Raw genomic sequence first — 117,219 nt, 5'->3', positions numbered from 1 at the left:
CCCTGAGGTGTCCAGTAGTGAATGATATAGTTGTACGTTATCACCGTATTAGCTTGGTTGGCACATAATTCACTACTTTTCCTTTATAAGCTTTAGCATCATTCCTGTTAGGTTGCAAGTTCCTTAAGGATCTCTGCCCACTGTATGGCATAACGATAAATCTTTGCCACCTTGACATAAAGAATGCTTGAGTCTGTGAATTCATTCCAGATGATCCTGTCCTGTGCTTTGAGGGGTCTCTAAACCTCTCAGACCTCAGCATTCCCACCTTCTACCTGAAGGCTTCTGGATCCTCCTTTAATGCCACTGTCTTCTTCCTGTCAGCTCCAATTTCTCCCGTAATTAATTTGTTGGTTTATAGTTGTTTGCACATTGTCTCCCCCCCCCCCATTAAACAGTAAGCCCCTTAACAGCAGGGACTGTCTTTTAGCATCCTCAGCATTAGCACAGTACCTAGTATATAGTCTGGTATGTGCTTATTACATGTTTATTAATTGACTGTGCTGGGAACAGTAATCAATCTATACTCTACTATCCCTCAAAAGGATGAGTTCTTCGATTGTTTGTACAACAGACTTTACTCACCATTCTGAAACTTCCCCGACCCAAATGATGCTCTCTGGGCCACCACTTCCCTGTGAATGTTGTGTTCCCTTAGAATGGAGGAACCAAGATGGCAGAGTAGCGGGAGGCCTCACAGCCAGTGTTCCTCACTTCCCCCAAGCAGAACTAGAAAATGTGCCAGATCTAATGCGGATGCAGAAATCCAAGAAAAAAAGTCACAGTGAGTTGTTTTACCAGCCCAATTTGGTCTAGGGAGACAGACAGAAAGGGGTCTGGCCGGAAGCGCTCCAGTCTTATGGACCAGGGTGAGAGGAGGTCAGAGCCACTCCTTAGTGGCAGGACAGGAGCAGGTGACAATGCTACCTAGTTCCAGGTCACAGATCAAGGTGGATGGAGGAGGGGACCTGTATGCCAGCAGGGCTGGCATTCTGGGATGAGGAACAGTAGAGGGCCTCAGTGTATTTAGAGAGAAACAACAACAAAAAAATTAATTTTTTTTTAAAAAAAAGTGGCAGCTCAGTGGTGCAGTGGATAGAGCACTGGCCCTGAAGTCAGGAGGACCTGAGTTCAAATCCTGCCTCAGACCAAACACTTGACACTAGCTGTGTGACCCTGGGCAAGTCACTTAACCCCAATTGCCTAAAAATTAGAGAGAAGCAAGTTCAGGCAGCAGCAGCAGCAGCACTGGTATAGCTCAGGATCTCAGTTCTAGCTTTTAGCCCAGCCCGCAGAAGAATAACCAGGGCGGGAATCTCATACTGAGGAGGAGCCTATAATTCTGTCACTCTGAACTCACCGAGCTTTCCAGCTAGCTGTTAGGAGCTGATTCCAGCAGCATCTGCTATTGCTCAGACCCCAGCTCAGATTGGGGGTAGGCTGGGCTGGGCTGAGGAGCGCAGCCATTAGATTTTGCTTTGGATTAGACCACTTTGGAAGCACTGAAAGCTTGTGGGTTTCCAGCTTGAATTGTCCCTGAGATCCTGGAATAACACAACATTCAGTACCCTAAGAAAGCAGCAACAGGGCCAGTTCAGATGTTCCCTCTAGAAGTGCATAGAGTCTGGCCCTAACACAGGCCTGAAGCCAGGAAATAGGCTAGAAAAATTAAAAAAAAAAAAGGATCCCACTATAAAAAGCTGTTATGGTGAAAGGGATGCTGTTGCAAAGGCAGAAGAAGAGAATGACTCCAAAACATCTCCAAGCAAAGCTTCAAGAAAAACACAACCTGAGTACAAATTTAAGTAGAATTCCTGGAAAAAGAATCATGGGTAGGCCAAGCTAATACAATAAAAATGACAATTCTACCTAAATTAATTTACTTATTCGGTGCTATACCAATCAAACTACTAAAAAATTATTTTATAGAGCTAGAAAAAACAATAACAAAATTCATCTGGAAGAACAAAAGGTCAGAATATCAAGGGAACAAATGAAAAGAAATACAAGGGAAGGCAGCCTAGCTGTACTAGATCTTAAATTGTATTATAAAGCAGCAATCATCAAAACTGTTTGGTACTGGCTAAGATATAGAGTGGTGCAGTGGATAGGGCTCTGGCCTTGGAGTCAGGAGGACGTGAGTTCAAATCCAGTCTCATAGACATGACATGTACTAACTGTGTGACCCTGGGCAAGTCACTTAACCCCTATTGCCTCACCAAAAAAAAAAAAGAAAAAAGAAATAGATTGGTGGATCAGTGGAATAGATTAGGTATGTAAGACACAACAGTCAGTGACTACAGTAATCTATTATTTGATAAATCCAAAGACTCCAGCTTCTGGGATAAGAAATCACTACTTAACAAAAACTGCTGGGAAAACTGGAAAATACTATGGCAGAAACTAGGTATAGACCAACATCTTACTCCCTATACCAAGATAAAGTCAAAATGGGTACATGATTTAGATATAAAGACTGATATTATAAGCAAACTAGAAGAGCAAGGAATAGTTCACCTATCAGATCTATGGAGAAGGAAAGAATTTATGACCAAACGAGATAGAGAACATTATGAAATGCAAAATGGATGACTTTGATTACATTAAATTGAAAAGCTTTTGCACAAAGCCAATGCAACCAAGATTAGGAGGGAAGCAGAAAGCTGGGAAACAATTTTTATAACCAGGGCCTCTGATAAAGGCCTCATTTCTAAAATACATAGAGAACTGAGTTGAATTTATAAGAATACAAGTCATTCCCCAATTGATAAATGGTCAAAGGATATGACTAGGCAGTTTTCAGAGGAAGAAATTAAAGCTATCTATAATCATATGAAAAAATGCTGTAAATCACTATTGATTAGCAAAATGCAAGTCAAAACAACTCTGAGGTACCACCTCACACCTATCAGGTTGGCCAACATAACAAAACAGGTAAATGATAAATGTTGGAGAAGATGTGGGAAAATTGGAACACTAATGCATTGTTGGTGGAGTTGTGAAATGATCCAACCATTTTGGAGAACAATTTGAAACTATGCCCAAAGGGCTATAAAATTGTGCATACCCTTTGACCCAGTAATAGCACTTCCAGGGCTGTATCCCAAAGAGATCATAAAAACGGGAAAAGGACCCAAAAAAGGACAAAAATATTCATAGCAGCTCTTTCTGTGGTGGCCAAGAATTGGACATTGAGAGGATGCCCATCCATTGGGGAATGGCTGAGCAAGTTGTGGTATATGAATGTAATGGAATACTATTGTACTATAAGAAATGATGAACAGGCTGACTTCAGAAAAACCTGGAAAGACCTATATGGACTGATGCTGAGTGAAGTGAGCAGAATCAGGGGAACATTTGTACACAGTAGCAGCCACGTTGTGTGATGACTTGACTCTTCACAGCAATGCAAGGATCTAAGACAACTCCAAAAGGCTCATGATGGAAACTGTTATCCACCTCCAGAGAAAGATCTTAGGAGTCTGAATGCAGATGGAAGCAGACCACTTGGTCCCCTTTTCTTTTGTTGTTTTGTTTTGTTTCTTCTTTCTTGTGGTTCCTCCCATTAGCTCTAATTCTTCTATACATCATGACTAATGTGAATATATGCTTAATATGAATGTATAAGTAGAGCCTATATCAGATTGCATGCTGTCTTGGGGAGGGGGGAAGAAAGGGAGGAGGAGAAAATTTAAAACTCAAAAGCTTATGGAAGTGAATGTGGAAAACTAAAAATAAGTAAATAATTTTTTAAAAAGCAGGAAAAAAAAAGGAAAAACACAGCCTGGGTACAAATTCAACTAGAATTCCTGGAAAAGATGAAGCAAGAGTCTTTTTATTTTAAAGAGTTAAAAACATTTTTTAACAAATGAAATGAGAGCTATGGAGGAAAGAATTGAAAAGGGAATTAACAGCTTGGTAAAAGAGTCACTAAATCTGCCCAGGCATCAAACTCCCTGAAAATTAGAATGGACCAAATCGAGTTAATTAAAGATGTATGTATTTGTATATATGTGTACATATGTGTACATATGTATGCATGCATGTACAAAATGTCCAGAGGATGTATGTATGTATGTATATATGTATAAAATGTCCAGAAGGAGAGCGTACTTACAGCTGGCAGATTTGGGCAAAGCTAAGGTGTGCATAGACATCACCCCCACATCCTTGGGTGCAGTAGAAAGAGCTGGGAGAACCTGACTTAGAAGGCCAGCGCTGCCACCTACTGGCTGTATGTCCTGGGTAAGCCAGTCTTCACCCTGGATCTCAGTTTCTTTGTCTGTAAAATGAAAGGTTTGTATCAGATAATTTTGAGACCCCTTTTAGCTCCATACATTATAGAAGAGTGGTGTAATGAGGTTGGAAGTATCATTATTAGCATTTAGCAAATGAGGAAACTGAGTCCCAGGGAAGTATGGTGAATAGAATGGATAGAATGCTGGGACTGGAGTCAGGAAGACCTGAGTTCACATCTGGCTTCAGACACTAGCCAAGTCACTTAACTGCTGTTTGCCTCAGTTTCCTCATTTGCAAAGTGGGGATAAAAGCACTCACCTGGCAGGGTTTTTGTAAGGGTCAAATGAGATAATTTTAAAGGGCCTAGCACATAGCAATTGCTATAGAAACGTTAGCTAGTATTTATAAATGGCGGAACCTGAATCTGAATCAGACTTGATGACTTGTAGGGCTCCTTTAAACTCTAAATCTAATATTGGAGGCCAGATCTCGCTTGTTTCAGGTGCAAGAATAGCAGTTTTGGAATTGGAAGGGACTGCTGGGGTCCTCTAGTCCAGGGCTTCTCCAACTTTTCCTGCTCACGTCCGGTTTTGGTTTCAGCAGGGTTGGGTGGGGTTGGGTAGCCAGAGGGCACGCACAGTGCAAAGTTCGCTTGCTTTGTGTTCAGAACCAGTGCTGCAGTGAAGACAGGCAGGGGCTGACAGAAACACCTTGGATTCATCACGTGTTTGATTTTTAATTAATTCTTGGTTATTGTGTGTTCAGAAACCTTTTACTGTTGCCAAATTTTTGACCCGCAGTTTAAGAAGTGCTGAATTCTAGTCTAATCCATATATGATCATCTACAAGTAGTCAGACAGCTTTTCCTGGAAGACCTCCAGTGATGGGGAGCTCACTAGCTCTAGAGGCGGCCCATTCCACAGTGGATGCCTCAAGCCGAACTCAGGAAGTCTTTCTTTACGCAGAAGTCTGATTCTTTAACGCCTCCCTCCTGTTGTTCCTAGTTTTGACCGCTAGAGGGCATTTCAGGCGTGTCTAACTCATTAGGACCCCATCTGGGATCTTGGCAAAGATACCCAGAGTGGTTTGCCGTTTCCTTCTCCAGCTCATTTTACAGATGAGGAAACTGAGGCAAAGGGGGAAGTGACTTGCCTGGGGTCACCCAGCTGGTAAGTGTCTGAGGCCAGATTTGAGCTCAGGAAGATGAAGTCTTTCTGACTCCAGGCCCAGCACGCTATCCACTGCACTACCTACCCACCTTGAGGTCTGAGTAGAACTAGACTAATCCTTCTTCTACAGCTCCTCAGATTCTTGAAGATAGCTATCATGACCTCCCCCCCACCAAATTCCCCCTTCTCCAGGACAAACACTCCCAGTTTCTTCAACAGCTCTTCCTATCGCCCTTCCTATGTTGGTTACCTTCTCGGTGAATGCTTGCCCCCTGATTGGCATCCTTCTTCAACACTGGCACCCGGAGCCGAACACATTACTCCAGCTGAGGTCTCACCAGGGGCTCTTTTGGAGGCTTCAAAAACCTTTTTTCATTGTGTTGATAGCTTCTATTTTTACATCACTCATATTTCCCACTGTATCTCCCCACCCCCTTCCAGAGAACCAAAGAATGAAAGAAGAGGAAGAAAACCAGATTCAAGGAAACTAATCAAAGAAAGAGTGAAGAGCGCTAGGTACAGAACTACTCAGAGCAGCACTAGAAGTGGCCCTGATGGGCCACACGGATGCCTCAGGACATCAAGGGCCATTCCTGTGCAGTAAGAGATGATGAATGTGAGGAATGTGGACAAAACTCAGGAGCCTAGGCTCCTAGGAGTGCATGTAGAGATGCAGTGCACAGCAACAAGAAAAGAAATACAGAATGACCGCAGTAATGCAAAGGAAAACACCACTGCTGGGCTTCTGAACTCCGACCAATGCAGTCGCCACTCACAGCTTCAGAGGACTGGGGTTGAGCATTATTCCTACCTCTCAGGATAGAGGTGGTGGACTGTGGGTGCAGAGTGAGATATCAGAGAGACTGATGTGCTGGTGCGTAATTTATTTAGATTGTTCCCATTGCAGGGAAAGGCATTTGGGAGGTAAATTAGTGCACTAAGTAAACTCAGCCCCTGAGAGGCCCATGGAGAGGATGAGACAAGAGAGGACGGGGTGTGTCCTCCTGAATTCTGGAGCCAGGTTGCAGTTATGGCTGGCGTGACCCAATCCCTGTATGTCGCTTAGCGTTGTAGTATCAGACACCAGGGGGCGCCAAGAGGCCCAGGTCGATCTGATTGGACTCAATGAATCGAAGGAACCCTTTGTCCAACCAGCTGATTTTCATGGGTTGGGGGAACACGGGGTCCACCAGGCTTGTGCCTGATGCAAAGAGGCACAGCCAGCTGAGCACTGGAGCCCTGGCCTTCTGACTCCCAGGTCTCACGATATGGCTCCAGGGCCCAGCCCCAGATGGATTGCAGACTGTGTTCCAGCTAAACTGATCCACCTGATGTCCCGATAGTCACTGTTCCGTCTCCGGCCTCCACACCTTTGCAAAGGCTGTCCCTCAAAAGAGGGAGTTCTCGCCACCCAAGTTCTGTCAAAGGCTTAACATCAGAATCGGGATCCTAGTGGCTCCTGGGTTTTTAGGATTCAGAGCTGGAAAGGGCTTTAGGGGCCATTCAGTCCAAGCCCCTCATTTTATGTAGGAAGAAGCTGAGGCCAGGAAAGGCTACTTGGCAAGACTCCCAGCAGGGCCTGCGTTCAGGTCCAGCCTCCAAACCCGGGGTCTTTCTGCTGCGCCGCCTTGCCTGCTTGGCTCCCAGTGGCACACGGGGGCTATTCGTCACTTGCTCTCACTGCCCGACTGACCCCGCTCCCTTCTCAGGGGCATCCCTCTCCGGCAGCGTCTCTGGCGCCATGTTTCCCAAGGAGTTCCCCCTTGCAGCCCACTCCCACCCATTGCATGCCATTGGTGTCACTCATCACACTTCTGCCTTCATCATGTATGTGTTCTGGGTAGACTGAGGCAACCCTTTCTTTCATCTCCATGCTCCAAGGTCCTTTAAATGGGAGACTCCACAAGTCTCCGCCATCCGCACCAGCATCATCAGGTTAGACTGGCCCTAGAATTTCACCCAGGTCCCACCTTCTACAGGAGGCCTTTCCCAATCCCTTTGTATTTTGATGCCTTCCCTCTGGTGACTATCTCCAGTTTATCCGGTATAGAATCTTGCTTGAACATATATTGTTTGCATGTTGTCTCCCTGGTCAGATTATAAACTCCTCCAGGGCAGGGATTGTTTTTTGTCTTTTGGTATCCCCAGTGCCTAGCACATATTAGGTGCTTAATAAACGCTCATTGACTCACTGAGAAGTTAAGTGACTTGCCCAGAGTCACACAACTAGTAAGTAGCTGGGGCTGGATTTGAACTCAGGTCTTTCTGACTCTCGGCCCAGAGCTCTCTCTACCCACTGTGCCACAGAAAAGCATCTGCCAGCTTTCTGATGGGGGCCCAACCCCCATCAGATTATTACCTGTTTTAGAAAGAAGAACTCCGCATTGGTCCAAGCCCACAGAACTGGTCCATCCGAATATGTCATGGACAGACAGACTCTACTCGGATAGTGAGATGGAAGAGGAGAAGACTACAGCAAGTCGGCTTGGACGGTAGCTGAGAGAGGGCCTCCCGGTGTTTGTGGGGGTCCCTGGCAGGCAAGAGTCCTCCTCTCAGAAGGCCTAGTAGCCAGGCAGGGCCCTGGATGGCCAACTTCTCTGTGCTTCAGTCTGGTCCATTTGGCCCTTCATGCCTTTCTCCCTAGCGAAAGGGGAATGGACATCTTGCAAAGGTAGTGGCGCTGACTCTAGTGGCCTTGGGAGGTGCAAGATGGAATGAGTAGAGCCCCGAACTTGGGGTCAGAAGGTGTGGGGAGGCCCTTCACCATGCTGGTTACCCTCCTTTGGACACTCCAGCTTGTCAACATCCTCCCTAAAATATAGCCCCCCAGATCTGAGTCTGCCTCTCAACGTGGTCTGACCGCGGCAGAGCTGTGGGACAATCCCCTCTAGTGCTGACACAGATGTCTCTCCTAACAGGGCCCGTGGTCACTGGTCATTGTTTTCAGTCATGTCTGACTCTTGGTGACCCCATTGGGGGTTTTCTTGTTAGAGATACAGGAGTGGTTCCATTTCCTTCTCCAGCTCATTTGACAGATGAGGAAACAGGTAAACACGGTGAAAGTGGCTTGCCCAGGGTCACAGAGCTAGTAAGTATCTGAGGCTGGATTTGAATTCAGGAAGAGGAGTCTTCCTGATTCCAGGCTAAGTGTTCTATCCACTGAGCTTGTGGTCCACTAAAACCTTCATATCTTTTTCAAACTGCTGTCCAGTCTTCCTCACCTTTTGACTTGTGAAGTTGATTTCTGAGTCCAAGCTAAGACAATCATATTTATCCTTATTGAATATCATCTTTTTAAATTAGACCCAGCATTTTCGCTGGCCAGGATCTGTCTGGACCATTGCCCCAGGGTGAGCTCTCCTTCCTGAATTTGGATCATCTGCGCCTTTGAGAAGCCTGTCCTCTCGGCCTCTACCAAGCCACTGTTAAAAATGGCTTGCCATCCCTCCCATGATCCCCCTTCTGTTGACAAGAGGAAAGAAAGTCATTTCCCAGGTCGGGTCAAAATAAGACCCTAGTAAAAAATCACAGGGCCCTAGGGGGCGCCACAGTGCACAGAGAGCCAGGCCTGGAGTCAGGAAGACTCCACTTCCCGAGTTCAAATCCAGCCTCAGACACTTACTAGTAAGCTTGAGCAAGTCACTTAATGGTTTGCCTCAGTTTCCTCATCTGTCAAATGAGCTGGAGAAGGAAATGGAACCACTCCAGTATCTTTGCCAAGAAAACCCCAAATGGGGTCATAGAGATTTCACTGAACAACAAAAATCACAACTCAGCCTCCACCCAGGTACAGGCCTCGCTGCTAAGAGCTGGGCAGCCCTGATTGGTCTGGACTATGTCAGAGAAGGTAGGAAGAGGGAAGCTGACCAGAAAGAGCGGCCCCACCACTGCCAAGCATGCTGTCTCTGGTCCACTCTCCGAAATACGGAAACGATCCTCTATGGACTGTCCATGCTGAGGGTCTCAGGTACTCTTAGCTGGGGGGGGGGTGTATGTGTGGGGGGCAGAGGGCACAACTGATAATAGAGGGGCAGTGAGGGGGGTCTAAGTCCATGATGAAAAGTGCAAAGGAATATTCATTCTTCCTCTTCCCATTTTGGGAATCCTGTCCCATCTGCAGACTTTTAAAGTAAGCTGGGGGGCTCCTCCAAACATAAATGTGAAACTTGGGGGGACCTGGGAACAGAAAACCTGGCACATGAGGTCTGTCTAGTTTGCCTCACCATCCCAAGGGCCTTCAGTCACTCAGAGACTCAGTGGCCCTTCTGGAGTGGGGACCCCACTGGAGTGACCCATCTGCGGCAAAGGCGCTCCATCCTGGCACTTTCCCCGCTCAGTACAAATGGTGTTCAAACCCGCACAGAGAAAACATGTCAACACAGTGGCTCTGGCCAAGGAGTGGGTGAACGCGGCGATGTGGGCCAGCCCCTAGGCAGCCAGGCCTGACTAAGCTCTAAGCCAGGGAGGCACCACTTAAGGGTGGTTGAGGTCAGTGCAAGGGTTGTTTGGAACTAGATCTGGATTCGAATCCCATGACCCCGGGCTGGTCCCCTCCTCTCTTCGGGCCAGTTTCCTTCTCTGTAAAAGGAGGGGGCTGGACGAGAGGGCCTCAGGTGCCCTTTAGCTTGAGCGCTAGGACCCTCGAAGGGAGCAGGCGTTGGGCATTAGGATACATGCCTTCGGGTAGACTTGACTTCTTTTTAAAGGCCTCCTGGCCTGACTTTCCAGTCACTTGTAAACAGGCTTTTGGCAGGTAAAGCATCACCCAGATTCATGTATTGCCCACAAAAGCATGGCAGAATTGAACTGCACACAAGATGTGGTGTAAAAGCTGTGTGACCGAAGAGGTGGTGGCCAGGGGGTGGGAACCAAAGCTGGGTCCCCACAAAATGTGAAGGCTCTGGTTGGGTAGGGCCTCCGGGAGGGTCTTATGGGAGGCTATGCAAGATGAAGCATATCTCAGCCTCCAAAGAATTCCTGCTGCTACCGGGTCAGCTTGCAGTTAGGGTCTGCCTAAGACCAGCTTCAGGAGGGTTCCTTCCTTCGGGCAGGGAGCCTCCTCTCAGCCCAAGCCCTCTCCCCGCATCCTCTCATCTCCAGGGCTGCCCTTGTCTGCAAGGCCTGGGGCTCCTGAGGAAAGCCAGAATCCACTGTTGTCCTGGCAACTGCCATCCACTTGAGGGTTAGGGGGCACAAAAGGGGACGGCAGCTGTTATCAGGGGCTCAGCAGGATCCCACAGAGGAACCAGCAGCCCAACTGGAGGGAACAGGCGTTGCATGACAAGGGGGACAGGAAACGGAGGAAACCACCCAAAGAGAGGCTGAGGATTTGGGGAAGCCTGCCTGCTTCGAGGCCAACACAAGAAGTCACCAGGAATATAATGCTGGGAGGGACCTTTGAGCCCAAGGAGCCAGAGAGGGCTACTGGCTTGCCGTGGTCACAAGGGTCGTAAGGAGGTTCAGATCCATGAGTTCTGAGTTCAAATCCAGGGGCTTTTGCACTGTATCCCAGCTCCCAGTCTGCGCTCTGCCATCTGACTTTTATTACTCATTTCCTATATTCAGGAACATTTATTAAATGCCTGCTGCATTCAAGGCTATGCTAGGGGGGAAATAAAGAGAAATAAGACATGATCCCTGCTCTCACAGAGCATAGTTCCATACTAATTTGCTCATTGAGCGTCTGCAGAGAGTTGAGAGGCAGGCAGAGCTGGGGAGTTAGGCGACAGTTCAGTTTGTCACTGGAAAAGCTGGCTGGGAGTCCTCGTTCTGACAAGTCAAGTAAACCCGCCCCTCAGTTTCCTCATTTGTAAAATGAGGGAGGTAAGCTAGACAACTTCTAAATGCTCTGACTAGAAATGGCTTACAGGCATTTTGCCTGTATCGGCTGCCCATTCGGCCAGCTCCTTGGTATCTAGCATTTTGCTGGCCAGTTATGAAATCCAAGTTGGTTAGTGTCAAAGCAGACCTGAGATGGGGAGAAACGGAAGGAGGTTGAGGCAGAAGAGGCTGTCACCAATCCAGCATGGTTTATTGCAATCGCAGCTCACCCTAAGTCAAGAGAGGGGGCAAGGGGAAGGGGCTGACACCACCCCCATATTGCCTGCAAGGTCCTTCCCAGGGGGTAAGCAGAGTCTAGAGTGTGGGTATCCTCCCACCCCCACCCAGAGCTGGGTGGATTCCCACAGTCCTTTCCTGAGCCTTCTCTGTCCTGCAACTCATGCAAGAATGTATGTCCAGGTTATTCCTGCTCTGGCTGAGGGAAGGAAGAACTGGGTTGAGCCTCCATCTCCAACTATGAAAAGTCTGCCAGTGGGGGTATCTGAGAACAGAGCTGAGGCAGTCTCAGCAAGAATGGGTTGCTTTCCTGACCCCTGTTTGTCCCGAGGAGTGCAAAGAGCTTTCCTGCGGTCTCTCTCATAACTTCCTTCTTCCCATGGGACAAAATGGGGGGAGCTGAGGTACAAGAGTGAGAAGTGATCTGCCCTACAATCACAGAAGTGAAGGCTTGGTGTGTAACAAATGCAGGCATCCTTGGCCATATGTGGGCTCACCCCAAGCCTGATGTCCTCGAGCCATCCTGCCCCGCCCAAGGGAGCCTATGTGGGGATCTCCACTCTGTCCAGGTCTTGGTGCTGGTCCATGATCTGTAGCACGTCATCCAGTATGGAAGGCCCCAGGTCCACATGGAGGGAAAGGAGGGAGCTGGCTTGGGACAGGAATGGTTCCTCACCTTGCTCAGGCATGAAGCCGTTCTGGGGAGAGTCAGTCTCTGGAGTCCTCCAGACCTCCAAGACCTCATCCTCCTGGGGGGTTGGCAGTGATGTCTCCAGGTGCAGGCGGGGTGGCTTGGGGGGGGCTTGAGCTGAGGGCAGGGTGAGGGCCTGGGGCCCACCAATGACTGGGAGGGAGATGGCATTCTTGAGGAGAGGGGAATACCCATCAGAGAGCCCTCGGGGCTCCCGCCCACAGACTGTGGTGGTCCGGGCAAACGGGAAGGGGATGTTGAAGGTGCTATCTTCCTCCTCCTCGGGCCCCTCACCCGCTGTGCCAGGTAGCAGGTGGAACTTGCCCTGTAGGAAGGAGATGTCGCCAAACATGTCTCCCTCGCCACCATTGCCAATGTGGATGGTGTGACGGAAGTCGCCCAGGGGCGGGCTAATCATGTCTGATGACAGCAGGTCCCGCAGTTTCTCCTTCTTCCCTTTGCGGTTGCCCCGCTTCAGGTAGATGGGCACCTTGGCGGACATATCACCATACCATCCACAAAGGGCTCAGTAGAGCAAGGACTGGCTCCCACGACAGGCTAGATCTCGACTGGAGGGGGCGGCCCTCAAGCCTCCCCACCCCTTGTGGATCCACCAATGGGAGCTGGACCAGAAGTCAGCGAGCGCTGACCTGAACCAGTTGGTCGAGAAGTCAGCAAGAGGACAAGTTAGAAATGAGAGTCTTTTCCCCGAAAGGGCTGGGGGTGGAGCAGCAGCCCGTGTCCTTCCAGGCTGGCGTGAGGAGGCGGTTCTCTGCCTGGCTCCCTCAGTGGATTCTTCGGGATCCACAGGGCTGAAGTCGCCACCTCTGGAAGAGAAGAACAAGTGAGTGTGGGCCACAGTGGGGAGCTGTCCCCACCATTTCATGTGTCTTGTCCTGGACCCCATGAGAAGCCATCCTGTTCATTCCAGTGAGAGTAAGTGCCTCTGGTTTTCCAGCAGCTAAAGGGAGGGACCTCAGATCCTAGAACACGGAAATGTCAGAATCAGGAGGAAGACAACTTAGAACCCCAGGCCTGAAGGAACTTAGAACAATCCAGACAACTTGAGGGAGCATAGAGACTGTTGGAGGCAAATCTTAGGGATTCAGCATCACTCCTTCATTTTAGAGGAGGAAACTGAGATCCAAAGAGAAGGGACTTGTTTGAGATAACCCAGCAGGCCCGTGGCAGAGGCTGCCGGCAGCCTGGCTTCTTGACTCCCAGCTCCTTCTCAACCAGGCCACGCTCCTTCCACCACGTTACCTCCTCTGCCCTGGGTATAAGCCACGCACGATGGCACTTCTGTATGGTCTGTAGTTTTGTCTGCTCACCTAGATTAGGAGCTCCCAGAGGGCTGGCTAGCCCCCCCAGGGGGAGCCCACCTAAGCCTCCTAGCACCTTGCTCCCCAAAGCCCTCATGAGCATGGGATCCCAGGAAAGATCAGATATGCTCATTGATAAGGTGCACGTGACTGAGCAGACTTACCCTGTGGGGACTGCGTGTGGAACAGTGGAAATTATAGGGGAGTCAGAGCCAGATGGGCCAGGCCCTGCCCCCACAGCTGTCAGGCCCTGAAATCCTGGCACTGAGCCAGGTCCCATCCTTCCTCCCTCCTGCCCCCTTCAGCAGCCTGGCCTGTAAGGTTCACCCCAAACCTTCACTGTGCCATGCCCAGCCCCTTTAGCCCTAGGGCTCAGGTCTTAGGATCTATTCCGCCCCCCCCCATCTCAGTGGAGAGGTTATCAGACTGTTCCCAGAGATCCAGGGTTTCCACAACAAACTAAGCCCCTGGGTGGGCAGAACTGCTTGCCAGACCGCTGCCTCATTCTGAGCCAGATGTGTCCACCCATTTCCAGATGTGGGGCTGAACAGGGAAAGGGTGGGGTGTTGACCAGTTCCTCCCAGTTGTCCTGTGGGTGTAAACCCTGAGGCAGGCCTCTGTCATCTGGATCACACCTGATGAGGGCAGGAGGCCTGTGGAAACCAAGCCACCAGGCTCTAAGGGAGGACCAAGTGGTGGTGAGGAAGGAGCCTGGATGTGGAGACAGAGGACCTGGGCCCCCTCCCTTACTCTGAGTGACCCTGGGAAGCCTCTTGGCCTTTAGGGGCTTTCCTAGGGGGTTAGACCAGCTATCCCCTCAAGTCGGGCCTGTTTCTTCTCCATTCTTGTCTGTTACCCCAAAGCTTTATGAATGAAGGTTTAACATCAACCTGCCCTCCTTACAATGGAACAATTTCTGGTGGGAAAAGTGTGCTGAACTGGAGACCTGAGGCTAACTTCTGGCTGTGCCCAACTCATCACCTGAGAGGCCTAGGAGAAGCCAGTCTGAAGCTCCCTGACCTCAGCTTGCTGTTCTACCAAACTGGACTCATGGCCAAGGTCCCTTCTGGCTCTGGCCCTCGGACTGGTGAAGATGACCCCCATTGGGGCATTACAGTATGATTGGGTGGAACCTCTGACTGAGGTCATGGAATACAACTCCCTCAAGTTACAGAGGGGGAAACTGAAGCTTAGTAACCCAGTGCCAAGCTGCCTTCCCATGAATTTTCTCTCTCTCTCTCTCTCTCTCTCTCTCTCTCTCTCTCTCTCTCTCTCACACACACACACACACACACACACACACTCACTCACTCACTCTTAACTTCTAACTCTTCAGAATCCAGGGATTTTTCAGGATGAGAATTTACCCGGAGCAGCTAACTTAGGAAGGCCACTAGATGGCGCCATGCGCCCCTTTCACGGAGAGGTCCGGGAATGGGGCGAGAATTCTGGAGTCCCGGTCCTTGTGGGGTTCCACCCGTGGGCGGGAGGAGGGAATAGAAGATAGGGGTGTCATGGAGAAGAGACTGCCTGGCGCTGGGGCTGAGAGTTCGAGCTTGCCTTCTGTTTGCCTGTGCCTTTTTTTTTTTTAATGGGGAAGGGGGCTATGAGATCCCCACTGCAGGGGCCAGACCCCGGCACTTCACCAGCTACGCCTTGGCAGAGGAGGGACGCCCCTGCCACCTGAGCTTCCCGGAGGGTTCGGGTGTCCAGTACAAAGGAAAATGAAGGCGCCCCAGCTCAAGGCTTCCTCCTGAGACTGGCGCACCAAGGGCCGTCTATTCCTCTCTCTTCGGACCCCCTCCCGGCCCCCAAGCAGGGCGCTGCCAGCCCAGCCCAGCCCAGCCCTGCCCAGCCGGGATCTGTTTCAGGGCATGGCTAAAGATAGGTGCACACCTCAGCCCTTTTCTAAAAATACGGGGCGCGCTCCCCTCCCTCCGGGGCCGACGGAGAGCGGTGAGGGAGGGGCTGCCTCAGCCCAGCCGGGGGCCAGGGACCCGGGATCAGGAGTGGTAGCTGAGTGAGGGCAGGGGGGCTGCAGGAGGGTGCGCTCAGCTGGAGGGCTGGCCCCAAGGCTGGGAGTAGGCCTTGGAAATCCCCAAACGGAGAAGGGGAAAGACTGCCCGGGAGGGATAAGGGAGGCTCCGGGAAGGAGAGTTAGGGGAGCCCTAAAGTGCAGGATGAGGGACGGAAAACGCTGAAGGAGGCAGGAGGATCTGGGGGAGGGGGCCCAATCCTCCCCACCCATCGAACAACCCCTCCTCCTCCCTCCGTGATTTGGGCTGGGCCGGGACCCCCTCCAGCCAGGGAAATTCCGCAGCCTGGCGTGGGGACCTCGCGGTGCCGCCCTCCAGGACACCCGCCCCGCTTCAGTCCTCTCTTACCCTGGGGACTTACGGTGAGGTGCTCGCAGCCAAGTTGGGTAGTCCTGGTCCAGGTCTGGATCGGCGTAGGACGGGCGGCGACCGCCGCAGCGAAGACCCTCAGCAGCTGGGACCGAACTGTTCCCAGGCCCCGGGCCAGCAGCTCCGCCTCCGCGGGCCCCGCCCCAGGTCCCCGACGAGCCAATGGCCGCCCTGGCTCTGGCCCGGCCCGGCCAGGCCCGGCCCGAGCCGGCTCCGCCCCGCCCCTCCAGCTGCTGCTTCCGACTGTCCTCCGCCTGGGCCATAGAGGTGGGGTGGGGAGACGGAGGTGGGGTGAGGAGGGAGGGAAAGGAGAGAGTGGGGAGGAAAGAGTGTGGGGAGGAAGGGGAAGGACCCGGGGGATCCACCCTAGCTCGTGCCCAGCCCGGGGCTCTGCCTTGAAGGATGCCTGGGGACCGTCGGGCTGGGGAGCTCAGATCTCTTTTGCTCCTCAGTCAGTCAGTCAGTCCCAAAGGAATCTTGCTCCTGGAACACCTAGTAAGTGCCCGCAGGTTGTCAGGCTAGGGACTTGGGGGCACAAGTAATCCTTGCCCTCGGTGAGTTTATATTCCGACAAGGGGAAGCCCAGGAAGCTCTAGGTTGGAGGAATCGGTCCCAGACCTCATGTCTCGAGTCTATGCAGGTCCACCCCGCCCCTACGAGGCCACTTGGAGGCTTAGGCCATTAATTGCTTGGAGAAGTGGGGTCCAGAAGGTCAAAGCTATTTTGCTAATAACTGCCGAAAGGTTTACGTTCCAACGTAAGTTTTGCTACCTGTGAGCCACATACAGGTTCTTTAATTATTGAAAGGAGTTCTCCATTTTTAAGAGTGTAAATGGGATCCCGAAACCAAACAGTTTGAGAACACCAGAGTTCTGACTAATAGTGATGCGTAAGGGACTTGCCCAAAGTCACACAGCGGAGCCAGTGTGAATCAGATGCGGAACTTGGACCCAGGTCTTCCTGGTTTTGTCCACACTGGTTCTCGTTCCACTAGCCACGTGGCCTACTGTATATACATAAATACACATATTGCATGTACATAAATAGATACAAAATGTAGGGTCAAAACGGTACTACAAGATTCTCTGGGGGGAGGATGTTGGAGCCCCCCCCTCCCCCGGCTATCCACTCAGGTCATCCCAACTACTGACCTTTGTCTCCCCACCTGGACCATGTCTGAAGCCCAAGACCTGGGGCCCCACTCCCTGGGGAAGTTAATCCACACATCTCTGCTGCTTCAGCTGAAGAGCCCACCTGAGTAAATTCTTTAGGGAGAATATTTTAACCCACTTCTGGCTGATCTCAGACAGCAGACCATGTAACAACTTCCACACATCCAAAAGTCAGGCAAAGCCATCTTCTCTTCTTCCCTCTGCCCCTCCCCTTCCCTAAATGGCCTATTTGTAAAGCACTTAACACCTGCCTGACACATAGTAGGTGTCAAACGCTTATCCCTTTCCCTGTCCTTATCACCTCACTCCCAAGTATCTTAGCTTTCTTGCTGGAATGGAAGCTTCTTGGGGACAGACACTGTTTCTTTTCTAAACTTTGTATCCCAAGAATGTAGCCCAGTGCCTAAAACACAGAAAGCAGTTGATAAAGGTTTCTTCCATTCCTTCTTGTAGAAGGTGACATTTAATCTGAGCTTTGAAAGAAAATAGTACCTAAGTATTAAGGTACTTAGTTTTAGTACTTTCCTCCACATCAACCAGTGAAATGGGTTAGCATTATTATCTCCATTTTACAGATAAGGAGACTGAGGTGTAGAGACTGAAAGCTATTAGAGCTCGTCAAGATTTGGCTAGGGGACTGGGAGGCTGGGTTAAAGAAAGGAGGGGAATTTTGAGGTCCCTGGATCTGACTTAAGGGGAGATAGGATTCTTGTGCCCAGGGCCCTTACTTGAAAGTGATTGCTAATAATTGCCCTTTGTACACATGGCACTCTGAAATTCTGTGAGTCTAAGGATTGAATGTATCCTTTCTGGGGGAGTCAAGATAAAGCCTATTTTAAATCAGGTAAATATGTGACAATTCATATTGGCATAAAGCCTAAATTAGGGGCAGCTAGATGGAGCAGTGGGTAGAGTGCCAGTCCTGGAGTCAGGAGGACCTGAGTTCAATTTTTACCTCATACATTGACTAGCTGTATGACCCTGGGCGAGTGGCTTAACCCTAATTGCCTCCCAAAACAAACAAACAAAACCCACATCAGAACCCAAGTATAAATTAAAAGCTAATTGTTAGTTTCAAGTAAGCAAGGGGAAGGGCAAAAGTCATTCCTTTTTCTTCCTTAGGGAGTTTATTTTAGGTGAAAGGCTTTAAATTCAATCACAATTGTTCTAAGCTCCAGTTAGGAAAATTCCCAATATCTAGCAGAGCTTAAGCTTTCTACCCAACCGTGCCTTTATTTTTCTCCCTTTTGGGGTTGAAGCAAAATTCAATTTATTGGAAATGTTTTGGTAACCAAACAGTGGACAGCAGATTATATTATAGTATCTATGGCCAGACCAGCATCTAAAGAGGGGCTTGGAGCTTCCCTCCACCCGTGTCCTCCTCTCCCAAGATAGCAGTAGAACCAATGACATTCCCTCATATCTCCCGTCTTCTCAGAACTCAGTCCTCTCTTTGCTTCCAAGCTCATTCTTCATTCCACCCCTTCCCCACCCCACCCTCATTAACATGCAAATGTGAGATATGCTGAGATAAAAGCTCTCCCTTTTACACAGATTGTTTAGGGTGGAATCCAGCCTCTCACATAAAAATTTTGATTGATTCAAGGAGGTATGTGGATGCTGTTACTCAGTTCTGATGTTCAGATTTAGTCAAACAGTGTCCTTCTCTAGTCAAAGCTCCAGATTTTGCATTTGAATTGTTTTCCACAGCATCCTCACACAACTTTACGGCCTTTTTGTGTGTGGGGGGGTGGGGGGTGGGGGAGAATGGGGAGGTGGAAGGGAAAGAGAACCAAGGGATAGGGTTGACTCCTTCCCCCTCCAAAATGAGAAGAAAACAGAAGGCCAGAAGGAATCATGGACAGGCAGGAGAGCTTTGAAAATTACACGTTGAATTTATTATGCACTTTAAAAAGAAAAACAAACTCTACATAACAGATTTGCAGTTTATTGTGCAAGCTTCTGTTGTACAGTATGTACGGAAACACTAATTTTTATTTGGTGTTTACTAAGTTCAGAATTTTTTTTTTAAATGAAGTGAAAAAACCCCTACTTTGTCATTTTTCATTTGCCATGTTTCGGTATATAGTCAGGTCAAAAAACATGAATTAAGTGCCTACTGTGTGCCAAACATTGTGCAAAACCAGTCACTGCCTCTGAGGAGTTCAAAGTCTAGTGGGGGAAGCAACATGCAAACATATGGAGAATAATTAATGTATGTGTTTCTATACATGCATGTTGCTTCCTCCATTGCTTCCATTGTAAGCTCCTTGAGGCCAGAGACTGATTGTTTCAGTGTTTGCTTTCCCCACTGCAGAGCACAATGCCTGGTTGATGATTGATGGATTCCATCCACTGGTAGAACTCAAGTGCTGGAACCTTCCTCCAGGGAGTTTGTTCTATAACTCCTTTGTAACAGTCCGAGAGAGTTGCCTAAGGACACTGAAGAGTGAAGTGACTTGCCCCAGGACACACACACCAGAATTCGAACTCAGGTCTTCCAGACTCTCGGGGCTAGCTCTATCCTGAGTTCAAATCTGCCTCACTTATTAGCTATGGCCAAGACACTTAAACCTGTTTGCCTCAGTTTCCTCATCTACTTCCCAGGGGCTGTTGTGAGGCAAAGGTGAAATATTTGTAAAGGTATGGTTTGCTTTGCAAACTATAAATGCCTTGTGTAAATGCTAGTTAATATTGTTATTATCATCATAAGCTACAGTAGGGTGCTGTCCTTTCCATAACTAGTGTAACCCATTTTCTTTTGTTCCTCTCCCCCTTCGGAGCATTTTAAATTTATTTTTCACTCTTTCACATCTTTTGTTTTTAACATCACCTTTTTTCCCCTAAATAAATCTCTCCCCACCGCCTGCCCAGAGAACTTTCCCTCGTAACAAAAAATATAAAAGAGAAACCAAAAATCAGTTCAGCAAACTAAAAGCCACTCACCGCATCAAGTAATGAGATCGATAGTATATGTAGTGTTCCGCATCTGCAGTTCTTTTTACTCAGGTAAACAAGAGAGGGATCTCCCTCTAAGGCCAATCTTGGTCCTTATTTTGACACAGCATTCCATGTTGTTATTTCCTTGGACATTGTTGCAATCATTATGTATGTTATTTTCTTGTCCACCTACTTCACCTTGCCTCGGTTCGTATAAGTCATTCCTTGCTGCCCTGAATTCTTTGTTGTTATTGTTGGTTTTTAAGATGCATACTGTTCCATTACATACTAGAATCCACAGCATCAAAGTCAGCTACAGCACTGATGGTAAATTCTTCAACTTGAAAAGGCTACAAGCCAAGACCAAAGTGGAGGGAGAGATGGTGCATGACTTTTTGTTAGCAGATGATTGCACATTCAATACAGCCTCTGAAGCTGAGATGCAACAAAGTATGGATGGATTCTCCTCTGCTTGTGCTAGTTTTGGCTTGACAATTAACACCAAGAAAACACAGGTGCTCCATCAGCCAGCATTGTACCATCCATACATGGAATCATTGGTTACAGCAAATGGAGAAATTTTGAGTGCTGTGGATAAGTTCACTTACCTTGGCACTATGCTTTCCAGGATGGACACACTATGAATTACCAGAGCTAGTTCGGTGTTTGGGAGGCTCTGAAGGAAAGCATGGGAGAGAAGAGGTATTAGACTGCCTACCAAACTGAAGGTTTACAGAGCCCTTGTGCTCTCAAGGTCTCTCTGAAGAACTTTGAAATTGATTGTGTGACATGGGAGACACTGGCACAGCACCACATGTCCGCATGGTGTGTCCTCATCAGGGAAGGTGCTCTATGAGCAAAGCAGAATTGGAATAGCTCCAAAGAAACTTGAGATGTACAGACTTAGAGAATCCACCTCAAACGTTCATATGGACTTTTTGTGCCCGACCTGTGGTAGAGCATTGGGAGCTCACGCTGGTCTGATCAGCCACAATCAGACACACTGTAACTTGACTCTAACAGCCATGTCATTTTGGTCCTCTTCAAGAAATGAAGGACAACCGTAAGGATCCATTTTTTGTTTGTTTGTTTGTTTGTTTAGGCAGTTGGGGTTAAGTGACTTGCTCAGGGTCACACAGCTAGTAAAGTGTCAAGTGTTTGGTCTGAGGCTGGATTTGAACTCAGGTCCTCCTGACTAAAGTGCTCTATCCACTGCACCACCTAGCTGAGGATCCGTTTTTACAAAGCCTTGCCTTCCATTCAATTTCCCAGGACACGGTGGCTTTGTCTCACAGTCGAGTTCTGTCCTTTGCCCTCCACAATCTGACATGGCCCTACCTTTCCAGCCTTTCCTCTCCAAGAACACTTTGCCCTTCCCACACCCACTCCAAACAAGCTGTGCATTTGTTTTCCTCTGCCCCCACCCTTCCTCCTTGGACCTTGCCTTAGTCCTGTGTTTGCACCCTGATGCATTTCTTATATCCTACTTTGTCTTATCCCTAGTTCTTTGAGTTTGTGTCTTCTCCTAGTGGCCTCTCCCTGGCCCATAGCAAGGAGGAGGAGGAGGAGACCCAGAATCCTTTTCTAGGGGTGAGGACTTGGCTGTTCCTCAGCAGAGCTGAACTTGCCCTAAAATCCCAGGCCTTGTGATTCGAGAGGAAGCTGACAATTCAGCCCAGGAACTAGACAGTCACGGCTTCCAGGATGTGACAGTGTCGGTCTGCTGTTTGCCTGCTCCCAGGAGGCTCATTCGGGAAGTTGAGGGGCCTGGAGCTCAGCTACGAGTCCTCCCTTCTGGTACAGAGAGTGGGGGAAGGGTCTTGCTCACCAAGCCCCTATGCTCACCCAAGCTCAGGTCGTAGGGGCTGACTGACTCACTGGCCAGGGAGCACCTACTTTAATAAAGATGCCCTTCCTAGAGCTCTTTCATTTAACCCTTATTACTTATTAAGTAATTTAATCGAATGAATTTCATCTAAGGAGGCTCAGAGAGGTGTGACTTGTCCACGGTCAAGTTAGTGATCGTCAGAGGTGGGAACTGAACTGAGGTCTTCCTGACTCCAACTAATCCTACCAAGTAGGAAGTACAGCTAAGCTTATCCCCTTTTTACAGCTGGGAAAACTGAGAGTCAGAGAGGGGAAGTGACTTGCCCAGGTTCACACAGTAAGTATCTGAGGTAGCATTTGAACCTATGTCCTCCTGATTCCAACTCCATTACTTTTAGTTACTTTGCCTTCCTTACTATGCCTTAGTGAGGTAGGAAATACAGGTACACATCCCCATTTTACAGATTAGGAAACTGAGGCTGGGAGGAGTGCTATTTGCCTGACGTCACATAGTTTATTAAAAGTCAGAGCTGGGATTTGAACCGAGATCACCTGGTTGCTTTTGAGGGCATCTTTCTGAGAGACCTTACTGCCCCCACCTCTTGTCCAATTTTCTCTGTTGTAGCCTCAGTCTCAGAGGCATTTCCTTGGGGTTTCCTGACACAAGGGAATCTGGGAGATGATGCTCCACAGGAGCGAGGGAGCGGCTGCCGGTGGGCCTGAGGCGGCCCCTGGGCTGTCCAAGCTCTGGGGGCCTTGGCCCTCTAGCTGGGGAGCTGTCTCTCACTCCAGGCTGGCCCTGCCTCACCCAGCTGTCTGCCACAAGGGGCTGGGACCTGAGCTCTTCCTTCCTCTCAGCGATTCTTGCTTCCCCTACAGAGTGTATCAGTTGTCATCAGGACTTGAGGTGGGTCAGGAAACAGAAGGGGTGGACAGGCCAGCTTCCTCTCACCTGCAGGATCTGGCCCAGAATCAGGTGGAGGTGCCAGGCCAGCTCAAAGCTGGCATCCATTCCCTGTCCTTTTGAGGTGGCTCAGCCCTTCCCCCGGGGGCCTGCTGCACACTCTGTCGCAGGGGAATGGGGCAAAGAGTCCTTGTACTGGGAGGCAGAGGTTAGAGAGCCTCTGCCACTGACCCTACGTGAGACTCTGGGCACAGCTGCCCTCTTCGGGCCTCAGTCTTCTGATTGGTGAAATGGTGGGAGTGTACCAGATAAGCTCTCTGCTCTTTTTCAGCGCTAAATCTGAACAGCAGCCCAGTGGAGCCAGACACAGAGCACTGAATCCCTGGGACCTCGGATCACTTGCCCTGCAGGATTTTTGATTTCTTCCCATCTCCAAGTCCCTGATCCCATGATCTCAGAATCCCAAGATCATCAGACTGAGAAGGGGGCAGTGACTGTGCATGCAGTCTGACACACAGTAAGGCCTTTACAAATCCACGAGGACAATGCTAATCTGTGAGTCTGGGCCTGGGTCAGAGTGGAAGCCCCAGGGCAGATGGGGCTTAGGCTACACCTTCAGGAAGGGGGGGCTGGCCACTCTGGGGATGCTCACCCTTTCAACCCTGTCCAGAAGCTTGATTCCAGGCCCTTTCCTTGGCCTCTCTGCCCCCTGGCTCCTGTCCCTGCCATTCTGCTGGGGTGAGGCTCAAAAATCATTCACCCTTACTAGCTGTGTGACCCTGGGCAAGTCACTTAACCCCAATTGCCAAAAAAAAAAAAGTCATTCACCCTAGGAATCCCAAGGTCTAGCTAGGTATGGGGGAAAGGAAAGGAAATTGATGGGGAATACAGCAATGAGGGGTCACGGATGGGGACAACAGAGACCCTGGGAAGGTCCGTCCAGGCTTACCACTCCTCCCAGGGTCTGAGAGGAGCACAGGAGATAGGGCAGGGACTCCTGGGTTCCTGCTCCAGCCCCACTTTGGCATGCAGGGCCACCGTGTCCTGAAATAACCCCCAGAAAGCAGAATGATTTCTTCTTCCTTGGGTTGTTTCTTATTTCCTTTCCCCAGCCCCCTGCCAGCTTCCAGCCCTGACTGCTTCCCCATCTCTTCCTTCCCCTTTATACAAGGTCAGGCGTGCAGACTCTGGCCCCCAGCAAAGGCTGGGCAAGCTTGTAAACAGCTTCCGAGGCCAAATAACAGGACCCCTTCAGCCTCCAGTGTTTCCTTGTGAACAAACAGGATGAGGACGGCTCGGAGGGGAGACGTTCCCCCAAATCCAAGGGCTCCCGCCCCGCAGCACCACCTGCTTCTTAGACATCTGGAATAGGCTGTCCCCGGAGGCATCGCCAGCTCCACGCGTCCAAACCTCCTCAGGCTTATTACCTCCGCCCCCAGCCCTGCCCCTTTCAGAATTTCCTAATTTTTATCACGGGCCGCCTTGGAGGCATCCCGGGCCCCCCAAGTCACCGCCTTCTCGTCTCTCCATTTACCACGCCTCCTCCGTCTGCCTGCGTCTTTTCCCTCGGACCCCAGGCCAGACCTCACCCTCTCTCGGGGATTACTGATCATTCGTCTCCGCTTTCTTCTTTCCAGCCCATCCTCCACACAGCTGACAAAGAGGGAGGCTCTGCTGCTCCAGAAGCTTTCGGGGTTCCGCCTTCTGCTTCTGGGAGGCAAACGCCTCAGTCTGACATCGAAAGCCTTCCTGTCCATCGTTCGAGGCTGATTTTAACATTACTCCTCCTCACTCTACCTTCCGCCAGAGCCGCCTGCTTTCCATTCTTCTGTTCTTGACTGATGTTTCCCCTCCTTCCTCTGGGGAATATTGTCCCTCCTCACCTTAAGGGCCACCTCCTCCAGGAGGCCCATTCTGATTTCCTCAATTCCTAGGACCCTCTCACTTCCATTCCCCTATATTGCTGTTTAATCGATTTTTTCAGTTGTGTCTTACTCTTTGTGACCCCACTGGGGTTTTCTTGGCAAAGTTACTGGAGTGGTTTGCCATTTCCTTCTCCGGCTCATTTTACAGATGAGGAAACTAAGGCAAACAAGAATAAGTGACTTGCCGAGGGTGGGGGGGTGGGGGGGGTATCACACAACTAAGAAGTGTCCTGAGGCTGGATTTGAACTCAGGTCTTCCTGACTCCAGGCTTGGAGCTCTATCCACTGCACCACCCAGTTGCCCAGCTACAGCTGTCCCTGGGTTAGTTCGTATTTACTTTATTGTTTTGATTTGACTTATTTGTATACAGACTGGCCTCCGAGTAGACTGTGAGCTCCTTGCGGGCAGGAATGGTAGGTTTGGGGTGTTTTGCGTGGCTTGTTTTTCACTCTATCCCTGGCCCCTAACGCTGGGTTTAATACAGAATAGGTGATTAATAAATGCTTGTCGGCTGAGTGAAAGCTTGAATGAAATCCCCTTTTTGTCCAGGAGCTCCAGGTGGAAGGGCTTGAAGCTGCAGGACTTTCCAGTGAGTGAAAGTGTTGTCCGGGGCTAGAAGAGCTGAGCCAGCCTGCCCTCCTTAGGGAATGAGCCAGAGGTTTTCTGTGTCTGGATCACAGACCCAGGAAGATCTGAGTTCAGGGCCTGCCTTGCACACAGGGCAAGAACGGTGATGTGAGCCGAGACAAGTCTCCAAGCATCTCAGTGCCCCAGGTGAATTGTCAGGACAATGCAAAGCAGTTGCAGATTCTCCTTCTTAGCATAAAAGCACATGTCCAGGCTACCAGAGAATTCTGGCTTCACTTTCCAAATCAATTCTGCCAAAAATGTTCTGCCAGGAACTCTGGGGGATAAAAAAACAACAACAAAGTGGGGGAACCAGTCCTTACCGCCAAGGAGCTTATATTCTAATGGGGCAATCAACATATAAATAATTAGGTGCCTACAAGATGTCTACAGAGTGGTTGGACAGGGAGCCTCCAGCGGTGAAGGCCCTGGAGGGTGGGCAGAGAAGGCCAGGAAAGGTATTCTTCAGAAGGGGTGGTGTTTCATTAGAGCCATCCACACTGGGAAAGCCAAGCAGATGAAGAATGCCTATTGTTCTAACTATGTGGCCTTTGTTGCATCAGTGGAGGAATCTGAGACAGATGTGGCCAATGGCCAATGAGCTGGGACCTGAATAGAACAGTCAGTCAACAAGCCTGTCTTAAGGGTTTAAGTATGTGCCAGGCACTGTGCTGAATGCTGGAGCCCAGGAGCAGAGGAGCCAGAGGGCAGGCTGGATGGCCTTTGGGGATGGCCTTAAGTAGTTTTAATCACCCCAGGCTTCCTCTTGAAACAAGGGCCCAACTTGTTAAGAATGGTACTCCATGGATAATGGCATATGGCCACCAGCCATGGAATGCTGTATTCCGGGAAGAATGGAAGTTGTAAATTGTCCAAGGGGCAATGGAGAGGCCCGAGGAGGGCAGGCTCAAACTGTGGGACGTCACCAAGCAAGAATTATGTAAGAGGAGTGGGGCAAAGGCTGTCCCCAGAGGGAGGTCAGATGGAAAAGGAGGTGGTCTAGTCCCGGGCGAGAGTGAGGGCTAGATCACGGAGAAGCCGCTGATCCACTGGCCTGCTCACATCCCATGGAGTGGCAGCTTGGCACCTCACCTCTCTCTACGGAGGCTCCAGAATATTGGGTGGAAGTCCCCTGGAGAAGCTCGGAAGGGACTTGAAGGAGAGGAGAAGAGAGGGTGTGAATGGCTTTGGCTTGAATTCACTCCACCACTCAATAAACTTCGCTGACTCCCTACTACCCTAAGGTCTTCTGTTCTACATCTAACGGCACTGTACAACGTGGGCTCTAACCCTGTTATTCTGCTTGCTGTCCGCTCAGTGACCTTCACACTCTCTCTAAGTCAGTTCAACTGTCCTTCCTGCCATTCTGCCAGCACGCTTCTCCAAGTTCCATCTCCGTGCTTTGCCCAGGCTGTCCTCAATGCTGTTCTCCCTCATTTTAGTCCTTACAAATCCCCGTTTTCCTCAAAATTAGCTCGAGTCACCTTCTACATGAGGCCTTTTCTGAGGTCTCCCCGAATGACCTTGTATTTATGACTTATTTTGTATATATCGACATATGTGTGCATTGTCTCCCCCACTAGAATGGAAGCTCCTTGGAGGCAGGGTTGTTTTGTTTTGTTTTCTATCTTTGTAGCTTCAGCATTTAGCTTCTCCCCTATCACATGGTAGGCCCTTTAAAATGCTTGTAGATTGACTGATTGATTGCTGGGAGGGAGCATTCATCTTGGAGAGATCACAGATCCGTCAACATATGGAAGGCTCCCCCTAGGAGACAGTGAGCTCCCCGAGATTCATCTCTCCTTCATCGGTGCATACAGCAGGTACTTAATACATGTTTGTTAAGTGAATGAATGAAAATCAGAAAATTTGTAATGATAATAACCCACATGAGAGTTGGCAAAGATCTCTCCCAGCAGCCCAGCCTAGTAGGCTGTGTAATTATCACCCATATTTTATAGATGGGGAACTTGAGGCTCAGAGGACCACATGCGGAGTCAGATGAGGTACCAGTTTGACTCCTCCCTCTAATAATTACTAGTTGTTTGGCCTTAGAAAAACTGCTTTTAAAAATTTTGTAATTGCACTTCTTTATTTAATAAAAGTCATTAATGCTGCATGATGGTAAAACTTCCAGTTATAAATTCAGAAATTCAGAAGTATGGAATTTAAATAACTCCTGCCAAGTGACACAAACACAGACGATACGCGATTAGTACCTGGAAAGGTTGTTTTCCTTTAACTTGGATGTCAGTCCACAGAACTATTGGTCCTGTTCATTCTTAGTTTTGGAAGAGAGAAAAAAACTACTTGTAAGCCTTAGTTTCCTCATCTATAAAATGGGGCTAAGGATACGTGTTGTATTTACGTCTGAGGGTTGTGTCGAGAATCGCCTCGGATCGTCTTTAAACAAAGAAAGACTTTGGGACAATCCCCAGCAGGTTAACATCTGCGACATAGGAATGTGAGATGCAGGGAAAGTCGAGTTTTCCTTGGCTTCCCACCTGACCCGCTCCAATTCAGCTCAATGTAATTCAACGGACATTCATATGAAATGCTTACTGTGTGCTAGGCACTCGGGATACAGAGCCCAAACCTGACAGTCTGTCCCCTTTAGTGGCTTACATTCCTTCGGGAGAATAGCCTGGAGAAGGAAGTAACTATGAGATAATCTGAGGAGGGAGGGAGAGAAGATACCTTAGCTTGAGGCTGAGCAGAATCTTGCAGGCAACCAGGAAGTCTAAGGGGAGCTGAGGAGGGAGGGAGAGAGGAAGGCGGGGAGCATATTCCAGGCTGGGATACAGAGGCAGTTTGGCTGGAATGGAGAATGCACAAAGCAGAGAGATGCGAAATGTGCTGTGAATGTAATTCACATATAATGTGAAACAAGCTGGCAGAGATGAGATGCCCTGGAACCAGAGGGCGGAGGCTGTAGGACAGCCAAGGTCGTGAGATGGCCGATGGAGGAGTGTGGAGTTATCCCAGTGGGAGCCTCGGGGTCTTCATGAGTGGTTTCTTTTTTTTCGGGGGGGGGGAGTTCACATGGTCAGAGCTGGGGTTTAGGAAAGTCACTTTGGCAGCTGTGTGTAAAACGGATTGGAGAGAGTAGAGACCTGAGGTGAGGAGGTGATTGCCATAGTCTAGGGGAGAGGCGGGGAGGGTCTGGGGAGGGCTGTGAGTGGGGAGAAGGGCATGGATATGAGAGAGATCGTGGTGGATGGGCAGAACTTGGCACCAAAGTGGGCATGTGGGGAGGAGAGTGAAGACCGCCCACACAGGTTGCCAGCCAGCTGGCCTACAGGACTGGCAGGTTTGGTGGTTCCTTCGACAGAAATAGGGGCTTGGAAGAGGGGCAGTTTTAGAGTTAGGCCCAGATGGCCTGCATTCAGGCTGTGGTCCTTACAGCAGGAAATACTCTTCAGGTGTGGCTAAATCCTTGTCTTTGATTCCTGGGCTGGACAGCGGCAGTGTCAGCCTATGGGCCAGATCCCTCCCAGCGAAGGGGAAGCCCTACCCTGGGGAGGGTGGCTGGAAAAGGCCTGGGATGTACCCGGTTCATTCTCCCAACAGGAAATGCTTCTAACCATGGGAACATTTGCAGGGAGTGGAGGAGGAGGGCAAGAGAGCAGGGGCCTTGGTGCTGGGGAAGCAGCCGAATTTGGCAGCATGCCTGGGTTCTCATAGAGCCCTTCGCACTGGGTTCAGAGGTCAGGCAGGGTCAAACACCCACAGATGTTCCCTTTACTCCCAGCTGCCTAGTGGGGAAGAGATCAATGCACAGTCACAGGGACACTCAGCTGCCGGCTTCCTAAGGCTCTAGGAAGGGGGGCTGGGGGCATGGAGGACTAGTTCCCTCTCTACTCCCCTCCTCAAAACATGAAACCCCACAGAGGACAAGGGGGCCTGGGAGACCTCAGCAGAGGTTTCAGGAGGCTCTGGGGCCAGGGCCAGCTGGGGCCAGGGACCTGACAGGAAGATGTTGATATCTAGGCTTGAGGCCAGGCAAATGGCTAGCAGCTAGATCAGAGCAGAAGGGATCACCCCGCCCCACCCTCTCTGCCCACAGACCCAGATCCCCCAGCCAAGTCTGGGTGACATCTGGCCGAGAAGGTAGGGAAGGAATTTGTGGTCAGGAACGAGATGGACTAGCTCTGAGGCTATTTCCAACTCTGCAGGGGGACAGGGAAACCTGGAGAGTAATGAAGAGGCGCTCCCTTGGGTGCTGACTGTAGGGGGCTAAGGGCAAGAGACACAGACAGAGATAAGAAGATTCAGAGACAGAGAGAGACACTGGGGAGAGGAAGAGAGGGAGGAGAAGGAGAAATGGAGAAAAGAGAAAGACAAAGATGAGAAAGAATGGGAGAGGGGGCAAGGAGAGGAGAGAAGAGAGGGAGTGGGGAAGTGAGAGATGGGAGGGCAGAGGGGAAAAGAGAGAGGGGAGGGGGAGGGGAAGAGAGAGAGGGGGAAGGGAAAAAGACAGGGGAGGGGAAGAGGGGAGGGAGGAGAGAAAGAGGGTGGGGTGGACGGAGTCCTTTTGAGTAATCTCCAGGTCCCTGGCATTAGGGTTTTCAAGCTCATAACACGTGCCAGACTCCTGGACTAGAGAGTCAGCTGCCCTGTTGCAGCCCCAGGGCCTGTGAGGCTCCTGGACTAGCTGGGGAGGGCTGCTTCACATCCCAAGTAAATATCTATTTCTAGGGTAACTGAGTGCCAGATCCTGGGATTCCTGGTTCAGGGCTCTGGCAAAAACCAGAGAGAAGAGAGGGAGGGACAAACGAGGAGGGAAAAGGAGGTCACACAGTGATTCACAAAACTTCCTCGGTCAGCTCTCTTCAATTCCTAGGAACTAGCTTAGATCCAGAAGGGACTTCAGAGAGCTTCTCCTCTGCTCCCTTCACTTTACAGCATAGAGTCTGGCAGCTCCCTCTGGGGGACACATGGGTCTCCCAGACCAAAATATTCCAGGCTTGAGGTACTCTGTCCACTCACAGCTCTAGCTCACAAGCCCCCACTGGCATGTTTACTTTTACTAGTCAGCCAGAGGACACAGTTTAAAGCAGCAGCATCTAATGAAATAACATACAAAGAAAAGTAGCACTAACATATTTCCCCTCATAAATTTGGGGCATATTCTGTCCCAAACACATATAGTATCAGTGGAGAGAATGAGCACACAGATATCACGCATAAGGCACATCAGGATTATATGTGTCCAGGGGCCATATGTGCAAGGATACACATGTAGGGAACTTGTGTGACTGAGCTACGTGGGTGGACAGGCAGCTTACGTCTACGACGGCTCTTCGAGGTCTGCTACCCACGGGGCCCGGGCTGCATAGACCTTGCCAAGCATGGCACCTCTTTGGTCTTTCTCTTGGTAGCTGCTTGGTGGTGCTCCATTGTTCCTGGGCAGAAGCAGCACAGGACACAAGGTAGAGCCAGGAAGACTGAGGTTTATGTCTTCCTTCTAACATGTACTGGCTGTGTCCCCGGGCAAAACTTGAGCCTCTAGACCAGAGTGAGAACCTGCAGCCTCGAGGCTACATGTGGTCTTGACAACTGGACATCTGGTCCAGACAACTCCCCATCTGTAACTTGCAGAGACCTCTCTGACATGTATTGGGAGAGGGTGTTTCTTGATCTGGGGGTTCCCTATAACAATGAAATCCCAGGTACAGCCCCTCTCTCTCTTGTGTGTACATCCATATTACCTCCTTCATAGAGTGTAAGCTCCTTGAGGACAAAGATTGTTTTATATTTATCTTTGTATCCTTAGCACCCAGAATAGTGCCTGGTATACAACAGGCATTTAATAAATGCTTTTTGATTGACTGAAGCCTGAATACACCCTTTATTCAGCTCCCTCTCTTAGCAGCCCTCATTTCCTTAACTATTCAGATCAGGTGGCAGGAAGCCTTCTCTGAGTTGCCCCCCCCCCCGCCTCCCAGCTGCCAGTGCCCTCCACCGCCCAGATTCATTTGGGGGTCTCTTCTAGATACATATCTATTCTCATGTGTTGTATACTCACACAGATATGCAAATATATAATTGTCTCTTTACACACTTGCAGTTTGTTTTTGGTTTTGGTTTTTTGTGAGGCAATTGGGGTTAAGTGACTTACCCAGGGTCACACAGCTAGTGAGTATCAAGTGGTGTCTGATTTGAGACTGGATTTGAACTCAGGTCTTCCTGACTGCAGGGCCAGTGCTCTATCCACTGCGCCACCTAGCTGCCCCTACACTGCATTTCTATCTCTTCTTTATCCATTTGTCCAACTCTCACCCTCTCACTTTATCTATCTATCTATCTACACATTTATGTGTCTATGTATTTATGCATCTATATATGTATCTATGTATGTATCTATGCATGCATGTTTCTAATTTTCTATCTATGCATCTATGTATATATCTATGTATCTATGCATTCATGTATGCATCTATCTATCTATCTATCTATCTATCTATCTATCTATCTATCTATCTGTCTGTCTGTCTATCCTATCTATCTAATCATCTATCTATCTATCTATCTATCATCTATTTAATCATCTATCTATCTATCTATCTATCTATCTATCTATCTATCTATCATCTATCTATCTATCTATCTATCTATCTGTCTGTCTGTCTATCCTATCTATCTAATCATCTATCTATCTATCTATCATCTATTTAATCATCTATCTATCTATCTATCTATCTATCTATCTATCATCTATCTATCTATCTATCATCTATCTATCCTATGTATCTATGTATCTATCTAATCATCTATCTATCTATCTATCATCTATCTATCCTATGTATCTATGTATCTATCTAATCATCTATCTATCTATCTATCTATCTATCTACCTATCTATCTATCTATCTATCTATCTATCTATCTATCTATCTATCTATCTATCTATCTATGTATTCTATCATCTCTCTCTCTCTCTCTCTCTCTAGTTTCCCCTGATAACCTGTGAGCTCCCTGAAGGCAGCGTTTTGTCTTTGTATCTCTAGCACCAGCAGGATGCCTGGCACACAGTATGGACTTAATAAATGCTGATTGATGAACTCTAGCTAAGCCAAGGGAACAAGGTCCTTATCTTTTCCTACCCTAATAAAATCCCTGTGTTGTGCATTTGTGGCCAACAAAGCCTTTTCTGACTTCCAGCCCAACCTCACTTATGGAAGGGGAAAACAAAGCCCTGAAAGAGGAAGATACTCGCCTAAGGTCACAGGTGCTAAGTGGTAGAGCTGGGATTTGGAGGCAGACCTTCTGGCTCCAATCTAGCTTTCTACTGGTCCCTGCTAACTGGACCTCTACCACTTTCCAAGTGTTCCCAGGGCAGGCAGCCTTCCACTTTGCCAGTGATGGCAAGATCAAAGTATACAAGGCAGTGAGTTGCAGTGAATAGAGTGCTAGATTTGGGGGTCAGGAAGGCCTGGGTTAAAATCCTGCCTCAGACACTCATTAGCTCTGTGACCCTGGGTATGTCCCTTCCTCTCTCTGGGCCTCAGTTTCCTTATCTGTAAGACAAGGGAGGTCAGAGTCTACATCTATGATTCTAAGGGAGCCACGGTTCTTTTTTTTTTTTGTCAACTGCAATGCTATACTCCATCAGGAGTAATATGCTGAGTGATATTAACATCTCCAAATATCAGGTCACAATCCCTATTATATGTTGAAGTTAGAATGATAAATTATCATATGTTTTGCATATCAGAGCTGGTATCACCTTTCCCATAGGGAATGCTGCCTGAAATTAACGTATTCCCAAAGGTAAAATGCATATTCTCTGAAATGCATTTTATTATGACAATGTAATGCATTTACTCATAAAAAACATTAAATGTAGATAATTCTACAGTAGCTCTCATAAGTGGCAGGTTAAAAATCAGCCATCCACCCTATTTGGGAGAGAAAGAGTTCTGCTAGTGTTTAAAGCAAAGTGATTTCCTAGTCAGGATAATTTCTGGGATAAAAACAATAATGCTACTTTTTTGCACGTGTGTGTTTCACATCATACGTCTGGTTTTGTTTGTGGTGTTTCATCTCATCTACTATTATCTCATTTCAACATTGCTGTGAGCTAAAGGAAAAACCTGCTTAAATGAAAGCGATCACTTTATACACCCTGCTTTGAAAAACCCCAAATTGGAGGAAAATGCCAGTTAGTCTTTTATTATGTGATAAGAGTTCCCAATTTCTTGGTCTGACTTTGCTTTAATAAACTAAAAAATGTTGCTGGTAAATATTTATTTTAACTTCAAAAAAAAAATACTGTTTACCAAGGGGGTGGTGATGTGGGCAAAGCTTGGGGTAAGAAAGGAATGCTCTCTACAGGTTTCATTGCTATATTTAGTGGGGCAGTTAATGTCATTGGTGTGGGTAGGTTCACTGGAAATGTGATGGTGACTGGGTGTGCCACAGTCACTGGGGTGGCGAATGTTAGTGGAGAGGTCATGATAGTGGACTGGTTACAGTTACAGGGTGCCCCATATTCATTGGGCTGGTTGTATTAACCGCACTTGAAACATTTCCTGGACTTCTTTTGCTCATTGCAGCTGCCACTGTGACTGGGCTTGGCATCGTCCCAGACGACACAGAGGAAGTTATACTGAATGGAGTAGTAAGAGTCACAGGTGTCATAGCAGCCATGGAGGTTTGGCACAGGTTAGCAGCTTCTTTCTTCCTTGCCTTGAAAGCTTCTTCCCACAGTCTCAGTGCCTCTACCTGCTTTCCCGGCCGGCTGGTCGCATGCTGCTGCTGAGGGAGCCAAGGTTCTAAAGAGAAATTTCATCCCTTTCCCCCTCACCCTCCAGCAGGGTCATCGAAAAGCAACTGCCCCACCCAAAGGACAGGATGGGCCATTGAGGGAAGCTGCGTCACTGCTGAGTCACCAGGAGGCCAGAGAAGCTGGGGAGGGGAGCTAGGGTCCAGGTGATAGGTGTGTGTGTGCCCACTCCCAGCTTGTTCCGGGGTGGGGGAGGAGTTGAGCAGAGGCAGGGGGACAGACTGATCTTACGATGATTGGATGGTCACAGTGGGCCCCAAGATAAAAATCCCCCACTTTCTCCTGGGTTGATAACAGCACGAAACTGATCACTTCCTTCCTCTTTTCCAGTGACTCACCCATTGTCTCCCTGTATTGGGCTTTCCCTCTGCCTGGACTGAGCTGACTCAGTGACTATTCCCTTGCCGTGTGCTTGTATCCATCCCTTCTCAGGGCCAATGAAGTAAAAGTCATGGCTTCAGCCCTCACTTGGGCACCTGCCTTCGCTGGTACCAGCCACCAGCTGCCACATCTTACCATGTCTCTCCTTTAGCTGTCACAAGGGAGAGTGGGTAGATCTGCTTAGAGAAAACCCGTCCCTCAAAACGAGCATCCCCTTCAGACAGTGATATACAATGGAAGTATCTTCATCTCCATTTTTTTTGTTTATTTCATTGGCATTCTGCTCCGATCCCTCCCTGTGGCATGGAGGTGACCCAGAGCTCTCAAATCAATTGAGCAACGAGCATTTATTAAGCACCTACTACATACCAGCACGGGGGGTTGGGGGTGGGGATGGCAGGTAGGTGGTATAGTAGATAGCATGCTGGGCCTGGAATCAAGAAGACACGAGTTCAAATCTGGCCTCAGACATTTCCTAGCTGTGTGACCCCGAGCAAGTCACTTAACTCTGTTGGCCTCAGTTTCCTCATCTGTACAATGAGCTGGTGAAGGAAATGGCAAACCACTCTAGTATCTCTGCTAAGAAAACCCTCAATGGGGTCACAAACAGCCAGACAGGACTGGACAACCACCATAAACCAGTAGGTAAGAAAATAAATGTTTGTTTACTGACTGACTGCTATCCAAGGATCGGTGTAACTCAGGTGGCGGTAGTGCTCGTCCACCGTGCCGCTGTGCAGTTAGTGAAGAAGACTTGGGATAGGTGGGTGTGGCTTGGAGCCAGGGGGAAGAGTTATTAGACTTTTTCCTCCTTTTTCCTACAGGTCCTTCCTTTGAAGAGGACCAGGGACATCAGGAGGGTGATGTCTTTACTGGTGAGTACATTGGGTTTGAATGAGGCAGAGCTGGGCTAAGTCATGAGCCTCACTCTCTCCTTCAGTCATCAGAGTCCAGTCCGGACGACTGGCCATGGCCCAGGGTGGAGTGGATGACCTTGGCCTTTTAAAATGAAGGTGCTCCCCTGCTCTCCGTTTGTGGGAGGCCATACCCATTCACCGACTAAGGGCTAGGTGAGGATGGGGACAAAGATGACCCAATCTGCCATCACAAAAGTATTAATCTGGGTGAGAGCTGGAGGGGCAAACTGAGGCCATCCATGGTGGAACAGGCTGCCCAGGAGGTCAGGGCGGATTCTACCTCACTCTCTGCACTATAGATTTAAGGCTAAAGGGGCATTTACCAGAAGGCTACCTAAGCCAACTCCTTCACATTTATAGATAAAGAAACTGAGATCCAGAGGAGGACAGAGACTTGCCCAAGGTTATACACATAGTAGGTACCAAGTCAGCATTGGAACCCAGGACCTCAGCCTCTCAACCCAGGGCTTATCCACGGCACCGGACTGTCTCGCCAGTGCTCACCAGGCCAAGACTGGAGAACCGTCTGTCGGGCATGTTGGAGTGAGGATGGGCTCTGGTATGGGTCCCTTCTGACCCAGAGCCTCTGATGCTGTGAGTGAGGCCAGCCAGCCAAGCTCATCTTTCTCCTCTCAGGTTTCTTCAAAGATCCTGCTTCCCCTTGGTGGGCCAGGAGGCTGTCCCCTTGTAGCAGGTAAAGAGGAAGCCCAACCCGGTGGTTGGAACTGGGCCCTTGGAGCTACAGGCCGCTCCCTCCCTGGGCTGGCCCTGCTGAGGGGAAAGGGAGATGGTGCCGGAGAAGCCACGGCCCACCCACCCGGCCAAGATGACCACTACCAACAGAAGGGGAAGCTGAGGGACTGGGCCTTGTGACCCCAGCTGAGGGTCAAGGGAAAGGAAACACAGCATGGCTAGAATGGTATGCAGATGTCGGGCCCTGCTGGGCCCATGCCCTGAGTGCCCCGCCCCTGCAGAAGGGCCCAGCTCGATTCTATGGCACCCAGTTGAGTTCCCATCCACTGGGAGCTCTTAAGGACTCTTGTCCTCTCCCCCTTCCCCCTGGAGTGGCTGGAATCCCAAACGGTGCCCTGCAATGGGGGAGATGGGTGCCAGGGAAGGGGTGAGGGCAGCAAGAAGGCAGGGCAGGCCCGTTCCAGGGCCAAGCAGGCAGGAGGCTGGTAAGAGGATGACCATACCCACTCCCTCTGCCCCACACCTAGTTAGTCCACAAACAGGTCTGACCGAACCACTACTAACTCTGACCCACCAAGGGGACGCTGCTTGGTGGGAGGAAAGTTGAGAGGCTCCCAAGGCTATGGAGGAGACCACCCCCAGCTGCTGGGTGCCTGCCACTCACCTCTCTGCCCTGGCCTTTAAAAGGGCAGAGTAGGGGACTCTCCAAGATGAGGCACCATGAGGAAATGAGAAGTGACCCAGTAGAGAAGGGGCCAGGGGACCCCGGTGATGGCTGGGGAGCGGCACTCCTGAGGCCTGTCTGCTCTCTGCCCACGTGCCCCTTCTCTCAATTCCGACATGCCTGCCCAGGCCCCCAGGTTGCTGATCTCACAGGCTTGGTCTCCTGGCAGCTGGGCTCTGGGGCCCACAATTCACTCCTCAGTCTCTGCCCCTGCTCCTTTTTGCATTTCAAATAACACCCCTTTCCCTGTTCCCACCCGGCCCTATGGATGGGCGGATGGGCACAGGTGGTATATGGAAAAGCCAATAATGAAAAGATGGGCCTGGAAAGAAACCTGGGTTTGAACCCTGGTTATGATGTAGAGGCTGGGTGGCCTTGGGCAAACTTCACAGGGGTTCACAGCCCCTGGAGGCCACTTGGTTCAGTCCTCTTTTTACAGCAGAAGAAACAGGCCCAGAGTCACTCAGATAGTAAGCTTGGGACACAGCATTTGAAGCCAGGTCCTGAGTCCAGAGGCAAGGCTCTTTGCACAGCAGAGTGCGGCCTTTCCGGTTTGCTCACCTGCACAGTGGGGTTAACCTTTGCACTCTCTGCCTCATGAGGTCATCAGGAAAGCCTTAGGGCCGTTGTAGACCTTAAGGTTCCGTAAGTAGGAGCTGCCATGAGGTCATTGCACCGGGGATGGGGAATGGGGGAAGGAAATGGAAAAGAGAACCATACCAGCCCCCCAGTCCAGCTCTGCCCGGGGCTCCACCAGGAAGGTTTGGGGGAACAGGGTGGGTGGGAGATAAGGCCAGGGAGGACCCAGAGCTCTGGTGTCTCGGCTGATCTTCGCCAGGGCCCTGCTGGTTAATCTTCAGCCCTGACATAGATAGGGAAGGAGCCTGCTTCTGGTTTGAGCAAACACCAGTGGCCCTGGAAGAGGGGCTCAAAGGTCACAACCATCCTTGTCAGGGTCCAGAGACCTGGGCGGAGGGGGAGGAGAGGCCAGATAGGCGCTCACTAGCTGGCGGCCCAGTGCCAGTTCTCATCTTACCAGGTATTAAGGCGGGAGGCACCCGTGGGGCATTAATGAAACCCGAACCGCGGCTCCCTTGCAATCAGGAGGGGACCCACTCTGACCCAACGCAAACAAGGATTTCCTTTCAGCCATCTCATTGCCAGCAGCAATGCTGCTTCCTCCTGTACAGACAGGGGCCCCACTCAGGGGTCCTTGGGAAAGAAGGTGAATGGGTGCTTTGCCTGGCCAGTTCTGCAAGCTTAGGGCCAGGCCTCGCTGGCTCCCCTGACAGCTTCAGGTCCCAGGCTGCTCGGCATCTTGGCAAAGCGGACATCCCCTGGGAATCCAGCATTGAGGGGCATCCTCCCCTCCAGATGGAGAGGGGTCGGACCACCACTCCCGTATGCAAGGGGCTGTGGGGGGGTGGCGGGTCCAGGGCCAGCTCTTCAAGATGGGGGGGAGCCCAACAACCCCCAGTCAGCACAGATGCCGTCTGCGGCTTAGGGCAGACTCCCCGTGGATCAGGGGTGGGTGGGGAGAGATAAAGACCAAGCGGGAGCGACGCTCGGCTTTCTCTGGGCACACGTCACATGCTGTGTCCACTCTTCAGAGGAGAAAAGGGAGAGCCCAAGAGAGGAACAAAATGACCACATCCCCAAGCTGGACGGTAAAGCAATTTAATTTTTATAAACATTTTGTTTTTGTTCCAGGTAGAAAACACTCCCGTCTTTCTCCCAATACAGCAATTATGCCCCCACTCGGCTGGGTGTGGACCACGTGCACCTATTAGGGGGGACGGGGCTGCTTCTTCCTCCAGGGCCAGGGGCGCTGCTGGGGTCTCGCCTGCCACAGGGCAGCCACTGGCCTCTGGCGCCTTCAGTGGCTGGGGCCTCACACCAGTGTTCTTGGGGCCAGACTCGGGGAGGGAGGGGAGAGGCGGGCATCAGATCTTGACCACCTGGGCCGCTGTGCACGGGCTCCTCCTCCCACTGCCGTCAGCGGCCTGCCTACTGATGTACAGGCGCCCAAAGGTGCCCCCCACTTGCCCCTTGGTGAGGCGCCCAGGGTTCATGCAGACGCAACCCAAGATGTCCTGAAAAGAAAGGAGAACAACTGAGTTTGGAGAGGCTTTGGGGGTCTGGGGGCAGGTACAGGAATGACCTGTGAGGGGAGATCCCCTCTGAGCACTGACTGACTTAGATGACTTGTCCAGGGTCACGGGGCCAATGCAGAGGCAGGTCTCGAATTCAGGGCTTCCTGAGTTTGGGGCTGGCTCCCTCCTCACTAAGCAGTGCGGTGGAGTAGAAAGAAGATGGGATTAGGATCCGAGGCCCTGGATTCAAGGCCTGCTAACCAGGGAAAAAGTGACTGCAATCTCCCGTCTTCCGTGGCTCCTCAGGGGCACAATGGAGGGGTTGTCTTGGGCAGCCACCGTTTACTAAGTGCCCACGTGCCAGGCACTGTGCTTAGCGCTTCACGATATCCTTTCATTTGATCCACACAACAACCGTGGAAGTAGCTGCTGTTTTTATCCCTGTTTCACAGGTGAGGAAACCGGGACCGACGTTAAGTGACTTGCCCAGGGTCACACAGCTAGGAAGCACCTGAGGCTCCATTTGAACTCAGGTCTTGCTGACTCCAGGCCCTGCACTCTACCCACTGTACCACCTTTTGAGACCATTTAATGATGGGCAAAGCATTGACCCGAGAGCGGCACCAGCACGGTGGAGCTTAATGCATCTCTAGGTCATTGGCACGTCCCGAATCCCCGCAGGCCCCTGCCCCGACGGCAGCCACAAAGCTGAGCTCTCTCCTGACTCCAACCCCAGTGAGCTCTTCTGAAGGCTGGGCTAGCTCCTGAATCTACTCTACAGGGAGCATAGATTTGGGAACTCTAAGGGACCCCCATTCCACAGATGAGGAAACTAAGACCCAGAGTGGCAGGTGACTTGCCACGGTCAAACAAGTCGCGGAATTAAGATTCTGATCCAGGTCCTCAGGTTCCAGATCCTTTCCCCGAGCTGGCAGGGTAACGGGAGGTGGAGACAGAGCTCTGGAGACCAGCCTGTTCTACCCTACTGAATCCCCAAGGATGCCCCTTCTCGAGGACCCTCCCCCAAGAGGTCCGTAAGAGTGCAGCTGTGGGGGGAGGGAGGAGGCGGCCCTGGAACCGCCCTGACATCTTTGCCCTTGGGCTGCGCCAGCCACGACTTCAAACAGACCTTCACAAAGTATCTCAGGTCAGAGGGAATGATGAAGACGTCCGGCGTGATGGGAAGCTGAGCGTGAGAATAGAAATGCTCGTAGTCAATGCTCATCTCCTCGAAGGGAGGGTACAGGGGGTAGTAGCTGCAGAGACAGAGAAAGATGAGGGTTACGCCAACCTTGGCGGGCCAAGACCCACAGAAGGCACGTCAGTCCAAACTCCTCAGTCTAGGGCTGGGGAAACTGAGGCACTGAAAGCAGGATCAGAATCCAGATTAAACGTAACTGGGAGACACTGGACAACGTAAAGGCAAAGACCACATGATGTCTTATTCTAGTTCAAACCTAGTGCTCTCCTCTTCCCCAGCTCTCAGCAGAGCCAACATCTCTCACTTGTTTACGCCTGCCCACGTCTGCTGGGCCAGGCCTTTGTGGCCACCATCCCTTCAGGTGGTCTCACCATAGTTACAGCTGTGCTCTGGCCACAGCTCTCGAATCTAGGCACCCAATTCCCCCCACAGGCCTCTGCTCCTCCTAGCCAGTATCTGGTCTCAGGTAAAGTTGGCAGTGACTGGCCTCACCTCCTCTGGGTCAGGACATGCTTGAGGATGCGGCTGAATCTGTCTGAGGCGCTGGACGAGCTGGGGAAGGAAGGGCCAGAGAGACACACATCAGTCTGGGCACCTGGCCCAGGGCAAGTGAGGGTGTGCTGCCCAGCAGGGTTGGAGACCAAACCCGGTGGCTGCTTGAGTCAAGTGAGGTGGTGCCTGGCACAAGGGAGGCAGGGCAGGGTGACCCTCATAAGTGTGGGGAAAGAACCTGGCTTTGTCTTCAGGACCAACAAGGGAGGTCGTGAAGATCCCCTGAAACAGCGCCGTGCAAGCCTTCCGCTTTGCGGTCCCCGAGGCCAACGAGCCCACACCCAGCTGCTGAGCCCACTCCCGTTTCAAGCATTCCTTCCCCTCAATGATGCACTGGGAGGGCTGAGCTGGCAAGTCCAAGCTCAAATACTTGGCTGCCTGTGCTGCTCCCCTCCCAGAGCTGCATGCCGTTCTAGGAAGAGGAGCCCGCCCCAACTACGGAGCCTTCACTCCCCCCTCCCATTTACGATATCAAGAGAGGCCTGGAAACCTCGTGGACATAAATCAAGTCACTGTCACCCCCCCTCGACCTGTCTAGGTTCCAACTCTGGATGCCGGAGAGAGTGGGTGGGGGGAGAGTCAGAAAACCCTCCCCCCACAAAGGGAGAGGACTTCTGGCGGTCTGAACGCCAGGGACACAGGCAGTCACACTGGCCAAGGGAAATAAACAAGCTAACAAACACGCCCACACCACCTGGACAACGTCAAGAGTGCCATGGACAGCTGCCAAAGGGCCTCGGTGGGGAATGTGGCTGTGAAGAAAGCCCGCCCTCAAACGCGATCGGGTGCACATCAGACAACGCCCCTCGGTGTCGAGGCCCAGAATCCGTCTCCTTGAGTGCTGGGCTGGGAGCCCCCCAATTGTCTCTCACCTAGTGATTTCCTCCGCTCCCATGTGAAGCAGCAGGTCCGTGGAGGTCAAGCCCAGAATCACTCCATTTATGGAGAGGTTGCAGGGGTCAGACACGAAGTGTACTCGCTGAGGGGGGAGAACGGGTGTAAAGATTACTGTCCTTGAACATCGAAGTGATAGCAACTCCTGTCCTCAGGAAAAGCCGGGCTCTCTGAGGCCCTCCTATTGGGCTGGGTGTGTCACCGAGGAAGGGAGGCCACAATCATTCACAGTAAACTCAGAAATGCACTTGTGTGCTAAAAGTGAAACACACACACACACAACCTGTCTGCCCAGAAAACGCCAGGGACACTACCAAGAAATGGGAGAGATGAGAGATAGGTCGACATGCTCTGCGTCATGCGACCTTAGGGGCAGAGCCGGCCACTGGAGAACCGCAGAGTTCCGGGGCCCCCAGAGCCTAAGAACTCTCCTCTCCTTCCCAGGCATGGAAGCCCGAGGCTCCGCTGTCTCTCCACGTGGCCCATCTCACCTGATACCTCAGTGCCAAGGACTCTGCGTCTCGCACCCCTGCTCCCACCGTGATTTCTGAGGTCCTCCAAGGACCTGAAGACAGTTATCTTGTCTCCCCCGAGTTTTCTGTAACTGTCCCTGCACTAGAGGCCTGCACTCTGTTCCAGAGGGAGGCTGACCAGGGCAGACCACAGCTCACCCTTCACTCCTGGAAGCTAGGCTGGCCTCTCTAATCTAGTCCAAAGAGCTCGCTACGTTCTCTGGCTTTCTTACCATGCTCCTGACGCACACCAACCTCCAGGCCCTTCTAGCTGCTACCGAGGCTCACCTTCCCATCTCAGACCCAGGAAGTCAGTTTTCTAAGCCCAAATGCAAGACCTTACATGTGTCCCTCGTTCAAATTCCTTCTCCTTTGCTTCAGCCCAATGAGATAAGATTCAGCTCAGCCTTACAGGGGATAACCAGTACCTTTATGTCCTCCTTGGGGAGCTCCGGGAAGCTGAAGGGTGGCTGGGGGTACACGGGCTGATGGTGCACGTCTCGCAGGGATGGCACGAACACGAGGTGGGTGCCCGAACTACATAGCAGAGAACAGAGAGCAAAGGTGAGCTATGACAGGGGGCTGCTGAACCCCACAGGGGGGGAGGCACTGCCCCAACTTCCCTGGGGAGGTTTTTAGGGAGGCCTGTTTCACTGGGGGATTGAGGAAGGAATCGAGATCGAGAATCACTGGGCTGATCAGGTGGCCGAGGAGGCGGACATTTGTTCTGCCAGACCATGCTTATTAAAAGGGAAGGTGAAAGGCTGCGTGTGCGTGTGCATGTGAGCATTAACCCTGACACCACCAGCCAGCACAAGCCACGATCTGAGTGTGTGCGCCTGCTGGAGTTCAGGAAGTGTGCAATGACGACGCATGGAATGGGGAGTCCAGAGACCCTCCTGCTGGATCTCGCGGGGCAAACTTGAGCGTCGTCACAGTGGCGGCTTCTTCTCGAGCACCAGGGCAGGCTGGGGCCTCGCCTGAGGGCTGCGACAAAGCTTGCCCTCTGCTGTTCTCTGAACCCTGACCCTGGCTCTCACCATCTTTCTAGCCCTGGGTAACTGCCCAACCCCTCTGGCCTCGAGGTCACACGTGGCCCTCTAGGTCCTCAAGCACGGCCCTTTGACTGAATCCAAACTTCACAGAATGAATTCCCTTCATAAAAAATTTGTTCTGTAAAACTTGGACTCCATCAAAAGGTCGCACTCAAGGACCTAGAAGGCCACAAGTTTCCTACCGCTGCTCTAGGGTATATAACTCTGAGGAAATCAGGCATTTTGAAACTTTTGAGAGTGATGCCCCGGCTGCTGTGGAATCCCCACGTGGCTGGCAGCCCGGCAGAACTGACACCTGGGGGGCTCAGGTTTCAATTACTTTTCTCATCAGCTGTCCCTGTTCCCATCCTGAAATGTGACGCTGACAAAGGGCCGGGTACAGCTGGTCACTGTGCGAGCTGTGAGGAGGTGGGCCCAGGCCCCCAGCCCTTCTGTGTCCTGGCTCCCAGGGGGCCGCAGTCCACGAGGGGGCCCAGCTGCCAACAGAGCCCCGAGTGCTCATGGCCCTGGAGGCCTTCAGAGAGCTATTGTTAAGAGGAAACACGGCCTGGCTGCTTGTGGTTGTGAACCAGCTGCATGGGGAGGGACCAGGAAAAAAATTCCAGCTATGTTATGGGATTGCACAATTTCATACATCGTGGTGGGAGGGTTCCCACAGCCTCTGTGTCCAGTCCCTGGCATGGGAACGAGGGTACTCAGTCCTTGGTCGGGGCCCACCAGGGCAGGCTGCCCCCTGGGCCCCAGGCCTCACTGACAGTTTGACAATTCTCTCAAGGGAAGGGTGGGGGAGAGCCATCCTACCTCTGAGGAAAGTCCCCATAATTTGGGAGGTGCTCCACCCCCCCCCCACTGGCAGCAGAGGAAAGTGCCTGGTGGTACCGCGCACGGCCCCTCGGGAACAATGCTGGGTCTGTTCTTTGTTCTGTTACTCCTGGTACCACACGGTGGTGGAAGGCCAAAACCAGAACCAGCCCCTCCCAAGCGAGGGATCTCACCACGCTCCGGGCCCTGCCTGACCCTCAGGCTGCTGCAGCAGAGGCCTTGGGGGAATGGTCTCACCCTCGCTCCTGCCCGAGCTGGGAGGCCTGAGCAGGAGCTGGCGGTCAGGCCCGGGCTCCCCCCCCCCCCTTAGGAAGCACTGTTACTAATCACGCCCTGGGATCAGTTCTCACGGCTCAGAGGGCAAAGGCTGCACCCTGGGTTTTAGAATAACCTTTGCAATACAGATTTGTTTTTCAAAAGCTTAGTTTCAGGATTATCTGAAATCTCTGCTCTGAGATATAAATGAGTGAACCCCCGGAGAGAGGCCCATCCCTACACCACTGACCCCTCTACACTAGGGCCCTGGAGGAAGGCCCCCGGAGGCGAGGAAGTCTGCTTCCTGAATGACTTTCTACTCCCCCAAATTAGAACCACGTCCTCTCTTCTGTATCCGACACCAGCCCTCCCGCTGGTTTACGGGAAGAGCCTAAAAACTCCACCCTAACTTGTTACTGTTAGGGGCTTCCAGGGGCCAGCCCCCATTTACCACAGCCAGAGCGAGAGCAGGGGGAGTCCAGGCAGGCCCTGGAGAACAGGAGGGCAGGCCGACTCTGACTGAGGCCCCAGGCCGGCTTTTTGGGCCACGAAGAGCCCTCCAAAATTGCTCCCCAAGTCACCCCAGAAAGATTCCCCAGGCAGGAGGGTGGGGGAGGGGTGCAAGAAGCCTCCTCCCCAGGCACCAGATGCTTGGGACTTTGCTGACTGCAGAGGCTCAGAAGGCACCAGCTGCCGCTTGCTGACGGTCAATACCTCCCAAACTGCTGGATAGAAACGGGAAAAACCTGGGAAGGAGGGAGCTTCTACCCATGTGCTGATGCCTGGCGCACTCCATCCTAACCTTCTGGTCCCTTCGAGAATTGTCCGCAAACAGCTTTTGAACACATTTTCAAACGTGGAGGTCAGCTGACAGTTCTGTGAGAGAGGAAAGGGAAGGAACGGTCTGCAGGAGGCAGGATGTCACCGTCCGGAAAAACAAGGGGGCTCCTGGGGAGGAGGGCCTCAGGAAGAGTACTTTGAAGCGCTTTCGGCCAATGCCGAGGAGCCCAAGGGGACGGGGCTGGGGATGCGATGTGCCCCACAGGACCCTGCTCAGGTTTTCACGGAGCTTTCTAAGCTGCCCACAGCAGGGAGAAGGTGTTTGTGGCCTCCCAGATTCAGACCCCATAGATTTCACAAGGCTCCAGGCTCTGTCTGCTTCCAGGCCTCATGGGGCATAAGACTGGCCGCCTCAGAAGGGCCTTGCAGGGTCCTAGCCCAGGGAGGGGCCCTTGGATTCTTGCTGGACTGAGTATGTTCTCAAGAAGTTTTGAGGGGCAGCTAGGTGGCACAGTGGGTAAAGCTCCAGCCTTAAGAGTCAGGAGGACCTGAGTTCAAATCTGGCCTCAAACACTTGACACTTACTAGCTGTGTGACCCTGGGCAAGTCACTTAACCCCAACTGCCTCACCAAAAAAGCAAAACCAAAACCAAAACCAAAACCAAAAAAACCCCCAAAAACCAAACCAAAAAAAAAAAGTTTTGGAGGCAGACTTCTCCCAGCCTGGTGAGGAGGGCCAAGTGTTTGCCCAGGTGGAATTTCTTACCTCCACCTGCTCATGCTTAGCATCAAGGAAAGGTCCCAACTGCATAGAGAGAAAGAGAAACAGGGCAGATTAAAACAAGGTCCAGCCAAACAGCGGGGAACAAAGGCCGGGCCCCCAAACAGTAACGTCTCTCCGGAGCCTGCAGGCCACCAGGGTCCTCCCACCTTCTGTGACACAGACCCCCTGGACAGGCAGGCTGCTGAAGCAGATGGAGCGCTCCTCAGAAGGAAACCAAGCTCACGGACTGCAGGTTAAGGGTCCCCACTGCAGGGCTGCTCCTTCCACAGGTTGGTCAAGGTGGGGGGCTCACTGCCTGGCCCACGAGACCCCACCTCGGCCCTTCCAAAGGCCAGCAAGAAGAGGGGCCACCCTGCTTGTAGGCATGGTCAAAGGCAGACAGCTGTCAGACACACGCCTTCATTCACTCCAGCGTGACGCTTACGAGGGAAGAAAAGAATGAATTCTCTGCCGCACAGGTTGGCCTGAGGTGGCAGACACAGACATGGGAAAAGGAACTGGTGAGAGGCCCTTCTGGACGCTCTCTGCCGAGAGCTGGGCCGGGCCTCTGTGTATGCAGACATCTACGGAAAACAAAGACCAGAGGATTTCCAAGCGTCTCAGGCTGGGAGAGTTTTCTCTAGGTGGCCAGGCAGGCCGCCACCTCTCCAGCTCTCAGGCCGCTGCTTCATGGAGCCAGCCAGCAGTGGCCACGCTGCCGCCCAGGGGCCGCTTACCAGAATGCAGACGTCTGGCTGGTCTCTGCGAATGACATCGATGAGGTCCATCATGGGGTCATAAGTGACGTTGTCCGACGTGGTGTAAGGCCCACAGGCCACCAGGATCATCCGCTGGTCCGAATCTGGCAAGGAGGACGGTGTGACTCAAGAGGCTTTGTCGACATGACATGAGGCTGGGATTGTGTTCAGGGAAAGCAGGAATAACGGAACTCTGTTGGGAGCGCCCCCCCCCTTCACTGCCTGCCTCCTCTGTCGCGCCCTGCACTGCCCCGGCCCCTGACTCTGACTCCCGCTGGGGATCGCTTCCCTGCACAGCTCGCCAAATGCGAGCATGATGTGCTGGGAAGGTGACGGCCCTCCCCAAGGGGCCCAGTGTGCCTGCAAAGAGAAAAAGCCAGCAAGGCTTCGAAACAAAGTTCTGCATAGGTGACAGACAAACGTTATTTCCTCTCCTGCTTCTCGTCTGGACTTCCATACTTCCAGGACGTGTGATGTCATCCCCCAATGCAGATTGCGGCTCTTCTGTGGTCTGGTAGAGCACACTGAAGGCTCTGTGGCTGGGCCGGGGACACGCTTCCCTGGCCTTGCTGGGCTGGGCCCATAATGGGAGAAGGGCCGGAGAACATCCTCACGCAAACCCTGGCTCTGCCTTCCTTAGGGATTCTTTGGCCATGATTGGCAAAGGTCCTCCAGAACACATCAGGACTGGGCTAGGCCCACGCCCCTCCTGTCACCCCAGCTCTCTCCCCCACTGTTGTCACCACTGCCCTCAAACACCCCAGGGAGTCTGCTCCAGGACAGAGAAGCCACACTCCTGGACACCCGCCCTACGCTACATGATGGCCCGGCCTGTAGAAATCGAGTCTGGCTTTCTCCAGAAGGAATTCTACTTTAAAAACCCAACTCACCTCCATCCTCTTCTGTGGGCTGGTAGAAAGGAAGAGGCACTCCCTTAAAAACCAGATAAAAATCAAAATTATGGAAGTTTCCCACCTTTGGCCTGATGTCCTGTCCCGTCCTCTCCATGAGAGGCCCAAGAGGCGGCTGGCTCCCACCAGAGAATGTGGCAAAGAAAGGAAGCAGGGCCCTGGCTGTCCCTTGGAAGCTCTGAAAGCCCTTTGCATGTGCTGCCTGTGACAGCATGTGGGGGGCCCCCGGGGGGTTGGCCCAGAAGGCCGCGGGTCACAGCCTCCTCTGCCTGACAAGTGAGCGAAAAGGGGCGCCGTGGGCTCCGAGGCCACATCCGTGGTCAGTGGCTATGGCGTGGCCCCCAGGAGGAGGTGCCCAAGGCGCAGCCAGCTCCTCACCTCGTAGAGTTTGGTGGCAATGAATTTCTTTCCTGTGCTGTTGGCTCCTTCCATAACGACAACCTGAAACACAAGGGGCAGAACCCCAGTGGCTGAAGGAGGCCGGGAAATCAGCCAATGGGGCGGCACAGGCTTCCTTCCAACAAGTCGGACCTTGTCATTGGGACCCTGCACCCCGCAGAGCAGACCTGGGGCCTGCATTCCCAGGGGAAGCCGAGAAGCCCCTGGACCAGGGTGCTGTCTGGGTCTCACGCTCGAGGAGCACCCATGGGGCCCCCTCCATTCCCCTAAGGCCCAAAATCCAAGAGGTCGCTCTGAGCCCTGCGTCCCCCACGGGTGATGTCGGAAGCCTCACCTGCCCGGGAAACAGAGAATATTCCCTGAGCTCCGATAGATCCACTGGGATCTGCACCCCCAGGGAATGCTCCCGGTCTCCCTCCAGAATCACTGATTTTGGATTCAACTTCCCATTGCTATCACAACCAATCTGGCCCAGCAATGTGATCGGTTCCTGGGGAAGGAAAACGGGAAAATAGCAGTTGGAGACGGGAAAGCCCAGCTCACCTCCACCTCTGGCAACAACTTGACCCAAGTGAACGTGGGAACTGTCAGAGGTCAGTCTAGATGGCCAAGGGACCCGGGGGGAGAGAGTCCTGTTAATACGTGTGACACGGGTCAGGTAAGAAATGGGAGTGACCTTCTTTAGGAGCTGGGCCGCGGCTGCAAGTGCCACCTGCTCTTTGCCCACTGGAGGTCCTGGCACTTGGTCACCTCGGGGCTCCAAAGCTCTGGGGACTGGGCCCGTTCACCACAGCTTCCCCTCAGCAGAAGGTGGCGCTCACCTGTCCTGTCACGTACGAGAATCTGCCCCCGACGGCAGCGCCTGGCCACGTGGGGAGCAGCCGCTCAGCACCGCAGCTCACTCACCTGCACCGGCACCGAAACGGGGCTGAAGGCCTCAATGTGGTGGAGCTCCTTCAGCTCATGGCCGAGCTCTTCAATCCTGCAGGTCAGAACTGAAGCCAAGAAGAACAATGGCCTGAGGGTCCAGAGGAGGCAGAGCCCTGCCCCCTGCCCGGGCGGGCGTGAAGCAGCCAGCTCCGTGCTGCCCGAGGACTCGGCAAGCCCCAGGCCTGTGAGCCGTCCTGGAACCTCTCCATCCACCCCACCCCTGTCACCTTCTCGGACATCAGTGAGCTTCTGGAACATGCATTTGTAGTTCCCAGTGAGGGCTTTGGCAGCGTCCAAGACCTTCACACTGAGGCTGCCACCGCCTCCTTTCCCGGACCACGACATTCCCTGTGTGGAGCCAAATGTGGTCACGACCTCTCCTCGGCTGCTTCTGGAGCTGTACTTCTGAGAGGGCGTGGCACTGGGGGGAACAAAAACAGGGGGTCCATTGTGCGCCATGTCTAGGACGCAACCACAGGAGCCGAGGCACCACCTCAGGCCTCTGGGGATGGGCACTGCCAGGCTGTGTTGGCGCCACGTTGGCAGCGCCAGCTACATGCCCAGGGTCTGAGCACTGAGACAGAGGGGCCTGAGCACTGTCCAAAAAGGGACAGTAAGTGCTACTGAAAATGCCCGGAGGGGTTTGGCTACACGATCGTATTTTAGGGTCGTACTGTTCCCTAACATTTTAGTCCTGGAACTACAGGCTGCTCTCCAGGGAAGGCCGTGCTGCTGGGGACATCGGGAGGCCAGCCCTGGGGGAGCAGCGCTGAAGGAGGTCCGCACTGTCCCCCAGCACTGCTCTGGACTGGCTCCCTGCCCCTCTCCATCTCATCCCAGCCTAAACATTTAAGGCCGGATGAAATCTGTCCTGCCCCAGGACAGCCAGAGTGGAGCTGCCCTGCCCTGGAGCCGGGATGACAAAAGCCTGAGGATGAGGGAGGGAGCAGGAAGGAACCCTGGGGACCCCAGCCCCTCCTCCCTCCGTGTCACTCAATCACTTCTGCCTCCTCTTCAAACAAAGAAGATGAAGCAGATGCAAGGGTCCCTTCCGCTGAGACAGTGCGGGAGCCGGGGAGGTCAGAGAGAATGCATCACCTGAAGCCCCTGCCCCTTCCTAGCCGAGTGACCTTAGGCAAATCACTCTGGGCCTGTTTCTTCCTCCAAAAAATGAATCCCAGAGTTGGAAGGAACATGAATTCAACCCCTACTTCAGGGGTGGGGAACCTTAGCCTTGAGGCCACACAAGGCTCTCTGGGTCCTTGGGTGCAGCCCTTTGACTGCACCCAAGTGTTATTAAGGGGATTTGTTCTGTGAAGTTTGGATTCATTCAAAGGGCTGCACTTGAGGACCTAGAGGGCCTCACCCACCCCTGCCCTACTTAAACCAGAATCCCTTCTACCACAGGTCTGACAAGTGGGCATCTCGCTTGGCTCCCGGCTGGAGTTCTTCTCTCTAAGAATTCATTATGGGAAGAGCCCACCCACTGCCCTCATTTCTCCCTCCTGGTGTCTGTAAAAACGAGCTGGATTCCTCTGAACTCCAGCCCTGCTGAGGCCAGCTGCTCACTGGCCGCAGGTCTGTTCCAGCCATCCCAGGCCCTTCCACTGACCCTTGGGCATGATCTGGAGGCTCTGCTCCTCCACACACTGTCCAGCACATCAGGTCAATGTCCTTGCTGCAGTCAGGGCAGGGCGTGCAGAAGCCCGGCACCTGGCGGCACCGTCCTGCTCCTAGGCACACAGCCCACCTCGGCTGACACTTGGTTTTTACGCTCACTCCATAGCCACTCTACATATGTGACAAAGAATTTTAAAGAGCGACTGATCAGCATGGAATCGGAGCACATGGGTGGTATCTCATACGCAGGTTTCCTTTCCGGAGCCAAGCCCGGGCATTATAATGACAATGCTCAGTTAAAGAAAAACCAAACCAAAGAATCCTTTGAACTGCTTAAAACTCACACGTCCAATCCCACTTTATTCTTAGCCCCCAGAGTGGGATTGAGGACTGAGCTGAAAAGCTAAAAGTTTCTGAGCCTGCACACACATGTAATAATGGAGAGGAGAATATATGAAATACAAACTTCCCCCCCTCATCTCGGGGTGCTGGAGGAGCACTGAATTATTTGTGGCGAGGAGGTAATCAACAGCCAGGTGGCTCAGTGGTTAGAGTGCTGGGCCTGGAATCAGGAGGACCTGAGCACACACCTGGATTCAGACACGTTCTAGTTGTGTGACCCTGGGCAAGTCATTCAAGCCTGTTTGCCTCAGTTTCCTCATCTGTAAAACGAGCTGCAGAAGGAGGTGGCCAACCATTCTGGGATCTACCCAGAAATCCCCAAGGGCAGTACTGGCACGCGCTGGCTCACGGGCTCAGGAGGAGGCGGCCGTGACCACAAGGCAGTCTCACTGAAAGGCTAACCAACAAATCGCTACCAAGACCACGGCGGCCCCCACGTCGCTCCTCCGTGCCATTGCTGGCTACCACCACAGCGGGGATGTCTTAGGATCTCTGGTTGTGTCTACCTGCCTGGCATGTGACTGCCACGGCCTCCAGGAGCACCCCCTGGGCCCTCCTCCCCTTCCAGTCTCTTCACATCTGACTCCCCTCGCGTCCCCTTCCACCCAGTGCCCCTGGCCTCCTGGTGTTCCACAAACGTGACTCTCCCTCTCCAGCGCCGGGCATTTTCTCTGGCCTCCCCCCCCGGCCTGGACTGCAGGCCCCCCAGGCTTCCTTTAAAGCCCTTCCTTCCGCAGGAAGCCTTGCCCACGCCCTCTGAATTCCAGGGCCTTCCCTCTGCTACTTATTGCTGACTGATGCTCCACGCATCTCTTTGCATGCTGTCCCCCCGTTAGACTGCAAGCTCCCTGAGGACAGTGGCTGTCTGTTTTTGCCTTTCTTGGCATCCTCGGTGCTTAGCACAGTGCCAGACACAGGGCAGGCATCGACTCATTGTCCTGCGAATCTGAGGCGAGTCACAACAAAGAGGGGCTGCCTCACAGCTGCTCCGTGGATGCCCACAAGCTGGTCTTAAGCCAAGAGAAAACGTTCCTCGCTCTCGCGTGCACCATTAAGGGCTGGTTGGGAGACGGAGCCAGGAGAGGCCTTGGAGGGGGGCGGAGGGGCCCGTCTGGGGCCACACAGGTAGCAGGAGGCTGAGCCGGGACCCGGGAGCAGTCAGGATGCTCCCCCGTGTTAGGTGACCCCCAGTGACAGCCAGATTAGAGCTTCTCACTTCTCAATCACAACCCCGGGCTACAGAAAGCTGGGGGTTATGATTTCTTTCTGCTCCTGAGTAATTTAGAAACGTAGCCTGTGTCAGACAAGGCCAAAGCGGCTTCTCTGAAGCTTCTCATCCTGCCCCTCCCTGCCCGGGGAGCACTGAAGACAGGTCCCTGGAGGACAACAAAGGCTCAGACTCAGGTCAGTTGTAAATTGTCCTGTGGCTCAAAGGCTTCCATGGTTAAAGACCATCCCTCCTGGAGAGGGGCTGCCACCCACGGTCCCCCTCCCCCACGAGAGCGGCTGTCTACACATGGCGTTTCAAGGATGCTCCTAGAGTTCTCAAGTGCTCACTTACAAGGGTGGGTGAGGGTTCCCAAAACGGCCCCCTCCCCCAGACTGAGTCTGCCAAATTTAGTAGCATCACCTCGGAGGCACGGGGGGGTCTGGATCCCGTCCCACTCTGCACTCAAAGTTTTCCTTTCTGGAGGGGTATTAAAAAGAACCAAGGTAAACTGCTGGTACCCACCCTAAAGAGGGCCAAGGCAGGAAGAAAGGCCTGAACACGGCTAAGGGTTTGTAGCACTTCAGGGATGGTGTGGAACAGAAATAAAGCAGATGCCCCTCGGGCATGGCCGCCCAACGCGGGGGAAGATGACAAAGCACGGTGTACAAGGGTCCCAGAGTGCCGCTGTGCCGTAAGGAACGAGGACCAAGAAGGCCTTGAGAAGCCAGGATGACATCGGTGAGCACACACGGACAGGGCCGGCAGGACCAGGAAAACAACCTCTCTCTCTCTCTCTCTCTCTTTTATATTTGGCTAAGCAGTGGGGTTAAGTGACTTGCCCAGGGTCACACAGCTAGTAAGTGTTATGTGTCTGAGGCCGGATTTGAACTCAGGGCCTCCTGACTCCAGGGCTGGTGCTCTATCCACTGTGCCACCCAGTTGCCCCTCTCTCTTTTTTTTCTGGATAGAGGAAGAGAAAGGATAGATTTGGAGATGAAAAGATAACAAGAATTTTTTTTAAGGCACCAAACAAAATTAAGGCCCCCACTCTGCCAAAAGCGTCTATTGTGCCTAGCGCCTTGCTGGCCAGAGCAGGGCTGACACTGGAGATGAGCCGCCCCATAGAGCTGTGCTTCGCCCCTGCCACGCCTCTCGCTTCTGCTCCTCTGGGCACCGACCTCAGGGAGTCTGGGCGGCGGGGATGGATTCCACACGGGAAATGACAGCGGATGGATTTCCAGGGCCCAAGGAACAAGGCTAAGGCTCCTGACCTCTCTGGAGCGGCCACACAGCCTTGGCGGCTGACTGGCACGATCTCTTCGGGAGCCAGCCTGAGCCGCCGTGCCCGGCAAATGTCCCAGCTCTGTGTGACTTGAGGGAGGGGCCAGAAGCAGGTTACGTAACGTTAGAGGTACTGATTAGGTTCCTCTAAAAACATATAAAAATAACAACTTCTGGCCCTTCGGCCACTTTAGAAAAAACCGGACAGGAGAAGCAGGTTAAATCCTACTTGAACTGGCTGGTAGGTTGCTATTAGCAGTTCCTTATCTAGGAAGCAAGCCCTCAAAAGCTGGGTGGAAACCACATTTCCTCAATGACTCTAAGATCTAGTAATTTTGCACACAGGACGGAAGAGCCAGGAGGATGCAGGATGACTAAGCCCGTCTGCCTCCAAAGAAGCGACGCTGGCCCCGTACCTTGGAGAGAAGCTCGCTGGGGAGAAGAGCAGGTGAGGACTGCATGCTGCCGACACGTTGCGTTTGGACTGGGGCGTCTCGGGGGTGCTGACGCTGCGCTTCTGAGAACCCTGGAGGCAGAACAGCCCGTCGAGGGCCAGGCAACGTTGGTGGACAAGCGCAAAGTCTCGAGAAGGAAGGAAAGGGAGAGTCCACAGACGAGCGCAGGCGTGGACTGCGTTTGCCATCTCAGAGAAGCCAAGGCCCCAACACAAACACGCCCACTCCCAATTCCCCCAAAGCTCCAGTCTGATGGCTTGCCATGGCAAGGAGGCCATCAAGGGCCATGGAAGGTGGCGATCTAAGCCACCATGCTATGATAATGTGGGACAGGGATGGAGCGTGTGTCTGCTGAATGAAGGTCAGTCTAGTCAAACTTGTAGCTGTCCTATAGCAGGCTAGCTTCCTGAAAGCCATCCATAAGCCCATGGGGGACTGACATCTGCCTCACTGCAGGGAGCATCCCCAACCCTGGTAGTCTCAAAAAAAGTCCAAGGCAGGAACATTTCTCCTGTTGACTCTTGGGTGCCCAGAAGGTCCCCTTCTCCTCCCCCCGTCTGGGCTTTACAAGATACTGATCAGTTGTGCGACAGTAGTTCTCCGAGACTGGTGAGAGCCAAATCACCAATCATTTTTAGTAGCTTATTTATTCAGTCTTTTTCAAATTAAAAAAAAATGGGATGACTCCAGCCAGATAACACATCTGAACTCCGGCCTGGAGAGGATCTGCCCCCCTTCTAAGTTATGTTTGCCTGAGAATCAATATTTTCCTCTTTAATCAAAGTCCCAGGCTGAGCCTTGTACTGTGAGGAAAACCTGCAGGTTCTGGAATGTCGGGAATCCACTTTCTCTAACTTAGTGCGTCAGACCCTAGACAAGAGGAAAATACCGGCCTCTGCTCTTCCTGGGGGAAGGCCGGGGAATAACTTGGCTGCAAAGGAGGAAGGATAAGAAATAAATCTCTGCCTAGAATTGGAACCAGAGGCAGAGGCAGAGGCTGCACTCGGGCTCCCCCTGGAGGCTTAACCAGGCTGGTCTCGCTAAAAAGGAATGCTCCCAGCTATACAGAAAATAACCTTCTTCATTTCCAGACTGGTTTCCCCAAGTCAGGCAATGACAATAATGCCGCCATCTAGGAGAAGCCTTTCTTGCTCCCTGCCAATGCAGGGGCCTTCCCGCCACCGATGCTCCCCAGTGTCTCCTGTCTAGAGCTTGTCCAGACATAGCTGTCTGTCTATTCTCTCTCCCGTTAGACTGGGAGCTCCCTGAGGGCAGGAAACGTCCTTGGCCTTTTGTGCTGTCCCCAGAGCTTAGCACGGTGTCTGGCACACAGCACACACTTCATAAATGCTTATTCACTGATGGATGGCAGTACAATCTCACATGATATCTAGATAGTTTTAAATGACAAAAATTCTAAGTGATTTAAAAAAAAAACCCCAAACCCTAGCCAAAGACAATCTTTTCCCGTCTTTGGGGCTAGATGAACTGACCCCACTCGAGCTGAGAAGGCACAGGACAAACTCAGGCTCAGCACGTGTAACTCCAGCACCTAGCACTGACTTCCTTTCCCTGGACAGAGCCGATTTCCAGGGAGCAGGCTCTGGTGCTGCATGGACGCAGGGCATAAGTGGCTCAAGTCCTGAGCTTTGGGGGGCGTGTCCACTCACCTTGGAGGGCGTGGTGTAAGAGTTCAGCAGAGTCTCTTCTTTGGCCTCTACTTCAATCCTGAACATCGGAGTTATGGGAAAAAAACGGATCGAGGTAAACCCATGCCCCCAGCTCTGAGAGGCCAAGGCCCGCGAACTCATGGGAAAAGGATACAGCTCTTGAATGGAGACGATGTCCCAGGTTCCTGGGTGCCCGCTGTCCTTCTTGGTGGTGCCGTGCCGGGCTCTGGCAATTCTCTTGGTCAGAAACTGAGGAAGAAAGGAAGGCTCGGTGTTGGCTGAGGTCAACCTAAGGTGCTACCTCCCATTCAATAAGCAGATGAAGAGAAGACACAGTGCCTTCCCTCCTAGGGCTTACAGCCCAAGAGTGGGATGAGACACTGACAGAGACAACATGGATAGGGGTAGATTTCCTGAAGGGAAATCATGAGACGAGGCTGGAAACGCTGGGGGCAGGGGGTTGTGGAGAGCCTTGATATCAGTCAAAGTCTCCTGAAGTTTACTCAGTGGGAAAAATGGAGCCGCTACAGATGACTGAGTTTCTCTGGACTGTGACGGAGCAGGAGGTGGGGGAGACAGAGGCCGCACACCTGTCTGGGAGCGACCATAACTGTCTCAGTGTGTGGGAATGAGCACAAGAGCTGCTTGGGGGTGGAATCCACAGACTTAAGAGCCCACCAACCCCAAGACTTCAAACATGGGAGATGAGGCTAAGGCTGGCACCACGGACAGAAACGATGCCCTCAAAGGGAATGACCAATGATTCAAAGTCTGGTTTTAATTCACAGTGTCTGAGGGGCTGGTCACATTTCCAGGGAAAGTCATCGTGCAGCAGTTAAAGATGAGATCAGGGCTGGAGAGCCATGTGCAGGTGAGCCACAGCTCTGGGAGTGTAGGCTGTTGGGGGAGAGGGTTCAGTGACAGAAGAGGCTGAGACAAGACCCAGGGGCCAGCCCGGGAGGGGAGGAGCTGGCAAAGAGAAGCAAGAGAGGACCACAAGGGAACAACAGAAAACAGGACCCAATAGGAAGGGTAGCCAGCAGCGCAGACGGCCAGGCACTGGACATCTAAGAAGTCCCCGGGGATGCAGGATGCAGTGTCAGGTGAACAGGACCAGGCATGAGCCAAGAAGTGACAAAAGCACCATCTCTTCTCAAAGGATTCACTCAAGATAAAACAGAGGCTGGACTGCAGAGGCTGAACAGAAGGGAGAAGAAGAAGGAGAAGAGCCTTCTCAGAAGCGCAGCAGTGAAAGGGAAGGCGATGGGATGGCAGGGGCAAGGGAAGACCTGGAGACTGGGGAAACCAGGGACTACCTGGAGGCAGATGGCAAGGAGGTGGCCAAGGAGAGCGTGATGGGGACAGGAATGGGAATGGAGGACTGAGGGAGGCAGGCGAGCACGGGCATCAGTCGAGCCCAGGGGAGGCAGGAGCCAGCAGGGGAGGGGATGGCAGAGAACACCCCGGCCACCTGCTGTCCAGGGATGTGATCACTGAGACCTCTTCTGAAAGCAGTTCAACCTCTCCAAGGGTTTCTGCTTCCCGTTTCCTATTTCTATTTTTTATGTCAGACACAATGACATTTAGCTTCTTTGGGGACCAGAACAGAGCCCTGTTTTCAGTAAACGCCACTGATGTTATCGTAACCTACACTTTGCACACAGGGTAAGTCAGGATACCAAATTTAGACCCAGCCTCAGGATTCTGGACAGTGCCAGGCCGACTCCACACACATCCAGCAGAGGGCAGGCTTTCACACCCACTTACTCTACAAGTCCCCGTAGAGTGAGGCAGACAATCGAGTCTTAGCACCCAAAGATGTTCAGGGACTGGCGAGTCCAAGCCCTCCAGCTTACAGAAGAGATTGTGTAAAGGCTAATATTTACGGAACATCATTGTGCTGTGAGGAATGACGGCTGTGATGAACACAGAGAAGCACGAAGAGGCTGATGGGAACAAAGTACTGTTGGGAGAACCAGCCACACAATGATCACAGTCATGGAAATGGGATCATAACCACAAGACAGTGAAAAATGAGCGTTACAAAGTCACAAACAGCAAGCCCGGCTTCAAAGGACAGACACAAGAAGAAACCGCCACTTCTGTTAGGGCAGAGGGCAGCTCCGGGTGGGGAATACAATGTCATACTTTTTCAATGTACTAATCAGTTTTGCACAATTTTTCTCTTCCTATTTTTAAAAAATTTTTTTAAAACTTAATTTAAATTTTTTTAAAATTAAAAAAATTTCTTTGTTATAAAGGATAGCTCTCTGGGAGTGAAGAATAAGAAGGATGTAAGGGGAAGTTTAAGTAATATAAAAACAAAAGATAATCAACCCATGGACTCTTCCCAAAGCTAGACTTGGAAAAATGTACCATTCATCAAAGTTTAATGTCTAATGTGACAAAAGGAAGGTTTCACGAGGAAGATATAAACAACATTCCAATATCTTGTTTGCTCACTGCCAAACTATAAAATAGCTGGCTGCAAAGGGACGTATGCCATATTAAAAGTTTTTTTAGAGGCGTTAAAAAACCAAAGTCGTTCTGCCCAATGATTTCAGGTCCTTCTCCGTGCCAGGTTGGTGTGTGTTATGTGCCAGGCAGGGATGAAGAAGACCCAGCCTCTGCCTTCAAACCCTCCCAGACTTTTAGCAGTATGGGAAAAATCCACACAAAATACCAGACTCCAGGGCAAGGCTTGGTGAGCCTTACCTGAGGTAAAAAGGAGGCGGCCTGAGGTACAGGGCAGAAGGAAAGGCTGTGGCCTGGGCAGCCTTGGGATGATCTCAGCCACAGGAAGAGACCAGGGCCTGGGAGAGGAACCAGAGGGACAATGGTCAGTGCTTTGGGAGCAGGAAAATAACCAGAGAGGGGAGTCTCCTCAGCCAGTCAGGAGGTGTGGTGGGAGGATGGAGTCGAGAGCAAACTTGGGACAGCTTAGTATGAGGTCAGGAGGGACAGGCCCTAGTGGATGGGAAGGAGACTGGATACGAGAGACAGGCGCCTTGAAGAAGATTCAGCAGTGGGAGAGAGGGGGAGGTAGCTGAAGGTTTGCAAAATGATTCACAAATACCTTATTTGATCCTCACAACAGCACTGGGAGGTAGGTACTACTATGATCACCCTCATTTTACAGTTGAAAAAAACTGAGGCAAACAGGGGTAAGCGACTTGCCCAGGATCATGCAGTTAGTACGTACTTGAGGCTGGACTGGAACTCAGGTCTTTCGGACTCCTTAAGCTGACACAACTCAGACTAAAACTAGACTCTCAGTCCCCCCCCTCGCATGTGACTGTGGATGAACGCTGGCCGCTCGCACCCACTCCTCTGCTCTTACCTCGCTTTCAAAGGAGCTGAGGTTCTCCAGGGTGAGATACACTTTGCCAGTGTTGGTGCTGAAGGCCACCAGCTCGGCCACCAGCTCGTCCTCCGTCTTCCTGTACAGAGGACACAGCTCCACCACTGCAGGACACACAGACCACCGGAAGATCAAAGCTGGGGCATCTCAGCTGCAACGGGGCAGAAGCTCCTTCCTCCTCGGGGGCTTTCTTCCCGTCAGGTGTCTACACCTCCCAAGGGTAACATTTAGAACTGCCCACCACCCCCAGAGTCCTTGCGGTGGTATTGGCGACGTACAACCCCATACCACGGGGGAAGCGGTTGTATTGCCAGAGTCCCAAAGGAGCTTCTTGAAAACGGGGCTGGGCATCAGCGGGACCGGCTGGGCCGTGAACGGAGTGTGAGAAAAGAGGAGTCCCGAGAAGCCCCAGAAGAGCTCTGCACGCAGATGCGAGGAAGTCGGCAGAGCCAAGGCGGCGCAGTCAGAGGACGGGAAGGGAAAGGACGGCTTTGCCCCCCAAATCCAAAGGGCAGAGATGCCCCTTGGTGGAGGAGGGGCCACTGCCCGGCTCCCACCCTGCACAGCTGGACAGACTTGCCTCCACCTCTCTGGGAAAGGAGACTTAAGCCAACAAGCATTTATTATGCGCCTCCTGCCTACCAGGCCCCAGCTGAGTGCTGGGGGTGGGGGTGGTACAAAGACGGTTAAAGCAGCCCCCTGAGGGCAGGCTCCACCTTCCATTGCTGATTGTAGTCCCTCCCCCCCATAGCTGGAGCTTCCCATATAGGAAGCGCTTACTCAATGTTTCCTTCCTCCACCCACGTTATGTGCTGGGGGTACCCCGCCTCTGCAAAGAGCTCAGCTCAAAGGAGGGGACGGCTGTGGCACTACGATCACCCACACACGCCCACAAATCCTTGGGGCTAGGTGAGGGGTCGGGGAAGGCTTCCGGCAGAATCTGGCAGTGCCTCAGGAGAGGGCATGCAGGGCATGCCGGGCACGGGGACGGCAGGGGCAAAGGCTCGGCAAGGGGAGACGGGGCGGGTGTATGTTGGGGGGTCCCAGCCCCCGTACTCACGCTTCTCGTAGGCCGCCTCCTCGCAGTCCAGGCCGAACATCTGCAGCTCGGAGGCCAGGCGCTCGGCCGACACGGACCCGGCGCCCCCGGGCCCCATCTCGCCGGCCCGGCACCGGTTACCGAAACAGACCGAGAAAGAAACAAAATAAAACCCGCCAAACTGCTCCGCGCGCAGGCGCCCTGCGCCGCGAGGCTCCGGCCGGCCCCTTCCGCCCTATCCCGGCGCGTGCGCACCACCCACTCTCAACCTGCCCGCCTTCGGGCCGCGAGTGCGGCAGGGCGCAGGCGCGCTGGGTGCGGGCGGGAGGAGGAGAATGATGCGCACGCGCAGAGCAACAGTCTGGTGTCGGTGGGGGGTAGTGGGCGGAGCCAAAGGCCGCACCTCCCCCCCAGCCTCTCCCCAATCATTTAAAGTCCTGGGCCGCAGCTGGAGGCTCTGGGCTTATCTCCCAATAAAAACTCCTGGGGCAGGGGGTCTTCTAGTTTAATTCCACCTTCTACCCGAAGCTTTTCCTCATCCCCTCCGTGCTAATGCGTCCCCCGCCTGGCCGTTTCCTTGTTGTGGGTCTCCCTCGTTAGACTGGGAGCTCCCTGAGGCCAGGGACCGTCTTCTGCCTTTCTTTGTATCCCTAAGACGAAGCACAGTGCCCGGCACATAATAAGTGGCCAGCCGCGGCCCCTCCCTCTCAGGGGTGTTGTGAGGGCCAAATGAGAGTTTATGTGCATCGTGCTTTGCAAACCTCACAGCGTTATATGCATTTTATTTTATTTTATTTTATTTATTTATTGGCTAGGCAATTGGGTTAAGTGACCTGCCCAGGGTCACACAGCTGGTAAAAGTTATGTGTCTGAGATCGCATTTGAACTCAGGTCCTCCTGAATCCAGGACCGGTGCTCTGTCCACTGCGCCACCTAGCTGCCCCGTTATGTGCATTTTAGCCGTTCATAAATGCTTATTGACTGGCTAAGTGATCATTTTGTTTTTGTCTTTGGCACGGTGCCTGGCACGTAGTAGGTGCTTAATCCATGCTTAGTGCCCGATTGATATAAGGGTCTTTCCAATTCTACATGTCAGTGCCCAATGGTATTTGTCCACACCCATAACATCTGTCGTCGCTGTGTCCAGGGGTTCCCATCAGCCCAGCACTGCCGGATAGACCTAAGGGCATCTGGGGAGTCCAGGGCGCCGGGCTGGGCTGGTTACCCCAAGACCCCTGGTGTGGAGATGGAAGGCCAGAGTGCAGCCACAGGGGAGTCAGGCGTGAAGCTCAGCATGCAGGATGCAGAGGGCACGGCTACCCTGGACCTGGACCACGGCCTGGCAGCTGCGCTGTCTTTGTGCCCACTGCCTGCGGGGTGTATGCTCCATGAATGTCTGGGGGAGTGAGTGAGCGAGTGAGTGACTCTCGTGCTTTTTAAGGGGAGGGAATCCTGAAGCCTCAAGTCGGACATTTCTTGAGAGCGCCGAAAGCAGCTTTACCGCAGACAGACGGGAGGACCATGGGTAAGAATACTAGCTGGTGCAAACAGGCGTTCGAGAGATCAGAATAAGGTGAAGTCTGAGGCCAGATTGGAATTGAGGGCTTCCTGCCTCCAGGGCCGGCGCTCTATCCGCTCTATCCACTCTACCCGCTGCACCACCCAGCGGCCCATGACTCCCACCACCTGTGAGTGGGAAGGACCTGAGCTCACCCAGAGTTAGATCAACCTGCTTTTCACTGTAACACGGGGGGGAAGGCGCCGGACAGCGCGGCGCGGGGGAGGGGGCCCGTGGACAGCGCGGCGCCGGGGAGGGGGCCTCCGGACAGCGCTGCGCGGGGGAAAGACGGCTGGATTTGGCGTCAGAGGAGCTGGGTTTCAATTCCATCTTGTCACTTACTGACCTGAGGCAAGTCACTGAACTTCTCTGCCTCAGTTCCCTCATCTGCAAAAAAAAAGGGGGCTGGACTCGGTAGTCCCTCAGGCCCTTCTGGTTCTAGCCATCTGATCGGACAGTTCTCCTCCTATCCTGGCTAATCCTTGGCAAACAGCATCAAAGTCATACTTGCACCAATCATTCATTAAACTCCTATTCTGCTGAGCGTTTTGGACGCAGACAAATAGGGAGGGCTTTAGCACTTCACAAAGATTATCTGATTGGATCCTCAGAACAGCTCTGTCAAATAGGGGCTATTATTGCCCTCATTTTACAGATGAGAACATGGAGGCACATAGAACTGCGTGACTTGCCCAGGGTCATGAAGCTAGTAAGTGTGTGAGGCTGGATTTGAACTTGGGTCTGTCCTGACTCCAGGCCCAGCCCTCTCCCTCCTGCTACCACATAGCCACCTTTCACAAAAGGAGAGCCCCTAACTCTCAAGGAGCTTAAATTTTAATGCAGGTTATAATTTACGTATATGTATATATTCATATACACATACATATACACATGCAAACATGTGTAAGCACTTTTAGGTATAAACTAGAAACAGAGTGCAACTGCTTGGAAGGTCTCCTACCCCTCAGACTACTGAGGAACTGTGTTCATTTTTAAGGGATGGTTTGTGCTGAGTTCTTGCACTTCCATAAGCTTCTGCCAGTCCAGCTAATTCCTGACCCTGCCCGGCTAATTCCTGACCCTGCCCTTCCTCTCTGGCTTTTCCCATTCCTGCTCTAGCCTGATCTGTCCTCTGGCCAAGAGAAAAGCTAAATGCCCGTGGCTCTCCTGGCTCTGGCTCAAATGAGCGTTCCTCTTTTATTCTTTAACCAGACAGTAAGATTCCTTCTGTGAGGCTCAGGGAGGAATCTTCTCCTTTTGTGCCTCCAGGATGCAGCACACTGTGGAATGGGGTGACAGCCTTGATGACAGGGAGACCAGCTTTCCACACTTGTTCAATCAGCAAGAATTGGTCAGCACTTTCTGCAATCCCTGCCATTGGGAGGCCCAGGCTGGTGGATCGATGGAGCGGGGGAGTTCTGAGACACAGAGGGGTAAGCCAATTGCGGGTCTGCCCTACCTTTGACATTACTATGGAGAGCCTGCCCCTGTCATTGGTTGGGTGTGGGGAGGATCAGTTTGCTTAAGGTTTGAAAACAGAGCAGGTCAAAACTCCTGAGCTAATCTGTGATGGACTGAATCCTGAGTAGCTCCTGCATTTCCACCCTGGGCTTGCAAGATAGGGAGAACCAGGCTTTAAAACAAAGCAAAAAAGGAATTTATTAAGCACCCACTATGTGTCAGGGACTTCACTAGGGCTGAGGGTAGAAAGACATCAATGAAAGGAGCTTACCTACTCCCTGGGGAGACAAACCCACAAATTAGTATATACACAATTTTTGTTTGTTTGTTCGTTTGGCAATGGGGTCTGAGGCCGAATTTGAACTTGGCTTCTCCTGAATCCAGGGCCGGTGCTCTATCCACTGCGCCTCCTAGCTGCCCCGTGCACACAGTTTTTGAAGGGAAACTAGACCTATGATTTCATTCATGTTGTTAATTCCCAGGAGTGGAAACTCCCTCCACTAATTCAAGTCACAACTTTCTCTGTAGTCTTAGAGAGCTGGCTGGGGACTCCCTGCCCAGCCAGGGTTAACCAGATACCATGGGTCAGAGACTGGACATGAGTTCAGATCTTCCTGATTCTGGGGCCATCTCTTCGTCCACCACACCACGCCACACTGACCCCTATAGGTAAAATAAGTATGTGCACAACAAATCCAAGGTGATTTCTGGGAGGTGGGGTAGGTAGGGTGGCCAGGAGATGACATTATCATTCTCTCCTCCTCTACTCCCTCAGTTCACACATCCAATCAATTGCCAGATTTTACAGTTTCTACCTGTGTCTTCAATCGGACCCCTCGCACCTTTTGCCTAGATGATTCCTACAGCCTTGGAATTAAGGTTAGACGTGGAATTGTGGGGAGTCTTCCGGCTCCAGACTGGCTGCTGCCCAATCAATTTCCTTAAGCACAGATCTAACCCTGGGAGTCCTGGACTCCCCCCGTTCCAGTGACTCCTAATTACCTCTAGAATCACAAGTGAATTCTTCTGGTTGGCTCTTAAGGCTCTTTACAACCTCACCTAAGTCTGCATTTCCAGCCTTATTGAACATTGCTCAGTCAGCTCCCAGCAATAGCTGGCATTTATTAAGGTAATAAATGGAACCTGGGCTGCCCAATGCATCCCAGCACGTGGCTGAAGGTAGTCTCCTTAGATTGGCTGCCCGCCTTCATCTTTAAAACTAGTGATACAACATGTCTACTAAGGAAGTGTTTCGCATAACTGCACACGCACAACCTATATTGAGTTGCTTGCCTTTTCAATGAGGGTGGGTGGGGAGGGAGGAAGGGAGAAAATTTGGAACTCAAAGTTTTAAAAACACATGTTTAAAAAAATGTTTTCACATGCAACTGGGAAATAAGAAATACAGGAAATGGGGTACAGAAGTCTATCCTGCTCTACAGGAAAACAGAAGGGGAAGGGGATAAGAGAAGGGAGGGGGGAGAGATAGAAGAGAAGGTAGACCAGAGGAAGGGGTATTCAGAATGCATGCCATCTTGGGGTGAGGGGGAGGGGTGAGAAATTTGGAACTCAAAAACTTGTGGAAGTGAATATTGAAAACTAAAAATAAATAAATTTATATTAAAAAAGAAAAAAAAAGCTAGTGAGTGATACTGAGTTCTTTGGCTTTTTTTTTTTTTTTTGCTCAGCTGCTTCTTTTTGTCCACTTCTATCTGCTGGACCCAGTGTGGTGTTACAGACTGAATCAGTGGGAGGGGAAGGACTCTCCTCCAGCTCAGAAAAATGGGGCTAGGGGTGTTTGTTTCTATTCTGTGTTATAGATCCTCTTCAGTTTAGAGGGGATCTCTACAGGTCTAGGGCCCTGATGATCTTGGGGCCTGGATTACAGGTAGATGGTATAATAGCCAGCCAACCCAGCATGGTCGAGACTAGAGGCAGAAGGGAGTTTGGACTTGAACTGGGACCATGCTCCAGGGAACGAAGTTAAGCTATGAACCTAATCCCCATCCCTTCCCCAAAAACTGAGGTGGTGGTAGTGGGGGCCAGGAATTATGCCTCTCACATTTTGGGGGGGGTATGTTGGCATATTTGTGACTACACCTTTGGAAGTAAATATGCTTTTATAAAAGCTCCAGTGTTACACAAGTATTTATTAAGTGCTTACTGTGTGCCACTGTGCTAAGCCCTGGAGATACAAAGAGAGGTGAATGCATGATCTGTGCCCTCAAGGAACTCATATTGTAGTGACAGAGACAAAATGTAACTACATGCTTTAAAGATGGCTACAGAGTAGAGGGAAGGTGACCTCTCAGGGAAGGCATCAGCAGGTGGGAGGACCACGAAAGTCATCCTACAGGAGGTGGGATTTGAATTGAGTCTTGAAGGAAGGCAGAAAGTTAAGAGGTGGAGGTGGGGCATTTCAAGGAGGAGAGACAGTGAGTGCAAAGGCCCAGAGGTGGGAGATGGGGGTGTCCTGTTGAAGGAATAGTAAGTGGACCAGTGTATATGAGCTATAGCATGTATGCTGGGTAGGGGAATAAAGCGTGAGAAGACCATCAAGGTAGGGATGGCCTTTAAAAGCCAAAGGACTTTCATAGTCACAGTCATGGTCAAGAAACGTTGATCTTTGTCAACTTCGTGCCTTAGCAGAAAATAGTCATAAGAAAGATAGTCCCTGCCTTCAGGGAGCTTACAATCTAGTGGTGTGGAGGAGACAATTTACAAAAGGAGGCCGAAAAGTGGGAAGAGGAGGAAGGATATGGGGACCAACAGAGGATGGGGAGCATGATATTTTATGATCTGGGAGAACAGCTGGTGAGAAATAAAGAGTCAGCTGGAAAATTCTGAGTCCTTGATAAAGGGAGGCTTTGGGAGTTTTTGTTTTTTTGTTAGGAGGGCAGGGAGTGTTGAGTAGCAAAGCTGAAATCTCCATAAGCAGGAGATTTCTGGTGCTGGATTGTCATTGGGAAGGAGTGGGGGGGGGGCGAACCAGATATTTGTGGAGATCTGGTGGTGACCTTGAAGGTAATAGGGAGTCACTGAAGGATATTGAGCTGGAGAACTTTTCAAGCCCTTCACAGACTGGCCCCTTACATTTCCAGGATCTCTATGCTTTTCTCTACTCTTTATGTTCACTGGCCTTGAATATATGGTCCCCACACCTTGCATATACTTCCTCTTCATTTCTGCCTCTTGGCTTCCTTCAAATCTTGGCTAAAATCCCACCTTCTACAGGAAACCTTTCCTACTCTCCTTTAATGCCAGGAATTATGCCCCCTCACATTTTGGGGTGGGGTATGTTGGCATATTTGTAACTATACCTTTGGAAGTAAATATTCTTCTGTAAAAGCTCCAGCATTACACAAGTGTTTATTAAGGGCAGGAAATGTCTTTGCCTTTCTTTGTAGCCCCAGGGATTGGAACAGTGCCTGTAACATAGTGAGTGCTTAATAAATGCTTCTTGACTTGACTTGGCTGGAAGGACATTTATTTATTTATTTGTTTGTTTTTTGGTGAGGCAATTGGGGTTAAGTGACTTGCCCAGGGTCACACAGCTAGTAAGTGTCAAGTGTTGGAGATCGGATTTGAACTCAGGTCCTCCTGACTCCAGGGCCGGTGCTCTCTCCACTGGGCCACCGAGCTGCCCTGGAGGGTTATTTCCTGAGAAGATATAGCAAAATCCAAATCCAAACCTCTGGAACTAGGAGCTCCCTTGCTGTTTATCTCCTCCGTTCCTGGGCAATGCGGGCTCAGACTTTAAGATTCAGCCTCCCAAGTGCACTTCTAGATGTTCCTTAGCTAATTGATGGCTGTTTCTGCGATGGCCCAGCTGCTGGTTCAGCTCACTGGTGCTCTGGGTCAGAGCTAGTTCCTTGCCTTGCTCAGCTGCTGTGGCCATGGAGAGTTCTGCTATATACTTCAGGTGCTGGATTTGTGATGATTCTTTTGACTTTTTGAGGCTGATGATGTCATGGCCTAGCCTGTTTCATCTTTAATGCTTCCTCACCTAAGATTCAGGAAGAAGATACACAACAGAGGCAGAAGAAACAAGAGGTGCCATGCATTCATGGCCACGTGGTGGCCAGGATGGGGACTCTAGTCTAGAGACGTCCAGAGCTGCTACCTCACGGCCTACCTAGAGGCTTACGGCAGCTTTTCTTCCTCCTCGCTTGAAAGCTGACAGGGAAGAGACAGAGCCAGTATCTTCTTGTGCCTTGGGAATGAACATTCAATTCCGGCTTCGCGGCCAAGCGAGAGGTTTGTGCAGTAAGCTCCCAGGAAACAGTCACTGAATACATGCACATGATGTGACTTGGAAGAGGACCCCTCCTTCATGTACCATTCCTCACATGAGCAGGTTCACCAAGCCTCGACTCAAATTACCCATTGGCAGAACACAGTAAGCTTACTCTAAGGGCTCCTATTGGCCTTTCACATAAGTATGTTTGATCCTAGTGGTAATAATAGGGAGCCAATGGAGTTTATTGAGTAGAGGAGAGCATGGTCTGATGCGTGCTTTGGGAAAATCAATTTGGTAGCTGAGTGGAGAATGGACTAGAGTGGGGAGATAGTCAAGGCAGGAAGATCAAGGAGCGAGCTGTTGCAAGTCCAGAAAAGAGGTGATGAGGATCCAGAAAAGAGGTAATGAGGATCTAGAAAAGAGTGGTCTCTGGTACATGGAGAGAAGGTGATGTATACAGGAGAGCTGTGAAGATGAAAGAGAAGATCTGACAACGGATTGGGCACGTAGGGAGAGGTCTGGTCAAGTCAAAGATGACACGGAGATCGTGAAGCTGAGCACTTGCGGGGGACAATGGTGCCCTCAATAGTAATAGGGAATTGGGGAAGGAGGGAGGGTAAGGCAGGAAGATAATGAGTTCTGTTTTGGACATGTTGGGTTTAAAATGGCAGTGGGATAACCAGTGTGTGTGTCTACAAGGCAGTTGGTGATGTAGGACCGAAGCTCAGATGAGAGATTAGGGCTAGATGTATAAATCTGGGGAAACGGCATAGAGACAACTGAACACATGAGAGCCAAGGAGATACCCAAGGTAGAGAGAATGGAGGGAAAGGAGAAGACAGCCTAGGACAGCCCCTTGGAGGATACTCCCAGGCAACGGGAGAGTCTTGGATGAAGATCCAGCAAGGAGGCTGAGAAGGATCGGTTGTGGGGATGGGAGGAGAACCTGGAAAGAACAGTGTGATGAATACCCAGAGAGGAGAGAGCATTTTGGAGGCAATGGTGATGGATAGTGTCCAATGCTGCAGAGAGGCGAAGAAAGGTGAGGATTGCTAAAAATCAACAACCATACCAACAAACATTAGATTTGGCATTGAAGTGATCATTGGCAACTTTGGAGAGAGCAGTTTCAGGTGAATGATGAGGTCAGAAGACCGAGTTAAGAATGAGGGGGAGAGGAAAGGGAGTGGAGGCATCTATTGTAGATAGCCTTTTTGAGGAATTTAGGTGAAGTCAGTCTGTGAATCAATAAACATTCATTAAGTGGCTTCTATGGACTAGGCCCATTGGGGGCCTGATTGTATTGGGGATACAAGAAAGAGGCAAAAGACAGTCCTTGCCCTTTTGGAACTCATAATCTAATGAGGGTGACAAGCAAACAAATATGTACGAACAGGCTGTTACAGGTTAAATGGGAGAGAATTAACGAAAGGAAGTCACTAGAATTAAGAAGAGTTGGGAAAGGCTTCCTATGGAAGATGAGAGTGTAAGTGAAGATGACAGTGAGATGTAGCATGACAACTGTGGGGATAGTCAGATGAAGTGAGGCTTTTTAAAAAGATGGAGAAGTGGGCATGTTTGTAGACATCAGGGCAGGAACCAGGAGCAGAAGCTGCAGATTAGAGAAAGAATGGGGGTGATAGTGGGGCCAACCTGATGGAGAAGACGGAACAGGATGATGTCAAAGGTGCATGTAGAGGGGATGGCTTTTGCAAGGAGAAGAACCATCTCTTCCCTGAGATAGGAGATAGTAGGAAAAAATGCCTAAGTATTGTGAGATGAGGAGGGAAAGGATGGAGGGGGCAGTGAGGTGGCGTAGTGGATAGAGCACCAGCCCTGGACCCAGGAGGACCTGAGTTCAAATCCGGCCTCAGACATATAACACTTACTAGCTGTGTGACCCTGGGCAAGTCACTTAACCCTATTGACTAACCAAAAAAAAAAAGTATGCAGCTAGATCCTCTGCAGAGAAGATGGGGGAAGGGATACCATGAGTGTTTTCAGGAGTCAAGTTATCAAGCATTTATTAAATGCCTACTGTGTGCCAAGCGTTGTCTTAAACCTGGCGATGTAAAGAAAGGCAAAAGACAGTTCCCGCCTTCAAGGAGCTTCCAGTCCAGCAGGGGAGACAAAATGCAAACAATGATGTAGAAACAAGGTATGTATATGTCCAGGATAAATTGGAGAATTTCACTTAGCATTAAAAGGTCTTTTGGAGAAGGTAGGACTTTAGGTGAGACTTACTTGAAAGAATAACTTGGGGTACGTGGAGTTTCTGCAAAGACCAGCGCCTGTGGTGCGAGGGCTGCTGAGCTCTTTTCTGAGCTGCTCACTCCCCTTTGGGGTCCGCCTGCTACCCAATTCTCACCTGTGGTTCCAAGAAGCGGTAGCAGGAGCAATGGACATGCCCCCATTTTGGCAGACAGTCTAAACCAGGTTGAGATTAACAGAGGGACTTCAAACCCATCAGTGAGTTAGGGGGGTGTTGATCCCAAGCGTGTGAAGTCTTAGCCCAGTGGAACTGGCAGATGAGAACAGTTTATTCCAATGTGCCATGAAGGTCGCAGAAGCAGGCGCTGTGGAGTGCTTAGAGCTTGGTTAAACATTGAATATGCCAAGGTCATCCACTTCATCCTTGAGCCATCACCAGTCATCCTGATGTTTGTCTTGCCACTGGACTTTGATCACTCTGGAAGAGAGAGGGAGGCCAATGACTTTATGCAGCTCTGCCTCACTTAAATCCAATTTATGAGTGAGTCAAAATATATGCCCATACCATTTTACCATTTGTACCTGGTGACAGGCAAGTGATGAAGCAGCAGGTGGCTACACTGGGAGCTGTAGTCACAACCCTGCAGATAGGCAGCTGAGGTCGTAGGATCATCTCACTGGATTAAAGAAGCAACAGGATTTGGCAGCCCCTGGGTATCTGTGCAGACTTTTAAGGACTGTACTGCTCATCTCCTGGCAGGAGGAAGGGCCTAGAAAAAGTGACCTAAAAACTGTCTGCTTCACTTAACCTAACCTTGGACTGCTTGCCCCAGCAGGTGGGGATCCCACCCTGTGGTTGAAATACATGAAAAGATGTATAAAAACTTTTGCAAAAATGATTCCACTCACCACTGATAAGTGTGCATGCTTATGGACAACATGAAAACCAGTAGATTTGAAAGAAGAACCACTCTTGTTGTGAGAGAACTCAGCAGGTTTCACATACAAATAGCAGCCGTGAGTGAAACAAGGCTGGCAAAGGAAAGCTAGCTTACCAAAGTCAGAGCTAGATATATATTTTTCTGGAGTAGCTGCAGGGTAGCGCAGCGGTAGCTGTGGTGAAGCTGGTGTATGTTTTGCAATCAAAACCAATCTAGTCAACAAGCTTGTATGCCTCTCCAAAGGAGTGAATGACAGGCTTGTGGCAATGTGATTGGCACTTGCAGGAAAGCGCCACCATCATAAGCATGTATGCTCTCACCATGATGAATCCTAATGAAGTCAAAGAAAAATTTTATGAACACCTGGAGACCGTCCTCATCAATGTGACAGAAGAAGAGAGGACAAACTTATAATTGTGGGTGACTTTAATGCTAGAGCGGGCACAACTGTTAAACATAGCATGGAGTCTTTGGGAGGAATGGAGTTGGAAACAGTTCAATGAGCAAAGCACAATTTCAGTAGCTCAAAAGAAATGCGAGACGCACAAATTTAGACATCTCCACCCCAAATGTTCATGTGGACTATTGGCGTCTGACCTGCAGGAGAGCCTTTTGAGCTGGTATTGGTCTGACCAGCCGCAGTAGGGCACACTTACCTCGACTCTGACGTGGTGATATCATTTTGGTCCTTTATGAGCACCATGGACAACAACCATGACTTGAAGCAGGCCAGGCTCAAATGTATAGCACACATTTATAATAGATTCTAATTTATAAGACTATGAGTCATTCTTCAACAGGTAAATGATAAAAGGATATGAACAGAATGAAGTTTTCAGAGGAAGAAATCCATGCTGACAAAGTTACTAAACTGTGCCTACCCTTCAGCCCAAGAAAACCTTAATCAGGACTCTTCTGTTCAAAAATTTTGAGAGGAGTTTAATTGTAGCCTTGGTGGGGTGGGGGAGGGAGGAATGGGGAAAAAAAAAGAACAAAGTAAAAAGTGCACAGTAGAGAACAAAAGAAAACTTACAAGGAAGCAAAGAAAAGATGGACAGCTCTCAACACAAGACATAGCATTTATTTATTTATTTATTTTAAATTTTTTTTTTTCAGGCAATTGGGGTTAAGTGACTTGCCCAGAGTCACACACCTAGTAAGTGTTAAGTGTTTGGTCTGAGACCGGATTTGAACTCAGGTACTTCTGACTCCAGGGCTGGTGCTCTATCCACTGCATCACCTAGCTGCCCCAAGACATAGTATTTATGACACAGGCTTTCTTAAAATGGAACTTTATTGCTATATATTTTGAATCCTCTTCTATGTTCTGCTGTGAACATGACAAGCTTTTTTCTCTTTTCTTACTTTGTATTTAAGTTTGAATGTTTAAGTTTATAATATGCTTCTTTTTCTTTTCTTATTGAGAATTTAAGTTTTAGTATTTAAGTCTAAAATAAGAAAAAAATTTTAAAAAGTGATTTAGAACACTTCTTCATGTGCCTATAGATATCTTTGATTTCATTTGAAAGCTTCCTGTTTATATCTTTGACTATTTATCAGTTGGGGAATGGCTTGTATTCTTATAAATTTGACTCAGTTTTCTCTACATTTGAGATATATCAGATATACTTGCTGTACAGATTGTTTCCCAGCTTTCTGGTTTCCTTCTAATCTTGGTTGCATTGGTTTTGTTTGTACAAAACCTTTTTAATTTAACATGATCAAAATGATCTATTCTACATTTTGTAATGCTCTTTATCTCTTGTTTGGTCATGCATTCTTCCCCTCCCCATGGATCTGAGAAGTAGACTGTTTCTTGTTCTTCTACTTTGATCACTTCATTGTTTATGGTCCCTTTTAGCAAGATGTAGTTTCCTTTCTTATCTCTTTTAATTAGGTCTGTTTTTGCTTTTATTTTGTCTAAGATCAGCATTGCTACCTCTGCTTTTTCTCCCTTTTTACTTCAGTTGAAGTGAAATAGATTATTCTCCAGCACTTCGTCCTTTACTCTGTGTGTATCTTTCTGCTTCAAGCGTGTTTCTTGTAAACAACATATTGTAGGATTCTGGTTTTTGATCCACTCTGCTGGCTGCTTCTGTTTTATGGGAGAGTTCAGTCCATTCACATTCACAGTTATGATTATTACCTATGCATTTCTCCCCCCCCCATTCTTCCTCCTGTTTGTCCTCTCTCTCCTTTCGCCTTTCCCACCTCGCCAGTGTTTTGATTCTCTCTACCACCTCACCTGATCTGCCCTTCTTTCTGCCAGTCCCCTCCCCCTTTTACTTAATCTCCTCCCCTCCTGCTTCCCTGTCGGGTAAGATAGATTTCTATATTCAACTGATTGTGTAGATTATTCCCTCTTTGAGCCAATAATGATGAAAGTAAGGTTCAGGTGATGCCCATTGCTTATCCTCTCGTCTTCCCCTCCACTGTCATAGGTCTTTCTCACCTCTTCAAGTGAGATAATTTACCCAATTCTACCTCTCCCTTCCTTCCACACCCATTGTACTCCTCTTTCTCATCCCTTAATTTTTTTATGTCATTTCCTCAAATTCACCTTATACACATACCCTCTGTGTATGTATATCCCTTCTATGTGTAGTGTTAGTGATACAATTTTTTTGAAATTTATTATTAATTTATTTTGATTTATCAATAATCACTTCCATATGCTTTTGAGTTTAACATTTTTCTCCCCCTCCCTCCCCCTCACTGTCCCCAAGACGGTGCACAATCTGATATAGGTTATACATTTACATTCCCATTAAACATGTTTTCACATTAGTCATGTTGTAGGAGGAACCATCAGAAAGAGGAAGCAAAACTCAACAGAAGAAAAAAAACAGCAAATAATATGCTTTGATCTGCATTCAAACTCCATAGTTCTTTCTTTGGATGTGGACAGCATTTTCCATCAGGAGGCCTTTGGAGATGGCTTAGATCCTTGTATTGCTGGAAAGGGTTCAGTTTAATAGTATTAGTCATCGCACAACGTGGCTGTTATTGTGTACAAAGTCCTCTTGGTTCTGCTCACTTCACTCAGCATCAGACCATACGAGTCTTTCCAGGTTTTTCTGAAGTCAGGCTGCTCATCATTTCTTACAGCACAATAGCATTCCATTACATTCATAGACCACGGCTTGCTCAGCCATTCGCCAATGGATGGGCATCCTCTCAATGTCCAGTTCTTTGCCACCACAGAAATCACTGCTATGACTATTTTTGTACATGTGGGTTCTTTTCCCACTTGTTTGATCTCTTTGGGATACAGCCCTAGAAGTGCTAGTGCTGGGTCAAAGGGCATGCACATTTTCATAGCCCTTTGGGCACAGGTCCAACTTGTTCTCCAGAATGGCTGGATCAGTTCACAACTCCACCAGCAATGCATTCGTGTTCCAGTTGTCCCACATCTTCTCCGACGTGTATCATTTTCCTGTTTTGTCATGTTGGCCCATCTGATAGGTGTGATGTGGTACCTCAGAGTTGTTTTGATTTCATTTTTCTAAAGTGATATAATTTTTAAAAGTCACAAGTATTATCTTCTCCTGTAGGAATATAAGCAGTTTAGCTTCATTGAACCCCTTCTGTTTTCTTTCCCCTTTTTACCTGTTCACACTTCTCTTGGATCTTGATACAGGAGGTCAAAGGTTGGTTCAGTTCTGGTCTTCTGATGAAGGCTTGCACTTCTTCTATTGTGTTGAACGCCCCCCCCCCAGATATTCTTGATTTTTCTGGGAAGTGATTTTTGGTTGTAGTTTTAGCTCCTTTGCTCTCTGGAGTATCCTGTTCCATGACCTCTGATCCTTTAATGTTGCAGCTGCCAAGTCCTGTGTGATCCTGATTGTCACTCCCTGATATCTGAATCATTTCTTTCTGGACATTTGTAGTATTTTTTTCCTCGACCTGATTGTTCTGAAATTTGGCTGTAATGTTCCTTGGAGTTTTTATTTTGGGATCTCTATCCTGAGGTGACCAATGTATTCTTTCAATATCTATTCTGCCCTCTGGTTCCAGGACATCAGGGCAGTCTTCCTTGATAATTTTTTTTAAAGCAATTGGGGTTAAGTGACTTGCCCAGGGTCACACAGCTAGTAAGTGTCAAGTGTTTGGTCTGAGGCCGGATTTGAACTCAGGTCCTCCTGACTTCAGGGACGGTGCTCTATCCACTGAGCCACCTGGCTGCCCCTGATAATTTCTTGAAAGATGCTGTCTAGGTCTTCTTTTTGATTATGGCTTTCAGGTATATCAGGTATATTCAGGTATATAAGATTCCGATATTGTCTCTTCTGGATCTATTTTTCAGGTCACTTGTTTTTCCCATGAAATATTTTACATATTCTTCCATTTTTTCATTCTTTTGAATTTGATTGATTCTTGAAGTCTCATAGAGTCATTAGCTTCCAGTTACTCAATTCTAACTTTTAAGGTGTTGTTTTCCTCAATGAGATTTTGTGCTTTTCCATTTTGTGCCAATTGTACTCTTTAAGGGGCTGTAGTCTTCAGTGATCTTTGTATTTGGCCAGTTTTACTTTTTAAGCAGTTGTCCAATCTTTTGACTTTTTCCCCCTAATTCTCTTGCGTCACTCTCATTTCTTTTCCCATTTTTCCTTCTGCCTCTCTGATATGATTTTTAAAGCTCCTTTTTGAGCTCGTCTGTGAGTTCTTTCTGGGCTTGAGACCACTTCCCATTTTTCTTTGGGGTTTTGCCCATAGCTGTTTCGACATTGTCATCCTCTTCTGAGTTTGTGTCTTGGCCTTCCCTGTCACCATAATAACTTTCTATGGTCAGATTCTTTTTTTCTTGTTTTTTGCTCATCTTTTGTTTTTGTTTTTGCCCGGGGTGGGGGGTGGGGCTTTTTCCTTTCTTTTAAACTTGAGCTCTGCCCCTGTGGTGGAAGGAGCTCTGTCTCAGCCTTCAGGTGTTAGTGGCTGCAGGCCTGGGCTTTTATCTGGTGCTGGGATGATGTTGTCCTGAGGCCCCCCGGAGACCCTCATATCTGACGATGCATTGAGGGAGTAGGGTGAGGGTTGGATGGTGCTTCTGGAGGCTCTGGGGGTCTGGCAGCTCACCTGGTGCTGAACTGGGGTCCTAATGGTGGTGTCTGGCATGTGCTGAGGCCTGGTGGGGTTTTTCTGTGTTTCCCAGGGATCTGGAGACTGCCTGTTTACCTGGGGCTAGGCTGAAGCATGGCAGGGCCAATGCTAGCTGGTGGCTTCCTGTTTGCTTATGTACCCTTAGGGTTGGCATCTATCTGGTTGCCCAGGGCTGTGCTGAAGCCCGGGGCAGTCTGGCTTCTGAAGGATGCCTGTTTGCCTGGGGCTATACTGGTCATTCTTTGAGCTGGAGTCTGTTGGTTTACCTAGCTTTGCCAAGGCAAGTGGGAGACCCTGGTGTTGGCATTTGCCTGCTCCTCCACCCTGGGGCTCAGGCTCTCTCAATGGTTTGCTGAGATGGGGCTTGCTGAGGCACTTCCCATCCTGGACTGTGCTCCCCTTTCACCTGAGTGAGGTGGATCTTTCTTGCTGATCCCGCAAGTTTCCTGGGCTAAAACATTGTTTCACCCCATCTTTTTGCTTGTTCTATTCTTCCAGGACTTGTTTTGGGGGTCTATTTTATGGTTGTTTAGAGGTAAGCATGGGTGAGTTACAGTGATTTACTGCGTACTCTGTCATCTTGGCTCCTGGGAATCTCTCCTCATTTTTCTTATTTGAGTTCATACAGTTCTTTGTAATTTTGCAAAATTCACTTCTGATTTCTTTAAATGTTTATTCTTTCCATTCCATTGTTCTCTTCATCGTCTATATTGTTTTCTTGGCTCTGCTTACAGATTGTAGAAATCTTTCCATGCCTCTGTTTATTCATCACATTCATTATAATATTCCACAATTTGTTTAGCCATTCCCCACTTAGTAGACGTCTATTTTGTTTCCAACTCATTGCCACCATAAACATTTTAGTGTATATAGGGACTTTTTTTCTTAGGAGTGGCCTTCTTCAGACTGAAGTTGGGTAGTGGAATCTTTGGGTCAAAGAGTAGGGACACGTTAGGTACTTTGTTTGCATAAATCCCAATCCCTTTCCAAAATGGTTGTGCTGATTCATAGCTCCACTAAGGGAGGTGCCTAAATGCTGAGTGAGTGTGTTAGGGGTTAGTGACTTCCTTGCTGTTAATTCCTAAGATTGTTATCTCATTAAGATCTTGGTGTTTTCACCTGTGCAGACAGCTGCATAAACTTGACCTCTTGGGCATAACTCTTAATTTAGGAGATTGTGAAGACTGGAGAAAATGTCTAGTCCATAGTCTTATTGGTCACATGACCCAGAAGTCCCTAACGAATGCTCATTCATTCATTTATGCACTAATTCACATAGTTGCTCATGTTGTAGAGGAAACTCTAGTTCAGGTGTGGGTTGGATCAGACAGTCACTGCAGTCCCTTCCAATTCTGACATTCTGTGATTCAGAAAATTAACATCCTTTAAGTATATGAGAAGCTGGGTTCGAGCTTGGCTTCAGACACACTTTGCTTGGGTGACCTTGCGTTAGCCACTTCATTCCTTAGTGTCCCACGTGGGTCTTTAGGACCCTAAGTGCTAGAGAAGAGACTGTCACTAGTGGAGAGAGTTTCTACTCTAGGAGGCCTGCATGATGATAGAATTAGAGGTGCACCCCAAATAAAGAACAAAGAAAAGGAAGATGCTGACTCAGCATCGTTGTGCCTCACCTCGCACTGGGAGCTTGGCACTCTGTAAGCCTGCACGTTTTCTCAAGATGGTAGTAGCTGGTGCTAATAAAGAGATGCTCCTACTAGATGGTCAATGCCAGTCTGACTGGTTGGTTCTGTTCATTCTCTCTGGGCCCTTAGCCGGGATTATTGGATGAGAGGGTTCAGAGCTAGAAGAGAATGTGGGGATCATCAGACCGAGGCCCTCATCTCTCAGCTCCCCAGGGTTCCACCCAGGTTCCCTGGCTCCGGGCTTTGGGATGATTGCCAAACCTAGAGACCTTCTCTGCAGCCCCATCCTTCCAATGGGTCTCTCTTTGTCCTATAAATAACAGCTGCCCTGTGCTCCTCTCCTTCTAACTGCCTGCCAGCGTATTTCATTCCAAGTTTCAAAACTTTTCTGTACTGATGTTTTATTTGCCTCTTTTTCCCGAGGCAGCTTACTTTCCCTCATCCTCATTCCTGTTGAAGGCTCTCCCCCTTGGTTATTTATCATGGATGCGGGAGCTTGTGAAGTGCTTTGGAAATCTAAGGGCCCTTGTACCTGCCCTAAGGCTCTGCTGTTTCTCCTGGCAGTGACGTCTTCAAGGAGTCACAAGAATTTAGGCAAGCTTGACCTCTGTATCCTCAAAAGACACCTGTAAGAGCTCTCCTGCCTGGCCCCACTACCCAACCCCCAGTGACAAAAGAGAAGAGAATGGTCAGGAAGTAGTGATGAAGACCTGAGTTTAAATCCTGCCTTAGACCCTTACTAACTATGTGACCATGAGCAAGTCACCTGACCTCTGTTTGCCTTTGTTTCCTTGACTGTAAAGAGGGAATAATTACAGTTACTACCTCTCAGGGTTGTTGTGAGGATGAAATGAAAAATTATTCGTAAAGCACCTAGCATGATGCTTGCTGCACATAGTAGGTGCTATAGAAATGCTCATCGCCCTCCCCTGCCTGGCTCCACTTCCCATCCTCCACTGACAAAAGAACAAAAAGGAAGAGGGCAAAAGAGAAGCCCAATCCCCCAGTCACAGCTACTACGTGTTCCCTCTTCCTTTTACGGGAATTACGCTGCTCCAGACACTTTTCTGGTCTTTGGGAATCAGTCTCACACTTATGGGTGCTCTAGTGGGGAAAACCTTGTACCAGAAACCTCTTGTGCAGTGTCTGTTACATGGTAAGAACCTCTGCATTTTTCTGCCTCACTTTCCCAGGACTTACTAACCATATAACTGTGCACAAATCACTTTCCTTCTCTCCATTCATTTTTCTCTTCTGTCAAGTCAGCCAATCAGTTCATGAACAAGTATATATCTACCATGTGCCAGGAGAAGCATTTGCAACGCACCTGCTATGTGCCAGGCACTCTGCTTAGCTGGGGAGACAGAGAAAAGTAGAATATAGTCTCTGCCCTCAAGGAGCTCCCAGTCGAATCGGGCAGGTGATGCATGAACGACCATGTACAAACACAACATAGACTTGGAAGTAATCTCCGAGTGAGGCATCCTGTTGAAGGAGGACCTGGAAAGACTTCTTGTGGAAGGTGGAATTTTAGCTGAGCATTGAAAGATGCCAGAAGTTGGAGCTAAGGAGGAAAGAATTCCACGCATGGGGCATAGCCACTGAAAAGAACTGGAGTTGGACATGGAATGTCTTGTTTGAGAAACAGTAAGGAGGTCCGTGCCACTAGATTGTAAAAGGAGGGGAAGAAGGACTAAAAAGGCTGGAAAAGAAGGACAGGGACAGGCTATGAAGGGCTTCACAAGCCAGACCAGTTTATGCTTGATCCTGAAAATAACTGGGAGCCACTGGATTTTGTTGAATAGGGTGGTGACGTGGTCAGACCTGTGCTTTAAGATTAGTTGGATAGCTAAGTGGAGAATGAACTGGAATGGGGAAAGAGGTAATGAGGTAGGAAGATGACTCAGTAGGCTATTGAAATAGTCCATGTGTCACTGCACAGATGTGGCAGCAATATCAGAGGGGAGGAGGGGGTTTATACAAGGGATGGTGTTAAGGAAGCAATGAGAGGAACCAGGGGTTCCTTAGAACTAGGGGCTCTAAGAGAATTCAGATCCGAGAATGGCGTTGATTACAGTTTTCCACTTCAGTCTCATTGGGGATCACTCTTCTTTTTGCCCTGTATGTGGACAGGATAGCAAATAACTTATCCAATCGGTCAGTCAGTCCAGTAACATTTATTAAGTGCCGGCTTTTTTTTTTTTTTTGGCTAGGCAATGGGGTTAAGTGACTTGCCCAGGGTCACACAGCTAGTAAGTGTTATGTGTCTGAGGCCAGATTTGAACTCAGGTCCTCCTGAATACAGGGCCGGTGCTCTATCCACTGTGCCACCTAGCTGCCCCCAAGTGCCGACTTTGTGACAGGCCCTAAACTAAGGGCTGTCAAAGACTCAAAATGGAAAGGCTTAGAGGCGGGACATAGGAGTTTCTGGGGGAATGTGGCATTGAGAAAGGCTGCTTGGCAAAGGTGCTCCAAAGCCCTCCTAAGTCCTTCTCCTCCTCACTCACCTTGTCCTGTACAGAGAAGTTTCTGCTGGGTAATGTAGGATGCTGCCATCAGTCCCTGAGAGGGTTGGTCATGTTCCCTGGGGCCATGAAAACTCCCCCAGGGCCTTTGGTCAAAATTAACTAGATTTTATCCACAGCTAAGAGTCCAGAAATGCTATTTCCTGTGCTCACGCCCAGGCCCAGCACCCCCTCCCTCCACTGAACTTACTCTCCCCAGTTACCTTTAGTAATACTAGCTGGTATTCATATAGTACTTCATGATTTTCCAAGCTTTTTCTATATCTTCTCACTGGGCTTTTGCACCAAGCCTGGGAGGTAGATGCCATTCTTATCTCCATTTTGCAGATGAGAAAACTGAACCTGAGGATGGTTAGTCAAAGTTCATGTGGACTCTGTGGTCCTCTGGGCATGCTGGGCACCAGCTCCAGAGGGCTGTAAGGAGTCACTGACCAGTGCCCCTAGTGATCCCAAGGCTCTGGAGCTGCTACATTCCCAGGACAGCCTTGAAGTCTGACTCTTAGAACCCCTAGTTTTCTTCAAGCTCAGGGCAGGCACCACCCTCTAAGTGGCACCTTTCAGCTGCTGCCACCCCTTTGTGGCTCCCTCCCCATCCCTCCCAATGGTGTCGTATGTATTTCGGGTCTGGTCTGTACACATTTCTATGTGCTCATGTTACTTCCCCTCATGGAAGGAAAGCTCCTTCAGGGCAGGGACTGTTTGCAAGTGTGGCACTGTTTCCAGTGGCTGGCACAGGGACTGGGACAGGGAAGGCCTTTTAGAATGCTTATTGGCTGACTCACTAATTAATCAGAATGTCTTCAAGTTCCCTTCACAGGCCCAAGTTTATTTCTAGTCTTGTTGAAACCATGTGGGCACATCAGTGTTAGTGCCATCCAGGTATCAAGGCCAAGGTGGGGAATGTTAGATCTATCCATGCCCAAAGGAAGCTCACACCAGGATCAGGAGCCCTCAGGAGCAACCAGGAAATGGATTCCCCCTCTGGACCATCTTCCTGATTATGGAACCTATTTCATTTGGGAACATATCCCGTAGGGGAGGGAAGGGGTCTGGAAGTTAACCCAGTAACCTCCCCACACTGCACTGAGCTCTGGAATAGACCCACTCATGACTATAATCACATTAGGAACAAGGGGGCCTTGCTGTGTTTGGGTCCCATCCTCAGGGCTTTTCCCTTCTCTGCTTGCTCTATCAGGGCCCTCCCAGAATCAGCTCATTGGCAAATCACCCACAACGAACTCCACGTGGCTGTGAAGACCCTTCAGAAGGTGGCCTGGATAAATGGCCAGAAGGAACAGGGGAGAAAGCTCACTCGAGAAGTATGACTGAGGGAAATCCTCACTGCATCCACAACCATGTTCCCAAGAATATAGCCTCAGAGAACATTGCTCATTTTAGGATTTCCACCCAATCTATTTCAAAAAGTAATGGCACATGGGCTGTGAAGGTAAAATACGCACCTTACACAGAAGGAAAGGTAAGGATAAAACTAGCATAGAAACCAACTGGCAAGGGCAGCGAAAAAATGTTTCAGGCAGCTGAGATGAGCTCCTTCTTCTAGCTGAGCTCTGAACTTAGCTGTGGATTTTTTAGCAGCCAAGGCAGAACATGCTGGGGGATGAAGCTCATCTTCTGAGAAAGCGAACGTGGTGGTATGTCTAGAGATGCTAACGCCTCCCTGGAAATTCAATCCAATGTATCAAATATTTGCAGGCCATATTAAGTCTGAGGTGTCTTCATCCCAACTCCCACATCCCTGATGAATTGAGTTCCCAGAGCTAGCTTGGCTACATCCCCTTCAGGCCTTTAGAAGCACCTGAGGGGTTGGGTTTGACATGTCTCACATGGAGAGATGGCCTTCCTCTTGCCAAGTCTAACCCCTCCACATGCATAAGCTATCCCACTATCCTCTCTTTGACAGCACTTTGCCCCCTCTGGCATCTCTGCACTCTTATTTATCTTCAAACTCTCCCTGTCTACTGGCTTTTCCCCTATGGCCTAACCAACATGCCTCAATTTCTCTTCTCCTTAAAAAACCCCTCCCTTGGTCTATTTCTGCTCTCATATTCCTTGACAAAACCATCTGCAATAATTGACTCGACTTTCTCTTCTCTCACTCTCTTCTTAAATCTCTACAAGCTGGATTCTGATCTCATCATTCTCCCAAAACTTCTCTCATCAAAGAAACTAGCAATCTTTTACTGCCCAAACCCAGTTATCTTTTCTCTGTCCTCATCCTTCAGGATTCCTCTGATTGCAGTCAATCAACCTCTTCTCCTGATACTCTCTTCCCTCTAAGTTTTCAAGACACTCCTCTCTCCTCTTTCTCCTTCTACCTCTCTGACCACTCCTTCTCAACCTCCTTTGCTTGATCTTCATTCAGATCATCTGGGATTACTTTCAATGTTCTCCTGGTCTCTGCCCTGGGCCCTCTTCTCTTCTCCCTCTATACTTTTCACTTGGTGCTGATCTCCTTGGCTCCTATGGATTTACTCACCAGCTAGATGCTGATTATTCTCAGTTTTATTTATTCAGCCTTAGCCTTTCTGTGACCTCCAGTCTCCCATCTCCAACTGCCCATTAGCCATCTTGATATGGATGTCCCATCTACATCTTCTTAGCGTATTAAAAATAAACTCATCTTATACTCCAAAGCCTTTTCTCTGCTGAACTTTGCTGTTATTCCTGAGAACAACAATCCTCATAGTCCCCCAAACTTTTACCCTCAGTGTCATCCTCAGCTTCTCACTGTCTTCCATCTCCATCTCCAATCAGGTTTCAGTCATGTCTGATTCTTTGTTACCCCTTGTGAGGTTTTCCTGGCAAAGATAATTGGGTGGTTTGCTATTTCCTTCTTTATATAATTTTACAGATGTGGAAACTGAGGCAAACAGGTAAAGTGACTTGGCCAGGGTCACATAGCTAGTAAGTGTCAGAGGCTGGATTTGAACTCCGTTCTTCCTAACTCCAAGCATAACACTTTATCAACTCTGCCATGGTTCAATAATCACATGTGTCATTCTGTGTACTGTGCCCACTCCTACCATACATCTGTCTGCTCTGTATGCAGCTGGAGGGGGGAGGGGGACATCCAAAGAAAGGGCTGCCTCTACCCTTCTAGTGCAGCTCACAAGCAGAGGGACTGGCTACAACTCTTTAAAGAGTGTACAGGAAGGCAGTCACTTTGGTAATTGAATGTGCAGTGTTCACTGAGGGAAGCATGTGAAACTCTGCTTTCTAAACTGAGCAGGAAATAAAATAAAATAAAATAAAATAAAGAGTCAATAATAAGTGAATTGAAAAGAGCTACAAGAACCCGTCATATCTTGAAAAAGTCCCTGATTTGAATGCAAATGAATGAGGTTCCAAATGAAGGCCAGAGAGTCAGAAGCACCTGCTGAGCTTAAACAAACTGCTGATCTCCCCTTTGTTTGTCCTCAGATTTGGCTGCCCTAACACTGACAGTGTGCTTGGAAAAGGACACTTGGGAGCTATGTTTTTATGTCTTTACCTCTACACATTGGAACTCTACCCAACTGAAATCAGGTAAGAATTTAAGGAAAATGGGACCAGAACATCCAACAATGATGGTAAAATGTTCCTATTAAGGATTCAGGCAGGTGTAGATCTACTGGGTCATTGAGTTGAAAACAGAGCCCACGTACATTCAATTCAATTCAACTGAACCATTACTTACAAATTGACTACTCTGAGCAAGACACTAACTGAGCTTGGTACCGGGAATAGAAAGCCAGAAAGAAAAAGATCCTGTTCTCAAAGAAATTCCATTCCATTGACTTTGCACCAAAGGTGAATAATCAAAGAATGGATGTATAATGAGGACACCAAATGATTTAACGCACGTCTTTCTATTGTGTGATTCTCATACCCAACTGCTTTGCCATATTTGGCTAAAAAAAGAACACTTTTTTTTAGACAGAAGGAAAAGGCTTATGAATCAGTCTGAAGGATGCTTCCCTGTGGTGTACCACATTGGAGACACCAGAAAGCCTGTTTATTTTGCCTTGGAGGCATGTTAACTTTCTAGTATTTGGCTGTTTTTTGTCCAGCTCTTTGTTAGGTCAACCACTGATGTGACCTTCTTCAGCTAAAAAGTAAAGGTGTTGGAAGGAGAAATGTAAGAATAGTGAAGGAAATCTGTTTTAAATATGATGACGAGAGGACATACATTTGGGGTAGGGAAGGTCAGAGGAAAGAAAGAAGACCCAGGGAGGGAAAAGTAAGGGACAACAAGCAAAGAGCAAATTCTTCCAGCCCTCTGTCCGAGGTGCTGACCATTCATCTTCTCGATTAGCAGTATCATTCAGGCATTCACAAGTTTTGCCATGTCTCAATATCCACTGGAGCCCATTCCTCTGTACTTTATTAACTCAATAACAGTGCAGCCATCTGTACTTTCAAATCCCTTGCTGCCAGCCCATTATTCTACTAAACCCTTCTCTCCGCAGTCTGACCTTCTCTCTGATCACAGTGGGAAAAAAGAACCACACTGGGCACCCTAACACCAAGTTGTCTTCCTAATATGTCAGAGGGCTATAGACAGCCAGGTGCAGTCAGTAAAACACTGGCTCTGGAATGAAAGGACCCGAATTCAAATTCTGCTTCCCTTTGATGCTCACTGCATTTGTGACATTGGGTCAGTCATTTCTCTGTGACATGGTTTGCTCATTTGTGCAATGAGAAGAATATTGGACTAGATGGTGTAGGACTCTTCAAACTGAACAGTTATGATTTTATGACATGTTTTATCTACAAGAACGTAATAATCTGTCTCTTCTATATTCAGGAAATATGGCAGGGCCTCTGTTGGTTCTCCAGGAACACAACAAGCTCTATAGTGAGTGTGGCTGAAAGGGCTTGGGAGCTGTGAAAATCACCTAACAATAAAGATTTGGCTCATTTTCAGGGAACAACCTTTCGTACAACAACATTGAGATAGAAGCCACTATTTAAGGTTGTTAGGGCATACACTGCTGTATTGCAGATTTTTTTAACTTAGTAACCAAGCTCATTGGCTTGGGACAAGAGGAGGAGGATGAGGATGGGAAGTTAGGTAAGCTTAATATTCCCTGACAAATGGGAACCAAGAAGTGCAGGCCTTGTGCCATCCACGAGGGCATTCATATCAGCACTTCAAGTCTGACTCCCATTGATGGGAGGGTGTTGTAGAGCTGATAGAATGGCTTTCAGTGAGCCCCTGCTATGGGAATGTTCTAGAGCACTTTGCTTCTCCTTCCTCTTAGGAAAAAAGCAAATTTATATTCAGCTCAATACAATACAAGGTTTATTTGTTGTCTTTACTCTAGTGGTTAAAAATTTAAAGACTTTAAAGGCTCCAGGGAAGTTCTGACCCTTCATATGTTCTTGAGTAAGCTGTCCAAATAAAAATAAAAGAAAAAAGCCATCTGCTGTGTTTGTATCCATGTATATACGGAAGTATGTATGTGTGTGTGTGTGTGTGTGTGTGTGTGAGCGTTTAAACCACTTTGGGCCCAAGAACTCTGTCAGAAGGACAAGATAAAAAATGTTATGAGGGACAAATTAATTCTGGAGATTACTCAGAAGGTTACAGGACAGGAGGCAGGAAGTTGGCTCAAAGGTCCTCTGGATCTTGATAGAACAAGATGTAGTCCGTTCTGGTGAGATTTGCTAGTGCTACAGAATTTATTAATGCCAAAGCTCGAGCGAGCAGCTTTTGGCTCTGGGATGACTGACCTGCTCCACCTCACTTCTCAGCTGCACAAGCACATTTAGGAGTTACTGAGACATTAGTAATTACTGAGACCTTTCCATTAAAATTCTACCTTATTCTCAGTAAGGCACTGAGCGAGGTGAGAGGGAGGCAGGGGGAAAAGCAAAGCAATGTCTGCCCTCAGGTTGCTTATATTCTAACTTTTTCTTCAATTGTTTTCACTTACAGGCAGAAAGGAATGAGTGTTGGTGTTATAAATTCATGCTGTGGTGCAGTTTGCTACCTTTGTCTTCATCATTGGCAGCTATATCACTATTCTGCAGCCTCTGTTGTTTGGAGTAGTGCCTATTCATTCTGCTATTGCTCTCTCCTTCCTGATTGAGACCCATGGCCTCCCACTGCTGGATACCATGCAAGAGACAGAAAAGAGGTCAGTTCCTGACTCCTATCAGTGAAAAGATAACACTGAAGGAGATCCAGTGTGTCTTTGAGGCTCTTCTTTCCCCTGGTCTCAATATGCAACTATAGTGGGGGAAATACATTGGATAATTTCAGAGTTATCATGGCAAACCCAAGTTCCATAACCCACTGCACAAATCTCTTCTTCCTATCCCTTTTAAATATAAGACAACCAATATAATACATTGAATTGTATTAAAGTGACCATTATTGGGAATCAAAGTACTTGGAGATACCTAGGTAAATTTCTTATAGATACACCACATAGAGTTCAGTTCAATTATCTCATTAAAATTCTCTTAATTTCAATTTACTTTAACACGTACCTATTAAGTGCCTACCATGTACAACGTAGGGCAGATTGGGGGCAAAGGGCATAGAGTACTGGGCCTGAGTCAGGAAGACTCATGTTCCTGAGTTCAGATTTGGCTTTAGCTACGTGACGCAAAGCAAGTCTTTTAAGTCTGTCTGTCTCAGTTCCTCATCTAGAAAATGATCTGGAGAATGACATGGCAAACCACTCCAGTACCTTTGCCAGGAAAACTCCAAATGGGCACATGAAGAGTCAAACACAACTGAAAGAACTGAAAAAACATTTGTTCGAGGTGAAGTCTTAGATGGTGGGAAGAGAAAGAAGGCACAAAACATCTTGTTCTTTAGATTATTATCTAGGTGGGGAAAGTACACATATGAAAATAACCATATTGAAGAGAAAAGGTTCCGGCAAAGTCTGATGGAGAAGTTTAGGTGAGAAAGCAGACAAGCACGTGAAGAGCAACCGAAGACTTCATGGAGGAAGCATGGTTTGTCTGCTCTCCACATGGATGAGAAAATCATTCTGCTTATGCTAAAGCAATGAGTACCTCTTTTCAAGGCTGGCTGAATTTTCTTTCAGTTCCCCCAGTGCAAGGGTCAAAGAAGAAGAGTTAAAACCCTCCTTCCCCACTGTCGCTTCAAGACCATGCCAACATTACTTAGGAAGCGTTCCTACTTGGAAATTAATATGATCGTGCCATCAGCCAATGTCCACACTCTTGTTGCTATCATCTCCTGTACTCCAGATCACCATGACGGTGATATCCATGAGTTCCCTGCTTTCCAAATGCATTCTCTACATCACTCACGATCTCACATTCACCTGCATGCTCACCTTCATCCTTGGGGACTTCAATATTGACAACCATAGCACTCTGAACACTCTCCATTTGTTAATTTCCTTAATTCCTATGACTTCTATCCCCACTCAAGGTCAGCTACCTGTAGTGGTGGCCACATCTTCGACCTCAATCTCACAAAAATTGTTTCACCTACAGGATCTTGACCTCTGAAATTCCGCTCTGATTCTCCCTATTGCTCTCCTCTTTCCTATGTCCTCCTAGGCTGGTTTTCATTCCTCACTGGACTTGTAGTCCGATAAAACTTCTCTCTCCTCCCAGTGCCTCACCCCTCTCTTTGCTTCATATTCCATCTTTAACAGTCTTGACTCAATAATCAGTTCAATTTGGTGTTCTTCTCCCTATCTAAAGTTGCCTTTCCTAAGAAGTAACAACCTTCACTTTCATTCCTGTATTTCCACTACTCATGCCCACCATACCACCCTTCACTTCTACTCCCAAGAATTCCCCCTACAACCTACCCAAAAGAGTGGCCATGCAGACTTGGTCTGCAGACCTACAGTCAGGAGGAATCCATTCCTCCCCACAAATGCCCATTGCCCTTTGGGGCAGCTCCAGGAGCCAGGAAGGTTCGGTGGAATTTGACTCTTTGCAGTTCTCACCCTTTGCTCTTGGTCTGCTCCATGGGACTCAGCAGAGCAAAGCTAATCCCTCTTCCACATGACAGGCCTTCAAATACCAGAAGACATCTGTCCTGTTTCCTCTAGTGAGAGGCAGCTAGTGTTGCAGTGGACAGAGCGCTGGGCCTGGAGACAAGACAACCTGAGTTCAGATCTGGCCTCTGACACTTCCGCATGTGGGCATGTTGGCAAATCACTTTACCTTCCTGGGTCTCAATTTCCTCATCTTAATGAAGAGGGACTGAGTCCAGATGCCTCTGAGATTCCTCTAGGCTCTAAATCCATGGTCCTATATCCACTCAGTCACCATCCTCTGGATGTTTACCAATGTCCTTCCTAAAATGTGATGCCCAGAACTGAGCACAATATTTCAGACTAATTGGGACATGGGGTATCTGAAACTATTTTCACCTCCATAAGTGGTGTGGACATCTGTTTATTCCCTTAGTGGGAGGGCAGGGTGTGTGTGTGTGTGTGCTCACTCTGACCTGTTTTGTCAGTCAGATTCTCTCCAGGTCCTAGTGGTCAGCTTGTAGTGGTGGAATACTCTGAGCTTATCCACAACTTCAGCCATTGATCCTTTTTTATTTGTTGAATCCTTTCAGTCATGTCCAACTCTATGTGACACCATTTGGGGCTTTCTTGGCAACGGTTCTGGAGTTGTTCTCCAGGTGATTCTGCAGCTCATTTTACAAATGAGGAACTGGGGCAAACAGGGTTAAATAACTTGTCCGTGGTCACACAGCTAGGAAGTGTCAGAGGCCTGATTTGAACTCATGGAGATGAGTGCTTCCTGATTGTGAACGCGGTGCTTTCTCCACTGGGCCACCCGGCTGCCCTCCCTGAGAGTCTACCAATGCATCTTTATTTACATAGCCAGCCAAATACACTGGTGACATGTAGACTAGAGACTTAGTCATTTACTTTACAATCAGGCAAAAGATACAATAACATCACAGTCACTCCCATATTAACACAAATACAGGAATTTAAAAAACATCATCAACCGCACATGGCCCTGGGTCACTTTCTCCTAACTGTCTACACATTTCCTATGGGGGAGAGTGGGCACACACTTAGAGACAGCTGCCAAGGAGGCACATGTGAGAAGAAAACCCATGTCCTGGAGGTAACACACAACTCTGCAACTCTTCTTATCCTGAGACCTGAGCGTAGAAATGCTTTGATGGACGTAGCCTAAGTGTGCAGCTGATGCTCGCTCTGCCATGCTGCATTCATCCAGGGTACGCTTAACTGCTGCTTCACTGACTGCAACACCACGGCCAGCGTGGTTGATCTACTCTGCCACTTCTCTGATTCTCTTCTGTGAAGGTTTCTCTCTGCTCACTTGTACGTACTCCTCAAGAGCAGCTCTAGTAACCATCACTTCCAGTCTCAAACTTAGAGGATTCACATCTGAAATCTGTCTTTTCCCCTCTCTTTTCCTCCTCTTTCTAGGTTCAGACACTGGGCACTATGTGGCTATGACCCGCCTTTAACTAAAGACTGATAACCATATTCTCATCTTCTGTCTATGACCAGTTGAATTTATATTTGTGCCTTCTCATAGAACTGTTATAGTGTCTGTATCATTCCAGTACACATAGTTTGCCACAAACACTTCTGTCTTAGAACTCTGGGTCTCTCCTTCAGAACTCATCTTCAGACAAATGAACCATCAAAGCCAAATTAACTAACAGAAAACTCCTCTGTATGAGAACGCAGTATCTTGAAAGGACAGGACCTTGCACAGATAGGAACTCAACCTTCTCTGTGTACATCTTTTTCCCACTCCCTCCAATGCCACCCTTGATAGAAGGCAGGGCTCTAGCAATTTTTATCTTGGGATTCACAGTGACTTGCACATAGTAGGTGCCTAATGACACCTGGACAAACTGATTGTCTTGATTTACTCAGGTTTATTTTAAGACTCACCATTCTCAGCCCAGGTTTCTTTGCAAATGAAAGTGTCCTTTACCCAAGATTTTAGAGTCCTTTCTTCCAGCTGGGACAACCTTTGCTTTGCATATTTAATAGCAGAGTTGTTTTGTTTCTGTGCTTTTCCTTGATCAGGTTGAAGAGGGCACAATCTCTGATGGGAAATGCCAGTCAAGATGTGCAGGAGAGACCAGCCTTGCTTATCCCTGAAATGCCACAAGCTGAGAGCACAGTTTAATGCTTTCTTGTGGGCCCTCGACTCTACTTCCAAGGGACTCCAATGTCTGGACCCAGCTGCATTATTTTTTCTTGTTCTGAAGTGAGATCTACCTTCTCTAGATTGAGAGTGCGCTCTCTGGCTGCTGAGAGGATGGAACAGGGTGGCCTGCTAGAACTTCCCTGAAATTTAGTACATGAAATAAAGTCTTGATTGTTAAGCATCATTCATCAAAATGAGTCTAATAAACAGTGAAGAGAAGTACGAACGCCTTGGGTTTGTGGTGCCTGGTACCCTCTGAGACCTTACTCAGTACCTCAGGACATGCCCATAGATCTTGGTGAAGTGTCCTCCCTCTGGGAAAGTCTGTTAAGACTGATGTCAAGTGCTGAGGCAAACAATGGCTGTCCTGTTCATTATATCTGCCTAGCCTGGCAAGCCAGTCCTGTCTTCCAGTAAGAGCTGGAAATACAAAGCAAGGTAGGAAGCATTGTGGACAGACAAAACAGCCTCTTATCCTTGTAGCTCCTTGGAGGATATACAGAAGAACCTTAATTAGGGGCACCACCCTCCACTTGGGGAGAGCATCTTTAGTCAGAGGACCTGGGATCAAATCCCAGTAGTGCTACTTCCCACCCCTATGCCCTGGGGCAAGTCACTTATTCTCTCTGGGACTCAGTTCCTTCATTTGTAAAATGAAGGGGTTTGACTAGAAGGTTCTAAGGTTTCTTCCAGCGTCTTTTCCCCCAGTCCTGCCCACGTGCTAGCATGCATCACCATACCTGAACACTGTACCTTCCAACAAATTCCACAGTACTTTTAAATCCAGTGAAACCCTCCTTCTTCCCACCTCAGCCCCGCACAATCACACAGCCATGGTCACTCCCATGTGCTTACCATTAACCACAAGCATTTCAATTCTTGATCAAGTTAAGCTAATGAGTCGATGAGCATTTATTAAGTGCCTACTATGTGAGAGGCATGGTGTGAAGCATTGTGGGTATAAAGAAAGGTGAGAGACAGTCCTTGCTCCCAAGGAGCTCACATGCTAATGGGGGAGGGGGGAACAATGAGAACATCTCTGTGCAGACAGGAACTAGAAAGCATAAACTGGAAATAGTCAACAGAGAGAAGGCACCAGCACTGATGGAGGATGGGAAAGATTTCAAGGTTTTAAAAAAATGCTGCCATTCTTCTGTCTGCTGTAACCACTTATCGTTCAATCTCTTCCTCTGTCTCACTTCTCATCCCTTTCTTTATCATCAACATGGCCTCCATCCCTGGCTCACCACTTTCTCAGGCCATCACTCCTGTTCTGCCTTCACTCTCCCCCCCTCCATATCTTGATCCTACACTTCATCAGAAAAGCTCTGTTATTGGCTCTTTCTCTCTTATCATTAATCACTGTCCCCAATCATGGGACAGCTGGGTGATATAGTGGATAGAACACTGGACCTGGAGTCAAGAAGACTTACCTTCCTGAATTCAAATCTGACCTCAGACACTTACTACCTCTTTGACCCCGGACAAGTTATTTCAAACTGTGTGCCTCAGTTTCCTCATCTGGAAAATGAGCTGGAGAAGGAAATGGTAAGCCACTTGGTATCTTTGCCAAGTAAACCCCAAATGGGATCACAAAGAGTCAGACAACAAAAATCATTAACCCTGTCTTGCCAGTCCCCAATCCAGGAATATTTCCAACATCTGTGTGTGGCTGGTCCTGAGCTTCTCTATGAAGATAAAGAATCATGCAGACTGTAACTACTACACATTCATGTTATTTAACTTCAAATGTACCTTTACTACAGTGAGGCAGTCCTTTTATTTTTTCCTTATTTATTCACTCTCCCACTCTTCACAAGTGTTTCAGATCTTCTTTTCTGTCCTCAAACCTTCCGCATTTGCCTTGCTCCCACTTTCTCAGATGAAGGACTCACTTCTTTCTTTAATAAGAACCTCGCAGCCAATAGTGAAATTGTTTCCTCCAACATTAACAATGTGAAAACATTATAATAACCAATAACATTCCCAGTGAACTCTTAATTGCCAAATCTGATGGTCTTTCCACAGTTCTAATCTTTCTCAAAATTTCCTCTACTTGCTCATATCCACCAAGACCCTGTCCTGGACCCCTTTATCTTCTCTCTCTCCTCTGCTTCCCTCACTGACTTGGTCAACTTTCATGGGCTTAATTATGCTCTGTAAGTACATTTCTCTCAGATGCATAAATCCAGCTCAAGTCTCTCTCCTGAGCTCTAGGCCCATCATTAATAGCCTACTGCTCATTTCAAAATAGATGTTGGGTAGTCATCTCAAACTGAATATCACCAAAAGATAACTCATTATATTTCCCCAAAACACACAGCTTATTTTGGAACGTCACCATTTCTATGAAGGGCATCTACTTCAGTCACTCAGTTTTACAGCCTAGGTACTATTCTCACCTCCTTACTATCCCTTACTCCCATATACAATCAGTGACCAAACCTTGTCATTTCCACCTCTACAACGTCATAAAGTAGACACATTGATAGATATAGTTACCAACCTATGTGGTCTATATGTATGCATGTATATACATACATGCATACATATGTGTGTATATATATTACACATGCACACATATACATGTGTGTGTATATATATATTCCTTGCTCTCCATTCACAGACTAGTCTATGCCCTCATGATGTCGTGTCTCAACCATCGTAACACATCTGCGCTTACCTGATCCCTCGTTATCATCCCATTCACATTTTACTCCCATCCCACGCCATATTCTACAGCCACCCACAAATTCCACAGTGCATTTTGGAATGTATCTCGTCAGTAGGCAATATGCTTGCTTTCAACTGCAATCTTCTCCTTTCTCAGTAGCCTAAATCAATAGATCAAATAGAAAATGCTTTGTTTGACTTGTAAAACTCTTTATCTAACCCAGGACTCCTTGCTCTTCCTAGTACAAGACACTTCACCCCCCCTTCCAGGTATTTTCCTTATCTTCCATGCCAGGAAATTTCCCCCTCCTCATCTGCCTCTTGGCTCCCCTAGTTTCTCTCAAGCCCCCATCAAATCCTAGGAGAAGTCTTGCCTGATCCCCCTTAATTTTCGTGTCTTCCCTCCATTGAGTATTTCCAATTTATCCTCTACACAAGTGTGTTTGTACATAGTTCTCTAGACTGTGAGCTCCTCAAGATTTGGGGCTGACTTTTGCCTTTCTTTATTCCCTAGCATCTAATACAATGCCTGGCACGTAGTAGGCACTTAAACATTTACTGATTGACTGACAGTAAAGCAGCCACAAGGCCTCCCCCCCCCCCCCCCGGTGTTTCCACCCCGAACCGGAGAGAGAGCATTGGAGGTATAATCAGGAACCTCTGACAGATGAGCCCTCGTCAACCTGTAGATGGCGCTACAGACTTTGGACATCCAAGTGTCAGCAGCGGACAATGCGCTCTAGCTTTCACGTAAACAGTCACTGAACCAGTGCTTCTTTCTTCCAATGAGCGGGCTCCACGCAGCCCAGAAGCCCCGCTGCTGGCTCCTTCCCACTGAGGGGCTTTGCAGCTGGCCTGCCATCAGCGCCCCCCGGTGGCCACTAGTTCATCTTTGCCTTACGGTGTCTAACCTGAGGAGTTTACCATGTGGTCGGTGATGAGCCTGATGACTTTTGTTCAATGTCCCCACGTCCTCCAGATACTTACTGGACTTTGAAGCTCATTGATGATAACCTTAAAATGCTAAAAAGTGGTATACAAATGAGGTAAATGTCCACAATGCCTTGCTGCCCTTGTTAGCTTAGTCACTTCTCTGCCTTCAAACAGGTGCTCTCAGCACATTCATTCACCTCAAGGGCAGTTCTCTACCTAGTCCTCCTCATGGCCTGTGTTTCTCCTTCACAGGAGTAAGATCATAGAGTTACACTTAGAAAGGACCTTAGTGCCCATCCAATCTAAGCCCCCCCATTTTGTAGATTTTAAAAATAAAATCATTTTATTAAGAGAGACTATTTCTTCCCAAGGTGATTTTGTCCCCCTTTTCTCCCCCTTTCAGCAACCAAATGGTTCACATGTGAATGCAGCAGTAATTTCTACTGACAGGGGTGCTTCTAGCCCTTCTGAGTTGGAGAGGCTGGGAGATACTGGGTACTGATTACAGGTGGTAATAGCTAACACTTATATAGCACTGACTACGTGTCAGGCGCTCTTTTCCATGATTAACTCATTTGATCCTTCAATAATCTGGGAAAACAAGTGATCACATTATCCATATTTTATATATTAGGAAACTGATGCAAAGAGAAGATAAGTGATTTCCCCAGGATCATACAGGCAGTAGGTATGTGAGGTCACATTTGAGCTCAGGTCTTCTTCACTTTGACTCAGCCCTTTGAACCATACCACTGCTGAGAGGAAGGACAGGAGGCTGGGCTATGACCATGCTGGTCAGAGGATCTGGACCTGCAGTAGCTGCTGCTCAGAGACTATTCATCCATCATCATGCATGTAAAACAGCTGCTCGGCAGACTGGACCTGATCCATGAAAGTTCAGAGCCCGTTCGGGGTTGTGGGCTGGGGCATCCTGGGCCATGAAAATCTGAGGAAGAATAGGTGTTGTCTGTGTCCAAACAAGAAGGCAGCTCAAAGAAAAGAGGGAATTTTCTCCTTGCTCCCTAGTCTCAGTGATGGAGGGGGGACCTTTTCTTGCTCAGTTGCCAAACATCATTGACATAGCCCCACCCCCACCTTGAGGTCAGGAAGGTCCTTGAGGACAGGATGATTTTGGTCTTGTATTTCTATGCCCAGTGCCTAGCACAGTTTCTGGTTCATAGTAGGCACTTAAGAACTAATGGCTCAATTGAATTCAATAGAATATACATGAGCTGTGTTTTCAACCCAATGACCCGGTACAGCTAGACCTGCCTGAATCTTTGATAGGAACGCTTTCCCATCATTGGCCTTTGATCTTCTGGTCACGTTTTCCCTAAATTCTTACCTGATTTCGGCTGGGTAGAGTTCTAATGTATAGAGGGGAAAACAGGAAACCTCACCTCCTAAACCTCCTTTTCCGAGCAGTCTGAGTGTCAACCTAAGAGCAGCCGTATTTGAGGACAAACAATGACGAATCAACAACGTAGTAGGAGTGGGCCCAGTACACAGAATAACACATGTGATTGTTGAACCACAGCAGATTAAGACCCATTTCCTTTACTGGTATCTTTGATTTTTACATGCTTTTCATTGCCAAATATCACCATTCTCCCTCCTTTGCTCTGAGGACCATTTCTTTTAACATAAAAACAAAGAGAAAGATAAAAGTCAGTTTAGCAAATGTATTGAAATTGCCAACCCCAGTGAATTGTACATGCAGTGTTCCACCCCCACAGGCCCTCACCTTTGCAGTAAGGGAGGAAGGTGGATCTTTTCCTCTCTTTTTCATGGTGAACTTTGACCCTCATAACTCCATAGCTTTCCTGGTTGCATTATCGTGGCAGTTACTCCTTCTGCCATCGTTGTACTCACTGTGTCCATGGTTTTCTTGCTCATCTTATTTCATTCTACATCAGCTCATGTAAATGTTCTCGTGTGCCTTTCATATTCATTGACTCTTGCAGCACAGTGATACTCTGTTACAATCCTGTACAATTCTATTGGCTTGGCCATCTTCCAGTAAAGCCTAGCCCACATTCAGACATCTGGGAAAGAACAGTTTCACTGCCTCTCATTTCATTTTCATCATCCCAGAGCCTTACACAATCACATCACCTACTCATTGAGAGCCTATATGCATTGTGCGGTATGTTCAACCTTAAGTTTCTCATCTTGAGGCGCAAACATGCCAATGATTATCACGCATCTAGAAAACTGCAAAGAATATGAAGGTGAAGCGGTTTCCCAAATAAGACATACTTATGTCTTGCTGGGAAACCTATGAGTGCAAATAGCACTTGGACCAAGTAAGCGTTGAATACAAATTTCTGCATGTGTAACATTATTATGTAATAGGAGTATCTGTCTGCAAGCCTGAGAGTAAAACCATTTATTATAGAGTGTAGAAGTTTCATTTTTCATTTCTGGCCAATGAAATGCTTCTTTTGCCTTAAAAAAGAAGTGTTCTCATTCTTGGACTAATTCAAATAATAATCCCAGCATCCCTAGCAACTCATATGTGCCATTTTGTCAAATTTCTGATCTTCTGTATCTCAGATTCTCCTATATTCAGAATGAAAGCATTCTCAGGACTTAAGCTGGAGAGTGAGGATGTGTGACTCCTGGTGAAATGTTTTGATACTCTATTTGTATCAGCTAGCTAAAATGAAGCTCGCTCACCACCCAAATATGACACAAAATGTGGTCTTGCATCATCCTGGTGTCCAGACAAGATCTTCGAGAGAAGAGCTTGGATTCGCAGTTGTAAGACCCTCCTGAATATAGAACATTACCCCCTATTTAAGATAAGGAGCAGAGGAAGGAGTTTGCTTAAATACTTATGGCGGAGGGCCTTGGGGAGAGGGGAATGAGGAGACTATTTGTCTCATGCCAATTTTCCTGACAGAGATATTGCCATGGTAGCATGCCATGCTGACTGTTAAAATGCCAAGCCCATACATAACCATCAAGCACATTCAGGCTACGACAATCTTGTGCTGTCGTGAGCCTGCACTCACATCTGACCGTCTCGTAATGTCATTGGCTCTGTTCCTGTGCGCAATGGAACATGGAGACATGAATGTAGAGCTGGAAGAGACCACAGAGACCATCTATCCCAATCCTTTCATTTTTCATAAATGGAAACTGAGGCACCTGGAGTTTCAGTTACTTCACTGATTTCACAGAGCTGGTGAGCAATAGAGGTGGGGTTTGAACCCAAGTCCTCTGACTCTACACCCTGTGATGTCTAGCTTTCTAGGTACCCAAATAGAAAGAGTAATAGCTCCAGTTTTTAAGGCACAATGGATAGAGGGCTGTGCCTTGAGTCAGGAAGACTCATCTTCTTGAGTTCAAATCTGGCCACAGACCCTGGGAAAGTCACTTAACCCCATTTGCATCAGTTTCTTCATCTACAAAATGATATGGAGAAGGACATGACAAACCAATGTAATATTTTTGTCAAGAAAAATCCCCCAAAGGGACATGACGACTTGCATACAACTGAAAACAGCTGGAGCAAAGCAACGAATTTCAGTGGTTTTGTCTTTTTTTTTTTTGTCTCTTTATTGGTGTACTTGTTAGCTCTGAGCAGGAGACTGCAAGCTCCTCAAGCACAGGGACAATTTACTTTTCCTCCTTGTATACTCAATGCCTAGTAGAAAGCATGGCACACTGTAGGCACTTAAAAATGCTTCTTGGTAGGGGAGTAAGGATCCCTATTTGAAAAAAGCTGCTAGGAGAGCTGAAAATACTTGAGCACAAATTGAGGTCAGACAAGCATATTACGACATATACCGCAATAAGCTCCAAAGAGATGCGTGGACTAAACATGAGAGGTCTTACCATTTTGCAAAAATTGAGAATGGAAGGAGACAATCTATCTAACGATGGCTAGGGGAGCAGTCCCAGCAGCAGCTTTCCCAGAGCCAGTCAATTCCTTCTCCCCTGCAATGACCTTCACCCTCCCCATGACTAAGTTCTAAAACCTGGGACCCATTCGTCTTGACCTGCAGGTGTTCACTGATCCCTGCCAGGCAGCGGCATCTTCATTGTTCCTGCCTGCTGTGATCCCTGCTCTGTGGAGTTGACCCTGGGGTCTCCACCCTATGACCACAAACCCCTGACCCCTTTCAGCTTTGGTTACTGATCAGCATTAGTCCTGCCAAACCCCTTTTCCTACTAATAAACGAACTCAAACAAAAGAGATGGGAATTCAAGATTCAAGCAGGGAGGCACTCACTGGACCCCCAAAGGGTAAATGGCAGTCTGGACATCAAAGGGTCCAAGCCGGAACCAAAGTGCTTAGATCGCCCCTCCAGTGGTTACGATAAAGCCCCTCACCGTGACAAACCCCACTTCTGACACCAGAAATGTCAACCAGGAGAAGAAGCCCACCTGTCAAAATGCAAAGAAGTCCAAGCTGAGTTGAAAGCAGAAAAATTTTATTAGGAGGAAAATCAGATGTCTAGTAATGCTGAGGCAACCACCTAGGAGAGGCAGGGGCAATTCATTCTTGCAAACCACAAAGGGGTTCAGGGAGGGATTAGAGTGAAGAATGTACAGTCTTTCCCAGGAATAGGTGGGACACAGAAGCAGGATGTTTTGTAAGAACAGTTGACTGCAAAGCTGATTTTGGCCAATTGGGGTGCACAGCTCAGCAAGGTCAGCCAGCAAACACCAGCAAATGCATCTGGGAGTGATCAAGACTTTGGCTCATTCCAGGCTCCTGACTGGCTCCTTTCAGCAAAGAGGCTTACTCTATGTCCGGTGCACCTGGTCATAAGATAACTCATACAGACATAATAATCTTGCGGCTACTGTCACAGTAGTGGAAGAGTTCTCAAAGGGCTATATGGCACTACATGGCCAAGGGGAAAAATCATATTTCTCCTCATTGTTTATTGCTCTCTTTTTAAAGTATGATGCTTAATAATTAAGACTTTATTTCGTGTATTGAATTGCAGGGAAGTTCTACCAGGCCACCTTTTTCCACCCTCTCAGCAGCCAGAGAGTGCACTCTCAATCCAGAAAAGGTAGATCTCACTTCAGACCAAGAAAGGATGGTGAAGCTGGGTCCAGACATTGGCGTCCTTCAGAAGTGTAGTTGAAGGCCCACAAGAGAGAATTAGACTGTGCTCTCAGCTTCTGGAATTGCAGGAATAAGCAAGGCTTGTCTCTTCTGTACCTCTTCACTGGCATTCCCTTTCAGAGACTGTGCCCTCTTCACCCTAATCAAGGAGAAACACAGAGACACTCTCAGACTCTACTCTCAGACATCAAAATCAAAGTTTGTTCAAGCTGGAACAAATGACTCTGGAATATAGGGGAAAAGATGTTTTCTTCTGTACAGAAATCTGGGCTGAGGGTGATGAGTCTCAAAATAAATCCAGCTAAGTCAATATTATCACTTTATCTAGCAGTTATTAAGTTCCTACGATGTGCAAGGCACTGTGAACACCAAGATAAAAATTGCCAGAGTCCCTGCCTTCAAGGTAAAAGCATTCTACCTCGGGGTGGCATTAGAGGGTGTGGGGAAAAGATGTACGCAGAGGTTGAATTCATATCTGTGCAAGCTCCTGTCCTTTTAAGGTACTGCCTTCTCATACGAAACAATTTGTTGCCAAATAAAATCTGCTTTCATGGTTAACTTGTCTGAGGGTGAACTATGAAGGAGAGGCCCAGAGTTCTGACACGGGAGTGTTTGTGTATATACTGGAATGATACTAACACTAGAATGTGTCTGTAATTTTTAGTTAAGGGAGGATCATTTCCAGATGGTGCCTAGTGCCTGAACCCAGAAAGAGAAGAGAAAGAGAGGGGGAGAGGAAAGATTTCAGAAATGAATGCTCTAAGGTTGAGGCTAGAAGTGATGGTTAGTAGAGCCAGCTTCGAAAAGAGGTACTTGTTGCTTTAGTATAAGCATACTGATTTTCTCATCGGTGTGGAGGGCAGACAAGCCATGCTTCCTCCATGAAGTTTTCTGTCACTTTTCAAGTGTTTGTCAGCTTTCCCACCTATCCTTTTCCATCAGCCTTTGCCTGGACCTCGTCTATTTTAACACAGTTATTTTCATGCTTGTGCTTTGTCCAGTGACATAATAATCTACAAACAAGACACGTTTGGTACCGTCTTTGTATTCCCACCATCTAAAACTTTACCTTGCACATTTGTTGGTCGATCATTTCAGTCACATCCAACTCTTTATGGCCCCATTTGGGGTGTTCTTTGCGAAGATGTTGGAGTGGTTTGTCATTACCTTCACCAGCTCATTTCACAAATGGGAAGTAGAGACAGAGTTAGGTGACTTGCCCTGAGTCACAGAGCTACTAAGTATTTAAGGCCAAGACTGAACTCGGGAAGATGAATCTTCTTAACTTTGGGCTCAGTGCTCTGTGACTTTGCCACTTCCTGGCTCTACCTGACACGTGGTAGATACTGGATACTATTTCTTAAAGTAAATTAAAACGAAGAAAATCTTAATGAGATAATTGAACTGAATCTATTTAAAAAAACTCACCCAGGTATCTCCAAGTATTTTAATTACCAGTAATTGTCACTTTAGCACAATACAATGTATTGAATTGTTTGTCTTATTTTAGCAATGCATAGGAGAAGGAGATTTGAGCATTGGATTATGGACCTTGGATTTTCATGACAACTCTGAAATGACCCAAAATATTCCCCCCCCCCCCACTGTTATATATTCTGAGGCCAGGGGAAAGAACAGCCTCAAAGACACCCCGGATCTCACTTAAAGTTACACTTTCACTCAGGAATTATATGAACACAATTATAAAACACTTTTCACACAAACAAAGTCAGATCTAAATAATTGGAAAAACATTAGTGGCTCATGGGTAGGCCAAGCTAATACAATAAAAATGACAATTCTACCTAAATTAGTTTACTTATTCAGTGCCATACCAATCAAACTACCAAAAACTAATTTTATGAAGCTAGAAAAATAATAACAAAATTCATCTGGAAGAACCAAAGGTCCAGAATATCAAGGGAATTAATAAATGCAAATGCTAGGGAAGGTGGCCTAGCCATACCAGATCTTAAATTGTATTATAGAGCAGCAATCATCAAAACCACTTGGTACTGGCTTAGAAATAGAGTGGTAGACCAGCAGAATAGGTTAGGGACATGATACACAGTAGTCAATGACTACAATAATCTGTTATTTGATAAACCCAAAGACTCCAGCTTCTGGAATAAGAACACACTATTTGACAAAAACTGCTGGGAAAACTGGAAAATAGTATGGCAGAAACTAGGCATAGACCAACAAAAATAAAGACAAAATGGGTACATGACTTAGATATAAAGGCTGATATCATAAGCACACTGGGAGAGTAAGGAATAGTTGGCCTGTCGGATTTATGGAGAACAGAAGAATTTATGACCAAACAAGAGATAAAGAACATTATGAAATACCAAATGGATATTTTTGATTACATTAAATTGAAAAGTTCTGCACAAACAAAGCCAATGTAACCAAGATTAGGAGGGAAACAGAAAATGGAAAGAATTTTTACAACCAGTGTCTCTGATAAAGGCCTCATTTCTAAAATATATAGAGAACTGAGTCAAATTTATGAGAGTACAAGTCATTCCCCAATTGATTGGTCAAAGGATACGAACAGGCAGTTTTCAGATGAAGAAATTAAAGCTATCTAGGGCCATATGAAAAAATGCTCTAAATCATTACTGATTGGAGAAATGCAAATTAAAACAACCGTGAAGTACCACCTCACATCTATAAGACTGGCTAATATGACAGAAAAGGAAAATGATAAATGCTGGAGAAGATGTGGGAAAATTAGAACATTAATGCATTGTTGGTGGAATTGTAAACTGATCCAGCCATTCTGGAGACAATTTGGAACTGTGCTCAAAGGGCTAAAAAATGTGCATACTCTTTGACTCAACAATACCACTTCTAGGTCTGTATTCCAAAGAGATCCCACAGATGGGAAAAGGACCCACGTGTATAAAAATGTTTGTAGTAGATCTTTTTGTGGTGGCAAAGAATTGGAAATTGAGGGGATGCCCATCCATGGGGGAATGGCTACACAAATTGCAGTATGTGATTGTAATGGAATATGATTGTGTTATAAGAAAAGATGAGTAGGCAGACTTCAGAAAAACCTGGAAAGACTTGTATGGACTCATGCTGAGGGAAGTGAGCAGAAGCAGGAGAATGTTATACATGATAACAGCCACATTGTGCAGAGGACTAACTTTGATAGACTTATCTCTTCTTAGCAATGGAAGGATCTAAGACAGCTCCAACAGGCTCATGATGAAAAATGCTGTCCACATCCAGAAAAAGAACTAAGGAGTCTGAATGCACATCAAAGCGTATTATTTGCTCTCTCTCTTTTTTCTTTTTTTTTTTTTTGTTTGTTTCCTCTTTCTCATTTCTTCCATTGCTTCTAATACTTTACAACTTAACTAAAGTGAGAATAGGTTTCATATGAATGTATATATAGAGCCTATATCAGATTTCATACCATCTTGGGGTAGAGGGAGGGGCAAGATGGGGAGAAAATTTGGAACTCAAAGTCTTATGGAAGTGAATATTGAAAACTAAAAATAAAATAATTTTTAAAAAAAGTTATACTTTCACTGATTAGAGTCAGGAACTGACCTCTTTTCTGTCTCTTGGATGGTCTCCAGCAGTGGGAGGCCACGAGTCTCAATCAGAAAGGAGACAGCAATGGCAGAAAGAATAGGCACTACTCCAAACAACAGAGGCTTCAGAATAGTGCTAGAGGTCTCAGTGATGTAGACACAGGGAGCCAGCACTGCACCAAAACGTGAAGTGAAAATCCCAACACTCGTTCCCTTCTGCCTGTAAGTGAATAAAATTGGAACAAAAGTTAGAATATAAGTGACCTGAGGGCAGGGACTTCTCTGCTTTCCCCCTGCCTTCCTCACATGTAGCTCAGTGCCTTTCCCATAACAGAGTGAAAGCTTAATGGATAGACCCCAGTAATTACCTAACTAAGTGAGCTTGTGCAGCACAGATGTGAGGGGGAGCAGGTAAGTCATCCTGGTGCCAAAAGCTGCTTGTTTGAAAGTTGGCATTAATCAATTCTGTGCCACTGGCAAACCTCAAAATAATACATTTTGTTCTATCAAGATCCAGAGGAACCCTGACACACCCTGCTGCCCCTTGTCCTGTATCCTACAGAGGAGTCTGACCTAATCTCTTGGATTAATTTTATCCCTCATAAGTTTTTTAATCTTATCATTCTCACAGAGCTCTTGGGCCTAAAGTGGGTTGTACTCTCCATAACATCTGCTGATACATGCACACATACATAGATAACTTAAGGCATGTACATATATAAGTCTATAAGTCTCCAAAAGATCTGATACAAACACAAGAGGTTATTTTCTTTGGTTTTTCTTTGACAATTTGCTCAACCACTACAGTGGAGACAAAAAATACTTTGAATCGAATGGAATATACATTTGCTCTTTTACTAATGGGAAGAGGAAGCAGATTAGAAGGTTCCCACAGGAGGAGCTCAATGGAGGCCATACTATCCTCATTACAACACCCTCCCACCAATGGGAGTCAAACATAAAGTGCTAAAGCAGACCCTTTAATGGAAGTCCCAAGGCCTGCAATTCTCGGTTCCCATTTGTCAGGGAATATTAGGTTTGTCGAACTTTTCATCCTTATCATCATCCTCTTACCCCAGGCCTATGAGCTTGGTTTCTAGGCTCAAAAAATCTCCACTAAAGTACTGTATAAATTAATAATCTTAAGTTCTGGCTTCTATCTCAATGTTGTACAAAAGGTTTTCCCCTGAAATTGAACTAAATTGTTATGGCATAATTTGATTTTCATAAGTTCCCAAGACGTTTTGGCCCCCCACACTAAAGAATCTCTTGTATTCCTGGGGAACCAACAGAGGCCTTGCCATATTTTCCTGAATATAGCAGAGAGAGGTTATTATGTTCTTGTAAGTAAAATATGTCACAAAATCATAACTGTTCAGTTTGAAGAGTCCTACACCATCTAGTCCAATATTCTTCTCTTTGCACAAATGAGCAAACTGTGTCACAGTGAATTGTCTGGCCCAATGTCACAAATGCAGTTAGCATCTAAGGCAGGCAGGATTTGAACCCACGTCCTCTCAGTCCAGAGCCAGTGTTTTCCCATGACATCTTGCTATCTATAGCCCTCTGACATATTAGGAAGATAACTTTGTTAGCCTGTGTGGTTCTCTTTTACCATTGTGATCAGGGAGGTATTAACTTCAGTGAGAGAGGTGAGACTGCAGAGAGAAGTGTTTGGTAGAATAATGGATTTGGCAGCAAGGGATTGAAAGGACAAGTGGCTACACTGGTGAGTCAGGTGTTAAGCTCTAGCAGAATTGGCTGCAGTGGATATCGAGATATGACAAACTTGTGAATGCTTGAATGACACTGCTAATAAAGACGTTTCGAGATCAGCCCTCGGACAGAGGGCTGGAAGGGTTTGCTCCTTGTTTTTCGTGCCTTACTTTTCCCTTTCTGTGTCTTCTTTCCTTCCTCTGAGCTTCCTCACCCCCAGTATATGTCCTCTCCCTCATCATCATATTTAAAACAGATTTTCTTCATTGTTCCTCAGAAACTGTATGTTTCTCCTTCCAAAACCTCCACTTTGTAGCTAAAGAAAATCACATCAGTGGCTGACCTAACAAATACGTGGACAAAAAACAGCCAGTGGCTAGCAAGTTAATAAGCCTCCAATGTAAAATGAACAGGCTTTCTGCTGTCTCTAATCTAGTGCACCTCAGACAAGCATCCTTCAGACATATTGGTAAGCCTTTTTCTTCTGTCAATCGACTGTATTGTTGGGTATGAGAACCACACAACAGAGAGATGTTTATGGAAGAATTTCATGTTATCATTATGTATCCATTCTTTGAATATTCACTTTTGATGCAAAGTCAGTGGAATGGAAGTTCCTTGAGAACAGAGTGGTTTAGTTTTTGCTTTTCTATTCTCAGTGCCAAGCACAGTGTCTGGCTCATAAAAGTCAATTAGTAAATAATGGTTAAATTGAATTCAATTGAGTGTACATGGACTGTGTTTTCAACTCAATGACCCAGTAAATCTGCACCTGCCTGAATCCTTGAAAGGAACATTTTACCATCATTGACCTTTGATGCCATGGTCCCATTTTCCTTATATTCTTACCTGATTTCAGTTGGGTAGAGTTCCAATGTGTAGAGGTAAATGCATAAAAACATAACTCCCAAGCCTCCTCTTCCAAGCACATTGAGTGTCAGTGTTAGGGCAGCCATATCTGAGGACAAACAAAGGGGAGATCAGCAGTTTATTTAAGCTCAGCAGGTGCTTCTGACTCTCTGGTCGTCATTTGGAACTTCATTTATTTATATTCAGGACAGTCAAGCTATGACAAGTTCTTGTAGCTCTTTTCAATTCACTTATTATTGACTCTTTATTTTATTTTATTTTATTTTATTTTATTTTATTTTATTTTATTTTATTTTATTTCCTGCTCAGTTTAGAAAGCAGAGTTTCACATGCTTCCCTCAGTGAAAACTGCACATTCAATTACCAAAGTGACTGCCTTCCTGTACACTCTTTAAAGAGTTGCAGCCAGCCCCTCTGCTTGTGAGCCGCACTAGAAGGCCAGAGGCAGCCCTTTCTTTGAACGTCCCCCTCCTCCTCCAGCTGCATACAGAGCAGACAGATGTATGGTAGGAGTGGGCACAGTACACAGAAAGACACATGTGATTATTGAATGATGGCCAAGTAGGATCCACGTGCTCTGCTGACATCTTTGGTTTTTATATGCTATTCATTGCCAGATAGAACCCTCCACCCTGTATCCAGCGAAGGATTTATTTCAACAAAAAACCAAAAAGAGTGAGATAAAATCACTTCAGTGAGAGCACCCAAATCGTTAACTTGGGCGGATTCCATACGCAGTGTTCCACACCCACAGGCCCTTGCCTTTGCAGTAAGGGAGGAAGGTGGATCTTTTTCTCTCTTTTTCATGGTGAACTTTGACCCTTACAATTCCATAGCCTTCCTGGTTCCATTATTATCGCAATTAATCCTTCTTACATCGTTGTACTCATTGTGTCCATGGTTTTCTTGCTCATCTTACTTCACTCTGCATCAGCTCATGTAAATGTTCTCATGTGTACTTCATATTCATTGTTTCTCTCAGCACAGTAATATTCTATTACAATCCTGCAGCACTATTGGCTTGGCCATCCTCCAATCAAGTCTGACCCACATCCAGACCTCTGGGAGAGAACAGTTTCATTGCCTCTCATTTCATCTTTGTGGCCCCAGACCCTAATACAATCACATCATCGAATCGTTTTAGATACTTTAAACATAGTGCAGGATATTCAATGAACAGTTTCTCACCTTGAGGCACAAATATGGGAATGATGATCACACATCCAGAGAAAAGTGCACAGAAGATGAAGGTGAAACGGTTTCCCACATAAGACATGCTAATGGATCCAAACAACCTTGCTGGGAAATCTATGAGTGCGAATAGCACTTGGACCAAGTAAATGCTGAACCCAAATTTCTGTAAGTCCATCACCATTGCAGTATAGGAGAATCCACAGGCAAACCTGGAAGTAGAACCATTTATTATGGAGTATGAAAGTTTTATTTTTCATTTCTGTTCAATGAAATGCTTCTTTTGCCTTAAAAAGGAAATATTCTCATTCTAGGACTAATTCAACAATAATCCTAGTGTCTCAAGCAACTCCTGAATCCTATTTTCTTAAATTTATGAACCCCAATTGTTCATAGCCTCCTAAGTTGGGGATGATAGCATTCTCAGGACCTAAGCTGCAGAGTGAATGTATAGGACTGTTGTCAAATTATTTTGATACTCTGAATGCAATCAGTTGATTAAAAATAAAGTTCACTCACCACCCAAACACGACACACGATGATATCTTGCATATTCCTGGGGTCTGGAAAAGGTCTCTGAGAGAAGAGCTTGCCTTCACAGTTGTAAGGTCTTCCTGAATGTAGGACATTACCCCCTGTTTAGGAGAGAAGACAGACGAAGGGGAAGTCAGCTTAAATAAATGGGTTCAAGGATCTTGAGGAGAGGGGAATGAAAGGACAATCTTTATACCTTCCCAACAGAGATTCTACCATGGTAGGGGAATCATGCTAACAGTCAGAATGCCAGGCCTTGCACATAACCACCAGGCACAGTTGAGCTTTACCTCTCACAGGCTGTCATCAGCCTATCCTGCCATCTGACCATCCCATAATGTCATTCGCCCTGCTTCTGTGTGCAATGGAACATTGGGACAGAAATCCAGATCTGGAAGAGACCACGGAGGCCATTTATCCCAATCTTCTTATTGTACATAGGTAAAAGCTGAGGTAACCAGATCTTAAATTACTTGACTAATGTCCCAGAGGTGGTGAGTGTCAGAGGTGAGATCTGAGCCCAAGTCCTTTGACTCTAGACTCTAGCTGCCTAGGTACCTAAACAGAGAGAGAGAGAGAGAGAGAAAGACAAACAGAAATCGATACCCTTCCATTTAATGACAATTTTTGTCTTTTGTGCAACTATCACAGACATCAGCCCTTCTGTTATATGGTGTCTCTTCAAAGAAAATCCACCTGGAACACTCTCCCAAGAATTTAGTCCCTTTCCCTCTTGGTATCGCAAAGCTTCTTCTGCATTCACCTTCTATGCCACCTCCTGGAGGAGAACTTTCCTAATAACTCCAGTTGTGGTCTAGTTGATAAAGTGTTATGCTTGGAGTTAGGAAGACCTGAGTTCAAATCCAGCCTCTGACACTTACTAGCTATGTGACCCTGAGCAAGTCATTTTACCTGTTTGCCTCAGTTTCTGCATCTGTAAAATTATATAAAGAAGGAAATAGCAAACCACTCAATTATCTTTGCCAAGAAAACCTCACAAGGGGTAACAAAGAATCAGACATGACTGAAAGCTGATTGACTGGCAACAGATTGGATATGGAGATTGGTGAGAGTTGGGAGCTGAGGATGACATCGAGGTTAGAAGTCTGGGGGACTATGAGGACTGTGGTGGTTCTCAGGCGTAATAGTAAAGTTCAGAAGAGAAAAGGATTTGGAGTATAAAATGAGTTTATTTTTAATATGTTAAGATGAAGATGTAGATATCAAGATGTCTAATGGGCAGTTGGAGATGGGAGACTGGAGGTCACAGAAAGGCTAAGGCTGAATAAATAAAACTGAGAATAATCAGCATCTAGCTGGTGAGTAAATCCATAGGAGCCAAGGAGATCAGCACCAAGTGAAAAGTATAGAGGGAGAAGAGAAGAGGGCCCAGGGCAGAGACCAGGAGAACATTGAAAGTAATCCCAGATGATCTGGATGAAGATCAAGCAAAGGAGGTTGAGAAGGAGTGGTCAGAGAGGTAGAAGGAGAAAGGGGAGAGAGGAGCATCTTGAAAACTTAGAAGGAAGAGAGTATCAGGAGAGGAGGTTGACTGACTGCAATCAAAGGCTGCAGAGGTGTCCAGAAGGATGAGGACTAAGAAAAGATGATTGGAATTTGCTGGTCAGAGATTGCTGGTTACTTTGGTTAGAGGACTTTTAGGAGAATGATGAGACTATAATTCAGGTTGTAAAGATTTAAGACAAGAGAGAGAGGAAGGGAAGTAGAAGCACTTACTGCAAGTGGCTTTCTCAAGGAGTATGGGAGCATGGATAGAACAAATGAGGATTTGGGGGGGACAGAGAGACTGAGGCATTTTTGTTAGGTCGCAGGGGAAGAACCAGCAGACGGGGACAGTTTGAAGATAGAGGAGAGAAGAGAGATGTCAGAGGGGGCAAAGTGCTGTCAAACACAGGCTGGGAGGATCACTGACGCATGTGGAGGGGTTCGGCTTGGCAAGAGGAAGGGCCACCTCTCCATGTGAGACAGGGCAAACTTAACCCCTCATAGGTACCGCTAAAGGCGTGAACAGGATGTAGCCAGGCTAGCTCTGGAAACTCAATTCATCAGGGAAGTGAGAGTTGGGGTGCTGATTCTACAGACTTAATAGGGCCTGCAAACGCTTGATACATTGGATTGAACTTCCAGGGAGGCGTTAGCCTCTCTAGACATACCACCACGTTCGCTTTCTCAGAAGATGAGCTTCATCCCCCAGCATGTTCTGCCTTGGCTGCTAAAAAATCCACAGCTAAGTTCAGAGCTCAGCTGGAAGAAGGAGCTCATCTCAGCTGCCTGAAACATTTTTTCGCTGCCCTTGCCAATTGGTTTCTATGCTAGTTTTATCCTTACCTTTCCTTCTGTGTAAGGTGTGTATTTTACCTTCACAGCCCATGTGCCATTACTTTTTTAAATAGATTGGGTGGAAATCCTAAAATGAGCAATGTTCTCTGAGGCTATATTCTTGGGAACATGGTTGTGGATGCAGTGAGGATTTCCCTCAGTCATACTTCTGGAGTGAGCTTTCTCCCCTGTTCCTTCTGGCCATTTATCCAGGCCACCTTCTGAAGGGTCTTCATAGCCATGTGGAGTTTGTTGTGGGTGATTTGCCAACGAGCTGATTCTGGGAGGGCCCTGATAGAGCAAGCAGAGAAGGGAAAAGCCATGAAAGATGGGACCCAAACACAGCAAGGCTCCCTTGTTCCTAATGTGATTATAGTTATGAGTGGGTCTATTCCAGAGCTCAGTGCAGTGTGGGGAGGTTACTGGGTTAACTTCCAGACCCCTTCCCTCCCCCACAGGATGTGTTCCCAAATGAAATAGGCTCCATAATCAGGAAGACAGTCCAGAGGGGGAATCCATTTCCTGGTTGCTCCTGAGGGCTCCTGATCCTGGTGTGAGCTTCCTTTGGGCATGGATAGATCTACTAATATTCCCACCTTGGCCTTCTTGGAATGCCTGGATGGCACTAACACTGATGTGTGCATATGATTTCATCAAAACTAGAAATAAACTTGGGGCCTATGAAGGGAACCTGACAGGTAGCTTGCACTCACCCAAGACATTCTAATTAGTCAATCAATTAATAAGCATTTGAAACAGCCTACTGTGTGCCAGTCCCTGTGCCAGCCACTGGAAAGAGGGACACAAATTACAAACAGTCCCTGCCCTGAAGGAGCTTGCATTCCATGAGGGGAAGTGACAGGTGCACATGGAAGTATATCACAGACTAGACCCAAAATACATATGACACCATTGGTGGGGGGGGGGGAGCCAGAAAGGGGTGACAGCAGCTGAAAGGCGCCACTTAGAGGGTGGTGCCTGCCCTGAGCTTGAAGGAAACTAGGGGGTCTAAGAGTCAGACTTCAAGGTTGTCTCGGGAATGTAGCAGCTCCAGAGCCTTGGGATCACTAGGGGCACTGGTCAGTGACTCCTTTTAGCCCTCTGGAGCTTGTGCCCAGCATGCCCAAAGATCACAGAGTCCACATGAACTTTGATTAACCATCCTCAGGTTCAGTTTCCTCAGCTACAAAATGGGGATAATAATGGCACCTACCTTCCAGGCTTGGTGTGAAAGCCCAGTGAGATAAGATATGGAAAAAGCTTTGGGAACCGTAAAGTTCTGTGTAAATATTAGCGATTACTGCTAAAGGCTATTGGGGAAAGTTAAGTTCAGTGGAGGGGGAGGGTGTGCTGGGCCCAGCCCAGGGCACAGGAAATAGCATTTCTGAACTCTCAGCTGTGGATGAAATCCAGTTAGTCCTGACAGAAGGCCCTGGTGCAGCTGCCATGGACCCAGGGATATGAACAGCCCTCTTGGTGACTGATGGCAGCATTCTACATTACACAGCAGAAACTTCTCTGCACAGGACAAAGTGAGTGTAGAGGAGAAGGACTTAGGAGGGCTTTGGAGCAGCTTTGCCAAGCAGCTTTCTAAATGCCACATTTTTCAAAACTGCAGAAACTTCTATTTGCCTGTCCCTCGATCTTTCCCTTCTGAGTCTTTGACAGTCCTTAAGCTAGGGCCTGGCCCATAGTTGGAGCTTAATAAATGCTACTTGACTAACTGACTGTTTGGAAAGTTTATTTGCTGTCCTGTCCACGTACAGGGCAAAAAGAAGGGCAATCACAAAGGAGGCTGAAGCGGAAAACTGCAGCCAGTGCCAGTCTCTGACCAGGTAGGCCCATCCAGACATGAGGATCTGTCCCAAAGAGGATGAGTATATATTATAAGTGTTCACATGGATTCGTCTCTCAGGAGGCGTCCACTCTAAAGCTTAAAGGAAAAACAAGATGAACAATTAGGCTTCATGAAATGCCGAGAAGGTGGGATGGCAGGATTGCCAAGAACTTGGGTTCAAACTGATCGTAACTCAAGGATTCAACAGTAAAGATTTCAAGAAATATTTGCTATGGAACCTGCTGTGTGCCAGACACTGTGCTGGGCAGTGGAGGCACAAAGACAAAGCAAGAACATATTCTGCCCTCAAGGAGCTTGCATTCAACCAGCTGCCTGGAACACATATATCAATTCTGCCATCAGCAGACTGCCACGTGCCAGAGGGTATCACTGGCCTCAAGGAGCTTGTATTGTCGTCAAATCTTCATCAGCAGCATAAGACTCTCTAGCATTTTTGTCATGCTTTAAAGTTTACAAAGCACTTTAAAGTGTTCACTTGCTTGATCCTCAGAATAACCCTGTGAGGTAGAAGCTATTCCTATCAACATTTTATGAATGAGAACATTGAGACTGAGAGAGATTCAGTGACTTGCCCAGGGTCACACAGCTAGTTAAGTGTCTGAGGCCAGATTCCCACTCAGATCATCCTGATTCCAGGACTAGCACACTATCCACTGCAGTGCCACCTAGCTGCCTCTCCTTTGAAAGATGCTATCTGTTATGTGGAAAGGATCTCTGGGAGGGAGGACACTGAGGATATCTATGATTAAAGTAAGAAATGAAAGGTATCGATACAAACTCATTTTAAAATACAGTCCCTATCTTGAGGAAATTACATTGTACTGAGGTGATAAGAAGATGAGGGACAGGGGGATGTAAGGTGGAAGGGAGACAGTTAAGGGGGAGAGACTGAGGAGAGTTGCAAAGGGGAAGAAGAGAGAAAGAAGAAGTGGAAGGAGAAGATGAGGAAGAGTGCAAGGTAGAGAGGAAGAGGAAAAGGGGTGAGAGAGAGAGCCTGAAATTCAGGGAGAGAGAGGAGGAGGGACACAGGGCATCAGAAAGGAAAAGGAGAGGAAGAGGGAGAAGGAGGGGAACAAGGCTGTGATTTCCTCGGTAAAGGAAATATGAAGAAGGGAAGATTCCCTGTATCAATGCACATTGGTAACTTCTCTGCATCCCATTGTTTTAGATTGTTTGCTAGACCACCAGAGGTTTCTGACATGCTCAGGGTTACAATGCTATCAAGTGTCACAGGCAGAATACCCTACCCTCAAGGCCAGTTCTCTATTCCCTATCAAGAAATCAGTGAATTTTTCAAAGGATGTTTACTCTTATGACACCTCTATTACATTTATAATGTGATTTTCCTAAGCTTGCCTGCTCGCTGATTGGCCAGGCTCAGAACATCTCGTCTTTCTGTGTTCCTCCCCAGAGTGTAACCACAAGGATGTCACTGCCTCCATGGTACTTACTCAGGCAGTTTCTGGTGGTGAAGACACCCACTACTGCAGCGCCAGTAAAGAATTTGAATATGACATGGCCAGTGAAGGTGGGCACAAAGGCTTCACAGGTACCGGAAATCATGGCCATCAGAGAGGACCACAGTAGCATCGTCCTCCTCCCAAACCTAAGGACAAAATAACCAAATGGTATCACGGACAAAGTGTTGGTGCTGGCCTGGCCCTTATGTCATTCTCTCCTCTCTGGCAACAGTATGAAACGGGGGCCCTGACTTACCCCATTTGAAAATAGCAATTCCTCTCGCTCTCTGGCATGGACAATCTAAGTACTGAGGCTGTCTCCTCACTCTCTCTGATCAGCATCCATCATTAGCCAATTGCATCATATGAGAGGTGCTCTGGATGAACAGCTGGTAGATTCCATTGTCCCCATGCTATTGAGCACACTCCTTACCCCGGCCCCCCCCCAAGTATTGGCCCATTGCCAATGTCTTAAAAGCTGCATTCCAAGATCTGGCCTCTTTGGCCAAGCACTGTCCCCTGCCGCAATGCAAATACTTTAGGACATCTTAACATAGAAAGCCCTTGTTAGCCCTTATTTGGCCCCTTAGTGCTTACTCTGTGACTTCTATGTCAATTGAAGTCAAGCAAACTGAGGTTAAGGGTAAAGATTCAGCCATATTAACATCTTGTCATGACTCTTGACTTTCCCTCTCACAAAGGGGTTCAATCAATCCCTTTAGGGTTCCCTGAATTTATCACTTTTATTTGTAAACTCAATTTCCTGCAGCCAAAATGAATAATTAGCAATATAAACCCAAATATATATTTTGACCTAGTAGTAAGGAGAAAACTCACAACACCAACAGAGGAAGTCTTTCCAAAGTGAGGGAGCTGGAGTTTTTCTGTGTGCTCACTCTCTTTATGAGAGAGAGAGAGAGAGAGAGAGAGAGAGAGAGAGAGGAGGAGAGAGAGAGAGAGAGAGAGAGAGAGAGAGAGAGAGAGAGAGAGAGAGAGAGACAGAGAGAGAGGAGCGAGAGAGGAGAGAGGGAGAGAGAGAGAGAAGAGAGAGAGAGAGGAGAGGAGAGAGAGGGAGAGAGGGAGAGAGGGAGAGACAGAGAGAGAGCGAGAGAGGGAGAGAGAGAGAGAGAGAGAGAGAGAGAGAGAGAGAGAGAGACAGAGAGAGACAGAGAGAGAGAGAGACAGAGAGAGAGCGAGAGAGGGAGAGAGAGAGAGAGGGAAAGAGAGAGAGAGAGAGAGGAGAGAGGGAGAGAGAGAGAGAGAGAGAGAGAGAGAGAGAGAGAGAGAGAGAGAGAGAGGGAGAGAGATGCTCATAGGTTGCTTCACAAACCTTATTTTTGTTCTGCGTGTTTCAAGTTCAGCCCTGGTTTTTCCTTCCAAACCCTGGTCCACAGGACCAAAAGCAGGAAGAAATGATCACGTGATTGCCATTGCGTTTGGGGCACAAGTGTTATAACTCGGACAAGATGAATGTCTACATAGCGCATGGTGTGGTACAAGAAATCTTCCTGTCTGAGATTCTGGCTGGCCTGTGGCCCATGTAGAGGTGCTGACAGTCTGGAAAGTGACCGGTGTGTCCTGTCAACAGCATTGTTTCACTTGTGCTGGGACCCATTGACCACACCCATTTCGGGGAGAAAACAGAGTCCGAGTGAGCTCCAGAAATCCCTGAAAGGGTCCCTGGGATACTAAGGTATACAGTGAGGTTGCTTGGAGCAGGAACAGAAAGAATTTCAGTCTCTTTGGAGCCATTCCTTTTTTAGAAGTTCACACAGATTTGATCCCATAGTGTTTCAAGTACCTTTGTTTATGCAGTGAAGACCTACCTCCACCTGAGTCCTTCACATACCTGTCGGAGAGTATCCCAAAGACAACGCTTCCTGCCAGGTGTCCTCCTGCAAATATTGCAACACAGATGTATATCAGTAACTTCTGTTCACATACCAGGTCCCACTGGAAGAGAGAGGCGGGCAGAAAGTGGGAGAGAGAAAAGAGGAGAAAGAGTGACAACGTGATCCTAAGTGGGAAGGCCAAAAGTCTGGAATATCTAAATATTTATTACATTTAGACCAAATTTAATCCGTCGCCTAATCAATTATATTTTTCTTTAACTTTATCAATTACAATCATAATGTTGCAACATACATCTTTAAACTGATGCCTCTTTCTGCTTTGTTTTTCATTATTTTGTCATGGGATATTGCTAACAATGAAATCACGGGTCAGAAATTATGATTATTATTGCACCCTCTTTTGTTCACACCAAATCATTCCCCAGAAAGATTTTTAATATTTGCAATTCTAACACCCAAGAATGAGCGGACCTGTTTTTGACAATTCAGTGAACATGGAGTTCTTTTCATTAGTTTTCTAATATTATAGATTGTAGAGGCAGCTAAGTGGCATAGTGGATAGAGCTCTAGTCTTGGAGTCAGGAGGACCTGAGTTCAAATCTGGCCTCAAACACATAATACTCACTAGCTGAGTGACCCTGGGCAAGTCACTTAATCCCAATTGCCGCAAAAATAAATATTATGGATTGTGGTGGCATCTCTGATTCTTAGCACTGTTGAGGAGTTTTTTGAGTCAATATTACCCACTAGTGTCTCATCTTTGGAAAATTGTTCTTTCATATCTTTTAGTCCTTTATTCACTGGGGACTGGGGGATTATTAAGTAATCCTTTGTCCCAGGGCACACTAAACTCAGGGCTAGAGTGGAAGCACCAATTGAAAGAAGTCAATAGAAACAGTCAAGTTGCTCTTTTTGCTCATCTTGTCACTCTTCATTTTACTCATGGAAATGTCCACATGTTTGAGTTCATAGAGCCATGAGGGTGAGGGATTTAACCTTACTTGTCGAATCAACAGTTGCTTTCTCCTTAAGGTCAGAAGCATAACATTTTTATGTCTAGCTCAGAAGACCCATTAAATTTCTGTGTGTGCAAATGACTAAAAAGAAAAATGATGTGTGTTACCATCTGACTAGTGGGTAGAGGGCAAGTCTTGGCATCAGGAAGGCCCAGGTTCACACTTTGCCTCTGACACATTCTAGTTCTGTGAACTTGGGCAAGTCACTCAACATCTCATGCCTCTCAGGCAACTCTAAGACCATAGTGGGGAGACTGATCTGTGTAAGTAAAGGAATTCTCTTCATTGGGAATTTTCTATGCTGAGAAAATCCCAGATTTGAACAGACAAGACAGGATGGACTATGTTCCCCTCTCTGACTCTTTGTAGCTGTATAATACTGGATAAGCCACTTGACCTCTCTGATCCTCAGGCTCCTCATCTATCAAATGGCTATAATATCACCATCATTTACCTCATAGACTTGTTGGGAGGCTCAAATGAGCTCATGTCTGCAGGACACTACAGACATGTCAGCTTTGTCAACAATTTTCCTGCTGCTGATCATGCAAATCCTCAAAGGTTTTTATGTAACATGTTCGACACACCACTCTCATCAGACGTAACATTCAGAAGACCTCATCACTAGCCTGCAAAAACTGCCACTCTCCCAGAAACCTTCAGGATGGAAAATGATGGAAAAGAGAGTCCCTCACCCTAGTGAATGACTGGAAACCAAAAGCAACTTACCCCAAGACTTTGGAATTCTTTATTCTGATGTTCCTGGGGAGGGGGTCACTTTGGGAAATGAGATTTGGGATTTTGTTGCTATTTGCAGGGTCAGTAGGGAAAAAAGAAACCAAAGAATTTAACCAAAGAGCTGCTCACTCAAACTGGGCTCTGTACTGACCTCGGCAACAATGGAGGAGGAGGAGACACTCTTGTCGTAGACCCATCCATCCAAGCAATGCTCAGTGTCCAGTCTTGCCTGCTCTGTGGCATTTGGATTCAGGAGCTGCCACTGAGGTTCAGTAAACCTGAGGCATGTCTCTGGCTTCCCTCTTTTGTCCATGGGAATGGACACTTTCAGCAGGTCCCTGTCCCTCCCATCTCCCCGGAAAGCAGACACAGCACTTGTCTGGTTCTGGAGGCGGCAGTGGTGCTCTGGTATCACCCTAATGAAGATCTGTAGTACATTAATACAGGCATACACCATCCCAGGAAGGAACAACAGTACCATCTGTAGGACCTGGAAGTGTCCCATTCCTCCAATGGTTTCAAGTAACTCGGAAAACCCCATCCTGCCTCTTCCCAGCCTCCAGCAGCAGTGGCTTCCCTGCCCTCAGTGCTTAGCTTTGGCATCTTGGACTGACTGCCTCCTAGCCCCAGTCAGATTTTAGTCAGCAGCCCTTGGGCATTTGGCATGAGGTTACTGCCTCTGGGGAAACTAGAACATTGGTACATTGTGTGTGGTACACACAGTCCTTGACTGAAGTTTTAAAGTATTTAAAAATTTTTATTGCTATTTTTTCTTTTTACTTACTTTCAAATATATCCTATCTCCCTCACCATCTCAAACAGACATCCCTCATAACAAAGAAGAAAAAGAAAGGATAGGGGAGGGAGAGTAGTTGAGCAAATCCAACCCCCACATCAGCTAAGTCTGACAGTATGTACAACCTCCTGCACCCATAGGCCCTCACTTCTACACAGTATTTAGAGGTTTTTGGAGTGTGGAGGGAGCTGTGCATATCTATATCTATCTATATGTAACACACATATGTGCGTCTATGTATGTGTATATATACATATGTGTATTTGTGCATATATACATACACACACACACACCTCCATGGCTAAGAACACATATTGACAAAATTCCTTTGGACTTAGCAGCAATACCCATTAATCTGTCACTCAAGCTCGTTCTAGCTATGCATTCCAAGTCCCAAGTTGCCTATGAGGGAAGGCACCTGATCTAATAAGCCTGTATTACCAATATATTATCACATGAGGTCATGTACTTAAAGCATTTTGCAGATATTAAAAGCACTATGTAAGGGCTTTTGGTACCAAGGTTGTGGAGTGAGGAAGGAACTTCCTGGAACCCTGTCAAATTCCCTTGCAAACAACCTGGAAAAATGCCCTGGAATTACATTGGGAGTGGGGAAGTAATTTGCCAGCACAACAGGACAGGTCTGTCTCACTGGAGTGGCAGAGGAGTTGGCCACATCCCAAAGTGCCAACAGGGAGGCTTTGTGCCTGGAGGAAATCCCCAAGTAAGGGCCCACTCTCCTGCCTGCAAGCAGTCTCAGATTAGCAACACATCAAGGCCCCATCCCCAGGACAGGAAAACTGAGAGGCCCTGTTGCGGTCTGAGAGATTGAGACCCCTCAAAGACTGGAGTGCAGGCCGGGTCATCTGGAATGAATTCACAGACTCAAGCATTCTTCAAGTCAAAGGGGCAAAGATTTGTTGTTACGCTTTTCAGTGGGCAAGGATTCTTAAGGAACCTGTGAGAGACTGAGGATGGAGCTAGGATTTATATGGAAAAGGGCATGAGAAAGGAAT

The 117,219-nt window shown here is 48.2% G+C and overlaps 3 protein-coding genes and 2 long non-coding RNA genes across 8 annotated transcripts; 2 read left to right on the top strand and 3 right to left on the bottom strand.

Annotated features, from left to right (window-relative positions):
* Positions 1 to 11,415: 11,415 nt before the first annotated feature.
* CDC42EP2 (CDC42 effector protein 2) lies at positions 11,416 to 16,019 on the bottom strand. 2 transcript variants are annotated; one of them, XM_020968294.2, is made up of 2 exons: positions 15,863 to 16,019; positions 11,416 to 12,983 (listed from the first exon to the last, which is right to left on the bottom strand). In XM_020968294.2, the coding sequence occupies exon 2, from the start codon at positions 12,656 to 12,658 to the stop codon at positions 12,008 to 12,010; it is 651 nt and encodes a 216-aa protein (XP_020823953.1). In that variant the 5' UTR covers positions 12,659 to 12,983; positions 15,863 to 16,019; the 3' UTR covers positions 11,416 to 12,007. The 2 variants fall into 2 exon arrangements, with proteins under 2 accessions (XP_020823953.1, XP_020823952.1); XM_020968293.2 differs by having other exon boundaries at positions 15,876 to 16,019.
* An 8,827-nt stretch (positions 16,020 to 24,846) lies between these two features.
* LOC110195385 (uncharacterized) lies at positions 24,847 to 37,571 on the top strand. The gene is made up of 6 exons (XR_002320883.2): positions 24,847 to 27,102; positions 33,838 to 33,946; positions 34,096 to 34,481; positions 34,970 to 35,093; positions 35,273 to 35,323; positions 35,726 to 37,571. It is a non-coding gene; the product is annotated as an uncharacterized LOC110195385 (long non-coding RNA).
* An 872-nt stretch (positions 37,572 to 38,443) lies between these two features.
* POLA2 (DNA polymerase alpha 2, accessory subunit) lies at positions 38,444 to 59,985 on the bottom strand. Of its 3 annotated transcripts, none has more exons than XM_020968127.2 (18): positions 59,767 to 59,984; positions 58,686 to 58,810; positions 55,500 to 55,594; positions 55,346 to 55,403; positions 53,637 to 53,746; positions 48,935 to 49,128; positions 48,684 to 48,772; positions 48,112 to 48,267; positions 47,757 to 47,819; positions 47,358 to 47,400; positions 46,447 to 46,571; positions 45,713 to 45,751; positions 44,969 to 45,042; positions 42,463 to 42,571; positions 41,501 to 41,607; positions 40,569 to 40,628; positions 40,005 to 40,131; positions 38,444 to 38,875 (listed from the first exon to the last, which is right to left on the bottom strand). In XM_020968127.2, the coding sequence occupies exons 1-18, from the start codon at positions 59,861 to 59,863 to the stop codon at positions 38,726 to 38,728; spliced, it is 1,821 nt and encodes a 606-aa protein (XP_020823786.1). In that variant the 5' UTR covers positions 59,864 to 59,984; the 3' UTR covers positions 38,444 to 38,725. The 3 variants fall into 3 exon arrangements, with proteins under 3 accessions (XP_020823786.1, XP_078004545.1, XP_078004544.1); XM_078148418.1 differs by lacking the exon at positions 38,444 to 38,875 and adding an exon at positions 38,882 to 39,316 and having other exon boundaries at positions 59,767 to 59,985; XM_078148419.1 differs by lacking the exon at positions 48,112 to 48,267 and having other exon boundaries at positions 59,767 to 59,985.
* Positions 59,986 to 82,743: 22,758 nt separating this feature from the next.
* LOC144455289 (uncharacterized) lies at positions 82,744 to 89,756 on the top strand. The gene is made up of 3 exons (XR_013484018.1): positions 82,744 to 82,967; positions 85,363 to 85,564; positions 89,462 to 89,756. It is a non-coding gene; the product is annotated as an uncharacterized LOC144455289 (long non-coding RNA).
* Positions 89,757 to 98,085: 8,329 nt separating this feature from the next.
* Positions 98,086 to 115,948, bottom strand: LOC110195277 (solute carrier family 22 member 20-like). The gene is made up of 10 exons (XM_078148423.1): positions 115,559 to 115,948; positions 113,650 to 113,753; positions 111,792 to 111,946; positions 110,247 to 110,415; positions 108,650 to 108,773; positions 106,128 to 106,243; positions 105,606 to 105,820; positions 104,397 to 104,505; positions 101,848 to 102,051; positions 98,086 to 98,419 (listed from the first exon to the last, which is right to left on the bottom strand). Exons 1-10 carry the CDS (start codon positions 115,946 to 115,948, stop codon positions 98,317 to 98,319), a joined length of 1,689 nt encoding a protein of 562 aa, XP_078004549.1. The 3' UTR covers positions 98,086 to 98,316.
* Positions 115,949 to 117,219: the final 1,271 nt, after the last annotated feature.

This window comes from Phascolarctos cinereus, unplaced genomic scaffold, assembly GCF_003287225.1.
Source record: "Phascolarctos cinereus isolate Bilbo 61053 unplaced genomic scaffold, phaCin_HiC Scaffold_9;HRSCAF=440, whole genome shotgun sequence".
Taxonomy (NCBI): domain Eukaryota; kingdom Metazoa; phylum Chordata; class Mammalia; order Diprotodontia; family Phascolarctidae; genus Phascolarctos; species Phascolarctos cinereus.
This window is presented reverse-complemented; position numbering and strand designations above follow the sequence as displayed.

What these genes read in the sequence shown, in the direction of transcription:
- CDC42EP2 (XM_020968294.2), bottom strand. Translation starts at nt 12,658, where the DNA reads ATGTCCGCCAAGGTGCCCATCTACCTGAAGCGGGGCAACCGCAAAGGG.
- LOC110195277 (XM_078148423.1), bottom strand. Translation starts at nt 115,948, where the DNA reads ATGGGGTTTTCCGAGTTACTTGAAACCATTGGAGGAATGGGACACTTC. An exon ending in ATTGCCCTTCTTTTTGCCCT is followed by an intron (nt 108,774 to 110,246) that starts GTACGTGGACAG and finishes TTGCTCTATCAG; the next exon opens with GGCCCTCCCAGAATCAGCTC. An exon ending in TCCCATATTTGTGCCTCAAG is followed by an intron (nt 104,506 to 105,605) that starts GTGAGAAACTGT and finishes GTTTGTCCTCAG; the next exon opens with ATATGGCTGCCCTAACACTG.
- POLA2 (XM_020968127.2), bottom strand. Translation starts at nt 59,863, where the DNA reads ATGGGGCCCGGGGGCGCCGGGTCCGTGTCGGCCGAGCGCCTGGCCTCC. An exon ending in CTTACACCACGCCCTCCAAG is followed by an intron (nt 53,747 to 55,345) that starts GTGAGTGGACAC and finishes TTCTGCCTCCAG; the next exon opens with GGTTCTCAGAAGCGCAGCGT. An exon ending in CCAGCGAGCTTCTCTCCAAG is followed by an intron (nt 49,129 to 53,636) that starts GTACGGGGCCAG and finishes TGTTCCCCCCAG; the next exon opens with TGCCACGCCCTCTCAGAAGT.